Genomic DNA, 144179 nt, shown 5'->3' on the forward strand with positions numbered 1-144179 from the left:
AAAACAAAATACATACGTATTCAGACCCTTACTCAGTACTTCGTTGAAGCACCTTTGGTGCAATTACAGGCTTGAGTCTTCTTGGATATGAAAAAAATTGCCACACCTCTATTTGGAGAGTTTCTCCCATTCTTCTATGCAAATCTTCTCAAGCTCTTTCAGGTTGAGTGGGGGAGCGTTGCTGCACAGCTATTTTAAGGTCTCTCCAGAGATGTTCGAATCGGGTTCAAGTCCGGGCTCTGGCTGGGCCACTCAAGGACATTCAGAGACTTGTCCCGAAGCTTAGGGTCTTTGTCCTGTAGGAAGGTGAACCTTTGCCCCAAGTCTGAGGTCTTGAGCGCTCTGGAGTAGGTTTTCATCAAGAATCTCTTTGTACTTTGCTCTGTTCATCTTTGCCTCGATCCTGACTAATCTCCCAGACCCTGCCGCTGAGAAACAGCCCACAGCATGACGTGGGCTGACGTGACGCTGAAATTCAGGTCAAAGAGTTCAATCTTGGTTTCATCAGACCAGAGAATATTGTTTCTCATGGTCTCAGAGTCTTTAGGTGCCTTTTGGCAAACTCCAAGCGGGCTGTCATGTGCCTTTAACTGAGGAGTGGCTTCCGTCTGGCCACTCTACCATAAAGGCCTTATTGGTGGAGTGCTGCAGAGTGCTGGTTGTCCTTCTAGAGGGTTTTCCCCTCTTCTCCCCCGATTGCTCAGGGCGGCCAGCTATAGGAAGAGTCTTGGTGGTTCCAAACCTCTTCCATTTAAGAATGATGGAATCCACTGTGTTCATGGGGACCTTCAATGTTGCAGAAATGTTTTGGTACCTTTCCCCAGATCTGTGCCTCGACACAATCATGTCTCGGAGCTCTACTGACAATTCCTTCGAACTCATGGTTTGGTTTTTGCTCTGACATGTACTGTCAACTGTGGGACCTTATATAGACAGTTTTGTGCCTTTCCAAATCATATACTTTCAATTGAATTTACTACAGGTGGACTCCAATCAAGTTGTAGAAAAATCTAAAGGATGATCAATGGAAACAGGATCCACCTAAGCTCAATTTCGATTCTCATAATGTAAATAAGTATTTTTTATTTTTTTTATTTTTCATAACTTTGCAAAAATGTCTGAATACCTGTTCTTACTTTGTCATTATGGGGTATAGGGTGTAGATTGCTGAGGATAAAAATATATATATTTTAGAATAAGGCTGTAACGTAACAACATGTGGAAAAAGTCAAGGGGTCTGAATACTTTATGAATGCACTGTATGTAGGATTCAATGGAATTCTATAGGTTCTAATCTGGGTTGTTCATGCTCTGAATCATCCTCCAGATCTGCCTATGTGTGCACCATTGGCCTACATGTAAATAAAAAAGAAGAGGTAATATATGTTGTTGCTGGCAATTACTGATTCAAGGGTTATGTAGTAAATTACTTATCTAAAAATATAACTTGCTATATTATTGTTTCAAAAAGTGTATTACTATTACTAGTTGACTACCACAAGTTTGAAATGAGGCCAGCAGCTTAGCTCTGATATGCGGTAGCTACTGCAGTGATTCTCAGTACTCTGTCGCCCTTGTGGATGTTATCTAAAAGATTGTTCTCTTCTCTTCTATCCTAATATCTATTATCCTTTCCTATGACTCTTTCCTTTATTTTTCTGTGAGGCTTTCTTCCTTGCCCATCTCCTCTAAATGTTAAAAGTGGTATTTTTCTCATTGTCTCCATAACTCCAATCCCGATAACAGGATGATAACAGGCTCAGAGAGAGAGAGAGAGAGAGAGAGAGAGAGAGAGAGAGAGAGAGTCTGAGGCAGTGTAAAGACCCCAGAACCCCCTCACCCTTCCATTCCCTCCCACCCTGCCAGGCCTGACACTGCCTTGTTCCTCCTCTCCCCTCCCCCTGCCTGGCTGCCTTCCTGGTCATATTTTTAAGTCTTCTGTGTACGATAGTAAATCATTCAGAGTCAGTGGCGCTGCGTACAGGTCCTAGTGCGGGGAATTGCAGCCTCGCTCCCGCAGTCTGCACTCTGACAGCAGCTCTAGGGAGAACACACACATCCAGGGAAGCTGCAGAGCACACACACACACATTCAGTGAAGATACCATCCGACTGCCCCCTCTCTCTCTCTCTCTCTCTCTCTCTCTCTCTCTCTCTCTCTCTCTCTCACTCTCTCTCTCTCTCTCTCACTCTCTCTCCCCAACTCTTCACAGTCTTTCGATAGCTCAGCAACATCACTTCTACTGCTGCGGCTGCTGCTGCTGCTACAAGGTAAACAGAGATTTAGTCTTGTTCTTCTTTGAAGGGAAAATACAACTTCTTGAGGCTCAGCAGTCTTTGTCACCAGTCCCTTTGCCTCTGTACATCCGTAGAGGAAATATGCTGAATGCTGGATCGAGAAGGGTCCCGGGATGGCTGAAGCTGTTGTCCAGCCTATGTCTGCTTCTCTGCCTGGTGGGGGAGACTGGGGCCAAGAGGGTCCCCAAAATCCCCCGCTGTCCTACCACCTGCTCCTGCACCAAAGACAGTGCCTTCTGTGTGGATACCAAGACTATCCCCAAGAGCTTTCCCCCTGGGATCATCTCCCTGTGAGTACAACACTGATCACTCTGTGTGTGTCTGTTCATGTATACTCTTTCAGATTTTTGGTCTATTCCTTACATTTCATTCCAAAATGATAAAACCAGCTGTTGATAATGTACATGAAGACTGTGATGTCATGCATGGTTTTTACGGATGACATTACATCACGCAAACATAGGCAACACTTTTACAATATATTCTGCAGAGTCTACTCTGGTTACCAAAAGCTTATACTTCATGTCCACAACATTTTTAAACAGTTTCAGATTATATTATATTATACTATGTTTCTCAAGAGAGAAAGACAGTGTTTGTGCTCCTCAAGAACGTGTGTCTGAAAGATTTTAAAGAGACATTATGAGAAAGAAAATATGACCTTCACAAATGCTAATAAAAGATAACAAATGGGCACTGTGCCTCAGTCTCTCCTCATTCTTGGACAGAAGTCAGGGGGAGCTGGCAGAAATGAGACTACATTGATTGGAGTAGAGCAATGGGATGTGCCATAGCCCTCCTGGGAGAGACACTTACAATAGATTCACATCTCACAGCAAAAGACCTGCGTGTCCTCCAAGGAATAGTAACCTTACGAAGGTTAGATAGATAGTGCGCACTCAATTAATGGAAGCCAATAATGTAGTAGATAGCATACTCTATCTGCATACATTTTACTTATACAAAAATGTTGGGTTTACTTAGATTTTTGTCTCTATTGACTGAATGTATTATCTTTCTGTAATTGAGCATTATGTTCTTGCATTTAAAGAGTTTGGGGAATTGAAGTGCACAAGCACTGCAAGGTGGAGGTGGCCTCATTTTAAAGTGATGAAGACATGGACCTGTGAATAAGGAAACTGTGTCCTAGTTTTAAAAGATTTTGCCCTTCTTGAAATTCAAATAGTAAGACAGATTTATCCACAGGAGCTCTTGGTAAAACATCCCATGCTGCATGTTCAGTTCTGTCAATAGATTGACTGTGCCTGGGGACTGAGGAGAACATTCCCATGCAGGCCCCATCCCCTTATATTGATTAGGTGTGATGCAGTACCACCATCCATCAGGATCTAACAATTCTTATTTTTCCCTTTCAACTTTTAACCAAAAGTTATGCTAATAAACATACAAAATTCACAAACCTCTGTGGCTGACTGGCAACATACATCCACTTTAAGCATGGAGCAACAAGCCCTTTCGCACAACAGGGGTTGGATAAGGATTATGAAATTGACTCAATATTAATTGATGGAGTCTGAATGAGGATAAGTTGATTGTCTGTACTCCTCAGGACGATGGTGAATGCAGCCTTCACTACAATCCCAGAGGGAGCCTTCTCCCACCTGCACCTTCTGCAGTTTCTGTGAGTATTCATGCATATCCCATCATCCCATTCTCTCCCTTCCTGTCTGAGTTAAAGGAACTAGAGCAAACAGTCTCAACTTTACTTCTGTGATTTGGGTTCAAATTAAAAGGCTTAACATGTTCTCTCCAAGACACCATCTTCTATACAACAACAAAAAATCAGCTAGACCAAGCTCGCCTGTTGTTTTGGAGACCAAAATCAAGATAATACATGTAGTAAGATTGAGGGCTAAACATACACATACAGATAACCAGATAAAAAGCACAAGTCGTGAAGTAACATTTGTTAGACAATACAAGCACTATAAATCTCTTGAAATAAACTGTTATTGAAAACAGTGGTGACATGGCAGTAGTGAAAGTAAAGTGGCTCTGTATCAGTGTCATCGCCAATGACTGACTCCCTTCAGTTCTCTTCTGTTTAAACAATGGCTTATCTGTCTATGCAGATTCAATGGAGTGTGTGTGTTTGTGTGTTTGCGTGTGTGTGTTTTCACATTTTGTGGTTTTGAGCTCATATTAAAAGGCCCAATGCAGCTGTTTTAATCTCAATATCAAATCATTTCTGGGTAACAATTAAGTACCTTACTGTGATTGTTTTCAATTAAAATGGTAAATAAGGAGCTTGTTAGCAAAGCTTCTTAGCAAAGAGCAATTTTCTCAAGAAAGAATTTCGCTACAACTGTCTGGGAGTGGTCTGAGTGGGGAGGGGAAAACTGAAAACTAGCTTTTTGGCAGAGAGGTTTGGAACTTTCTTATTGGTCTTTTAACTAATGAATCACCTGGTGATGTCACCAGGCAGGACAAAACTCCATCCCACCAAAACAGGCTGAAATTTCAGGAGGTATTTTCAAATAGCTCTTACTGTAAAATGGCATTATCATTTAAAAAATGTCACAGTATTATTCCAACCACATAGCGTTTAAATATATATAAAACAAAGGAAAATAAGGTTTTTGACTGCACTGGGCCTTTAAAGCTGACCTATACTATATTGAACAGTTGATCTGTTCCTTGAAATTGAATAGCTCTTCCTATTTCCACTCCACAACCATTCAGGTGATTTATTTGTTACTGGAGGAGATGTTTTGTACACTACTTGCGTCCATGTGTAATCCTGTGTAAATAAATACACATTTACAGTAGCCAGTATTGATTAGCATGTTTTTTTTTTTACCTCTCCAGCAGTATTTTTCTGGAGATTTTGTTAAATTAAGCATTTGAAAAGGAAAGTGAAACAGATTTCCTTCCAGTGTGTTATGAACCTCTCTCTTTCTCTCCCTCTCTACAGTCTGCTGAACTCCAACACCTTCACTGTTGTGGCTGATGATGCCTTCGCAGGTCTGTCACACCTGCAGTACTTGTAAGTGTCATACTTTGTGCCCTTATTCAACCACAGATATACCCCCAACAACCATTCTATCTGAGAGGATGAGGTAGTGGTGTTACAATGAAAGATCCAGTTCTCAGCCAGACAAGGATCGCGTAAATAGCATTGGATATTGATCCTCCTCCTACCACAGAGCCTTTACTGCCTTTGTGGGGCCTGATGAAGCTGAGCATACCATTTTGTTAATTGATGGGAAGTTGGGCCCCAGGAAATATGAGGTTGCTGATACCATCACATTTGCTGCTTTCCACGGAAGCAATGCATTAGGCTCCATAAAATGATTGTGTGGCTCTGTCTGCAGCTCAGCCCCAGGGCTCTGCACCGCCCTGCCAGCTCTACCCAAGGTGGCTCCTCACTGTGAATGCTAATGAACTCATATCTTCATATTCAGTGCTGCTCAATATAGGAGACAGAATGCAGGCTGGCTGAGCTCACACTGTGTAGCCCTGGGATGCTTCACAGATCCAGAATGAATACAGAGAATACACTTGTAGTCAATTTTCACCTGAACTTTGATACAGGGCTCAGGTAATATTTATATTCATTACTGAACCCATGTAGAGGCACCCTACTAAGTATCTGATGATGGGGCTCTTTTGCCAACTGTCAATTCTCAATTTTAAGTATATCCAAAACATACACCTGCTATGTTAACTTTATTAGAAAAATGTGAGTGGGGGGATGATGGCTTGTTTGTTTTGAAGACTTTTCACCGCAGCCAGTAGGTGGCTGTTCCTAGATCCCCTCCCCCCTCTTCTTCAACACTTGGCTTATACTCAAGGTCAGTGCTGCTCTTACTGCAGACATTCCAGCCAACAGCCAGGCCCAGGTCCATTCCCATTATAGCTGCTTAAGATTCAAGAAGCAGGACATGATCCCCTTGGTAACAAGCTTTTTAATTAAATAAATAAATGAGGGACAGACAGAGACACAATTATGATAAAAGGTTCAGTAAGACCAATGTTATACTCTGAATATGGAGAAGAAGGCTGTGTACTATGCATGATTGAAATGGCAATGTATTCAAATTATCTTGATTGTATTATATTGACAAATGACCCCGAGTTCTACCAGAAAGCATGTTTTTATCATAAGAATACACATTCATTGAGATGCCACTATTAACACAAAGCTGTCTGTCTGAATCATTCATTCACTGGGTTTATCTTGATTGTCATGATTGCTTGCATTTTTTCAGAAGTCTACTATCTACAGTGAGTATACAAAACATTAAGAACACCTGCTCTTTCCATGACATAGACTGACCAGGTGAATCCAGGTATTGATGTCACTTGTTTAATCCACTTCAATAAGTGTATATGAAAGGGATGAGACAGGTTAAAGAAGGATTTTTATGCCTTGAGACAATTGAGACATGAATTGTGTGTGTGTGCCATTCAGAGGGAAAAACACAATATATAAATGCCTTTGAACCGGTAGAAGGTCCCAGGCACACCGGCTTTGTCAAGAACTGCAACGCAGCTGTTTTTTCAACGTTCAACAGTTTCCCGTGTGTATCAAAAATGGTCCACCACCCAAATGACATCCAACCAACTTGACAACTGTGGGAAGCATTGGCGTCAACATCGTCCCGCATCCCTGTGGAACGCATTCGACACCTTGTAGAGTCCATGACCAGACAAATCGAGGCTGTTCTGAGGGCAAAAGGGAGGAGTGTTCTTAATGTTTGGTATACTCCGTGTATGTGTGACACAGTATAATGAGTGATCCTCTCTCTCTGTATGCCCATCAGATTTATAGAGAACAATGACATCCAAGCCCTGTCAAAGCACACCTTCAGAGGGCTTAAATCCTTGACTCACCTGTGAGTATATCTTCTGCCTATTTCTCTGTAAATAGCAATGGAAGAATACTAGTTTTGAATTGCATGGACATGTTTTGACATGATTCATTTTCTGTTTTTTTGTAGTTCTCTGTCAAATAATAACCTGCAGCTCCTTCCACGAGAACTCTTCAAATATTTTGACATTCTGACAGACTTGTAAGTACATATATTTTTAAAAGGGAACATGGTATCCTTATCATCATTGGTTTCATTTTGTGATTTTATGTTTTTAAAACAAGTAACTATAACTTATTAGTATTAACATACTATTACCATGTTATTACCCACTTTATGAAGTGCTGTAATTTAAAGTGCTTACAGAGAATCCTTACTACAGATAGTTTTCTAAGAAGTGTGTCATAGGTGGACAATAATGATATTTTTTACCCAGAGACCTGCGGGGTAACTCTTTCCGCTGTGACTGTAAAATCAAGTGGCTTGTGGACTGGATGGAGAAGTCCAACACCTCTGTCCCTGCCATCTACTGTGCCAGCCCATTTGAGTTCCAAGGCCGCAGAATCCATGATCTAACCCCACGAGACTTCAACTGTATCAGCGCAGGTTTGTCCCCAATTATTAAAACAATTATTCATTTCACAGGACATCAGGGCACTTAATTTACAGGTTGATACATCTTCATCTCTCTCTTCCCCTGTAGACTTTGCAGTTTATGAAACTTTCCCCTTCCAGTCTGTGTCAGTGGAGTCCTATGAATTCAACGACGATCAGTTTGTGGCCTTCGCCCAGCCTGATACTGGGTTCTGTACACTGTTTGTATGGGATCATGTGGAAATGGTCTTCCGGATGTACCATAATATAACATGTACGTTTCTTCCAAGACGCCTTCTAAAAATAAGTATTCATGCCAGAAGACAATCAATGCATTCAACTATTATCATTTAATTATAGACCAAGATAATTTACATTGTATCTGGGCGCAAACTACTTCTTTAAGTACACAGAGGATACTGAAGTCAACTAAACTTGCTACTTTCTACTTCTGTGTTTCTCCTAGCTCGCTCCGCTGTCTACTGCAAGCCTGTGGTAATTAACAACACTCTTTACATGGTTGTGGCTCAACTTTTTGGAGGATCCCACATCTACAAGTGAGACTTATTCCAATTCCTATAAGCAATACAGTGTCATTGACTTGTTCATTTTCTTAGCCACAAATTGTGTTAAACGGATACTTCGAGATTTTGGCAATGAGGCCCTTTATCCAATTCCTCAGAGTCATATGAACTCGTGGATACCATTTTTATGTTTCTGTGTCCAGTATGAAGGAAGTTAGAGGTGGTTTCGTGAGCCAATGCTAACTAGCATTAGCTCAATGACTGGAAGTCTGTGGATATCTACTTAAGGTTAGATGTTTACAATGATGATTTAGGGATGGCTGACCTGATTGATACCTTTACAGGTGGGAAGAGGACCCACAGCGATTTGTGAAGATCCAGGACATTGACACCACACGTGTGAGGAAGCCCAACTTTGTTGAGACCTTCCAGCTGGATGATGAGTGGTACTTTGCAGTAGCAGACAGTTCCAAGGCAGGCTCTACGAGCATATACCGCTGGAACAGCAATGGTTTCTACTCCCACCAATCCCTTCATCCCTGGCATCGTGACACCCATGTGGAGTTCCTAGATGTGGAGGGGAAGCAGCGTCTCATTCTCTCCAGTGCCTCCCAGCCCCCAGTGGTTTACCAGTGGAACCGTAGCCTGCGCCAGTTTGCCTTTCATTCCCAAATCACTGAGACTGCTGACGTGCAGATGGTCAAGCATTTCTGGGTGCGCAAAGTTCTCTACCTCTGCCTTACACGCTTCATTGGCGACTCCAAGATTCTCCGCTGGGAGGGGCAGCGCTATGTTGAGATTCAGACCCTGCCCTCACGTGGCTCCATGGCTGTGTATCCATTCATCGTGGGCCCCCGCCAGTATCTCCTCTTAGGGAGTGATTTCTCCTTCTCTCGAGTTTACTTGTGGGACGACCTTACCCAGCGCTTCCAGCTCTTCCAGGAGCTCAACATGAGAGCACCCCGGGCCTTCAGCTTGGTGTCAGTGGACAACAAAGACATCCTGCTGGCAGCCAGCTTCAAAGGCAACACCCTGGCCTACCAGCACCTAATAGTAGATCTTAGTGCCAAATAGACCAATCCAGTCAGAATCTCTGAGACCATTCATGAGTCTGTTCTGTTCTTATGAGGCCCGATTCCAACTTAGGACTTTACACCTTTCCTACACACGTCTTTCCGACGCATTTCTTAGTATTTTGTATTCAGACTTACCTTATTTAGTCACATAACGTGCTCTGCAGGTGTGGCTACCTTGCACACTCTGAATACATTTCATTCAACCCCTGAAAACCCTCCCACTTGCTAGCCAACAGATTTTCTCATGGAATCTTCATTCAATATTTTTTTCAGTGCACTTATCTTAAGCCATCCCTTTAAATACGGTGCACCTTTTAGTTAGAATTTTGTCGACAGACTCGAGAGAACGGGTTCAAAATATTAGGGATCAATGAAAGAAAACACCAATTGGTAGATGGTAGATACAAAAATACTCTGATCTTGCAGATTATTTGGGTTTAGGAAAGTATTTATGAATCATAAAAAACAGGTTTAGAGAAACTTTACGCACGAAAGAAAGAAAATGTTGATTCTGAAAATTGCCACATTCAGTTCTTCAACACATGATAATGTTGGAAGATTAGTGTTCATAGAATTATAACAGGGAGTGTACAACAGTGTTCTATCGTCTCGTCTATTGCCTGCACTAACCATGGAACTGTGTGATGACACGGCCAAGTATTGCGCCATGCATGGGGTTCAAACTATTACAGCTTGGTCTGCGCTCCACTCCGTAATGATTGAATTATGTCTTTTTATATTATCAACTGTTACTAAGGAAACAAATGAAGGTAAACACAGCAATGTAAGTAAATGGAATGACAATGAAGGTTATACCAACTAAAGGGAACTAAAAGTAAATTGTTAGTTGAATATGTGTTGTTATTAGGCCTACAGTACTGACGGTCGATACTGATAGTGGCTAATATTTCACATGATAGAAATAGGAAACAGAGAAAGTCACGGTATTCAAGACATTCGAGAGTGCCCATCCCTGCAAGTTAAAAAAAGACTGTACAATTTAAATTCTGCATAATGGCACAGTACTTCATAACCTTTACTGTGGGAAAGTTGATATGTTCATATGCTTAAGTTTGCTGCCATATGACTGGTTTCACGTCTCCAGAGATTATAAGGTAAAATAGACCTAACACAAGTGTCATTTATATTTACAATTCCCTTATCAAAAACAGATTACTCATTTACCTAGCTGTTATCAATAGCTCTTATCAAGTTGTAAATTACAGTGCATGGTGAATGCTGTTATTTCTATCAGAAAAAAATTAAGTAGATGCTTTTTCCTCGTGGAATTGGAAGGTTCGCTCAACCTTATTCATGGTTTCCTCGTGCATAAAGGTGGTGGAATTATGAAGGAATTAAGTCAAGATCAGAATATGGCATATCTGTAGACACACCTCTGCCACGCCTTCATTTCTTAGATCTCCACCCCCAACCAATTGCAGGTGAATAGCATGCTATTCTCATGCTTAAGTTTGTCAGAATATGCATAGAGGGAAAAGTGCATAATAAGGGAATAATGTTCAATTTAAGCAAGGCTAACTCGGGTCGGAATCGGGCCCATGGAGAAAAGCAAATCATCTAAGCCATGTGACTAAATGCCTGTTAGGTTAGTTAACCACTTTTGAAGAGTGAGTACTAACAAACAGGAAATGCATGATATCTTCTGATGTCTCTGATTGAATCAATTAATGTGTAATGACAAAACATATCACCATGATTAATATGTGTCAAATCACTTTGCAACATCACTACTTACTCTATTTACCATGAATTCATGCTACATGGAAAATATACTGGAAGGTGCAGATATAGTACAAATAAAAACATATAACTAACATCAGATTATGTGAAAAGCATGTGCATCTACTGAACGGTTTTCTATTGACTGTTATAAAAGCATTTTATTCATGCAATAGAAGACGAGTAGGCGGCCAGTACGTTGTAATAAACTTTAGTGAACTATTAACATAGTATATTCTGTTAATAGTTCACTAAAGTTTATTGCAATTTACTGGCTGCCTACTCATCTTCTTTCTTGAATTACCTGCCATTAGGGGCCTGCCCTCATCTCATTCATGCAATAGGAAAATAGCTGTTCACATCAAATAGAGTTTGATATGGACATTCTATGAAATGCTAGTTAATATATTTTCAAAGCAATATAAACTGTAATCTGCATGCCATAATGGTATCTTTACAGTAAATTATATTTGATAAAATAATGCTTATTCTGTATAAGTTTTATAATGTTTCACAGGTAATAAGAGCTCATAAATAACATGTATCTCTCTATGTTGTTGATCATGATTGATACCAATATATTTTCATTAATCTGGAATGTAGCTAGGCTACACAGATTTCTCTAAATGAATGTTAACTGAATAGTACTGGAAGGTTATGTCAAGCTCCTGTCATATATGTGAAAATATGCATGAATATGTACACTTTGTATGTTGTGGCTGAACTACACGGGCAGTCAATTGCCCAAACATTTTTATTCCCAATTTGAATGCCTAACAATTGAGAATCAGTTCAAATCCAGGCTTGACTCCTCATGTCTGTATTTGCTAAATGTTCAACATTTTGCATAGAGAATGTGTCAACATCCAAATTCTGGCCAAATCTCTGTGCACTTTGATTCTACATAACTTGCTTGTCTTCAGACATTTTATGTTATTCTCCTCTGTGCATTTTATGTAGCTTTACACTGTACGTAATGTAATGTATCCATGCATATACTGTAATAGTGCACCCACATTAACTAAAAAACTTGCAATAAATACTCAATTTAAACATCCTCATTTACACAGTTGACATTTACACATTTTTCTGTGATTGGCCTTTACTGCATTTGTATGGAGAAAAGTTACACTCTCTACGTCAAATATAAAATAACTAGGTTCAACATTATTCTTTATATAGTCTACCATGTCTACACATTTTATGTGGGTTATTATTAGTATAGTGATTGTATGGTGCACTAAAGTGTAGCCTAAATCACCCTTACCACCATGGAAGTGGATATAGTGTGAGAGCAAAATCTTTGTCCTGAAAATTGTTGCCACTTGTACGTATCTGAAGTAATAAATGTCCTATTAAAAATGCTGCATCTAAGCTTTACTATTCTGAACTTTATTATTCTGGACTTTAGTTTTCCTTGATCAGCCAATGAAGTCCCACCCAGTTGACTACATTAAAATGGTGGAAGCTCTCAATGGCGCTACCCATGCTAATCCGGGATTTTGGCCACTAGAGGCCACTGTCATTTTCTATGGGTCCTTCCTACTAAACTATCTAGTCAAAATGGGTGACAGTCACAGTAAGCACATGCATACAACTAATGAAGCAACAGTACAACCATCATTAGTACTTTTTATAAAAAATAAATAATAATCCGTTTTCAAACATAATTTTTTTTCTAAGACAACCAGTGAAATTGTTATTCCTATTTGGTATCCTTGGGACGTCCCTATCCTAAACCCTAAATCTTAACCCCTACCCATACCCTAACCTTAACCTTTTAAAATGTTTAACTTCAATGGGGTATGTCCGAGTTTGGACATCCCAAGGATCCCGGATAGCAAGGACCACATTGAAATAAAACTCAGTTTTGTGAGTTGCCAGTGACCATCATTGGTTACCACCTTTCAAAGTTCGTTGCATTATGGGGTAAAAGTACATGTCGACTGCATGAACTTTACAACAATCGTGTGCTGGGGCGGAAGGGTAGCCTAGTGGTTAGAGCATTGGACTAGTAACCGAAAAGTTGCAAGTTCATATCTCTGACTAACAAGGTACAAATCTGTCGTTCTGCCCTAGGCTGTCATTGAAAATAAGAATAGTAAAAAATAGTTAAATAAAGGTAAAAAAAATGTTTTGATCAAAAGTCATGAAGTTTTGACTGCAAGTTTCTGCAGTTGCTCTTTACCAACTGCAGCCATCACCTGCATTATGGTAGGCTCTATTGCCAACCAATCATTAGGGTGTTTTTGTTTGACACACACGAATGTGTCCAAAGGTATGACTAAAACAGGAACCAACTATGATTCACGTATACAGTGGATATGTACAAAGGAATGTGATATTTGATGCTCTCTCTCACTGATTGAGAGTACACAAGTATGATTTCAGTTTGTGAGTCAGTGATATGGGAGTTGGAGCCATGTTTATTTATGTTGACTGTAAGTGGGAAGATGGCGGAAGTGGATGCTGAGTTCAAATCAAGCAGCGCGGCAAGCTAATTTGGTGAAGACGAATGCTCTGAATAGACAACAGTAGTATCGAAACTGGAACAAAAAGGGAATGGTCTAAAATTGGAATGGAGGATACGTGTGTGAATGATAATGAATCGCTTCTTGTTGGGATGCGTTTGTTGAGTAAGGATGCATATGTGGGAAACCCGTTTGACGTGTCGGAAATGGGGAAGTATGCGCTTGGAAAAGTGGAGTCTGTCAGAGTGACCAGGAGAATTCTTATTTTGATTAATTGTATTTCTTAAGAGCAGAGGAAGATTGCAGTGGGCCTCAAAAGAATCCGGACAACATAAGTTTTGTGTTTTGAACTTCGGAGTAGAGCACCTGTCAAAGGAGTAATCTTAGGGGTGATGACGGATGTTCAGGTTGGACACCTGAAGAGAATTCCTGGTGTGATTAGTGCCCGGCGTCTGACCTACTGAGTGAATGGGGAAAAAGGAGAAAGTCGGTCCTATTGTTTTTATGATAAAGAGCAAATACCTACACATGTGAAGCTTGGTTATGTAAGATACGCCATAAAAGCTTTCATCCCCAAACCACTGCAGTGTAAGGATTGTAAAGGATTTGACCATGTTTCAATTGTGTGCAGACGAACAGCGTATACTGAGGAACGGTGTGTAGAAGGACAACGAGGTATTGCAATTGTGGTGGGGATCATGATCCTGAGTTCATGGAGAAAACATGTGATGCTAGTGAAGATACTGTATAGTAGTGGATACACCACAGCCTGTAGTAAATGTTTTCTGCCAGACAAAAGATACCATGTAGGTTAAAAAGGTGGATTTTGTTGCATTCATTGCCACCGTTATAAACTGTAGCCATTTGTTTACCTGTTCAGGAGTCTTATGGCTTGGGGGTAAACACTGTTGAGAAGCCTTGTTGTCCTAGACTTGGCACTCCGGTACCGCTTGCCATGGCAGGCAGCTTAGCCCCAGTGATGAGCTGGGCCGTACGCACTACCCTCTGTAGTGCCTTGCAGTCAGAGGCCGAGCAATTGCCGTACCAGTTGTCTGTTCTCTTTTAGTTTTGATGTTGAGTCTTTGCCTGACAAAGGGATGTTAGGATATATAAATTATCCCATACAAGCATTTGAGCTGAATACATTACATTGTTACAGGTGTCAAGCTTCTGGGCATGTGGCAGCAGTATGTAGGAGGGAGGTTACTAGGTGTGAGAGGTGTGGAGAAAGGCATGAGACAAAGGAATGTGTAGCATTGGGGAAAGTAGTGGTATGTGTCAATTGCAGGGGTGCCCATGGGCCTGGGGTTCAGAAATGTCCGGTGCGAGAGAGGCAGGTTGAGGTTTCCAGGGTTAGAGTAGAGCAGAAGTTGTCATATGCTGAGGCAGTGAAGAAAGTAGAGGAAGATGGGTCAAGCGGGAGGGATCCTGAGAGAAGTGGTGTGAGTAGTAGATCTGTACCAGTACAGAGGGATAAACCAACAAGTGATATATGCTTCAGTAAGATTGCATTTTTAGCAATTTATGCAATGGTTATCAACTGTACTGCAAGGATGGAACATAAGTCACAGAAAATTGAGGTTGTGGTGGCAGCTGCAGAGGGGTATTTTGGTGTACGAGACTTGACGTCAGAAGAGTTACAGGGTGTGTTTTTTTATTTTTTTATTTTACCTTTATTTAACTAGGCGAGTCAGTTAAGAACAAATTCTTATTTTCAATGACGGCCTAGGAACAGTGGGTTAACTGCCTGTTCAGGGGCAGAACGACAGATTTGTACCTTGTACCTTGTCAGCTCAGGGATTTGAACCTTCCGGTTACTAGTCCAATGCTCAAACCACTAGGCTACCCTGTGGTGGTGTCTTGTCCTTTCAGGCTGTTGGCCTGAGGTAGGACTAGGTAGATTGAAATAGTGGAGTAGTGTGGTGGGTTTTTAGTGAGTGTAGGGTATTTGTAGATTTTATGTTTTATTTTCAAGAAAAGTATAAGGGAGTTATACTCCAGTCTAGTAGGTGGCGGTAATGTAACATTTATTGGATGCCAATCGCCGTTAAACCTCATTGACGAAGAAGAAGAAGCAGCAGCAGAGGAAGAAGAAGCAGCAGCTAACTTCAAAACAATACGTTGTGGAGCACACAGTCAGTAGGTATTGGTTAGATGGTTGCTTGCTGATCATCTGGGTGAAATGATATCATAGAATATTCTAGTGAAACAGCTCAGTTTGATATAGCCTTGGTCACTTAATGTTTGTTATTCTGCCTGCTAGCTTAGCTAACGTTAGCATTTCACTCTCATTATCTGTCTTTTGCTGTACAGAAATGGTTCCATCAAATCTTGGGGAAGAAATGTCTACTGAAGTAGCGTTACCACCTGAGTGGGAGGACGATGAACGGATGAATTTCCTGTTCTCTGACTTTAAAGAAAACCGAGATGTCAGCACAACAGATTGGGACAGTAAAATGGATTTCTGGACATCACTCATTCTTAAAATCTGCAGGAGTCGCGGAACCGTCTGTGTTAATTTGCAGGAGCTGAACAGGATTTTTCAGAGAAAAGGAATTATGCCTTTGGGTTTGGCTACTGTCATTCAGTGCATGGCCAGGTATAATATCAATTCAATTCAATCTGCTAATGTGTGAACAAAATTTTGCCTACCTAAAAGTGCCATAGTCCCACTTTCCTTACCTGACTGTACTTGTTTGTATTTCTGGCAGGTGTGGCAAGATACAAAGGGAGTCAGAGTTTGCCGCAAATGTAGACTGTGGGTGGGTGTCTTGGGGTGTTGGCCTGTTGCTGGTGAAGCCTTTAAAATGGACCTTTTCAACTCTTCTTGGTAGCAGTGGGGTTACTTTGAAGGAGTTGTTTGTTGTCATTGAACTGGTAAAGGTGTGTATTATAATTAGTTAATTTAAAACTTGTTAAGGGGCAACTAATATGTAACGCTAACCTCTTACTTATGGTCTGTATGTTTTCCTCCAGGAGAAGGCAGCAGAATTGCTTGGTGTATACCGGAGCTCCCCAGTGGCCAACCACTCTCTCCTGTCCTTCCAGGAGCTCCGTACACTGTCGTCCCATGTCTGTGTTGACGAGAGTACCTTGTGTATGGCTCTGCTACAGCTGCAGAGGGAGAAGCAGGTGACAGTATCACTGCATGGAGGTGAGAAGGTGAGGATAATAGAATCATATTATTACATGTACGGTAACTCATACCATTATCTAGCTTTCACACAGATTTCTTTGAGGATAATGTCACTGTCTCAGTGTAGTATTGAGCCAATGTATATATTTTTTGTCTGTACAGATTGTGAAGTTTTCTCAGCCAGGACAGAATCATGTGTCTCCTGTCAGTGATGTAGACCTAGGCATCTACCAGCTCCAGCGCAGTGAGAGACTGCTTGAAGAAAGGGTGGAGGCATTGGGACTCGAGGCAGAGAAGTGTGTCCCTCGTGCAGTGTGACCCATCATGTAATGTTGTCAAATATGTGATGTTACAAGATTGTGTGTGATTTGTGCTGTGTTATGTCTGTAGGTACAAAGAAGAAGCTAGGGTGTTGCTGCGGGAAGGGAAGAAATCTCAGGTCGATTTACAATCCTCAGATCCTGTGTTGACTTTTTGTCTTTCACCAACTCAAATGCTGTCGGGGAAACCTCAATGAATTTCTCTCCCCAGGCTCTAAGGTGTTTGAGAAGCCGAAAGAGAGTCGAGAAGAAAGCAGACCACTTATATGCCCAGCTGGAAAATGTGAAGGGAATCCTAGAGAAGATAGCAAACTCACAGACCGACAAACTAGTGAATATGCACTTGATACATTAACATTCAAAAATCTAACCAAAATAGAGCAAGCTTATGTGGGTAATTTCTGGGCAATGTCCCACATACAGGAACTAAGGTCTTGTGATCTCTTTATATAAATCTTTCTGCATGCCTCTAGGTGATACAGGCATATCAGGCTGGAGTGTCAGCCCTGCGACTCTCTTTGAAGGATGTGACAGTAGAAGGAGCTGAGAGCCTTGTGGATCAAATCCAAGAGGTCAGACTCTTCTTCACCGGGACTGCATTTAGATGCTATTATTGAACTGTTGCATGTCCACACCAGTCTAAATTTATTTTCTCACTGTTTGATATTACAGTTGTGTGATACTCAGGATGAAGTGAACCAAATTCTGGCTGGTGGAGCACTCAACTCAAGTATGTCCTATTCCATATTATACAGCTATTTTGTTGTAGTGTTGAAACAATTTCATAATCAAATGGCCAATGTCCAGAGAGTCTGGCAAATGATCAATGATCCTATTCGTTTAGCGGATGCAGACACAGACGGGCTGGAGGATGAGCTAAGATTTTTATTGGAGAACTCTAGTCTGGATGAGCCTTCTACGCTACCTGAAGTACCGTCACACCCTCTTTCACCTGTCAGGGAATCTGGTTCTCTTTGTGATGATCTGCTGAGCGCTTTGCCCACAGTCCCTCAAAATCACTTCAATATAACAGGTGATGAACTGGACAAAGCGCGTAGTTGCATAACGCTTGCAGATACAGGTAATTCTCTATCTTGTTCCTTTATCTTTCAAATGCTACCACAAAAGAGGCTACTGAAGTAACCTTTGTCTACTCATCACTCCCTATAGGTCTTCAACAAAAATATCGTACCTCTCCAGTGAAGAGGGCTGAGCCTGCACAGTGACAACAGTAATAAAATAAGTCAACTGCACTAACGATCCCTGACCCTCAAAATGTGTCTGGGCATGGTGATCAAAAATAATTGCATGATATGTCTTTTGTAACATAGGTCTGTGATCACTTTTTTTTAAAGGGGGTAGATCAGCTTTAATTTTGCAGATTGTAGCTTCCATCAACGTAATTGTGAGCATCCTTTCCAATCCGCCATATATTTTTTTTGTGTTTTTGTAAGCAAAAAATAAATAATTGTCCCTTTAAAATAACATCAAATTGATCAGAAATATAGTGTAGACATTAATGGTCTAAATGACTATTGAAGCTGGAAACGGCAGATTTCTTCTTTTTTTTAAATGGAATATCTAGAGCCCATTATCAGCAACCATCACTCCTGTGTTCCAATGGCATGTTGCGTTAGCTAATCCAAGTTTATCATTTTAATAAATAAAAAACCCTTTTGCAATTATGTTAGCACAGCTGAAAAATCTGCTGTTTCCAGCTACAATAGTCATTTACAACATTAACAATGTCTACACTGTATTTCTGATCAATTTAGTTATTTTAATGGACAAAAACATGTCCCTTTCTTTCAAAAACAAGGACATTTCTAAGTGACCCCAAACTGTGTGTGTATATGTAGATAGAGATATATCTTCAAAAAAATATTTTCATTTATTGCTTTCTAACCCTATCACCCATCCCCTAATTGGAATAAACTAGTGAACAACAATGCTTCTACTTCCAGCTTATACATACTATATACATTTTATGGACACAGTCTATTTTACAATAGTTATACAGTGGGGCAAAAAAGTATTTAGTCAGCCACCAATTGTGCAAGTTCTCCCACTTAAAAAGATGAGGCCTGTAATTTACATCATAGGTACACTTCAACTATGAAAGACAAAATGAGAGAAAAAAAATCCAGAAAATCATATTGTAGGATTTTTAATGAATTTATTTGCAAATTATGCTGGAAAATAAGTATTTGGTCAATAACACAAGTTAATATCAATACTTTGTTATATACCCTTTGTTGGCAATGACAGAGGTCAAATGTTTTCTTCACAAGGTTTTCACACACTGTTGCTGGTATTTTGGCCCATTCCTCCATGCAGATCTCCTCTAGAGTAGTGATGTTTTGGGGCTGCTGCTGGGCAACACCGACTTTCAACTCCCTCCAAAGATTTTCTATGGGGTTGAGATCTGGAGACTGGCTAGGCCACTCCAGGACCTTGAAATGCTTCTTACGAAGCCACTCCTTCGTTGCCCGGGCAGTGTGTTTGGGATCATTGTCATGCTGAAAGACCCAGCCACGTTTCATCTTCAATGCCATTGCTGATGGAAGGAGGTTTTCACTCAAAATCTCACGATACATGGCCCCATTCATTCTTTCCTTTACACGGATCAGTCATCCTGGTCCCTTTGCAGAAAAACAGCCCCAAAGCATGATGTTTCCACCCCCATGCTTCACAGTAGGTATGGTGTTCTTTGGATGCAACTCAGTATTCTTTGTCCTCCAACCACGACGAGTTGAGTTTTTACCGAAAAGTTATATTTTGGTTTCATCTGACCATATGACATTCTCCCAATCTTCTTCTGGATCATCCAAATGCTCTCTAGCAAACTTCAGACGGGCCTGGACATGTACTTTCTTAAGCAGGGGGACACGTCTGGCACTGCAGGATTTGAGTCCCTGGCGGCGTAGTGTTACTGATGGTAGAATTTGTTACTTTGGTCCCAGCTCTCTGCAGGTCATTCACTAGGTACCCCCGTGTGGTTCTGGGATTTTTGCTCACCGTTCTTGTGATCATTTTGACCCCACAGGGTGAGATCTTGCGTGGAGCCCCAGATCGAGGGAGATTATCAGTGGTCTTGTATGTCTTCCATTTCCTAATAATTGCTCCCACAGTTGATTTCTTCAAACCAAGCTGCTTACCTATTGCAGATTCCGTCTTCCCAGCCTGGTGCAGGTCTACAATTTTGTTTCTGGTGTCCTTTGACAGCTCTTTGGTCTTGGCCATTGTGGAGTTTGGAGTGTGACTGTTTGAGGTTGTGGACAGGTGTCTTTTATACTGATAACACGTTCAAACAGGTGCCATTAATACAGGTAACGAGTGGAGGACAGAGGAGCCTCTTAAAGAAGAAGTTACAGGTCTGTGAGAGCCAGAAATCTTGCTTGTTTGTAGGTGACCAAATACTTATTTTCCACCATAATTTGCAAATAAATTCATTAAAAATCCTACAATGTGATTTTCTGGATTTTTTTTTTTCATTTTGTCTGTCATAGTTGAAGTGTACCTATGATAAATTACAGGCCTCTCATCTTTAAGTGGGAGAACTTGCACAATTGGTGGCTGACTAAATACTTTTTTGCCCACTGTGTGTATGTGTGTATATATATATATATATATATATATATATATATTACACATTTTACTCATGGCCTTCCTCAACCTAACCCATCTATTTCTGATGTCCATCCGGTTTGATTTCTACTTGCCATGTCTTTCAAACTGTGCTCTTTCACAAAAGTTCTGAACCTATGTACATCTTACAGACAAAGTATGTTTTACATTAGTTATCTCCATTCAACCCCTCCCATCTATCTCTTAATTAACACCACCACATTGGATTTCTATTTGCCATGCATTTTTCAACTGAACTGTTTCACAAAAGTTCAGAACCTTTTAAACTCATTGTTTCTACAGATTGAAAATAAACATTTTTGCTAAAAGTATATTATTGATCGATTGACTGATATTTCAGATCACCCAGTAGTGCTATCTGAAAAGTTAGCCCTAGGTAAATATTGCAATTATTTAGCCATTCCTGGACATGTGGCCAAAAACAAGCTACATATGGACAGTAGCAAAACATGATCTAATGATTGTCCATTTGAAGCTAAATCTGCAGAGCTGGGAAGGTTGTATCCCCCATATAAATACATTATTTGTTGCAAGAATTTAGTATAATTTTAATTGAAAAAAGGAGTTTTGCGTATCAGTTCATAAACCATGTGCCATGGAATCGGTACGTCAAAAATGTTCCCAACTATTTAGCAATCTATATGGCACGCAGGGTTGGGGTAACGGATTACAAAGCCCGGTAAGTAATCCGTTACGTTACAAGCAAAATATATTGTACTCCGTTTTTCAAAAGTATATGTAATCTAAATTACGTCACAATGTGTTTGGTCAATTGCGGGAAAAAAGCAAGAATAGGCTTGTCTTCCAATAGTGCGACTGCTGTCGGCATCCAAATATTGTACCATTTGAATAAACGCTTGGAGATAAGGATGACCGCAGTGGTGTAGTCTGCGGTGATACGGAAATGACTTATTGCTATCTACAGTGCCTTGCGAAAGTATTCGGCCCCCTTGAACTTTGCGAACTTTTGCCACATTTTCAGGCTTCAAACAAAGATATAAAACTGTATTTTTTTGTGAAGAATCAACAACAAGTGGGACACAATCATGAAGTGGAACGACATTTATTGGATATTTCAAACTTTTTTAACAAATCAAAAACTGAAAAATTGGGCGTGCAAAATTATTCAGCCCCCTTAAATTAATACTTTGTAGCGCCACCTTTTGCTGCGATTACAGCTGTAAGTCGCTTGGGGTATGTCTCTATCAGTTTTGCACATCGAGAGACTGACATTTTTTCCCATTCCTCCTTGCAAAACAGCTCGAGCTCAGTGAGGTTGGATGGAGAGCATTTGTGAACAGCAGTTTTCAGTTCTTTCCACAGATTCTCGATTGGATTCAGGTCTGGACTTTGACTTGACCATTCTAACACCTGGATATGTTTATTTTTGAACCATTCCATTGTAGATTTTGCTTTATGTTTTGGATCATTGTCTTGTTGGAAGACAAATCTCCGTCCCAGTCTCAGGTCTTTTGCAGACTCCATCAGGTTTTCTTCCAGAATGGTCCTGTATTTGGCTCCATCCATCTTCCCATCAATTTTAACCATCTTCCCTGTCCCTGCTGAAGAAAAGCAGGCCCAAACCATGATGCTGCCACCACCATGTTTATTGACAGTGGGGATGGTGTGTTCAGCTGTGTTGCTTTTACGCCAAACATAACGTTTTGCATTGTTGCCAAAAAGTTCAATTTTGTTTTCATCTGACCAGAGCACCTTCTTCCACATGTTTGGTGTGTCTCCCAGGTGGCTTGTGGCAAACTTTAAACTACACTTTTTATGGATATCTTTAAGAAATGGCTTTCTTCTTGCCACTCTTCCATAAAGGCCAGATTAGTGCAATATACGACTGATTGTTGTCCTATGGACAGAGTCTCCCACCTCAGCTGTAGATCTCTGCAGTTCATCCAGAGTGATCATGGGCCTCTTGGCTGCATCTCTGATCAGTCTTCTCCTTGTATGAGCTGAAAGTTTAGAGGGACGGCCAGGTCTTGGTAGATTTGCAGTGGTCTGATACTCCTTCCATTTCAATATTATCGCTTGCACAGTGCTCCTTGGGATGTTTAAAGCTTGGGAAATCTTTTTGTATCCAAATATGGCTTTAAACTTCTTCACAACAGTATCTCGGACCTGCCTGATGTGTTCCTTGTTCTTCATGATGCGCTCTGCGCTTTTAACGGACCTCTGAGACTATCACAGTGCAGGTGCATTTATACGGAGACTTGATTACACACAGGTGGATTGTATTTATCATCATTAGTCATTTAGGTCAACATTGGATCATTCAGAGATCCTCACTGAACTTCTGGAGAGAGTTTGCTGCACTGAAAGTAAAGGGGCTGAATAATTTTGCACGCCCAATTTTTCAGTTTTTGATTTGTTAAAAAAGTTAGAAATATCCAATAAATGTCGTTCCACTTCATGATTGTGTCCCACCTGTTGTTGATTCTTCACAAAAAAATACAGTTTTATATCTTTATGTTTGAAGCCTGAAATGTGGCAAAAGGTCACAAAGTTCAAGGGGGCCCGAATACTTTCGCAAGGCACTGTACATAGCGCATTGATGTGAATCATATTGCTGCTCTCTCATGTAGCTATTTGAGCCTTACGGATTGTGGATGACTGTTCACAAAGCTATGTATTTGAACCCATAATGGTTCAATTCAAGAAATTTAAACTGCCTATCAATCATTGTTCTTGAAACCAGTGGCAGCCAGCCAAAAATGCTCTCTTGCAACAGCTTCATAGTCCGAATCCCAGCCTATGGAATAAAAGTGGGGCTTTTTATTGCTCAATCTAATTCATGTTGATAAAATAAATATATAGGCCTAATGGACACATGCTCAAACTCGCACACTTTTGATAGACTTAAAGGGCCAATCTGTACTTGCAACATCCATTATTGTACTTATACATTATATATATATATATATCCATTGATTATTGAAGTATATAAATTATAAATGTCTCATGAGCTTAATTCAACTGTCACACTCCATGAGAACCCAAAATATATGCTTGTTTTTCTCTGTAAATATTGTAAATGTAAACACACACTATAGCCTTTTAAAACATGGTTAAAACAATCATTTTGATATCATGGATTGCCAGTCCTTCCATCCATAGCTCTGTCTAGTAATCTGAGAGTGGTGACATTTCTCCAGCCCATCCCTCAGCTTTTTACCAAAACAGGCGGGGTGGCATTTTGTTATTGTTTCATCTGTGGATTTGCCCTTTAACAAGATATCAAAGTGTCACCAACAAAAAGGTAAACAATAGGCATATAGAAAATGCAGCATATGGCATTCATTTTTCACATGTAAATAGCACTTTTCATTAGTGCTCTAAGCATGCCATTCCATGAAAAATAAATGCTGCGCTCAACTCGAATCAATGGGCCCAATCAGTCCTCCATGACAACAATCATAAACAACAGAGTAGGGCAGGCTAATAAATCCTTAGTTTTGGGGTTATGCTCAGGTAAAACAATTTGGCTAATCTATATTTCCATATTTCAAAGTCCTATTCTTGAAGATCAAGGGGTTTAACATTTATTGGATGACTGGAATTCTGATAGTCTTTGGTTTTTAATGTAAATATATTATTATTATTTTATGTAGAAGTAAGCGATGGGTTAGAAGAAGCCTACATAACCAACCCAGAAAGTAACATTTAACATCTATATATGGCCAGCTATGTAAACTTTAGCATTGATTTATCATGCAATAAATGTATTTTAATTGGTAACATACATTTTTGTCTTCTTCTAATGCCTCTTAAGGGGAAAGTAATCTAAAAGTAAATAAATGTAATCGGATTACGTTACTGAGTTTGAGGTAATCCCAAAATCCCGTTACTGATTACAATTTTGGGCAGGTAATTTGTAACTAACGGATTACATTTAGAAAGTAACCTATCCAACCCTAATGTCACGGCTGTTATTTTTGTTGGTCCTTAAATGAAACTGGTGTACTTTTTATTTATCACAATTTTCTTTAACCAATTATGGTATTTTAATGCAGGGCCGACAGACAAGTTCCTTACTTTTTTCCCCCTTCCATTTTTGTGGTAATTCTGCAATTAGTTGTTGTAATTTTGGGTGGAGCTGAACATTTCTTATGTTTTTGTTAGTTGCATGTGTGACAACTCCACCAGTCCTATTGATGAAAATCTAAAAATAATAAATTTTTATCAATTGGTATATTTGAGTTTAACCACAATATTTGTTGTATTATTTTTTCTGTCTTTTCTGGTGGATTAAATTAAAATTGCAACCAACTTTCTATGGCTTGTTTTAAAAATAGCGATATTTGGGATATGATTTCTCTTTCAAATAACGGAAAGAGAGAGGTTGTAATCTGAATAAAAGGAAAAGGGTCATTCTTGAACATAGGGTGAGCCATTCTTACAAATTTTCTAGAGAACCAGTTTGGATTTAAGTATAACTTTTGTATGACTGAAGCCTTTAGTGAGAGGTCTAATGCCTTAATATGTAATCATTTCTGCCCTCCGAATTCATATTCATTATATAGATAGGCCTGTTTAATTTTGTCTGGCTCGCTGTTCCAAATAAAATGGTAACTTTTTTCTCATAATTTAAAAACTGTTCGCTAGGTGTAGGCAAGACCATAGACCAGCAAATGGGTAAACTGCAATGTGACTAAAGAATTAATCAGGGTGATTTTTCCACAAATAGACATGGTTCCATGGTTGCAAGATCTTGTATCTATTTTTGCTGACTTTCTATTCAAATTCATTGGAGTGAGATCATTTATTTCGGGATATGAATACGGAGTATATCCACTCCACCATCAGACCATTTTATTGGTAAACTACACAGTAATGTAAAAGTTTACTTTTTTTTGTGATCCAATACGTAAATAGTACATTTATCATAATTTGGTTGTTATCTAGATCCTCTATGAGGCTGTGGATTTAAAAGAAAACATGAATCATCAGCGTACAGTGACACCTTTGTTTTAAAACCCTGGATTAAATGCATTTTTACAGGGGCGTCAAACTTATTCCATGGAGGGCCTAGTGTCAGCTGGTTTTGTTTATTTCCTTTCAATTAAGACCTAGACAACCAGGTGAGGGGCGTTCCAAACTAATTAGTGACCTTAAGTTCAATCAATCAAGTACAAAGGAGGAGCGAAAACCCGCAGACTCTCGGCAAAATAAGTTTGACAAGTGCATTTATAGATGATAAAAAGCTACTTTCAGATCCACTAATGGTTTGGGTGTTTTGATAACAATATTAGTTTATATACCAAATATGTATTAAATGTATTGCAGTCATATCCACACTGTTCAGTTTTGTTTCTGTTTCCAATTAACTTGCAAATGTTTCTTCAATTGTGGCAATTTGGGAGTTGTACTATCACAGTTGCCTTGGACCCGTGAAAGCTATCATAATACTCAGGAACCAATTAGCCTCTTGAGACATTGAAATTATGTCTCAAAAAAATAATTTGCTCAAACCCCACATATGCATGGGGGAAAAGCACACGTTCTTGAAGAATGACATACTGACTGACTTGCTACTTACTTACTGCAAGCGGGCTACACCAGTGAGAAATTGACGTCACTCACATCTGCCTGACCTGCGTATTGGATAGGTAGCTATCTAGCCTAGCCACTGTGCTTTCAGCAATTCCTCTTACTAGCTAAGTTAGTATTAGTAATAATAGTCCTTAGCAAAGTAGATCATGTTTTATGTAACGAAGTCGTTTGAAACTCAATGGTTTTAGATGCACCGTAGGTGGGTACAATTGCGTACTGTAATGTTAACGTTACTTGCCAATGCTAATTTAGTGTTCTGTTTTCCGCTAGCTACAGATCAAACATTAGCCCAGTTACATCCTATGCAAAACACTAACGTTGATAGCTACGTGGCAAACGTGGTGCATGCGCTGGTGGCCAAATGTCACCATTTAGAATTGGTTGGTTTCAGTAATAATGACAGCATATCTTGTAGCTCAAGTGTAGATGTTCTTTTACCAAGACCATGTGCAGGTGGGACAATGTTGGTGAGGTTCCGAAGCCAACCCATCCGGTCTTCAGTGGCCCATTGGATTTGTATCCAGTGAACTAGTAAGACAGTTCACGTCATGGGAAGGTAGGCTCTGCCGACTGAGTAGAAGACCAATACATGTTTTGGCAAAATGTAGCAACTCACATCTTGCTCAACCTTTTAATTACTATGCGGTGGTCGTCAGTCATGTAATATCGCTATTATATAGATTAGTCCGTGTATTTAACCATACTGAGGTTTCTCTTCTTACAGGATCAGTTTATCATGCTTCCCAGCCTCCTGGCACTTCAGCCTGTCTCCCCTGGTTCTACCCAGTGTCCCACTACCTTCTTTCAGGCAGCTGCTCTTCTTTGGTCTGCTGGTGGGACTGCTAGGACTGATTTACCTGTTGCTGGTAACAGGAAAGATCCAGGACAGCTGGAACAGAAAGGACAACTATTTCCACAGGTGAGACACTTGTACCACATTAGAAGATATACATTTGTCCCCCAGTTGTTTGTAGAGGACACATGCAGTGTATGCCTTTTATTTATCTTGATACAAAGTACATTTTTGCCAGAATTTGGCCTAAAATGTTCAACTTTTCACCAAGACACTTGGCGAGGGTCACAGATGTGGAGGCCACAGACACTAGCAATCACAACCTAAACTATGGTCTGGTGGTGGACTGCGGCAGCAGTGGCTCCAGGGTGTTTGTGTACTGTTGGCCCAGGCACAATGGTAATCCCCATGACCTGCTTGACATCCGACAGATGAGAGATCAGCACAGGAAGCCAGTGGTCATGAAGATCAAACCAGGTGAGGCATACCAGGTTGCTGATGACTGGTGTGCTGCTGGGAATAGGCACATGCACACATTCTCACTGTTCTTTCATAATGTAGAAGACATTGGCTTCTAGTTGACATTGAGCTCCTAAGTGGAGCAGCCGTCTAAGGCAGTGCATCTTACTGCAAAAGGCGACACTTCAGTCCCTGTTTTGAATCCAGGCTGAATCACATTCGGACATGATTCGGAGTCCCATAGGGTGGTGCACAATTAGCCCAGCGTCATCTGGGTTTGGCCGGGTAGGCTGTCATTGTAAATAAGAATTTGTTCTTAACTGACTTGCCTAGTTAAATTCAATTAAAAAAACATGTTTTTTTTTAAATAAAATGAACTCATCTGTTCCATCCTAGAAAGACTGAGCCATGGTCATGACTTTCTGGTGTTCTTTAAAAAAAAAAAGGTATCTCGGCACTAGCAAAAACACCAGAGAAGGCCAGTGATTACATCCACCCCCTGCTGAGCTTTGCTGCCCGGAACATTCCTAAACACAAGCACCAGGAGACCCCTCTGTACATCTTGTGCACAGCTGGAATGAGGGTGCTGCCTGACAGGTACCGTTACCCACCACACCTGAGAGTGTTTCTCATCTTGAGATGGAAGTTGTCAAGTTTTTTTACGCCACTATGATGATGCTGAAATTGTCTTGTATACTTTTTTCAGTCAACAGGAGGCACTTCTTGAGGATCTACGGACTGACATCCCTGTCCGTTTCAACTTCCTCTTCTCTGATTCCCATGTGGAGGTCATTTCTGGCAAGCAGGAAGGTGAGCTAACCCGTTTTATAGAAGCTGGCAAGCTAAACACTGACCATTCTGATGGAGAATGTCATCATGCCCAGTGTTGAAAATTTGTAACATAACAGTAGAAATTCTGGAATATGTGACCGGGCTCTACAGTGTGACCATTTTACTCTCATATGCGGCTAAATATTTTGCTGTGTGACCTAGAATTGTAATTTAGGAGCACCAGTGAGTTTAGAAAAATGTAAGAATTCTAGCTTTATTAGCTCAAATATTTTTCATTGTGCCCCTACATTTTTGTGTGCACCTACATTTTTCAACTGAGGGGTACACATGCTCCTTGTAAATGTATCTTTATTTCTTTTTAAGTCAGCATAGAGCCCTGTATGAATTGTCCTTTCTTGTTTGGACAGGTGTGTATGCATGGATTGGAATCAACTTTGTCCTTGGAAAGTTTAATCATGTGGATAGTGGTAAGTATACTAACTAAAGAACTTTCCTTAAGAGACCGGCTTATATTCACATTGAAGACTTTCATTTCCTCTTTCCCTTGTTTTACTTACCTCTGACACTCCTCTGTCTCCCTTTCCCTTCTTCAATGGGACCTTCTGCTCTTCTATCCTTCCTATAGAGAGGGATGCAGTAGTAGAGGTGCAGGTACCAGGAGGTGACCAGCAGGAGGCGCTGGTGAGGACACGGACCACCGGTGTTCTGGACATGGGTGGCGTCTCCACACAGATAGCATACGAAGTGCCCAAAACTGTAAGCTTTGCTTCTCCACAACAGGTTATTATAAACAACAATTTAACTTTTTTGTGCAATATTTTTGGGGTTTTGTCACTCACCTATTTTCTCTTCAGCCCCACCACTCATTCCCTGGTTAAACCTGTAAACATCATGTTTGTCCTCTGGAGATGAAGTCCTCTCCATTCAGAGTGGACTATTGGAGGTCTGCTGAAAAAATAAGCCTGCTGCATGGCTTCATAACAGGATTTGGGCTTTAGAATTAGAATACTAGCCACAATGTGTTACTTCGAAACTTGAATGAAGATCAAAGATAATGCATGAGAGCCATCATGCAAAACATCCATGACCGGTTTATGTCTATGGTTTTTAATTTACTCTGACAATTTGCATGCTTACCTTCTCTTTTTCATTGTTTTTGCTCTCCACTGAACGTTATTCACCTGGAGCTTTTGCTATATGTGGAACTGTCTTGGTCCAAGTTTCTTTAAGTAAATGGTTTTTAAAGTGCATTCTGAAAGTGTTCAGACCCCTTCAATTTTCCCACATTTTATGTTAGTCTTATTCTAAAATTGATTAAATTATTTTTTCCCTCATCAATCTACACACAATACCCCATAATGACAAAGCAAAAACAGGTTTAGACATTTTAGCAAATGTATTAAATAAACTGAAATATCATATTTACCAAAGTAATTCAGACACTTTACTCAGTACTTTGTTGAAGCACCTTTGGCAGTGATTACAGCCTTGAGTCTTCTTGGGTATGACGCTACAAGCTTGGCACACCTGTATTTGGGGAGTTTCTCCAATTCTTCTCTGCAGATTCTCTCAAGCTCAGTCAGGTTGGATGGGGAACGTTGCTGCACAGCTATTTTCGGGTCTCTCCAGAGATGTTCGATCGGCTTCAAGTCCTGGCTCTGGCTGGGCCATTCAAGGACAGTCAGAGACTTGTCCTGAATCCACTCCTGCATTGTCTTGGCTGTGTGCTTAGGATTGTTGTCCTGTTAGAGGAGAACCTTCATCCCATTCTGAGGTCCTGAGTGATCTGGGACAGGTTTTTATCCAGGATCTCTTTGTACTTTACTCTGTTCATCTTTCACCTGATCCTGACTAATCTCCCAGTCCCTGCCGCTGAAAAATATCCCCAAGCATGATGCTGCCACCACCTTTCTTCACCGTAGGGGATCGTGCCAGGTTTCCTCCAGACATGACGCTTGGCATTCAGGCCAAAGAGTTCAATCTTGGTTTCATCAGACCAAAGAATCTTGTTTCTCATGGTCTGAGAGTCTTTTAGGTGCCTTTTGGCAAACTCCAAGCAGGCTGTCATGTGCCTTTAACTGAGGAGTGGCTTCCATCTGGCCACTCTACCATAAAGGCCTGATTGGTGGAGTGCTGCAGAGATGGTTGTCCTTCTGGAAGTTTCTCCCATCTCCACAGAGGAACTCTAGAACTCTGTCAGAGTAACCATCAGTTCTTGGTCATGTTTTTGCTTTGTCATTTATGGGGAATTGTGTGTAGATTGAGGGCAACATTTGACTTAATCCATTTTAGAATAAGGCTGTAACGTAACAAAATGTGGAAAAGTCAAGGGGTCTGAATACTTTTTCGATTGCACTGTATATATGTAGCATTAATCAATGTTTGATATTAGTGTAGACTTAGTCTTAGATAATAGAGAACCATTTCCTGTCTGATATTGAATGTTAATATTTTTTGTAGGAGGAAGTGGCCAAAAATTTGCTTGCAGAGTTCAACTTGGGTTGCGATGCCCACCGGACAGAGCATGTCTACCGGGTGTATGTGTCTACCTTCCTGGGATTTGGAGGAAATGCTGCTCGACAAAGATACGAGGAGAGCATTGTCATGAACACTCTCACTAAAAACAAGTAAGACCCTTCAACACTTGCTAATTATGATACTGATAAAGAGTGTACTAGTTTGACATTATTCAGTGCTGCTGTTGCTTGCCTTTATGGAGAGCTCATTTGAGTTGGTTTGTCCAGGCTCCTGGGTCAACATGTAGGTGAGACAGGAGAGTCCCCCCTCCTGGACCCATGCCTACCCTCAGACCTGCAGGATGAGGTGGGGCCAGCCACACAGAAACTCCACCTGCTTGGCACGGGGGATTTTGATCACTGTAGACAGCTGCTTCAGCCCTTCCTCAACCACACCAATGAGACTCACTGCTCCCTCAATGGCATCTACCAGCCTCCCATTGACTACCCCAACAGCCAGTTCTATGGGTTCTCTGAGTTCTACTACTGCACAGAGGATGTGTTGCGCATGGGCGGGGATTTTAACTCCTCAAAGTATGCCAGTGCTGCCAAGGTGTGCCCTTACCACAGCAAAGCAGCATCTCTTCAGTGTAAATGGCAGTCCTCTAACTGCATGTAAAATGCATGTATTTCACCAAAGATTAGGCTAATTGCAGTTAGTGTGGCTGTGTTTACCAATTACTTTGCGCTTCATCTACAGAGTTACTGCGCCACCCAGTGGAGAACTCTGAAAGAGCGATTTGACTCAGGCTTGTATGGCTCTCACGCTGATGTTCACAGACTCAAGTAAGTCCCACCACTGGCTCTGGCTATTTTAGGAAGACTTGAGTCCAGTAATGGTAAAGGGTTGTCAAGGAGATTTCATGTTAACATTTATGCATTGTGTGCAGGTACCAGTGTTTTAAATCAGCCTGGATGTATGAGGTATTTCACACAGGCTTCTCCTTCCCTATGGACTACAAAAACCTGAGGACTGCCCTTTTGGTCTATGATAAAGAGGTACAATGGACTCTTGGAGCCATCCTTTACAGAACCCGTTTTTTGCCTTTGAGGTAAGAGAACTCTTGCTCTGTCACACTTTATTATGCTTGTACGTTGTGATAGCCAATATATTTTAGCTAATTAGGTTATGGAGACGTTGAAAAATAGTTAATGTTCTTCACTCACACTTTTACCTTCCTCTCCAAGGGATATTCAGCAGGAGAGTCTGAAAGGAGTCCACTCCCACTGGCGTCACAGCTTCTCCTTTGTCAACAACCACTACTTGTTCTTGGCCTGCTTCCTGGTTGTCCTCCTATCCATCCTGCTCTACTTGCTGCGCCTCCGACGTATCCACAGCTGTACCACGCAACGCTGCACCCCCTCTACTGTTAAGTGGCTAGAGGAGGGTCTCAGATCCCACCCACTCCCTATCACCCTTTAGACTTCATATCTGTCACTCCAAAATCAGCCTTTTCTTCCCCAGCTGGAATCCATTTGCCTGCACCTTTACGTTAAGGTCTTCATTTCTTAGCTGGAAATGACAAAGACTAGAACTTAGTTGGATTTTGAATGAGTCCAATGAACAGAGACGTCAGATAGCATTGGGATGAACTGGTGTGGGAGATATTGCATGTTGAGTTTGCACCATCCATGAAATTCTTTGTTAATGTATTTTTTGTATGATATCAAAATATCAGCCTTTTTTTCTGTTTCTGGAAATGTGAACGAGGTACAAAAAGCGTAACTATCCTTGCCTGAAGTTTGTGAGGTCCCAACCGTACATGGTCCAGTTAGGCAGGCTTGTTCAAGCTTCCTGTAAGGTTCAAATGGCAGCTGCCTCACAACTTACCCTAATTAGTCATTCCTAAAATGGCATATTGTGAAAGAATGCCCCTAAACTGCTGTTTTTTCCAATGAAGGAGCACATCATTGAATGAATGTGACAAGACAATAGTAGGTTTATGAGGACGATGATGAAACAGTTACTGTTTTACAGTACATATTTATAGATTCACTGTTCTTGAGTAGAGTTTCACTTATCTGTCACATTATCCTGATGCAATTTAATTTCAGTGTCTCTGTTTGCATTTTGGGTGCATGATCAGTGAATGTTTATTGGTTGTGGGGAGGAATGTTGTGTGCACCTCTGTTCACCCTCAAAGTTTACTGCTCTGCTTGGCACCTGTCATACTTTGATTTACAGCTTATTCTTTACTTAGACTGCTGCGCCACAGAAGAAAACTAAGGTTATGCATCTCAGTGCAAGAGGCGTCACAATAGTACCTGGTTCGAATTCAGGCTGTATCAAATCCGGCTGTGATTGGGAGTCCCATAGGGCGGCACACAATTGGCCCAGCGATGTCCGGGTTGAGCGTTGGACTAGTAACCGGAAGGTTGCAAGTTCAAACCCCCGAGCTGACAAAATCTGTCGTTCTGCCCCTGAACAGGCAGTTAACCCACTGTTCCTAGACCAGCTAACCCACTGTTCCTAGACCAGTTAACCCACTGTTCCTAGACCAGTTAACCTACTGTTCCTAGACCAGTTAACCCACTGTTCCTAGACCAGTTAACCCACTGTTCCTAGACCAGTTAACCCACTGTTCCTAGGCCGTCATTGAAAATAAGAATTTGTTCTTAACTGGCTTGCCTGGTTAAATAAAGGTAAAATAACAAATAAATAAATAAAAGGCCATCATGGTAAATAATAGTTTGTTCTTAACTGACTTGCCTAATTAAATAAAAATATGCAGTTAACTACTTATAGCTCTTCAGAAACCACTGTTCTAAGTTTGTTTTTGATCTATTGTAGGAGGCTTTTGTTACACTAGGTCCTTTTTTCCCCTCACTTCCCCCCAACCCTATTGCCGAACAGGTAGTGTTTATCAAAGCTGCACAGGCGCAATATTTATTCATGTATTATCACTGGAGAGATGCTCCAGTCCACATCAGCTGAATTCACATCGAGGGCTCAGCTACAGTAGAGTAAAACTTTGCTGTCTCCTCAGTTCAATGAAGTGACAGGGTGAAGATAATTTAATTTGGGAATCACTTCATATACTGTCACTCACTGGGCTTTCTTTTTAGAAGCTGTTATTTCACTGCTGTAAAGGGGATAGTTTATCAAAGCACATAACACATTTCACCCCATGCTTCCTGAAGCATCTCCCACAAGTTGGATTGGCTTGATGAGCACTTCTTACGTGCCATACTGTCAAGCTGTTCCCACAACGGAAATTGGCTCCAAATAAGCGCCGTCCACAGGGTATGGCATCGTGTTGCAAAATGGAGTGATAGCCTTCCTTCTTCAAGATCCCTTTTACTCTGTACAAATCTCCCACTTTACCACCACAAAAGCACCCCCAGACCATCACATTGCCTCCACCATGATTGACAGATGGCGTCAAGCACTCCTCCAGCATCTATTTATTTTTTCTGCGTCTCACGAATGTTCTTCTTTGTGATCCGAACACCTCAAAACACTTTTTTTCCCCAATCTTCCTCTGTCCAGTGTCTGTGTTCTTTTGACCATCTTAATATTTTCTTTGCAACTCTGCTTAGAAGGCCAGCATCCCGGAGTTGCCTCTTCATTGTTGATGTTGAGATTGGTGTTTTGCGGGTACTATTTAATGAAGCTGCCAGTTGAGGACCTTGCTCAGTTGTACACCGGGGCCTCTCACTCCTCTTTCTATTCTGGTTACAGCCAGTTTGCGCTGTTCTGTGAAGAGAGTAGTAAACAGCGTTGTACGAAATCTTCTGTTTTTTGGCAATTTATCACATGGAATAGCCTTAATTTCTCAGAACAAGAATAGACTGACGAGTTTCAGAAGAAATGGCTTTGTTTCTGGCCATTTCGAGCCTGTAATCGAACCCACAAATGCCGATGCTCCAGATACTCAACTAGTCTAAAGGCCAGTTCTATTGCTTCTTTAATGAGAACAACAGTTTTCAGCTGTGCTAACATAATTGCAAAGGGGTTTTCAAATGATCAGTTAGCCTTTTAAAATTCTAAACTTGGATTAGCTAACACAGTTTGCCACTGGAATACAGGAGTGATGGTTGCTGATTATGGGCCTCTACGCCTAATGTAGATATTCCATAAAAAAATCTACATAGCCGCTTCCAGCTACAATTGTCAATGTTGTAAATGACTGTACAGTGTATTTCTGATCAATTTGATGTTTATTTTAATGGACAAAAAAAGCTTCAACTGGAATGCTTTTCCAACAGTCTTGAAGGAGTTCCCACATGCTGAGCACTTGTTGGCTGTTTTTCCTTCACTCTGCTGTCCAACTTATCCCAAACCATCTCAATTGGGTTGAGGTTGTGTAATTGTGGAGGCCAGGTCATCTGATGCAATACTCTATCACTCTCCGTCTTGGTCAAATAGCCTTTACACAGCCTGGAGGTGTCTTGGGTCACTGTCCTGTTGAAAAACAAATGATAGTCCCACTAAGCGCAAACCAGATGTGGTGTATCGCTGCAGAATGCTGTGGTAGCCATGTTGCTGAAGTGTGCATTGAATTCTAAATAAATCACTGACATTGTGACCAGCAAAGCACCATCACACCTCCTCCATGCTTCACGGTGGGAACCACACATGCAGAGATCATCCATTCACCTACTGTGCATCTCATAAAGACACAGCGGTTGGAACCAGATATCTCAAATTTGGACTCATCAGACCAAAGGACAGATTTCCACCGGTCTAATGTCACTTGCTCGTGTTTCTTGGCCAAAGCAAGACTCTTCTTCTTATTGGTGTCCTTCAGTAGTGATTTCTTGCATCAATTTGACCATGAAGGCCTGATTCTCGCAGTCTCCTCTGAGCAGTTGATATTGAGATGTCTGTTACTTGAACTCTGTGAAGCATTTATTTGGGCTGCAATTTCTGAGGCTGGTAACTAATGAATGTATCCTCTGCAGCAGAGGTAACTCTAGGTCTTCCTTTCCTATGGCAGTCCTCCTGAAAGCCAGTTACATCGTAGCACTTGATGGTTTTTGCAACTGAGAAGTGGTCTGTGGTTACCACCTGCAGAACCACTCCTTTATTGGGGGTGTCTTGCTAATTGCCTATAATTTCCACCTGTTGTCTATTCCATTTGCACAACAGCATGTGAAATTTATTGTCAATCAGTGTTGCTTCCTAAGTGGACAGTTTGATTTCACAGAAGTGTGATTGACTTGACTTGGAGTTACATTGTGTTTAAGTGTTCCCTTTATTTTTTTGAGCAGTGTATAATATGTATGGGTGTACAGAGATCAATGTACAGTTTGCGCGGGAAACTGTTATCAACAATCCATTTGTTGAATAATAAAAATATACAATCTAATGCAATCTGTTGATGATTCTCTTGTATTGTCATGTGGAGTATATTGTGTGCCCCCAGAGTCCCACTAGGTGACACAAGGATTTGAGTAAACAAATATACAGTCATAGTCAGGGTTTACAAGTCCCCAGTAGCATGGGAAGAGCAGGAGTGTAGCACAAGGATATCAGTCAAGACTACTAAACTGCAGACAGTTACTAATGACCCCCTCACCCAAGCACAAGTTGCCCATTAGAGGCCATGTTGTTGTAGCCGGCCTGTCTGAATCTCTGGGTGGCCTAATTTGAGACACTGCACTGTGGGGGTTTGTTTTCGCTCCTCTCCCCTGTGTTACATTTCAGGTCTGCCCCAGCTGGTGATGAATGAGTCTGAAGAGGAGTTACGTTAAACCAGGTTGGCCATTTAGGATGGGTAATGTAAACACTGGATTGAACAGATTATATGCAATACATTTGACAGATTTTTACCATTGAATTGTCCTTGTATCTCTTTGGTCACTTGACTTTTGTTATCGTCTTGTGATTTCAATCAAGTGTGCGATTGCAGGGCTGGAATAGATATCTGCTCACCCAGTAGATGGATCAGGGATGAGTGGATCAAGGTTGAGTTTTTTTGTTTGCCTGAAATTATACTTTAGTAATAATAGACTACTTGTTACTACTCAATTATCTATTAAAGCAATAAGGCACGAGGGGATGTGGTATATGGCCAGTATACCACGGCTAAGGGCTGTTCTTAATCACGACACAATGCAGAGTGCCTGAATACAGCCCTTAGCCGTGGTATATTGGACATATACCACAAACCCCCAAGGTGCCTTATTTCTATTATAAACTGGTTACCAACGTAATTAAAGCATTAAAAATAAGTGTTGTCATACCTGTGGTATACAGTCTAATATACCACGACTGTCAGCCAATCAGCATTCAGGACTCGAACCACCCAGATTATAATGTTGTTTAGACTAAAATGTCATCTTTACTTACGAGTTAGGTTATTTGTACATTTTGAAGTTAGTGAAGTGTTGATTCTTTGAAGGTAAGTGTTTTAATTGTTATTCAAAATGAAGTAGTGTCAATGTTGTATTCTCAAATTAACATTTCCTTTTTGTCTAGTTGTAAGATCTCCAATCTGTTTTATTTTATTGTCACTCTCTCTCAGTATATCAGCTATGTGAATCTATTTTGCAGCTTATATGGCAGTCATGGCCAATGCTGCCATAGGATAACAGTATGATTATGTTACTGGCCTTATGGGCATCTGTCATCTGAAGCAGAAAATAGCTAAACTCACATTGTTTACATGTTGAGCTATATGTTCTTAATTTAAAATGATAACAGTAGACAATGTATTTGAGGTAAACCATATACCAGATTGTGTAGGCCTGATCACCAACAACAATGAGACAGCCTATAGGGATGAGGTCAGAGACCTGACCGTGTGGTGCAAGGACAACAACCTCTCCATCAACATGATCAAGACAAAGGAGATGATTGTGGACTACAGGAAAAGGAGGACCGAGCACACCCCCCTCATCGACGGGGCTGTAGTGGAGCAGGTTGAGAGCTTCAAGTTCCTTGGCGTTCACATCACCAACAAACTAACATGGTCCAAGCACACCAAACAGTCGTGAAAAGGGCACAACAAAACATTTTGCCCCTCAGGAGACTGAAAAGATTTGGCATGGGTCCTCAGATCCTCAAATGGTTTTACAGCTGCACCATTGAGAGCATCCTGACAGGTTGCTCGGCCTCCGACCGAAAGGCATTACAGAGGGTAGTGCGTACGGTCCAGTATATCACCGGGGCCAAGCTTCCTGCCATCCAGGACCTCTATACCAGGCGGTGTCAGAGGAAGGCCCTAAAAATTGTCAGACTTCAACCACCCTAGTCATAGACTGTTCTCTCTGCTACCGCACGGCAAGTGGTATCGGAGCGCCAAGTCTAGGTCCAAGAGGCATCTAAACAGCTTCTAACCCCAAGCCATAAGACTCCCGAACAGCTAATCAAATAGCTACCCGGACTATTTGCATAGCCCCCCCACCCCCACATTGCTGCTACTCTCTGTTATTAACTATGCATAGTCACTTTAACTCTACCTACATGTACATACTGTAATTACCTCGACACCGGTGCCACCCGCACATTGACACTTTGACTCTGTACCGGTACCCCCTGTAAATAGCCCCGCTACTGTTATTTACTGCTGCTCTTGAATGATTTGTTATTCTTATCTCTCACTTTTTTTAAGGGATTTTCTTAACTGCATTGTTGGTTAACACGGAACCCAAACTGGCTGCGCGCGTGCACCATCGTGCGATATCGTGCATACATTTATTTTGTTCCCCTACACCAAACGTAATCACGACACGCAGGTCAAAATATCAAAACACACTCTGAACCAATGACATTAATTTGGGGACAGATCGAAAAGCATTAAACATGTATGGCTAGTTAGCTTGCTAGATAATTTGTCCTGTTTAGCTAGCTTGCTGTTGCTAGCTAATTTGTCCTGGGATGTAAACATTGAGTTGTCATTTTACCTGAAATGCACAAGGTCCTCTACTCCGACAATTAATCCACACGTAAAACGGTCAACCGAATCGTTTCTAATCATCTCTCCTCCTTCCAGGCTTTTTCATCTTTGAACTGATATGGTGATTTGGCATCTACACTTTCATAGTATTACCACGACAACAGTGAGTATAACCAATGAGGAGATGCCACGTGGGTACCTGCTTCTATAAACCAATGAGGAGATGGGAAAGGCAGGACTTGCAGTGCGATCTGCATCAGCAATAGGAACGACTTCTATTTTAGCCCTTGGCAACGCAGACGCTCGTTGGCGCGTGTGAGCAGTGTGGGTGCAATAATTGAATAACATGGATTTCTACATTTATTTTGCAATGCTCGCCCACGCGACTTGTCTGGTCAGCATGTAAGGGTTTGTAAGTAAGCATTTCACTGTAAGGTCTGCATCTGTTGTATTCGGTACATGTGACAAATACTATTTTATTTTATTTGTTCCCATAGATGGACAGCACACGGTAGCTCTATGAATCGCTGACCCTTGATAAGCTAGACACTGGGCTATCACTGATAACCTTTTAGGTCAATAATATGCTGTTTTATTAGCAATTTGTTGTATTTATAATTGTGAGAGAAATTGAACGAGCTAGTAGCTAGCTAGTTAGTTATACCTAGGTAGCTTACGAGGTTAGCTGACTTTTCTCAAAACTAACCTCGTAGTGGCTAGCTAGCTAGGTACTTCTTGCCCCCCATGCTAGCCTTTACAAACAAATATCACTTCAGAAACTTTAAAATTGAAATATTCTGTCAGCACAATAGAGTAACACTTTCAGTTCGCATTTGGTAGACTGCGACAGCAGGATAAATACACCATTATTATAGTCGTAATTGTACCCCAATGACAATTCAATTTTGTGTGATTAGGAAACATCTGATTTAGGAAACTTTATCTGAATTCAGTCAAATAACAGTACAAAACTACAAGAAAAAATTAACAGTATAGTACTACAAGAAACAGAGCCCTGCCTAACCTAAATACACTTGGTCCTTTTGTAAACTGGGTCTCTTTCCTCCATTGGAAAAGGCTATAAGACTGTCACACTTTTGCTACTCCATGCTGTCCTAATTTAGAGTCTCTACAGTATGGTCAGTAAAAAAAGTAAAAAAAATACTGAACTCCAAAATGTAAACATAATATTGGCAATATTGTGTATTTTTTCCACCAGTACATAGTATGTACATTTACATCAGAATAAAAAAAACTCACAGTACATTATTTATGACAGTTTTATAACCTTAACATCAAAACAAGAAAAAAAGCTATGTCACTGATCTTACCGTGTGTTTCACGGGATGAGCTCCCTGTTTGAAGCTTGCTATGCACCCCTCCTATAATGTCACACCAATGAAGTGATGTGATTTTAATCACGTGGTTTCTCTGCAAGGGCTTAGTTTTGATTTTCTCTTGTCAGACCAAGAAATAAACATCTCAGGATTATTTCTCCCCATTTATATGATGTCCCACTTTATCTGAATTCACCCTATATGTAAATCTCTAATACCTAGAATGTAAAACTCAAGGCAACAGTAAACATGTTGTCCCCCATGAATGCAGCACATTACATGTTGTCCCCCATGCATTATTCACTCAAGTTTAGTCAAAATCGGTCCAGTGGTCTCTGAGAAAGATACATATCCCCCCTCCAATTTTATTGTGGGGGACAATAACGTTTTAGCGTTCCACTGTGAAAATGTAAATAAGAAATAAATAAACGATCAGGTAAAAGGTAGGAGCTACCGAATGTAATTTTTGGTGAGTTTGGACATTAAAAACGAATGTGAACAAGAGACATTGTGGAAACGAACAAAGTGTTGAAGCATTCTTGTTTGAAGGAAGATCAGTACTGGCTCTGAAGCACTGTGTACACGCTGTGTCTGGATGGCAACGGGCCAGCATGCTCTGCTCAGAGAAGATGGGGGAGAAGCAGGGAGAAAAAATGCAAGGAAATCAAAAAATAGCAGTGGCAGTTGTACAGATAACTCATCCAAAGGACTTTGACTTCTCAGACACGTCAGAAAGCTAACACACTATGATGCCCCGTCACTTTATTAATTCAACCACCAGCAAGTTACATTTAGGGATTGCATTAACCCCGAATTTTTTTTTTTTACACAGGAAAAATATAAAATGCCTAAGAAATATCTTGTTGCGTTTTGTAAATGCAGATCTAAAATCCTTATTGTAATTTCTGCTCGGCATCAGACTTATTTTGTGCTTCAGTTGCACTTCTCCACTTGGATGAAAATTCTTGAACAGACGCATTCTATCAGCAAACAGCGCTCTGACTGATGTGTTAGTTACTTTTCGCCAGTACTTTTCTCTGTGTAGCCAGTCTACTTTTCTCTGGTAAAGTGCAAGATTAACTTTAATCTCTACGGGATGGGTGTCCCTAAACTGGGACGGTTGTTGCTCAATATGCAATAATGTGACTAGAAACCGTTGTATACAACAGCCAACTTTCCTGAACATGTCTTATATGGGCAGAAAGCTTAAATTCTTGTTAATCTAACCGCAGTGTCCAATTTACAGTAGCTATTACAGAAGACAATACTATGCTATTGTTTGAGGATGGTGCACAACAACAAAACACTTATCACAGCAACTGGTTTGATACATTCAACTCTGAAGATAAGTAATGCACTTAAATTCACTAATCTTGCGCTGATTTAAAGTGTAGCATAATTTTTTTATGATAAAATCCATATTTATATTCAAATGTAGGAACTGGGGCTCCCGAGTGGTGCAGCGGTCTAAGGCACTGCATGTCAGTCCCAGTCCCTAGTCATGTCATTACAGTCGCTAGTTCGATTCCAGGCTGTATCACATCCGGCCGCGATTGGGAGTCCCATAGGGTGGCGTACAATTTGCCCAGCGTCATCCAGGTTTGGCCGGGGTAGGCCGTCATTGTAAATAAGAATTTGTTCTCAACTGACTTGCCCAGTTAAATAAAACATTTAATAATAAAAAGGGGGTCTACAATTTGACCCCACTGCTGTCTCTGGCTCGACAACCACCCCGCCCGGCCATCTAGATGTGTGAAAGTTAGTGTAGGGAAGCTAATGATTCATCATGTATGACATTCCTGGGAGTGTGTAAACGTAAATGTTTTATTGCCATAGCATTTTTGTATGTTCTCTATAGCTATGTACTTCAAAATGAATACATTTACAAATTTAGCACATCCTGGCAGAGAATATAACATATTAGATTTGGTAAGAAATAATACAACAACAAAAAACTCAATATATGGCCTTTCTCTTGCATTTCCAAGATGATGGAACAAAATCAAATAGAAAACTCATGTTTTTTTGTTTGTATTATCTTTTACCGGATCTAATGTGTTATCTCTAAAGATCATCAAGAACATCAACCACCCGAGCCACTGCGTGTTCACACCGCTACCATCCAGAACGCGAGGTCAGTATAGGCAGTTAAATTTGGGTATGTCATTTTAGGCGAAAATTGAAAAAAAAGATTCCGATCCTTATTAAGCAAAACAAGGAAATGTAGCTGGCTACATTTATGTCTATGATAAACATTAGAAACATGATGGCCATGTATCATTTTTTGCACTAAATACTTTGCTTTTTCATTGTCAGGTCATTTACTTGTCGCTCATTTACTTGTCTAGCTGTCAGCCACATAGCGTTGTTGTCATTTGATGAAAATGAAGCTATTTTCTGACGAATGTGTTGCACTAATGTATTTTCTGTGAAAGCAAAATATAGTTGCACCTCCCTGACCACTCTATTGAAGCAAATAAACAATTGATTTTCAATATAAATCGCGGCCCCTGTCAATACACAGCTGGACTCACCTGCTTTCTCCTGTTGTGCTATTTACAAACAATCAGATGAATGGCTCAACTTCTCTGGGGAACTATGGTGAGCTTCATAATGTAAAATAACGTGACAGGTGAAAGGAAGAACGCAATCTGCTTTATCTCCTAACTTATTGCACAAGTTGACTGCAGCCACTGGCGCCCTGTGCTCTTCACAGATGAAAGCAGGTTCACACTGAGCACATGTGACAGACGTGACAGAGTCTGGAGAACGTTCTGCTGCCTGGAACATCATCCAGCATGACCGGTTTGGCGGTGGGTCAGTCATGGTGTGGGGTGGCATTTCTTTGTGGGGCCGCACAGCCCTCCATGTGCTCGCCAGAGGTAGCCTGACTGCCATTAGGTACCGAGATGAGATCCTCAGACCCCTTGTGAGACCATATGCTGGTGCGGTTGGCCCTGGGTTCCTCCTAAAGCAAGACAATGCTAGACCTCATGTGGCTGGAGTGTGTCAGCAGTTCCTGCAAGAGGAAGTCATTGATGCTATGGACTGGCCCGCCCGTTCTCCAGACCTGAATCCAATTGAGCACATCTGGGACATCATGCTCCATCGCTACGTTGCACCACAGACTGTCCAGGAGTTGGCGGATGCTTTAGTCCAGGTCTGGGAGGAGATCCCTCAGGAGACCATCCGCCACCTCATTAGGAGCATGCCCAGGAGTTGTAGGGAGGTCATACAGGCACGTGGAGGCCACACACACTACTGAGCCTCATTTTGACTTGTTTTAAGGACATTACATCAAAGTTGGATCAGCCTGTAGTGTGGTTTTCCACTTTAATTTTGAGTGTGACTCCAAATCCAGACCTCCAGGGGTTGATACATTTGATTTCCATTGATAATTTTTGTGTGATTTTGTTGTCAGTACATTCAACTATGTAAAGAAAAAAGTATTTAATAAGAATATTTCATTCATTCAGATCTAGGATGTGTTATTTTAGTGTTCCCTTTATTTTTTGGAGCAGTATGTATATATATATAAAACTTTATGAGCTGGATTGCCTGTGATTGCAATTTGTTTATTTTCATTTGTGCTCGTCAGCATATTTAGCTAGCAGCCTCTCTCTAATTCGCTATTGCTTGTGCTAATCAGTGTAATTAAGTATATACCGGATCTCTATGGCAAGACACCAGTAGTCAAAATCGGGCAAGTGGTGTCTGCGATATCACGTGGGTTAGCGAGACTCATATCCTTGAGCATGTGTGCCAAATTTCATCACTCCAAGTCAAACAGATCAAGAGATATAAACATGTGCCCACCATGTGGGCGACATGTATGCTCTTGCATATGTTGAGTCTTGACTGTGTTTGCAACATGTGTACCAAATTGTGTTCCAATATGAATATCCTTGACTGATTTATTTGCATTTATGTGCCAGACCACGTTCATGTGAATGCTTTTTGGACAATAGCGGCCATGTTGTTTTAGGTACTAGTCTGGAAAGTATTGTGTTGAGAGTTTTGTCCATAGATACCACATATCAAGAGTAGCGTTAAGAATTTTTCACAAAATTCCAAATATATCATGGCAGACCTTATGGGTCCCTTGGGCAAATGTGTTCCTTGTGAGGAGAGGGACCTATGTACAAAATGTCATGACTTTAGGTCAAACGGGGTGTGGGCGTGACCTTGAAAATTATAATTTTAAAATCTGTTGTTATGGCGCCACCATCTGGCTAACCAGTATAATTTTGTAAATCCCGTATCTCTATGGTAAGACACCAGTGCTGTCTGAGATATTGCATGTGACCACCGAACGAACGAATAAACGTACAAATTAACATAATGACGGAGACAGGTCCACAGTCTCCTCCCCGATTTCATCATAGGGGAAAAAAATACAATAAGAAATTAAATCTACTTTCCCCCCTGATCCTGATCCTAACCCTTACCCTCACCCTCACCCTAAATGGTGTGCAATCCTTTTGTAAATGCCTTTATAAATGGTTTATTATGTACAATTTAAATATAGTGTAACCCCATAGAGCCTTTTAAACCCCTGAAAACAGCAAGTTCTCAGCAGCCAAATATGTTAATTCCAGTAGGTGGCATTGTGTTACTGCCCAAATGCTCACACAATTTTTGTCTCATATATTACAAAAAAGTTAAACAGTTTTGGATGCCTATTACACAGTTAACATTCATAAATTACTGTATGTCATATATAATTCAGATGTATGTATAAAAACAAGTAGAAATTGTACAAATCAGTAATAGTCATATAATAGCCAAAGTGTTTGTGAATGAGATGGAATATAGTCCAGTCTTTGCTTTAAAAAAAATCCCTATCTGATCAATGTTGAAAGTAGGCATACTTTCAGAGACTGCTCTCCATCTGCTGAGTCAACACTTCAGCTTCTGCGCTTGCCTCTGAGTGGCACTGCAGTCTGTTAAACGTGATGAAGTTGCAAGGGGATGTTTGAGGAGCTTATGTTACAAACTGTAAGGTGGTGATGGTAGTAGTGTGAGGGGGAATACCCGTCTGATTCTTCTCTGTTTCTCTTCATTCACTGTTTTGAAAACAAGAGTATGCCTAATAAACCATAAACTAATGAGGTAATTCGTTATTTCCACAGCTTTACCACTTGGATTAGATTGGGAAACATTTGTAGTGACAGAATATTACATTTAAATTTACACATGAGACATACAGTTACAAGTATCTTGTATTTGGACAGGTGACTCTAGACTAGGGTGAACTGCTGATCATTTAAGTAACCTAATCTTAAATGTTTTCTGATTGATAATGAGTGGATTATTATTTATTTTTTTGAGACTGTGGCATTCTTTTCAAGTGCCTTCAGGAAGTATTCACATCTTTAGACGTTTTCCACATTTTGTTGTGTTACAGCCTGAATTTAACGTCAAAGTGGAATTATGTTTTTTGAAAAGAGTTTTACAAATTAATAAAAAATGAAAAGCTTCAGTCAATAATTATGGCAAACCTAAATAAATTCAGGACTAAAATGTGCTTAACAAATAGTGTTTAACATGACTGTTGAATGATTACTTAATCTCTGTACCCCACACATACAATAATCTGCAAAGTCCCTCAGTCAAGCAGGGAATTTCAAACACAGATTCAACCACAAAGACCAAGGTTTTCCAATGCCTCGCAAAGAAGGGCACCTACAGTATTATTGGTAGATGGGTAAAAATAAAGCAGACATTGAATATCCCTTTGAACATGGTGAAGTTATTTATTACACTTTGGATGTTGTATCAATACACCCAGTCACTACAAAGAAACAAGCGTCCTTCCTAACTCAGTTGCCGGAGTGAAAGGAAACCACTCAGGGATTTCACCATGAGGCCAATGGCGACTTTAAAACAGTTACAGCGTTTAATGGTTGCAATAAGAAAACTGAGGATGGATCAACAGCATTGTAGTTACTCCACAATACTAACTTAAATGACAGAGTGAAGAGAAGGAAGCCTGTACAGAAAAAAACTATTGCAAAACATGTTTACAATAAGGCACTAAAGTAAAACTGCAAAAAAATGTGGTAAAGAAATTCACTTCATGTTCTGAATACAAACTTTATGTTTGGGGCAAATTCAACACAACACATCATTGAGTACCACTCTTCATATTTTCAAGTATGCTGATGGCTGCATCATGTTATGGGTATGCTTGTCATCGGCAAGGACTAGGGAGTTTTTGGGGGAGATTAAAATAAACATAATAGCTAAGCACAGGCAAAATCCTAGAGGAAAACCTGGTTCAATCTGCTTTCCAACTGACACTGGGAGACAAATTCACCTTTCAGCAGTACAATAACCTAAAACACAAGGCTAAATATACACTGGAGTTGCTTTTTATTTGTGCATTTTTTGGAAGGCCTAGTTACAGTTTTGACTTAAATCGGTATAAAAATCAATGCCAAGACTTGAAAATGCCTGTCTAGCAATGATCAACAACCAACTTCACAGAGCTTGAAGAATTATTAAACTAATAATGTGCAAATATTTAACAATCCAGGTCTGCAAAGCTCTTAGAGACTTACCCAGAAAGACTCACAGCTGTAATCACTGACAAAGGTGATTCTAACACGTATTTACGTATTTACTCAGGGGTATGAATTATATATTTCTGTATTTAATTTTCAATACATTTGCAAATATTTAAAAAATCTTTTCACTTTTTCATTATGGGGTATTGTGTGTAGGGTATTGTGTGTAGATGTTTGAGGTTTATTTTTTATTTTTTTCCATTTTGAAATCAGGCTGTAACACAACAAAATAAGTCAAGAGCTATGAATGCTTTCTGAAGGCACTGTATATATGTACTGTATATACAGTGCCTTGCGAAAGTATTCGGCCCCCTTGAACTTTGCGACCTTTTGCCACATTTCAGGCTTCAAACATAAAGATATAAAACTGTATTTTTTTGTTAAGAATCAACAAGTGGGACACAATCATGAAGTGGAACGACATTCATTGGATATTTCAAACTTTTTTAACAAATCAAAAACTGAAAAATTGGGCGTGCAAAATTATTCAGCCCCTTTACTTTCAGTGCAGCAAACTCTCACCAGAAGTTCAGTGAGGATCTCTGAATGATCCAATGTTGACCTAAATGACTGATGATGATAAATACAATCCACCTGTGTGTAATCAAGTCTCCGTATAAATGCACCTGCACTGTTATAGTCTCAGAGGTCCGTTAAAAGCGCAGAGAGCATCATGAAGAACAAGGAACACACCAGGCAGGTCCGAGATACTGTTGTGAAGAAGTTTAAAGCCGGATTTGGATACAAAAAGATTTCCCAAGCTTTAAACATCCCAAGGAGCACTGTGCAAGCGATAATATTGAAATGGAAGGAGTATCAGACCACTGCAAATCTACCAAGACCTGGCCGTCCCTCTAAACTTTCAGCTCATACAAGGAGAAGACTGATCAGAGATGCAGCCAAGAGGCCCATGATCACTCTGGATGAACTGCAGAGATCTACAGCTGAGGTGGGAGACTCTGTCCATAGGACAACAATCAGTCGTATATTGCACAAATTTGGCCTTTATGGAAGAGTGGCAAGAAGAAAGCCATTTCTTAAAGATATCCATAAAAAGTGTTGTTTAAAGTTTGCCACAGGCCACCTGGGAGACACACCAAACATGTGGAAGAAGGTGCTCTGGTCAGATGAAACCAAAATTGAACTTTTTGGCAACAATGCAAAACGTTATGTTTGGCGTAAAAGCAACACAGCTGAACACACCATCCCCACTGTCAAACATGGTGGTGGCAGCATCATGGTTTGGGCCTGCTTTTCTTCAGCAGGGACAGGGAAGATGGTTAAAATTGATGGGAAGATGGATGGAGCCAAATACAGGACCATTCTGGAAGAAAACCTGATGGAGTCTGCAAAAGACCTGAGACTGGGACAGAGATTTGTCTTCCAACAAGACAATGATCCAAAACATAAAGCAAAATCTACAATGGAATGGTTCAAAAATAAACATATCCAGGTGTTAGAATGGCCAAGTCAAAGTCCAGACCTGAATCCAATCGAGAATCTGTGGAAAGAACTGAAAACTGCTGTTCACAAATGCTCTCCATCCAACCTCACTGAGCTCGAGCTGTTTTGCAAGGAGGAATGGGAAAAAATGTCAGTCTCTCGATGTGCAAAACTGATAGAGACATACCCCAAGCGACTTACAGCTGTAATCGCAGCAAAAGGTGGCGCTACAAAGTATTAACTTAAGGGGGCTGAATAATTTTGCACGCCCAATTTTTCAGTTTTTGATTTGTTAAAAAAGTTTGAAATATCCAATAAATGTCGTTCCACTTCATGATTGTGTCCCACTTGTTGTTGATTCTTCACAAAAAAATACAGTTTTATATCTTTATGTTTGAAGCCTGAAATGTGGCAAAAGGTCGCAAAGTTCAAGGGGGCCGAATACTTTCACAAGGCACTGTACACAGTACATTGTCTGATGGTCTGCAACAAGAGTCAGTGGATAGCAGAATGCCAGATTATGAATTGTTGAGAGATGTTACGTAAAAAATGTGAGTGGTTCTTGAACACACATCACAAATGGACTATTTCCAAAGTTACAGGTTGGGAGCAATAAACCTCCCATTGAAAGTTCCCAGACCAACTGCGACTGATAATTTCCTATTATGGTATTTTAGAGTATCTGAAACTAAAGGATTGATATGCTGCTCCTCCTTGTAAAAATGCTGTACATTGTACATTGTTAAGGACTTGTATTCACCTGAGGCTAATTCATATTACTACCACTCATATGGCCAGCAGTGGGGCTGAACGTCTCTCGGTCAGGGGAGTGAGATGGGGTTGATTATACTCAGGAACTTTTACATTGGCACCATTCAGAGCATGTATCATAGTCTGGTATGGCAACTGAGAAAGGACCAAAACATTTCCAAAAACTCCAGTCACCCCGATACATGGACTGTTCTCCATGCTCCCATCCGACAGGCAGCACCTGTGCATCAAGGCTCAGACAAACAGACTCCTAAAGAGCTTCTATAAGACTGTTAAATGGCTAACAACCACTGCTCTCCCGCAGACTATCCACGCTGACTCTATGCCTATCCATAGGTCTCTACCCACTCAGATACAACCTACGCTGCTAAAATGATTATTGGTTAGATGTATTACTCTATTACACTGCTGTTCATTGATTATTGATTGCCATTACCATTAATATTTATCTATTTATCCTGCTACTAGTCACTATTACTCCTGTTTACATGTATATAAACTCAGCAAAAAAAGAATCGTCCTCTCACTGTCAACTGCATTTATATTCAGCGAACTTAACATGTGTAAATATTTGTATGAACATCAGATTCAACAACTGAGAGATAAACTGAACAAGTTCCACAGACATGTGACTAACATAAATTGAATAATGTGTCCCTGAACAAAGGGGGGGTCAAAATCAAAAGTAAGTACTGCAGTGCATCTCCTCCTCATGGACTGCACCAGATTTGCCAGTTCCTGCTGTGAGATGTTACCCCACTCTTCCACCAAGGCACCTGCAAGTTCCCAGAAATTTCTGGGGGGAATGGCCATAGCCCTCACCCTCCGATCCAACAGGTCCCAGACGTGCACAGTGGGATTGAGATCCGGGCTCTTCGCTGGCCATGAAAGAACACTGACATTCCTGTCTTGCAGGAAATCACACACAAAATGAGCATTATGGCTGGTGGAATTGTCTTGCTGGAGGGTCATGTCAGGATGAGCCTGCAGGAAGGGTACCACATGAGGGAGGAGGATGTCTTCCCTGTAACACACAGCGTTGAGATTGCCTGCAATGACAACAAGCTTAGTCCGATGATGCTTTTACACACCGCCCCAGACCATGATGGGCCTGACGGACCCTCTACCTCCAAATCGATCCCGCTCCAGAGTACAGGCCTCGGTGTAACGCTCATTCCTTCAACGATAAACGCAAATCCGACCATCACCCCTGGTGAGACAAAAACGTGACTCGTCAATGAAGAGCACTTTTTGCCAGTCCTGTCTGATCCAGCGATGGTGGGTTTGTGCACATACGCAACGTTGTTGCCGGTGATGTCTGGTGAGGACCTGCCTTACAACAGGCCTACAAGCCCTCAGTCCAGCCTCTCTCAGCCTATTGTGGACAGTCTGAGCACTGATAGGGGGATTGTGCATTCCTGGTGTAACTCAGGCAGTTGTTGTTGCCATCCTGCACCTGTTCCGCAGGTGTAATGTTTGGATGTACCGATCCTGTGCAGATGTTGTTACACGTGGTCTGCCACTGCAAGGACGATCAGCTGTCTATCCTGTCTCGCTGTCTTAGGTGTCTCACAGTACAGACATCGCAATTTATTGCCCTGGCCACATCTGCAGTCCCCATGCCTCCTTGCAGCATGCCTAAGGCAGGTTCACGCAGATGAGCAGGGACCCTGGGCATCTTTCTTTTGGTGTTTTTCAGAGTCAGTAGAAAGGCCTCTTTAGTGTCCTACGTTTTCATAACTGTGACCTTAATTGCCTACTGTCTGCAAACTGTTAGTGTCTTAACAACTGTTTCACAGGTGCATGATCATTAATGGTTCATTGAACCATTTACAATGAAGATCTGTGAAGTTATTTGGATTTTTACAAATTATCCTGAAAAAGGGACATTTCCTTTTTTGCTGAGATTATTACCATAACTATTTATATATTCTGGTTACCAGTCACTTTTTAGCCCTGTTTACATGCACATCCTACTTCCAGTCACTTTTTAAGTATTTATTTTAACTAGGCAAGTCAGTTAAGAACAAATTCTTATTTACAATGACGGCCTAGGAACAGTGGGTTAACTGCCTTGTTCAGGGGCAGAACAACAGATTTTTACCTTGTCAGCTCGGGTACAGTGCCTTGCGAAAGTATTCGGCCCCCTTGAACTTTGCGACCTTTTGCCACATTTCAGGCTTCAAACATAAAGATATAAAACTGTATTTTTTTGTGAAGAATCAACAACAAGTGGGACACGATCATGAAGTGGAACGACATTTATTGGATATTTCAAACTTTTTTAACAAATCAAAAACTGAAAAATTGGGCGTGCAAAATTATTCAGCCCCCTTAAATTAATACTTTGTAGCGCCACCTTTTGCTGCGATTACAGCTGTAAGTCGCTTGGGGTATGTCTCTATCAGTTTTGCACATCGAGAGACTGAAATTTTTTCCCATTCCTCCTTGCAAAACAGCTCGAGCTCAGTGAGGTTGGATGGAGAGCATTTGTGAACAGCAGTTTTCAGTTCTTTCCACAGATTCTCGATTGGATTCAGGTCTGGACTTTGACTTGGCCATTCTAACACCTGAATATGTTTATTTTTGAACCATTCCATTGTAGATTTTGCTTTATGTTTTGGATCATTGTCTTGTTGGAAGACAAATCTCCGTCCCAGTCTCAGGTCTTTTGCAGACTCCATCAGGTTTTCTTCCAGAATGGTCCTGTATTTGGCTCCATCCATCTTCCCATCAATTTTAACCATCTTCCCTGTCCCTGCTGAAGAAAAGCAGGCCCAAACCATGATGCTGCCACCACCATGTTTGACAGTGGGGATGTTGTGTTCAGCTGTGTTGCTTTTACGCCAAACATAACGTTTTGCATTGTTGCCAAAAAGTTCAATTTTGGTTTCATCTGACCAGAGCACCTTCTTCCACATGTTTGGTGTGTCTCCCAGGTGGCTTGTGGCAAACTTTAAACAACACTTTTTATGGATATCTTTAAGAAATGGCTTTCTTCTTGCCACTCTTCCATAAAGGCCAGATTAGTGCAATATACGACTGATTGTTGTCCTATGGACAGAGTCTCCCACCTCAGCTGTAGATCTCTGCAGTTCATCCAGAGTGATCATGGGCCTCTTGGCTGCATCTCTGATCAGTCTTCTCCTTGTATGAGCTGAAAGTTTAGAGGGACGGCCAGGTCTTGGTAGATTTGCAGTGGTCTGATACTCCTTCCATTTCAATATTATCGCTTGCACAGTGCTCCTTGGGATGTTTAAATCTTGGGAAATCTTTTTGTATCCAAATCCGGCTTTAAACTTCTTCACAACAGTATCTCAGACTTGCCTGGTGTGTTCCTTGTTCTTCATGATGCTCTCTGCGCTTTTAACGGACCTCTGAGACTATCACAGTGCAGGTGCATTTATACGGAGACTTGATTACACACAGGTGGATTGTATTTATCATCATTAGTCATTTAGGTCAACATTGGATCATTCAGAGATCCTCACTGAACTTCTGGAGAGAGTTTGCTGCACTGAAAGTAAAGGGGCTGAATAATTTTGCACGCCCAATTTTTCAGTTTTTGATTTGTTAGAAAAGTTTGAAATATCCAATAAATGTCGTTCCACTTCATGATTGTGTCCCACTTGTTGTTGATTCTTCACAAAAAAATACAGTTTTATATCTTTATGTTTGAAGCCTGAAATGTGGCAAAAGGTCGCAAAGTTCAAGGGGGCCGAATACTTTCGCAAGGCAATGTATTTGATCTAGCAACCTTTCGGTTACTGGCCCAATGCTCTAACCACTAGGCTACCTACCGCCCCCATATAAACACACCTCAACCACTCCAGTACCCCTGCACATTGAATAAGGTACTGGCACTGACCTGTATAAACTTGCATTATTGTGTTCTTTAACTCTCTTTGTAGTTCTTGTGTTGTTTCTATTCATACTTTAATTTTTTATTATATTTTCTATTACTATCTACACTATTATCACTGGATTGTTGGGAAAGAGCTCTCAAGGAAACCATTTTACTGTTCTCTTTTACACCTATTGTGTGCTGTGCCCGCGGCGAATAAACGTTGAAACTTGAAAAAATCTGCTCACTTGAATAACTAAAAATAATTTGTATATCATTTTAAATGTTGAAAAAAATACTTTCACTATAGTAAGCGTGACTGATTGTTGCTTGCTACTTAATCTACATGTATTCTTCATGGCCTTCATGTCTGCCATAACTGTGCATTTACTTATAGTTAAGTAAAGCTGTAGGATTTTAATTTGCAGGAGAACTTTCATGCAATGCAGGACATTTAAAACTTGTAGTGAATTTGATCCTGGACATCTTGACGGGCCGCCCCCAAGTGGTGAGGGTAGGCAACAACGCATCCTCCACGGTGATCCTCAACACAGGGGCCCATCAGGGGTGCATGCTTATTCCCCTCCTGTGCTCCCTGTTCACCAATGACTGCGTGGTCATGCACGACTCCAACACCATCATTAAGTTTGCCGAAGACACAACAGTGGTAGTCCTGATCACCTACAACAATGAGACAGCCTATAGGGAGGAGGTCAGAGACCTGGCAGTGTGGTGCCAGGACAACAACCTCTCCCTCAACTTGAGCAAGACAAAAGAGCTGATCATGGGCTATAAGAAAAGGAGGGCCGAACACTCCCCCATTCACATCAACGGGGTTGTAGTGGAGCGGGTTGAGAGCTTCAAGTTACTTGGTGTCGACATCACTAAGGACCTATCATTGTCCAAACACACTAACAGTCGTTAAGAGGGCATGACAACGCCTATTCCCCCTAAGGAGGCTGAAAAGATTTGGTATGAGACCTCAGGTCCTTAAAAAGTTATACAGCTGCACCATTGAGAGCATCCTGACCGGTTGAATCACCGCCTGGTATGGCAACTGCCCGGCATCCGACAGCAAGGAGCTACAGAGGGTAGTGCGCACGGCCCAATACATAACTGGGGCCGAGCTTCCTGCAATCCAGGACCTCTACACCAGGCACCTAAAATTCTCAAAGACTCCAGCCACCCAAATCATAGACCATTCTCTCTGCTACCACACGGCAAACAGCACTAGAGCAACAGGTCTGGGACCAAAAGGCTCCATAGTGGTTTCTATACCCAAGCCATAAGACTGCTGAGCAGTTAATAAAATGGATACCCAGACTTTTTGCATTGACCCTCATGTTTCTTATTTTTTTAACTGACTCTTGCACAGGCTTGATGTACAGTGCCAGTCAAAAGTTTGGACACACCTACTCATTAAAGGGTTTTTCTTTATTTTTACTATTTTCTACATTGTAGAATAATAGTGAAGATATCCAAACTATGAAATAACACATATGGAATCATGTAGCAACCAAAAAAGTGTTAAACATATCAACATTTATTTTATATTTGAGATTCTTCAAATTAGTCAACCTTTGCCTTGATGACAGCTTTACACACTCTTTTTATTCGCTCAACCAGCTTCATGACGTAGTCACCTGGAATGCATTTCAATTAACAGGTGTGCCTTGTTAAATGTTAATTTGTGGATTTTGTTCCCCTTCTTCATGCGTTTGAGCCAATCAGTTGTGTTGTGACAAGGTAGGGTGGTATACAGAAGATAGCCCTATTTGGTAAAAGACCAAGTCCATATTATGGCAAGAACAGCTCAAATAAGCAACGAGAAACGACAGTCCATCATTATTTTAAGACATGAAGGTCAGTCAATACAGAACAATTCAAGAACTTTGAACGTTTCTTCAAGTGCAGTCGCAAAAACCATCAAGCACTATGATGAAACTGGCTCTCATGAGGACCGCCACAAGAAAGGAAGACCCAGAGTTACCTCTGCTGCAGAGCATAAGTTAATTAGAGTTAACTGCACCTCAGATTGCAGCCCAAATAAATGCTTCACAGAGTTCAAGTACCAGACACACCTTGACATCAACTGTTCAGAGGAGACTGTGAATCAGGCCTTCATAGTTTAATTGCTCCAATGAAACCATTACTAAAGGACACCAATAAGAAGAAGAGACTTGCTTAGGCCAAGAAACACGAGCAATTGACATTAGACCAGTGGAAATCTGTCCAAATTGGAGATATTTAATTCCAACCGCTGTGTCTGTGAGACACAGAGTAGGTAAACAGATGATCTCCGTATGTGAGGATCGCACCGTAAAGCACAGAGGAGGAAGTGTGATGTGTTTTGCTGGTGACACTGTGATTTATTTCGAATTCAAGGCACACTTTACCAGCATGGCTACCACAGCATTCTGCAGTGATATGCCACTCCATCTGGTTTGCGCATAGTGGGACAATCATTTGTTTTCAACAGGACAGTGACCCAAAACACACCCCCTGGCTGTGTAAGGGCTATTTGACCAAGACGGAGAATGATGGAGTGCTGCATCAGATTATCTGGCCTCCACAATCACCCGACCTCAACCCAATTGAGATGGTTTGGGAGGAGTTGGACTGTAGAGTGAAGGAAAAGCAGCCAACAAGTGCTCAGCATATGTGGGAACTCCTTCAAGACTGTTGGAAAAGTATTCCTCTTGAAGCTGGTTCAGAGAATGCCAAAAGTGTGCAAAGCTGTCATCAAGGCAAAGGGTGGCTATTTGAAGAATCTAAAATCTCAAATATATTTTGATTTGTTTAACACTTTTTGGGTTACTATGTGATTCCATATGTGTTATTTCATAGTTTTGATTTCTACACTATTATTCTACAATGTAGAAAATAGTAAAAAATAAAGTCTCAAACCACAAACTTACAACCCCCCCAACACACAAACATGCATATTGACACCACACACACACCCATTCCCATTCTTCACATATGCAGCTGCTACTTTCTGTTTATTATCTATGCATAGCATAGTCACTTTACCCCTACCTACATGTACATATTACCTCAATTACCTTGGCTAAGCTACCACTGCACATTGACTCGGTACTGGTAACCCTTGTATATTATAGCCCAATTATTGTTATTTTAATGTGATACTATTTCTCCATTAGTTTAGCAAATTGTTCTTACTAACTTTTTAAAAACTCTGCATTGTTAGTTAAGGGCTCGTAAGTAAGCATTTAACATAAAAGTCTACACTTGTTGTATTTGCCATGTTACAAATGCACATGTATTTTATTTTATTTTAATTTGAGGTTTAAAAAGGCTTCATTTTCCCTTTCGGAAAATGTGTCAACCCCCACCAAAATGTCCATAAATTATAATCCACATTATAGTTCATATTTTCTGTTGCTGCAACATGCAGGATTATTTTCCTTCTGTAGCAAACTGGCTCAAAATAAATTCCTATATCTGTGACTTCCAAGCAACAAGTCTCAAGTTTCAATCATACAGGCTTGTTGGTCTGGGAAAACCACATAGAAAACCACATTTGGGGTAGACACACTTCTACTAAAAAGGGTGAGGTTGAACATTGTCTGTTTCAGATTGCTCTACTACCATGCACTGAACAGATGGTGTGTGATAAGGGGACCACAACCCTGCTAATCTACACACCCACCCCTAGGCACCCACCCTCGGTGAGGAATACACCCTACTTTACTATTTGATGGGATTACAGCACTATGGCCCAGCCCAGTCAAAATATAAATTTACTACCAAACACTGGTATTGAATAGCACCACAAACCACCAAAACAAATTCTTTTTAAAAATCGAACAAACCAGAACGGGATAAATCTGTTTACTTTCTTAATTCAGTTTACCTTATGCAATATGGCATACCGTATGCAGTGCCATATGCATTTAACATCATAAGTAGGACTACCATTGACAAATAAAGCTCATAGAAAAAAAGGCTTGGAAAAAGGCTACATCACTATCATCATGACATACATAGTAGGAGTTTTAATGTGCATCAGCCTAGCCTGTTTCCACTCCTTGTAGGCTTCTCCATGCTAGCAGCACTCAGCTCATGTTGATGATATTTTGAGTGATTCCTCATGCCACATGCTGTATTATATTGGCAATTTAGGTTGTTTTAACAAGGGTAAACATGTATTACTTTTGAAATAGACAGGAATCAATTACCTTTGTGACCCCTTTGTCCATATTATGATTAATGAGGGAGTTATTAAAGCTGCCCAGAGTTGAACCGGTCAATGGCCCATCACTTCATTGGGTGAAAGGAGGGAGGAGCACCTTTCTCAAAATGAACAGTAATCGGCAGGGCTCGGTCATGTTGTCAACAAAGCAGCAGCAGGATGCATCTTCCAGAAACATACAACTTTTCCATAAAACAATTGTAATAAGTTTCACTAGGAAGGCAGATAAAGCGTTTTTTTCTAAAGCAATCACATTTGCATGGGAAAACCCAGAATCCTACTAATCCCACGTGTTCAACTACGTCATTTTTGTTTTGAGCAGACTTCTCTGTTTGACAGAGCGGGGTTCCTGACTCACGTCTGGGAGGTAGCCCGGTTCCAAATCGAATGCGAACAAATTTCCGCCGGTGCAACACGAGCGCCCGGACGAGATTAATCGAACCCCCTCATTGAAAAGCACTGTCAATTCTGTAAACAGGCTAGCACTAGTGGGCTACTTTTCATTGGACAATTCCGGCTGTTGGTTCCGCCTCATTTTCGATTTTCTGGATGTTCATTGCTCAAACTAGACAGCTATCGTGTATTCTTCTGACGTCATCTAGGCGCTGGAACTCGTTGATAATGTTGTGGTTGTCCATGCCGCCGATTCAGTGCTTGTTCGTAAAGATCTCCTTTTGATCAGTCTCCCCCGCATGGAGTTGCGCGCTGACCCGGTGGTGGCAACCTTGGACATGTCGGAGATTAAGGGTAAAGATGGGGAGCCTTCGGAAGGCGACGGTGACTACGAGAGTTTGCCAGCGCATGCCTCATTGACAATCCACATGACAGCAGGAGCCGTGGCTGGAATCCTGGAGCACACCGTGATGTACCCCGTGGACTCTGTCAAGGTAGGCTTGCTAGCCCATCAACCAAGTGATGGGCTCAGTAACACTTTTCATTCGTATCATTATGCATTTCTGCTTTCCAACTCATCAGCACGCAGGGGAGGAAATAACCTTACCAGTTTAAATGTGTGAACGCTAGGTAGTTGGCTAGCTAGCTAGACGCTAGCGCTAATTAGCCAGCTACTAGCCAGCCAACTTACGCGTTATGAGACATGCCTTAGCAAGACACTCGCATATGTGAAATTCTGCCTGTCTTCCTGAAAGTACTCATCCTCTTAATGAAACATCATGCAATTGAACGTTTCCAGTATTTAACCGCACACTTAGCTACAGCTGCTAACCAGCTAAGTTAGCTAGCTTGGACATTTTAAAATCCAACAACCTTCAAGTTCAGAGTGAAGCATGGACATGTAGACATAGCTATCTGACATTACACACTCAGTGCCCATTTGTTCTATACAATTTTTTTATCTTGCCCACATCTGAACTTATTAAACCTGTTGTCAGACAATTGAGGCAAACAGGTGAAGGTCACATGGCTGTGTGCCAGTTTAGAGCTGTCAAAGGTGCTCAAATTTAGCTAGTGTTTATTGTAAAATATACTAAACCAAATAATTTATTTCTGGACCAGTCAAAGTTTATAGGCTTCTAGGTAACCTATAGTATAAGAGGACATACAAGTATTGAGTAATTGGCTTTGAACTCTGTACCCCGCTATGCCCCCTCATTGCATACCAGTAGTTATTTCCCAGATCATTTCATGAAGTTCATTCATACATTTTTATTTAAGTACATTGCATGTACATTTGAAACATGTTTGACTTGACAAATCAATAGAGAACACTGACTACACTGACTACCTTGTGGCAAAAAAAGGCATAGGCTACATGGTCCAACATTTTTAATCAGTCAGACCATCAGAATGAGATGATCGGATATGGAGCCAAATTAGCCTGTGTCTCTTCAACAGGGTTACACAAGCCATTGTCGCCACTTCCTCCTCTGTAACTGCAAGAATCTGTAGTTGGACCTTTCATGCTGCCCATCTTACAACGTAAGGTTTTAGAGCCAGACTTTACACATCTAGTCAACACAGCCAAACCTAGCCACAGTGTTTCATTAACTCCGCTGCTGGGTTGTTCCACAAATTAGGTGCCTTTGAGCACTAACTTGGTGAGAAAAAGTTATATTTCACCTAATTTTAACATTCTGTCATAAAGAGCACATGTTCAATTAAAAAATGTTTTCCCTCGATACAAAAACATAAAAGACTTAAGTGCAAAATAAAGTGACAGGGTTGACCGTGATAGGGTAGAAAATCCTCTTGTGACGGGGGAATGGAAGCTTGTGTGAAACAGGGAGGGGCAATTCAATGCAAGCTTCACAAAACATTTTACACGGTTAAAACATTTGTAGCCTGTCTATGGGTAATAGGGTTGATGTGTTATGCTCGACCTGCTCAGTGTTCCACCACAAAACACCAGAAAATGTAGTAAAAGAGTAGAAGCAGCTCACCTGCTTTTACACTATTATTTGGCTATTCAATGTTTCTTTTAGAATTTCATTTTTCAAAAGGAATAGTTTCACCATGTTAAAATGTGTTCAGTTCACATAACAGGATTGACCTTCAAATAGAGTACAGGTTGTTTTTTTTTTACCTTAAAAGTAATATTCAGAAATCACTGTCAAAACAACAATATTAAAGAGGGCTTTACAATAATGTTGAAGTGTGTTAATCTTCCTAGAAGTCAGAGGATGCACGGAGGGACATGTCAAAATGCTGCATTTTGGCACTTTAGCAAGTCTTATTCCCCTTAAAATTTAAATATTGGTGCACAATTTATACTTAACGTATGAAATGGATGCAAAGGGCACTCATTTTGTGGACGACCCTGCTATGAACTTATTTTTTTTATGGAGGAATGGTTTAAGAGTTAAGTAGATATACTATAGGCCTACTTCTAGTAACTATACGTCCCTCTGTGCTACTACTAGAAGTGTTATCTTCATGTCCCAATGGGCGTAAGCATTTGGAATCAGTCAGAAAAAGGGTGTGTGCACCGTCTTTCTCTTATACAGCTGATTAGCAAACTGCCATACAGCCTCTGCAAGCCATGGGATTAACTCCTAAAATGCATTTACACTCATGCACACACATTTAATCATTACTTTTCGTTTAAAAGAAACACAGAACACATTGACGTCCACAGCCACCAGTAGGTTCTGGTATCACAGTAGGGTGACTTTAACCCCTACAGTGTGTGAGGTTTCTCAGGCTTCTGAAGTTAGCTTGCTACTGATGAGCCCCTCCCCGCTGAAGAGTTAAAGCAGTGGTGGCACACAGAAACAGAGATTCCCTGCCCCATGTCTACACTACAACCTCCATTCATTGTCATGGAAGAGTGGGGGGAAAAACAGTACTTCTTATGCTGGCCATAGAACCTTAATGAATGTTGCTGTTGCCAGCCCTGCTTTTCTCTCCAGCCCAAAACAAGCAGGATGAGCTGGTGCGATTTTTCCACTCCAGTACCCAATGGGTCCCCTTCCTCCTCGCCAGTTGGAAGGGTGCCATTAATGTTAAAACAGAAAGAGTTTTTGAACCAAAATCTTCTGTAAGAAATACAGTTACTGAAACTATTTGAGTTGATCAGGTGGCTGTATTGGAGATGGGAGTTGGGGTATACTTGTGTTATAATGGCTTCACAGAGTTAGCCTAGCCCTAGATCCTGGTAGCATATATTTACTAAGAGTTTTATTACTGTCTCATCACCAAAACTTCTTATTTTGAGAAATGTACTGCTTCCTCTCATGAAGTAGTTCTTAAAGGTCCAATGCAGCTGTTTTAAATCTCAATATCAAATCATTTCTAGTAAAAAAAAAAAGTACCTTACTGCGATTTGTTTTCAATTAAAACCACATCGCTTCTTGGCGAAGAGAAATTCTTGCTTGAGAAATTGATCTAGGACTGAGTGAGGTGCCTCATTGGACGAGACTAATGGGAGGGATATGTAACCTGAAGTAGCCGTTATTGGCAGAGAGGTTTGGAACCCACTTTGTTATTGGTCTATTAACTTATATTGTCAGGCAGACCAAAACACCATCCCACCAAAGCAGGCTGACATTTCCAGCAGCCTTTTCAAACCGCTCTTACACTAAAAGGCGTTGTCATTTTCACAATTTCAGTATTATTCCAACCTCAGTGTGGAAATGTATATAAAACACAGGAAAATCACATCTTTGACTGTTCTGTGCCTTTAAGCCCATCAGGAATGCATTTCCTGGTAGTAAACTGAGATCAGTGGCAGTAGAATGCAAACAAATGACTCATTGTGTGCCATGCAGCAGATTTATTTCTCCTAATTATTACGTTGTTGGAGATTTTACATTACTTAATTGTCGGACAAGGTGAGGAAATAAACCAAATGAAGTAAGGTCTACAGGTTTGTCTAATATTCAATCAATAGGTTTGTTTCCTGGTTCTTTGGCACGGCATGGCACAGCCAGAAAGAGTAGCCATTTGAATGGCCAGAGGCATTGTACCGTCACTGTGATAAACGCCAACTGGGATAAAGCTAGCTCTGTTTTGTCAAGTTGCCTAATGATTACAGACAGAGGCAGGCAAAGTCGCTCTCTCGCTCTCTCTGTAAGGCTGAGGCCAGAAGTACTTAATGAGCATAGAGTATCAAAAAATAGTAAGATGTTTGACAGCAGTCTCATTCTGTACTCTTTCTTCACCTCTTTGCTCAATTTCTTTTTAGAAACATTTTGCTTCAGTGGTGCTTAAGAGGGACTCTTATCACTTAAAGTAGGATCTGACAGGGGGTGGCTAGAACCTGGGCAGAGGTCCAACATGTATCAGTATTACAGCTTTGAGCCACCTTCCGTCTGCAGGTGTATCTCATTCTCCACACATATCAACTGCTTGTGTATTGGTTTTTTCTTCTCCCCTTTAGAGCTCAACTACTGTAGCACTCCTGCAGGAATGTGATTATATTATTAAAGTAAATAGTATTAAATATAAATGTATAGACCTTCAAAATGGTATATTTGTCTGTAATACAGTACATCATGCACCCTAACTGATATCATGCAGAGATAATCCTGTGAAGCTGTCCTGTGTGTTGGTTTCTCTAGAGCAAAGCTGCTAAGTAGATGGAATTACTTGGATGTGGAGGCTGAGATAATAACATAATGGGGAGGTAAGCTACAGACATGCAGTAGGCTTGCTGCTGGTAACTAAGGGCTGAATCATAACTCACTCAAGGATTAGGCCTACATTGTTAAATTGTGAGCCAGGTTTTCCCGAGTAGAGCCTTTTTTGTTTACAAAAGTACTCTCACTAGGCTAACTCATTTGTCCCCTTGTGACAATATCTCTCTGTTCTCCCAGGCGTCGATCAGATGTGGAAAAAAAGTTAACACAAAAACCTGAACAGTTGAGGACCAAAGCTGCTTGGAGTTGGAGTAGGATCAAAGTCCTAGTACGGAATTGTTTGAGCAAATCTGCACGTACGTGTGTTTGATAAATGAAGGAAGGTCGTTGTTTCCAATTCAATTGTCTAATCTTGTCTCTGGCTAGTTGGTGTGCCTTGTTATGGTGGGTATACATTATTCCATACATTTTGCCTAAGTAATAACAGTACTATATATATATATATATATATATATGTCTCTCTCTCAAACATTAGAAACACCTTCCTAATATTGAGTTGCACCCCCTTTTGCATGACTCTACAAGGTGTCGAAAGCGTTCCACAGGGACGCTGGCCCATGTTGACTCCAATGCTTCCCACAGTTGTCAAGTTGGCTGGATGTCCTTTGGGTGATGGACCATTCTTGATTCACACGGGAAACTGTTGAGCGTGGAAAAACCCAGCAGCATTGCAGTTCTTGACACAAACTGGTGTGCTTGACACCTACTACCATACTCTGTTCAAAGGCACTTAAATATTTTGTCTTGCCCATTCGCCCTCTGAATGGCAAACATGCACAATCCATGTTTCAAGGCTTAAAAATCATTCTTCAACTAGTCTCCTCCCCTTCATCTACACAGATTGAAGTGGACTTAACAAGTGACATCAATAAGGGATCATAGCTTTCATCTGGATTCACCTGGTCAGTATTTCATTGCACGAGCAGGTGTTAATGTTTTGTATAGACTACAGATAAGACATTGGATTCACCCTTTCAAAGATGCGTTGAGAGAAATGAGTAATGTCACCTATAAGTAAAAGATGACTACAGAAGCAGTCTTGAAGGCACATACAGAAATCATTGTCTCCTTGAGGTAGAGCTCAACAATGTCTGTGATAAGTGTAGAGTTTTTGTTCAGTTTGACAAACTTAAACTCAAAGTTTTATGAATCCCTCAAGCCTCCAGATGAATCTGAAGGAAATGTAATTGACATTTTATTGTTGGGGGGGGGGGGGGGGGGGTGGAAGGAAACAAGGCAATATGCTAAGAAAGATAAAAATGGCATGTCTTTTGGGCTGCACTACATTTTGGGCTAAATAAAAACGTTGTTTGTGCTGTCCAAATAACTTGGCGTGTCAGGGTATAACAAAGAACTGACACAGCCCCCCACCCTAGGCCTGGGACAGAAACACATCACTCAGAAAGGACATGAGTTCTGCCAAGAACAGATATCAAAAACATGGTGAGACATCACATCACAGGAGAAACAATTACCTCAGAAACAGACAGCCCAGGTGAGTGTGTAGGTTTGACTACAGTCTGTAGTTTAGCAGGTTGTACAGACTACTTCATGAGAAGCTAGGGTCTCTCACTTAAAATATCCCTCTTCTTTCTCTAGACCAGGATGCAAAGTTTGCAGCCAGACCCTAAGGCTCAGTACAGCAGCGTGTATGAGGCCCTAAGAAGGATCGTCCGGACGGAGGGTCTCCTCAGACCCCTGAGGGGCCTCAACATCACAATGCTGGGGGCCGGCCCTGCCCACGCCCTCTACTTTGCCTGCTACGAACATGTCAAGCGCACACTCAGCGAGGTCATTCAGAATGGAGGAAACAGCCACATAGCCAATGGTGCAGTACAGTTCTGTTTCCCTTGGAATTCTAACTCACATTACATACTGACCACTGGAAGGTCAGGGAACATGGCACAGGAAGAAGTTAATTGTTTTGGTAGTTGTGCTGGCAGTTTTGATAAACTAACATTATAAACAATTGGCTTGGTGAGAACTGATGTATTATTACGTGAGGTATTGTATGTTGATGGATGGTAACATGCCTGACTTTGACTGTCTTTGTTCCATCTAGGACTGGCAGGCTGTGTGGCCACTGTGCTGCATGACGCAGTCATGAACCCAGCTGAAGGTAAGGCTTTGAAAGGGGGCTTTGGGTTTTTTGTGACTTTTTCAATTAGAAATCAAGATGGTAACAAACCGTTCTAGCTGGAGGGGGGAGGGTTATACAGTATATCAACCCCCTTCTCTTTGTTCCCCTGTCTGTGTGGTGGTGCTGTCCTTCATGGTGTCTTAGTGGTGAAACAGCGGATGCAGATGTACAACTCTCCCTACCGGAACCTGTTGGACTGCGTTGGGACTATACAGCGCACTGAGGGGCTCGCAGCCTTCTACCGCAGCTACAGCACACAGCTGGCCATGAACATTCCCTTCCAGGCTGTCCACTTCATGACATATGAGCTGATGCAGGAGCGGCTCAACCCCCACAGACAGTACCACCCCGGCAGCCACGTGTTGTCTGGTGCTGCGGCGGGGGCCGTATCTGCAGCCATAACCACCCCGCTGGACGTGTGTAAGACCCTGCTCAACACACAGGAGAACGTAGCGCTCAGCTCCATACACATCAGTGGTCACCTCACAGGCATGGCCAACGCCTTCAGGACAGTGTATCGCCTCGGTGGCATGGCTGCCTTCTTCAAAGGGATCCAGGCCCGGGTCATATACCAGATGCCCTCCACTGCCATCGCCTGGTCAGTCTATGAGTTCTTTAAGTATGTCCTGACCAAGCAGCAGATGGAGCGTGAGGCTGGGCCAGCTGGCCCAGTCTGAGGAAGGGCTGTGAACACCGCAATGTGACCACATCTGTACTAGAGGCTCCTGGTTCTCATGTGGGATCAATGCAAAAAGCCTCATGGTGACATCGTGTTCATAATTTATATCTGTGTGTGCTTTTGTATAATAACTCAAAGGGAAGTCACTGCAATGGAGGAAGTTTGAAAGACTTGCTGTGGTGGACCGTGGCACTCCTTACCCTTCACTTTCCTACCCAGCAAGCCCTTCCATTGTGCACTGTCATTCATTAGAGGAGTGGAGGCTGTTACAGGAACTGCACAGAGATGTATACAGAGAAAAGGTCATCTTCATATGGCAACAGGCCCTTTTCCCAAATCACCCGTTCACTAAGCACACAACACTACCAACTTCATGTATCACTATCTGGTGACAGTATTTTCATGATTATGTTGGGTTACATTCATACAGTATGTTTGTAGATCTGATATGGGAACTTTTTATTTATTTGATTTGCTTACCATGGCTTGCATTTTATGGATTTGGAAGATACACATAGTTGTTTGCTTGTTTTATTTCCTTGTGTATTTATAAAGGACTGTTTTATTGAACACATTCCTGAGTTTCGCTGCACAGTAGACACAATTGCGCTTTCAAAGTGCCTCTTTAGCATTGAAGGCAGCCACAACTTTAAAGTGTTTTGTGTTGTCCATGTCCTTAATAGAAATGGATTGGATCAGTCACCATTAACATAATCATTGTTTGCCATTGAAATGTAGATTAAATCGTATGATCTTTATATGTTACCTTTTCATCAATCATAGCAAGAAACCACTTGTTAAAACCAAATGTACTGAAATAGGACCATGTTACTTTTCCTTGGCCAGAAGGTTGGCATCATACAATGTGCCTATAATCTGAGCTAGCCTAAACCTTTCAAGATGAGGGCCTGTTTTCTATTCTGTGTTGGAAATGCGTTTGAGAGTTAAATTTCCTTTTGGCTGAACCACTAAATGTTGTGCTGGGTTTTTTAACTTTAGATAGGTCTTCATTCTAACCTCTGCGCCAGTCAAAGTCTGTAGTAGTTTAGTAGTTCAGTTTCAGTAGTTTATTTTGACCACCCAGTGAAGTGAGTATTGCCTCCCTTTCCTGAGAGGTTACTGGAATCCCTCTCAATAATAAAGGTGTATAGGCCATAACGGCCCAAATATTAGCCTTGTTTGAGCACAGTAGTATACTCTGGACTCTCACCAATGTGAGTGTTCGAGTGTATTATATAACAATCTATGTTGCAGAGAAGAGGCAGTGTTTTATATATTTTAGTGAGTGATCGTTTCCCAGGAGGCCTTTCATGATGCTGGTCCTCAGGTGAACCAAACCTCAGCATCAAGCCTGTAAGAGGCTGGTGGCATGGACCGCCTCATCTCTGCATCACACATCTGTGATGTTCATATTTAGCTTTGGAGTAAAATATCATGCTTGTAATAATGTACTTAGTTTATATCTCTAAAATGATTTTATGTGAGATCAGCAAATTTGACAGATTCTCAAACTACTACAAAACAAATAAAACATTCAATGTTAGACAGCAGAATTTGGAATGAGTACCACTGCAGCCCAGGGCAGTTAATCGGGCGAATCCTTTAAGCATTGGGTACAGTCTGTGACAATGGGCCCATTACTAATGGGTTACCAGATCAGCTGGTTGGCACGCTCTATTTATTAGACTTTTTTTTTGGCCCATTTTAGTCACTTCCTGTGCTCTCCCTGCTCTCTTCCCAGCCTCTTGGCTCCGAGTTTTCCGCTCAGAAGGCAGACATTCCTCCACATATTGCTGTAATCCACAGAGCTGCAAGATTTGTTTGTTTGCTTTTAATTAAATGTTGTTGGGTTTGTTCACCAGTGAAGTACAGCTGGTTCTATGAGATCTCCAAAGGTCCCAGTCCCTCAAATATAGGTTTATTCCTTGTTAAAGATCCCAAAGATATGTATTGTATGATTTCCTATTTGCAAACCTGTAGTGGTGAACATACCTGTAAAATGAAGCACTCATTCTTGTCCTCGTACTTATTGGCAGTCCTCTCATTCCAAGCATCATCTGCAACCAAAAAAAGCTTTAGCTTCTTATTCTTTGGACCTCTTTAGTTGAGCTAGTCATATAGCTGTCCTTGTGATGTTTCAAAAGTCACTTTGTGCCTCAACATTTTCACAAGAGGTAGAGATGAGAATTTCTTCAAATGTTTCTGTGAAGGCTGAAGGGTTAAAGGGGACATTTAGTCTGAACTGAGACGAGCAGTGGTCAAACCTGTTGCAGTATTCATAACGGAGATAATTTGGCCCACTGCATGACCATTTCTCTATTTAAATTTGAAGTCCTTTTGAGCCCTGTGGGTGTTTTTTATAGAGTTACACATATGTTTTTGCTAAATATCACAGCTATTGTTTATGTAAATGAATATGCAACACAGTAACACATTTAGGTTGATTTAAAGTCAATCTTATTGACAACAATACTGGACAGCTGAAGGTTAATTCATTTGATGTTTCTGGCATATTGTTCATTACTATTTCTGAAAAGGGGGAACTCCAGACAAATGTAATGTATTTTACTTACTATACAAATGCCAACATGCCATTTCTGTTCTATGCATTTCATTCAATTTTAATGAATCTTGTGTTTTAAGAAATGCTGGTCATACAGTTGATGGAATTAGTTCCATTAAGAATCACTCGCCAGACATTACAAACAATACTGCTCCTATGCATTAATGTTGAGTAGAACTGACCTTTTTTAAGAAACTTGGAGATCGAAATGGATAGTTACATGGACTGGATGATAATCAAATGTTTAAAATGGTCATTAGACTAATCTGGTTCAGGTATTTAGTCTTGCTTTAGCTTCTGAATCATTTTTGATAAAGTATCCACAGAACACAGGTCTTGTTTTGCTCAGACATTACATTAGCCCTAGAGATCTAAGGAAAAATAAGTCTTAAACCCATGTTTATTGTCTAGCTTGTATAACTTGACTGTGAGATCATTTCAATATAATGTACTTTAATTATTATGTATGCCCCAGATTGTGTTAATGGAGATTTGGTGAATTTATGTCTTATCTAGGGATGTTCATCATGTTACATCTTTGCTGCTTTTTTGCGCACAAAACACCGGGGGAAACTGGGAAGATTTATGACTAGAGTGCCATCTACAGCACAAGAATGTTAAATGACTGTGGTAATGCTGCTACAGTGTATATAACACTGGAGCTGAAATAAAAATGCAGGTGATAAATGATATGTGTACTGGATTCTATTACTATTGTTAAACAATGTGATTTAATGGAGTGTCACTGAGGGCTCTCAATCTTAAAGTATGTGGAAAGACCAGTCTGTACCTTGAACTTTATGACTTTAGAACCAATAGAGGGCACTATAGTTCATAATGGATAGTCACCTCAAAGCACACTGCTCACATGTGTTGTTTGGAGTTGTAGCCAGGTGTCTATTTCTGAAAATGATGTGCGGTTATGGTGAGAGTTAGGGAATTTTTACAATGTTTAATTGTTGCATTTGATAAGGTATAATATTGACCTATATACCTTAATAATTTTGAAATCACCTCATTTCGTCTCTTACCTATGCTTTGACCTTTTTTAAAGCTATTGTGACTTGAATAACATCTCAAATAACTTTATTTGTTTAGGCTATGAAAGCGATGCGACATTACAGCACTTCCGGGGTCAGTCCCCTAATCTTTTGAATGGGCTTGTTGATTATGTGGTTATTATATGTGGTCATTTAAGATGTATATAAAATTGTGTTTGTGGATAAATGCCAGATGCCTCTTATGAAGGTTTTGTGCTGAAGACCAATGCGCTACATTTTTGCTCGTTGAAGACCTTTCAAAAATCCTATGACAGTTTGACAAGGCTACTTCCTGGAAAATGCAGTATCACTTTTATAGTGTATTGTGTTGTATCATTGTATAACAGCATACATTTATAACATTAACTACAATGCTATGAATGTAATCACTAACCACTCACACAATATGAGGACAGGGCATAAAATCCATGACAACCATCTGACGAGTCGGATGCAAGAGTATATCTGCTGATGGGAGAAAAAAAGGAGCTGTGCTGGTGCCATGGTACGTACATCAGGGATCCAGTTTCACCGCTGTCCAGGGAATCTTCCCTTGTGCAACGATCAGGGCTGATTTAAACCACTTTCAGCTCCAGCAAATTTGTTAGCCAGTCACGGCATATTAGAGCACTGACAATGCCCATCTTTGTAGTGGAGTTTGGTTTTTCCCTGTCTTTAAAGGAAGTAATCTCTTTGTTTTCCAAAGTATGAGTGGGTACCATGAAGAGCAGCATGATGGTGTCACGACCACACTGTGCTGAATCTTAAGGGCCAATCAGATTCACAGGGAGATAAACCGTTAAAGCACAAAGCTAAACAGAGGAAAAGTGCAGGATTTAAAATAAAAATAAACATTTTCATTCTGTCTATTTGTTTCTGTTCAGACATTAGGGGTGCATTTCCATGAACTCTCACTTCACTTTTGTCTTTATAGATATACAGTGGGGAGAACATGTATTTGATAACCTGCAAAATCGGCAGTGTTTCTTACTTACAAAGCATGTAGAGGTCTGTCATTTTTATCATAGGTACACTTCAACTATGAGAGACCGAATCCAAAACAAAAATCCAGAAAATCACATATGATTTTTAAGTAATTAATTTGCATTTTATTGCATGACATAAGTATTTGATCACCTACCAACCAATAAGAATTCTGGCTCTCATAGACCTATTAGTTTTTCTTTAAGAAGCCCTTCTGTTCTCCACTCATTATCTGTATTAACTGCACCTGTTTGAACACGTTACCTGTATAAAAGACATCTGTCCACACACTCAATCAAACAGACTCCAAACTCTCCACAATGGCCAAGACCAGAGAGCTGTGTAAGGACAATTGTAGACCTGCACAAGGCTGGGATGGGCTACAGGACAATAGGCAAGCAGCTTGGTGAGAAGGCAACAACTGTTGGCGCAATTATTAGAAAATGGAAGAAGTTCAAGATGATGGTCAATCACCCTCCGTCTGGGGCTCCATGCAAGATCTCACCTCGTGGGGCATCAATTATCATGAGGAAGGTGAGGGATCAGCCCAGAACTACATGGCAGGACCTGGTCAATGACCTGAAGAGAGCTGGGACCACAGTCTTAAAGAAAACCATTAGTAACACACTACGCCGTCATGGATTAAAATCCTGCAGCGCACGCAAGGTCGCCCTGCTCAAGCCAGGTCATGTCCAGGCCCGTCTGAAGTTTGCCAGTGACCGTATGGATGATCCAGAGGAGGAATGGGAGAAGGTCATGTGGTCTGATGAGACAAAAATAGAGCTTTTTGGTCTAAACTCCACTCACTGTGTTTGCAGGAAGAAGGATGAGTACAACCCCAAGAACACCATCCCAACCGTGAAGCATGGAGGTGGAAACATAATTCTTTGGGGATGCTTTTCTGCAAAGGGGACAGGACGACTGCACCGTATTGAGGGGAGGATGGATGGGGCCATGTATCGCGAGATCTTGGCCAACAACCTCCTTCCCTCAGTAAGAGCATTGAAGATGGGTCGTGGCTGGGTCTTCCAGCATGACAATGACCCGAAACACACAGCCAGGGCAACTAAGGAGTGGCTCCGTAAGAAGCATCTCAAGGTCCTGGAGTGGCCTATCCAGTCTCCAGATCTGAACCCAATAGAGAATCTTTGGAGGGAGCTGAAAGTCCGTATTGCCCAGCGAAAGCCCCAAAACCTGAAGGATCTGGAGAAGGTCTGTATGGAGGAGTTTGCCAAAATCCCTGCTGCAGTGAGTGCAAACCTGGTCAAGAACTACAGGAAACGTATGATCTCTGTAATTGCAATTACAAAGGTTTCTGTACCAAATATTAAGTTCTGCTTTTCTGATGTATCAAATACTTATGTCATGCAATAAAATGCAAATTAATTACTTAAAAATCATACAATGTGATTTTCTGGATTTTTTGTCTCTCACAGTTGAAGTGTACCTATGATAAACATTACAGACCTCTACATGCTTTGTAAGTAGGAAACACTGCCAATTTTGCAGGTTATCAAATACTTGTTCTCCCCACTGTACTTCAAAGCAACATTTATTTCCTCATTATTGATATCACAGGCATGAGTATTAAAAATATGTGGTGTCCCTCTGTTCACATGCAGATCCTCTTTCTACAGTATGGCAACTATGTACTCATGGCATGCTTTGATGGCTCCATGTTACGATGGGGGCTTATGAGCCTCTGTGTGGGAAGGTGAATTGGGACCTCCCCCTTTTCAACTCCTCATCTTTGATTTTGGAAAAGACTGTTTGTACCGGTGGCGGAGAGACACTCCCTCTGTCTGAGCATAAGGAAATACGATGTGGAGGAAGAGAGACAGGGAGGAGGTTCTTTTACTCTACTGTGTTTGTAAATCAATGTACCATGTCCCTCACAGCTCCTGGAAGTGCAGGCTACACAATAGCACATGGGGTTATTATAGTTCTAACCTTCAGCTATGGCCGTCAACAAGCTCCTTTATCTTGATGGGCATGTTCTTTTACACCATGTTGCCAGAGACACACCGAGAGATACTGTCAGATTTCTAATTCGTCAAAACAGATGCTATCTCCTCTTCACTACCTGTGTCCTCCAAGGGCCTTGTTCACAAAATATAGCTTGCTAGAGATGAATGAGGATGTAGTCATCATTTTTACAGTTATTCTTTCATTTAGAACATCTGTTTAGATTTGACTTCACACTCGCATAATAATGAGAAACCATAAGCCAGCAGCACCTGTACAGTGCAACTTATTGTTAGACTATGCATAGTGAAACTACACTGAACAAAAATATAAACATTTCTAAGATTTTACTGAGTGACAGTTCATATAAGGAAATTAGTCAATTGAAATAAATTCATTAGGCCCTAATCTAAGGATTTCACATGCGTAACTGGGAATACGAATATGCATCTGTTGGTCACAGATACAGTTGAAGTCGGAAGTTTATGTACACCTTAGCCAAATACATTTAAACTCAGTTTTTCACAATTCTTGACATTTAATACTAGTAAAAAATCCCTGTTTTAGGTCAATTAGGATCTCCACTTTATTTTAAGAATGTAAAATGTCAGAATAATAGTAGAAAGTGATTTATTTCAACTTTAATTTCTTTCATCACATTCCCAGTGGGTCAGAAGTTTACATACAGTTAACTAGTATTTGGTAGCATTGCCTTTAAATGGTTTAACTTGGGTCAACCATTTTGGGTAGCCTTCCACAAGCTTCCCACAATAAGTTTGGTGAATATTAGCCTATTCCTCCTGACAGAGCTGGTGTAGTCAGAGTCAGGTTTGTAGACCTTGCTCGCACACGCTTTTTCAGTTCTGCCCACAAATTGTCTATGGAATTGAGGTCAGGGCTTTGTGATGGCCACTCCAATAACTTGACTTTGTTGTCCTTAAGCCATTTTGCCACACCTTTGGAGGTATGCTTTGGATCATTGTCCATTTGGAAGACCCATTTCCGACCAAGCTTTAACTTCCTGACTGATGTCTTGAGATGTTGCTTCAATATATCCTCATAATTTTCCTGCCTCATGATGCCATCTATTTTGTGAAGTGCACCAGTCCCTCCTACAGCAAAGCACCCCCACAACATGATGCTGCCCCCCCCCCCCTCCCCCTTGGCCATTCGAATAATTTTGCACGCCCAATTTTTCAGTTTTTGATTTGTTAAAAAAGTTTGACATATCCAATAAATGTCGTTCCACTTCATGATTGTGTCCCACTTGTTGTTGATTCTTCACAAAAAAATACAGTTTTATATCTTTATGTTTGAAGCCTGAAATGTGGCAAAAGGTCGCAAAGTTCAAGGGGGCCGAATACTTTCGCAAGGCACTGTATAAGTGAAATAATCTATCTGAAAATAATTGTTGAAAAAAAATACCCTGATCAGGTTGACTAGATGATGCAGAAGATGTTCCCTGAGACAGTTTCTGACTTCGGTTGTGCAAAACCCACAGTTTCATCAGCTGTCCAGGTCGCTGGTCTCAGACGATCCCACAGGTGAAGAAGCCGGATGTTGAGGTCCTGGGCTTGCGTGATTACACGTGGTCTGTGGTTGTGAGGCTGGCTGGACGTTCTGCCAAATTCTCTAAAACAACGTTGGAGGTGGCTTATGGTAGAGAAATTAACATTAAATTATCTGGCAACAGCTCTGGTGGACAATCATCATGCCAATTGCACGCTCCCTCAAAACTTCAGACATCTGTGGCATTGTGTGACAAAACTGCACATTTTAGAGTGGCCTTTTATTGTCCCCAACACAATGACATGCTGTTAAATCAGCTTCTTGATATGCCACACCTGTCAGGTGAATGGATTATCTTGGCAAATGAGAAATGCTCACTAACAGGGATGTAAACAAATTTGTGCATAACACGGAATAAGCGTATGGAAAATGTTTGGTTTCTTTTATTTCAACTCATGAAACATGTTACCAACACCTTACATGTTGCGTTTATATTTTTATTCAATGTAACTATGTAAGTATTACACTTTTTATAACTGTACAGTTACACATTATTTGTAAACAGGTTACTATTTGTTATTATTCATTTTATAGGGATATGATCCCTATATTTGATATTGGAGTTACCAGTTAAATACCACTGTATGCAACATGTTGGGCACGTTGCCTGAGGAGGATCCCTAAGCTCAGTGAGTTAGTTATCGGTCTCAAACAGGTTATTGGCATGGCCTCGTCAAACCTCCAGATAAAGGCTTTGGTTATCTGAACTGGATCAGACCTCTGTCGACACTGGAGTTGTGCAACTGTAAACATACCCTTCCTCATACAGCCCCAGACCATGTCATCTTATCAGCAATGTTTGGATGATGTTGTCCTCATTTCGTTTTCTGTTTATCTGGCTACTCTTATAGCTAAAACTTCACTTTGTTGCTGTGATCCTCATAAATTATTTGTTTTAGTGGGGGATTATTTTTAAAATAATTATTTCAATCTACAAGATATAACAGTGCATTCGGAAAGTATTCAGACCCCTTGACTTTTTCCACATATTCAAAAATGGACTAAATAAATAAAAGTCCTCATCAATCTAGACACAATAATGACAAAGCGAAAATAGGTTTTTAGAAATATTTGCTAAATATTTACATAAGTATTCAGTCCCTTTGCTATGAGACTCAAAAAAACTGTTTCCATTGATAATCTTTGAGATGTTTCTCCTACTTGATTGGAGTCCACCTGTGGTAAATTCAATTGATTAGACATGATTTGGAAAGGCATACACCTGTCTATATAAGGTCCCACAGTTGACAGTGCATGTCAGAGCAAAAACCAAGCCATGAGGTCAAAGGAATTGTCTAGAGACAGGATTCTGTCGATGCACTGATCTAGGTAAGCATACCCAAAAAAAGTATTCAGCGTTGAAGGTCCTCAAGAACACAGTGTCCTCCATTATTCTTAAATGGAAGAATTTTGGAACAACCAAGACTCTTCCTAGAGCTGGCCACCCGGCCAAACTGAGCAATCGGGAGAGAAGGGCCTTGGTCAGGGAGGTGACCAAGAACCCAATGATCACTGACAGAGCTCCAGAGTTCCTCTGTGGAGATTGGAGAACCTTCCAGAATTACAACCATCTCTGCAGCACTCCACCAATCAGGCCTTTATGCTAGAGTGGCATAAACTCCTCAGTAAAAGGCAAATGACAGCCCGCTTGGAGTTTGCCAAAAGGCACCTAAAGGACTCTCAGACCATGAGAAACAAGATTCTCTGGTCTGATGAAACAAAGATTGAACTCTTTGACCTGAATACCAAGCGTCTGGAAGAAACCTGGCACCATCCCTACGGTGACGCATGGTGGTGGCAGCATCATGCTGTGGGGATGTTTTTCAGCAGCAGGGACTGGGAGACTAATCAGGATCAAGGAAAAGATTAACAGAGCAAAGTGCAGAGAGATCCTTGATGAAAACCTGCTCCAGAGCGCTTAGGACCTCAGACTGGGGCGAAGTTTCACCTTCCAACAGGACAACGACCCGAAGCACACAGCCAAGACAACGCAGGAGTGGCTTTGGGACAAGTCTCTGAATTTCCTTGAGTGACCAAGCCAGAGCCCAGACTTGAACCTGATCGAACATCTCTGGAGAGACCTGAAAATAGCTGTGCAGCAACGCTCCCCATCCAACCTGACAGAACTTGAGAAGATCTGATCACTTTTTTTCACACTTTTACAGTTAGTTTCATCAGCTGTTGTACATATGATACGAATCACACAGGAAAACAGAATTTTGACTACACTGGGACGATAAAAATGCATTGCACCCACTACCCTCTTTGTATCTGAGATCAAATCAAGACAGGCTCTGCTCGAGCAAGGGGGACCAGTGATTATCAGGGGAGGGGATCAGAGTGGGTCTGTGCTGCAGGTGAATGCTGCTTGGTCTGACTCAGAGTCATGGCCCATTGTTCCTGCCCTCACTCTGTGTCATGGATGAGAACTCATCTGTCCAGGAGAGCACCAGGAGAGGGGCTTCTGGAGAACAAAACCACAAACTCAAAACACGTCTGAGTCATGTACAATGAGTCACAAGAACAGGCCAATGACAATCAAGGTACATTGAGCTAAATTGAGATGGAGTAGTAGACAGCCCCTCCAGACACTGAGACCTCAGGCTTGGGAAAGCAGTGTCTCTGTCTCTGCTGATAAAAGCGAGCCCCTTGCCCTTTGGCAACATGCCTACAGGAGGCTATGTGATTGAGTGGGGTGAGGAGGCACCAAATACAAGCCATGGATTTCAGAGTTTGCTGGAAACAGTCAACTGGAGAGAGTACATTCCATGGCTGCCACAGAGGTGAGTGGGTGGCATTCCATTTTTCACCATGATATCTTACTCTAGGCTACCCTTACGCCACCCTGCCTATCTCAATGAAAACATTGTCAGTACAGAGATTGCTATTATTAACTGGCTTGACATTACTGAGAAATACAGTGTGGGTGGCTCTGTTTTACACATAACCACATGCTAGTGGCAAGGACAATAGTGCTATCTTCTGTATCAATTTGACGTCAGGACAGGACAACAATAATGTCTGAGAGAGACAGATCTAGACAAGACATTTCCTAGATAGATGTTGTTGTTTTTTTATGCTGAAGGTATGGCTACCTACAGTACCTGTATCTCCTGTTCTTGTTCCATCATCAAATATGTTATAAGTGTTTATTACTGATTTATAAAATATAAACAAAAACTAACTATAGTAGCCTACTTATAAAGCATTTGCGAAACCTTCATAAACCATGACAAAAATGCACCTTAAAATGTTACCAAAGTATCACCACAATTACGTGTAAGATTGCCTGGCTGCCATGCGAGAGTCACATGCTGAACTCAACAACCATTTACTTGTGGGCATTCTACCAATAGTGTTAGTCCCATATTTGATCCTGAAGGATACACTAACTTTGATTTCCCCCATAGCTCCATGTGTCCATCCCTTGCCTGTCTCACATCCCTTGCCTGTCTCAAGTGTGATTGTGGAGGAAAACATTTCACATTTCACGTAGTCACCACAATGAGGAACTGCCTTCAGTATAGGTCAATTAACTAAGGTCTATTTCCGAGCCCCCGAGGATGTCTAATTTGCATAATACAAACATCCCCATAAAAATCTATCAGTTTAATTTAGAGATTTTTCTTTTTTCATGGGATGTGTCTCAATCAACCGCATCCTCTTATGTAACACTTCCACATTTGTGGTGAAAGGTGACAGAGCTAGAGTGGAATTTGTCAGAAGGTGAGACATCCGGAAAATTGGTCTTCTTACAAAATCGTCTGTAGTGTCCGAACTATTATGATCCCTCTATGGAAAGATGAGACTCTCACGAACACATGCATGTCTGTCGTTTTGCTCTAGGAAGCCCACTCCTCTGAAGGTCCCCCAGTACCAGTTGACAAAATGAATGGAAGTGTATATATAGACAATGTTTAGTGCCAAATAAAAAGGGTTAAATGCATGTAAAAAAATATATATATATAGTAATGTTTCCTGATCTTTCTTATATTGCTCAGATATAGGACAGACACTTCATAACAAACTTCCCTTAGATTTTTTTGGGGGGGGACTATCAGTTGTTCCATGTAGTGAATCTGTTATTCAATGCATTTGTATGGGCTAATAGCAGTTAGGAAAATATTTTTTCATCAAATACATGTTTTGTATATTTTTTTGATACTTCAAGGGGTCTTAATTAAAAATCAATCAGCTAAATGATCCTTGGTATGACCTTCTAAAAACAATCCCATATAGCTATGTACAGGTTCGGAAACTGGGTTACGCGCAATGCCGTCGGGGGTACGCCAAATAAAAATGTGATTCACATTAAAAAATATATAAAAACTTGACCGCTTGCATGATGACGAGTTTCTCCTACAACTGACCTATCTGGGTGATGTCTTTTCATGCCTGAATGATCTGAATCTAGGAAAACATTGAGGGCGGGAAAACATTGAGGCTATGATTGAGGCTATGATTAGGAAGTTGGAGCTCTTCTCTCTCTGCATTAACAAGGACAACACACAGGTCTTTCCATCATTGTATGATTTATTTGTGTGGAAATGAACTCAAGCTTACGGACAATGTCAAATGTAGTATATCGAAGCACCTGAGTGAGTTGGGTGCGCAATTACGCAGGTACGTTCCCGAAATGGATGACACAAACAACTGGATTTGTTATCCCTTTCATGCCCTGACTCCAGTCCACTTACCGATATCGGAACAAGACAGCCTCATCGAAATTGCAACAAGCGGTTTTGTGAAAATGTAATTTAATCAGAAGCCACTGCCAGATTTCAGGATTGGGCTGCGCTCCAAGTATCCTGCCTTGGCAAATCACGCTGTTAAGACACTGATGCCCTTTGCAACTAGGTGTCTATGTGAGAGTGGATTCTCGGCCCTCTCTAGCATGAAAAGTAAATACAGGCACAGACTGCTTGTGGAAAATTATTTAAGACTGAGACTCTCTCCAATACAGCCCAACATTTCAGAGTTATGTGTATCCTTTCAAGCATACCTTCTCATTAACCTGTGGTGAGTTATAAACAATTTTTGATGAACAAATACGGTTTTATATGTAAGATGGTTAAATAAAGAGCAAAATTATTGATTATCATTATATTATTATTTGTGCCCTAGTCCTATAAGAGCTCTTTGTCACCTCCCAGGACCCGGGTTGTGACAAAAACTCACGCTCATTCTTATGTTTGATAAATATATCGTATAGTGTGTGTGTGGCAGGCTTACAATGATGGCAAAAAACAACATTTGAGAGTGTGCTGACCCTGGTGCTAGAGGGGGTAAGCAGCTGGAGGTTGAATGTTTGAAGGGGTACGGGACTTTAAAAAGTTTGGGAACCACTGGCTTAGTAGAACCCCTCCCCGGCTCAGACAGGGTTTAGACTCTAGGTTTTTTTTTAAAGACAAGTTGATGTCGAATCAAATCTCAGTTTAAATTGATGGATAGGGGCTATTTATCTGTTAAAGAAGACAAGCATTGTTGTTTAGAGAAGGCCCTCATCACTCAGGTTTTCCAGCCAAACCCTTATCTGCTCATGCAATTTGCTAATATTATCAGAGTTTAACTACAGGTACAACCATTGTTTGCCTCGAGCAACAGTTTCTGTAGACCCTATTTCAAGCATTCATTCCTGCATGTAAGTATATACATTCAGTTTAAAGCGACACTTATGGCTCGCACAGGGAGAGGTGTTTGTCAACAAATGGCAAAATAACTGTTGAGTCATACCTTATTTCCACAACCAGCCATGGCCCAGTACATAGTGTTCTTTATCTTAATCATCTCAGAGCTCAGAATAGTGCCATGTATGCTTGCTTAGCTATAACTCAGCAAAATGGAAAGAGTAAACTTGAGTAAACACTTTCATTTTTAATAACCATAACTAGGCTACTCCCTAAATGAAATAGTGAGCTGCATGGGTACTGACAAATTTAGCACACTTCTATTACTACAGCTGGCAAAACTTTTCATAGACCTTGACACTGCAATATCATTTGAGTTACTTAGTCTCAACTTCAAATCAGTCACTATTTATTTTCTTGCAACATACATTTTCAGGAAAAAAACAAATAAATAACTATTTTTGCTGTGATAACATACTTATAGAGGTATAGGCTACAAATAAAAAAGAATGACAGCTGACAGTTTATGACATAGGTAGGTTACAGTGTATAGCCATAGAAAAGTAGATAAAATACATATGTTACATAATTAGCTTAACATGCTCCCTCATAAGGAATAGTGACCATATTGACATTAATATTATCCAGTAGATTTAATGTTCACCACAGAGTTGGTCTCCATGTGCGATTAAAGTCATACACATATGGTCGGAATTGATATGTTTTGTACAACGTGGTGAGAAGTGATGCTCTGACTAAATCGTCCTCTGTATTTAGTCCTTCTGACTTTTGAAATAAATCCTTACAGTACTCCGTAGCTTGCTGCTTGCGTTTGGTTTTGTATCTTCTGTTCTGAAACCAGATTTTAATTTGCGTCTCCGTCAGTCTCAACGTGTTAGCAAGATTGGCTCTTTCAGGAGCGGACAGGTACTTCTGGTGGTTAAATTTAGACTCCAGTTCTAGCACTTGCAGATGCGAAAAGGCAGCGCGCGAGCGTTTCTGTTTTCCCGCTGATGTAAAACTTTTCATAGCATCTGGGGTGCTGGAACTAGAGCTGGCAATGGAATCTGTAAAAGAAAGTAATGATTAGCCCGTTTGTGGTCAAAATTTGGCAATTGACAGGTGAGCTGACTACTCCACAGGTTCATATATCGAATATTACCTTTTATACATTTGTATAATTCCAGGGAATCTGGCACACCCCCGTCAAAATATAAATGTGCCTATAGGCCTACACTTTCTTTAAGTTGCCTAAATAAGATCCAATGTGCTCACCTTTCCGCGCTCCAAATGCGGTGTGCTTTGCGCAAAGTTCCGCGGACTGTGATACCTGATCGTGCTGTTGGTTATTCCATTGAGCGCATCCCTCCTTGGACTTGTGTGAAGAAGAGCACCTTACGTTTAGCCGTGTCTTTTCTTTAATGGACAAGATGTCCTCGATGAAAAATGAAGTTAGTGGCTTGACAGTCTCCGACATTTCTGCAGTTAGTAATCCAATTTATTTGCCAACGAATGTAGACTAAGGCTTGAAAGAAGCGCGCAAGCCAAGTACGGAATGTTGTCCCGGACACTGGGCTGACTCATCTTACTGGCGCCTCAATTTATACTAATACTGTAGTGGTCATGACAGCAGCAGCGACTGGCGAGGCGGGTCATCTCGTCGAATCAAATGCATCTCTGCCACATGGCAAATTATTAGAATAGCATGAATTAGTTTAATTAAATTGCACAATTTTCTCTACGCCTCAATGTCAAATATGTAGAACTGCAGAAAACTTCATAAATGTAAAGTACCAGTCAAAAGTTTGGACACACCTTCTCATTCAAGAGTTTCTTTATTTGTACTATTTTCTCCATTGTAGAATAGTAGTGAAGACATCAACACTATGAAATAACACAGATGGAATAATGTAGTAACCAAAAAAGTGTTAAACAAGTCAAAATATATGTTATATTTGAGATTCTTCAAAGTAGCCACCCTTTGCCTTAATGACAGCTTTGCACACTCTTGGCATTTTCTCAACCAGCTTCACCTGGAAAGGTTTTCCAACAGTTTTGAAGGAGTTCCCACTTATGCTGAGCACTTGTTGGCTGCTTTTCCTTCACTCTGCAGTCCAACTCATCCCAAACCATCTCAATTGGGTTGAGGTCGGGTGATTGTGGAGGCCAGGTCATCTGATGCAGCACTCCATCACTCTCCTTTTTGGTCAAATAGACCTTACACAGCCTGGAGGTGTATTGGTTCATTTTCCTGTTAGAATAAAATTATAGTCCCACTAAGCGCAAACCAGATGGGATGGCGTATCACTGCAGAATGCTGTGGTAGCCATGCTGGTTAACTGTGCTTTGAATTCTAAATAAATCACAGACAGTGTCACCAGCAAAGCAAATGTCAATTGCTCGTGTTTTTTGGCCCAAGCAAGTCTCTTCTTATTATTTGTGTCCTTTAGTGATTTCTTTGCAGCAATATGACCATGAAGGCCTGATTCACACAGTCTCCTCTGAACAGTTGATGTTGAGATGTGTCTGTTACTTGAACTCTGTGAAGCATTTATTTGGGCTGCACTTTCTGAGGCTGGAAACTCTAATGAACATATCCTCTGCAGCAGAGGTAACTATTCCTTTCCTGTGGTGGTGCTCGTGAGAGCTAATTTCATCATAGAGCTTGAGGGTTTTTGCGACTGCACTTGAAGAAACTTTAAAAGTTTTGCATTGACTGACCTTCATGTCTTAAAAGTAACGATGGACTGTCATGTCTCTTTGCTTATTTGAGCTGTTTTTGCAATAATATGGACTTGGTCTTTTACCAAATAGGGCTTTCTTCTGTATACCAACCCTACCTTGTCAGAACACAACTGATTGGCTCAAACACATTAAGAAGGAAAGAAATTCAACAAATTAACTTTTAACAAGGCACACCTGTTAATTGAAATGCATTCCTGGTGACTATCTCATGAAGCTGGTTGAGAGAATGCCAATAGTGTGCAAAGCTGTCATCAAGGCAAGGGGTGGCTACTTTGAAGAATCTCAAATCTAAAATATATTTGGATTTGTTTAACACTTTTTTGGTTACCACATGATTCAATATGTGTTATGTCATAGTTTTGATGTCTTCACTATTATTCTACAATGTAGAAAATAGTAAAAATGAACAAAAACCCTTGAATGAGTATGTCCAAACTTTTGACTGAAACTGCATCTCTTCCCCATTGCAAAATGAGTAGAATTGCTTTTAAGGTCTTATAAAATTGCTAAATGTTTTCTCTGCCCCATGACAAAATGTGTAGAACTGCAGAAAATTTGCTTTAAAATGGCAACATTTTCTCTATGCCCCATTGCAAAATGTGTATAATTACAGGAAATTCACTTTAAAAAGTACATTTTTCTCTCCTCAGACCAGAGGGGGGCCACTAAAAGATTCAACCTGCTTGAGCCGGCCCTGTGTTGATGTAATTAGATTTTATTTTAGTCATTTAGCAGACAATCTTATCCGGAACAGTTAGGGTTAAGTGCCTTGCTCAAAGGCACAGACAGATTTTTCACCTAGTCAGCTCGGGGATTCGACTTTTCGCTTACTGGCCCAGCACTCTTAACTGCTAGGCTACCTGCCACCCATATGACCTAGATGACTAATGATAGGGACAGACCTGCTGTGGTCAATTACATTGTTTTATTATTGTAAGATCTCTTTATGTCATGCCAGTTCATATATGTGACATGTGTGACTAAAATTAACCATTCTATAAATAATATTGCATGGATGAAATTATTTATATTTATTTGTTAGTACAATAAATTCAATGTACAACTGTATTTACCAGTGTCTCCCTGATCTTTAGAAATCTTTAGAAATGGCAGGATTAATAAATAAAATATTACTGTTCAATAGTGGAAATACTATTGTGATGTGATCAGATAGGACTTGGAAGATCTGGGGATGTGGCCCTTTGTCTTGTGCTCGTTATTTCAGCTGTAAGATGTATTATTGAGAGATTTATTACTAAATGTTTGTAACAGGATAGTTATATTCATTACTGCCATGGCCTGGGTTAAAGGCCCCTGTTACCTCAGGTCTAGGGGAGTAAGTGACCCTTGTGTCTTCGCCTGCAGTGGGCTGCTAGTGCCAGGGAGGGGTCAGGGTGGGTGGCCAGCCGTCTTGGAGTGGGTAATGTGTTCAGCAGATTTAGGCCGGCTCCTTAACCAACAAATACATTGTTCAACGGCTGTTTGTTTGTTGTGCTCTACCATTTTCTGCCTGACCTCTGCCTGGGAAAGGGGGGTGTTGCAGTGGCACTAGTCCTCTGAGAATTGAGACTGTTTGTAATAACAATAATCTAGGGATGACAAACAGATCCGTTTTCCTCCACATGCCCTCTGCCCTCGCCTATTACCTCCATCAGCTTCCCTTGACATCTCTCTTCCCTACCACACCACGGAAAGCTACTCATTCTACGTTCAATTTTACTTTCCCTTTTTTTTTATTACACTGCAGGTCAAATGCAAATAACATGTTTGTTTTAGAGATGTACTTCAATTTATTGTCAATTCATTATACCCCCAGTTTTGTTTATTCCCCGTATTTTATATGACAGATTGGATCTCAGAGGTCAGGTTGATTTGAGTTACCTTTCTAAGTAGATCATGTAGCCTAGTACTTTAAGTAGAAAAACTTTACCAGTGCATGGATATTTTAGGGTCCAACTTAATTTCAAACATGAGTTGCTTTCATGTAAACATTGTATTAAGATGTTTTGTTTGATAAGGTTCACCTTGAATTATTTCTCTATCTGCCTCTCTCCCCCAGATCCCTCTGTGAGTAAGTTTCACTGTAGGATGTATCTTCTCACAGTGTCTTTATCCCGTGTGTACGTCTTTGAGTCTCTTTCCTGTTTAATGTTTTCCCCCGATGCCTATCTTAATTGTAAATGCACAAACCCTGTTTATCCAGTATCCTGGCTATGTCATCCTCTACCCTGACTATTAAACAAGCTGAGTAATTAAGATTGCATTTCTCATATCATGTGGACACTGGTCTCTGTCTCTCCTATAGACCATCATTGTGTGCCTAAAGTTCATAGGATGGTGCAGATATGTTGTAGCTTTCACTTGGCTGGCCCCACCAGATGTTGGCTTTTTAGAATCTGACCCTTTAGCCTAGGAAGGCATTAGTCTTCCACCCTACATAATAATGTGTTACAGTCTGTTGTTTTGTTTCCACCCAGTCAGGAAGTCTTGGTTTGGACTATCAGGCTTCTGTTTTTATTCAGTACCTTAGTGCTATGTTCCTGACTGAGTTGAGGAATAGTTGAATATGAAACCAAATGGATGTGGATATTTTGCACATTTTTCCTTATTATCAAATATTTTTATAATTAACCCAAGATGGACCAAAGCCTGTTGTTTCCAATGGGAGCAAATTAATACTAGTGGGCCGAACAAGCAAGGAGGTGAGCAGAGCCAAGCATGAGCTAGTGAGATCCTATTAGCGTGTTCTAGCATTTATTATCATATTTCCGTTAGGGCACTGAAGTGTGTGTGTGTGCGTGCAATAACTCAATTCTCCCTTGAATTCTTCTAAACAATGCAATTTTTGACAACTTTGGAAAAGGGTCAAGTCTACAAAATGCAGTCCACTCTGTTTGTTACAGATTCTAGTTTTGGAAACAGAAAACTTTATGTAGAGCAAATGTTTCATTGATGAGAAAATGAGAAGAATGTTAGCCAAAAACATTTCTCCATTTTCTCCCACTGCTGGCAACTGGGCTTCTTCTCATCACCATATTTGGTAGTGAGTGGAAACTACAACCGGATGCTTCACATTTATACATCCGGTGAAATACTGTGTCAGGCTTATTGTTCTCTCTTTGTTATTAGAAGGCCTACAGTATCAATTGTATTTTGTGTAATTCATACTGTTTGTAATGAATACATTACACATTTAATGTACAAATCACTTTTCTCTACTTTTTGCCTCAATACAGCACCGTCAAAAGTTGTCCAGATGTTCCATCTCTCATTATGCAACCCTTATTGAAATGAGTCTGGCTAACACCTACTGTTTCATGAAGTGGAGATGCCCTCTATTGGTGCAAATGCAGCACAGCAAAGGATCCAACACTTACAGTGCCTTGCGAAAGTATTCGGCCCCCTTGAACTTTGCGACCTTTTGCCACATTTCAGGCTTCAAACATAAATATATAAAACTGTATTTTTTTGTGAAGAATCAACAACAAGTGGGACACAATCATGAAGTGGAACGACATTTATTGGATATTTCAAACTTTTTTAACAAATCAAAAACTGAAAAATTGGGCGTGCAAAATTATTCAGCCCCTTTACTTTCAGTGCAGCAAACTCTCTCCAGAAGTTCAGTGAGGATCTCTGAATGATCCAATGTTGACCTAAATGACTAATGATGATAAATACAATCCACCTGTGTGTAATCAAGTCTCCGTATAAATGCACCTGCACTGTGATAGTCTCAGAGGTCCGTTAAAAGCGCTGAGAGCATCATGAAGAACAAGGAACACACCAGGCAGGTCCGAGATACTGTTGTGAAGAAGTTTAAAGCCAGATTTGGATACAAAAAGATTTCCCAAGCTTTAAACATCCCAAGGAGCACTGTGCAAGCGATAATATTGAAATGGAAGGAGTATCAGACCACTGCAAATCTACCAAGACCTGGCCGTCCCTCTAAACTTTCAGCTCATACAAGGAGAAGACTGATCAGAGATGCAGCCAAGAGGCCCATGATCACTTTGGATGAACTGCAGAGATCTACAGCTGAGGTGGGAGACTCTGTCCATAGGACAACAATCAGTCTCGTATATTGCACAAATCTGGCCTTTATGGAAGAGTGGCAAGAAGAAAGCCATTTCTTAAAGATATCCATAAAAAGTGTTGTTTAAAGTTTGCCACAAGCCACCTGGGAGACACACCAAACATGTGGAAGAAGGTGCTCTGGTCAGATGAAACCAAAATTGAACTTTTTGGCAACAATGCAAAACGTTATGTTTGGCGTAAAAGCAACACAGCTGAACACACCATCCCCACTGTCAAACATGGTGGTGGCAGCATCATGGTTTGTGCCTGCTTTTCTTCAGCAGGGACAGGGAAGATGGTTAAAATTGATGGGAAGATGGATGGAGCCAAATACAGGACCATTCTGGAAGAAAATCTGATGGAGTCTGCAAAAGACCTGAGACTGGGACGGAGATTTGTCTTCCAACAAGACAATGATCCAAAACATAAAGCAAAATCTACAATGGAATGGTTCAAAAATAAACATATCCAGGTGTTAGAATGGCCAAGTCAAAGTCCAGACCTGAATCCAATCGAGAATCTGTGGAAAGAACTGAAAACTGCTGTTCACAAATGCTCTCCATCCAACCTCACTGAGCTCGAGCTGTTTTGCAAGGAGGAATGGGAAAAAATGTCAGTCTCTCGATGTGCAAAACTGATAGAGACATACCCCAAGCGACTTACAGCTGTAATCGCAGCAAAAGGTGGCGCTACAAAGTATTAACTTAAGGGGGCTGAATAATTTTGCACGCCCAATTTTTCAGTTTTTTATTTGTTAAAAAAGTTTGAAATATCCAATAAATGTCGTTCCACTTCATGATTGTGTCCCACTTGTTGTTGATTCTTCACAAAAAAATACAGTTTTATATCTTTATGTTTGAAGCCTGAAATGTGGCAAAAGGTCGTAAAGTTCAAGGGGGCCGAATACTTTTGCAAGGCACTGTATCTCTCACTTGGCACATAGCCTATGGTCTAAAGGAGTGTGTAAAAAAAGGCTATGTATAGTACAACATAAATGTTGCAGGAGGCAGGCAGGGTCAGGTGCAGAAGTTGTGATTTTAGTTACAGATGACAATAGGGATCCAGATGTTCAATTTACAAAGTAAACAAATGTCATATTTACATTAGGCTCCATTGTAAGCCTATAAGAATAGTCCAAAGCAGACATAATCGTCGCCAGAACCCTTTCATAAAAGAAACGTCAACTTCATTTAATTACCAATTTACAGACCACTCATTCACAATATTAGCATCCTGGCGGGAAGACCACGTATGAAGATTGGAACGTGCCAGCTACAGGACCAGGCATTTAACAGAATAGGCTGGAAATAAAATAAAATTAACTTCTTACTCGTGAGTCTTGAGAATGTTCATGTGCACTATAAACATTGTGTCTACTCAGATGGGACGAAATGGTAGGTAAATGAAATGCACCAATAGCAGGGGGGGGGGGGGGGGGGGGGGGGGTGTTAACAGCCTGACGCTCGGTCCGAACATTAATAGACATGGCTTGTGGTACAGGTATTGAGCGCATAAGGACCTTTGATCTTTCATATCAGCGAGAAATAATAATAATAAAGAAAAGGTTAAATTGATACCATTTTTAGGGTTAGGGTTCCCACACAGCCATATTTCCAATATACAATGTTAGGCTATAGGACGAAAAGAAAAGCAAACAAAACAATAGGCTCGAGATTCACAAAAAGTGTGATATAGCCTTCTGCTATTTCCAAAATTCCAGCTGATTTAACTTACTGAAGGAGGTATTTGTGGTTCACCTGACATAATTCAAACAGTACAAAATCTTGCAACTCTCGCTTCCTCAACTTTACATGTAGACCCTGACCTGCCCTGTGTTGAAGAAGCACTAGGCAAGCATGTCTCTCCACTCGTGCCCTCTCCAAACTCCCAACAATTGAGAGCATTGAAAATGCATGAGGTTTTCACAAGTTAAACTAGATTTTTTAAATCTATATTGCATATTATCTAACAACAATTAGTTACACCATTCCCTTACCGTTTCTTGCAACATTTTATAAATTTGTTACATTTTGGTATGATATAGCTTTCGAAAACTCTAGACGGCATTCTGCCTTCTCCCTAAAGTTTTCAGCCATTAGCTTCATCCACGACTGGCTCATGTGATCTACACTCCTAAACTGCATTTGAACATTTAGAAATGCCAATAATCATCACTTGCGAAACAGTTCTCGAAGCCTATGGCCTGTATCTTTCATAATCGAGAAGGAATCCTTAAAAAAAAACTTACTGTAGCAGTTTCCAGTTTCAGGGATTTTTGTAGTTCGTTCCAGTCAAGTAATTGAGAAAATATTATTTCAGATGTTGTTTATTTAGTAGATAGAGAATTAATACACCTGCTCTCCTGCCTGTCTGTCAGTGATATTTTGTGTGTCAACGGCTAATTTGTGTTGGATTAGAGTCTGACATAGCTGACAGTTATGATTTTAGGAGGAAAGCCGTTTATCCCTGTTGGCTTTGAACATTGTCTTCAGCCAGTCAGGCTCTTGGTTCTGCCTGTTTATATTGTGTGTGTCTGTAGAGATACAGTATGGTGGTCTCGCCAGCAGAGGGGGCTCCAAGGCCATATTATGTTTTTAAAACGTTCAACTCCCCAGGCAAAAAGGTAATCAGTCACTGCATGTACGTACGTATATACTGTAGACGGGAGTGAACATGGGGATCGATATGGATTATGCCTGATTGGTTGTCATCTTGAAATTAGTTGCAGTGTTATGGCAGAAGGCTCCATTTCAAAATATATTAGGTTGATTTGCACACTAAACCAAAGGAGGCTGGTGGGAGGAGCTATAGGAGGAGGGCTCATTGTAATGGCTGGAACGGAATTAATGGAATGACGTCAAACATCCTGTTTCCATATACTTGATGTGTTTAATACTGTACCATTTATTCCATTCCAGACATTACGATGAGCCTGTCCTCCTATAGCTCCTCCCACCAGCCTCCTCTGCACTGAACATTCTTACCTGAATTATCTTTCACATGCAATTTTATTGGTATCTTTTACTGTTTTCTTATTATAGCTAGATGGACAGGAAATCTGAAATGTGCTATGCCTACTGTTTGGTAAATGTTTGAGAAATGTAGAAAAACAGCCACAATATAGGGATATAGGTGGAAGTAAATGAGGACGGAAATGTAATATCTTTCCAGATTTTTTTTATCCCTGACTAAATAGACTTTGGCTATTTACTGACTTACTTACTGACTTACTTAGGCCATAGTAAGTAAGTAAGTCAAAAGCCTTTGGTGGGCTGCCTGTATCACATCCTCATGGTGTGAATGTAGTCCTCCTCATGAATGAACAGTGGTGTCTGTATCAAGCCATTTCCAATGTCCACATTCCATAGCGTTGCATTGTTCTGTGTATATCTTTCATACTTTTATCCCAATAACAGATAACATTGAGATGGCATGCCTCTGTTTCAATTACATCTCTGGTCACGAACGCTGTTGAGATAGTTTTACAACTGTTATTCTATTCAACATAATTTTAATCCTACGACACAGATTTCAGTCATTGGTGGAATAGATGGAAGAGTATTGATTAAATAGAGAGAACTCCAAGTTATTTTCTAACTGTTTTCACAACAGCATCAAACAACTTATCAATACAAACAGCACACGAATGTGTTGTTTAAAGTTGTTGAGAATGTTGTCTTTCCAGTATTTCAGTAAGCTGCAGCACATCCTAGCCAGGGGACAAAAGAGTGTTTATGGATGGTAGACAGTTGAGTGATGTGTCTTGAGTAAGAACATGTCCATCTGCAGATGTTTAGATCTAGGCCATGAGGGGGAAGTGCTTATGTCCTGGTTTGATTTGGACAAACTGTTCTAAACATCGCTTGACAAACTTTTCTAAACATCGCTTGCAATCACAGATGAAGATCATTTAAAGCAGGGATCATCAATTAGATTCAGTTGCGGGATAATTTTTTCTTGAGAGGATGGTTTGTAGACTGCAAATTGACTCCAAGAAGCCCAAACAGATATAATATTTGACTAAAACATAATCATTTGAAACTTTGCTTTCATTTGAATACGATCATACAGTATGTTTCTCTACTATGTGTAGGAATACTTGGGAAACGGTTTCCAAAGTTAAAATCACTTGAAGCTGATTTCCTAGTGTTTTTACAGTCTTTTATCTCCAACTATACAGTTCTTCTTATTTAACACACACACACACACACACACACACACACACACACACACATATATATATATATACAATATATATTCCTGCAATTATACACATTTTGCAATGGGGCATAGAGAAAATGTTGCAGTTTTAAAGCAATTTTTCTGCAGTTCTACACATTTTGTCATGGCGCAGAGCAAACATTTAGCAATTTTATAACACCTTTAATGCAATTCTACTCATTTTGCAATGGGGCAGAGATGCAATTTCAGTCAAAAGTTTGGACATACTCATTCAAGGGTTTTTGTTCATTTTTACTATTTTCTACATTGTAGAATAATAATAATATGAATGAGTACTATGAAATAACACATATGGAATCATGTGGTAAACAAAAAAGTGTTAAACAAATCAAAATATATTTTAGATTTGAGATTCTTCGAAGTAGCCACCCTTAGCCTTGATGACAGCTTTGCACACTCTTGGTATTCTCTCAACCAGCTTCATGAGGTAGTCACCAGGAATGCATTTCAATTAAAAGTTAATTTGTGGAATTTATTTCTTTCATAATGTGTTTGAGCCAATCAGTTGTGTTGTGATAAGGTAGGGTGGTAAAGAGAAGAAAGCTCTATTTGGTAAAAGACCAAGTCCATATTATTACAAGAACAGCTCAAATAAGCAAAGAGTAACAACAATCCATCATTGCTTTAAGACATGAAGGTCAGTCAATCCGGAAAATTTCAAGAACTTTGAAAGTGCAGTCGCAAAAACCATCAAGAGCAATGATTAAACTGGCTCTCATGAAGACCGCCACAGGAAAAAAAGACCCAGAGTTACCTCTGCTGCAGAGGATACGTTAATTAGAGTTAACTGCACCTCAGATTGCAGCCCAAATAAATGCTTCACAGAGTTCAAGTAACAGACACACCTCAACATCAACTGTTTAGAGGAGACTGTGTGAATCAGGCCTTCATGTTCAAATTTCTGCAAAGAAACCACTACTAAAGGACACCAATAAGAAGAAGAGACTTGCTTAAACCAAGAAATATGAGCAATGGACATTCGACCGGTAGAAATCTGTCCTTTGGTCTGATGAGTCCAAATTTGAGATTTTTGGTTCCAACCGCTGTGTCTGCATTCTGCAGTGATACGCCATCCCATCTGGTTTGTGCTTAGTGGGACTATAATTAGTTTTTCAACAGGACAATGACCCAACACAACTCCAGGCTGTGTGAGGGCTATTTGACCAAAAAGGAGAGTGATGGAGTGCTGCATCAGATGACCTGGCCTCCACAATCCCCCAACCTCAACCCAATTGAGATGGTTTGGGATGAGTTGGTCCGCAGAGTGAAGGAAAAGCAGCCAACAAGTGCTCAGCATATGTGGGAACTCCTTCAAGACAGTTGGAAAAGCATTCCAGGTGACTACCTCATGAAGCTGGTTGAGAGAATGCCAAGAGTGTGCAAAGCTGTCATCAAGGCAAGGGTGGCAACTTTGAAGAATCTAAAATCTTAAATATTTTTTTATTTGCTTAACACTTTTTTAGGTTACTACAACATTCCATCTGTGTTATTTCCTAGTTTTGATGTCTTCACTTTTATTCTACAATGTAAAAAATGTACAAATAAAGAAAACCCTTGAAGGAGTAGGTTTGTCCAAACTTATGACTGGTATTGTATACAATAATTATATTTTTTTTGCTCTGCCTGCGGACTGCCAGTTGGGGATCTAGATTATAAGGGATAGTTCACCCAAATTACAGTTCCTGCTAATATTTTAGCGTTTTGAATTTCATTCAAGGCATGAGACCGATATTAGCATTTTTCACGCATCATGTCCAGATAATCCGAAAGTATGTCAAATGTATTGTGAAGCTCAAAAAAATCTCTTATAGATGTTTGGAACGTGATGCGCGAAAAATGCTAATATCGGTCCCATGACTTGAATGGGATTTGTACCGCAAATGCTAAAACGTTAGCATGTAGAAACGGTGCAAGGGAAATTAAACCAAACCATGGATTGCTGTCTTACCTTGTCCATAGATTTCTATTCTGGCTGAAAACCATGTTAACGCATTGAGCAGCTTAAAAAATATGTCTTTAAACTCAAATTCTTATTGGTGTGTGGATGCATTATGTATTAATAGGTCATGTATTAAAAATGGTTGACCAATTCTTGCCGATTTTACTTTTATTTTTTTGTACTACTAAATTGTCAACATTCTAGATTGTAAGTACATCCTCCGGTCACTACACACATTCTATGTTGTGTCTTTCTTATACACATATACATTATGTCCTATGTGGTATTTACATTCTTGAACTGACTGATCATGTGTACTTTGAGATTACCTCAGGTTGATGACTCATACATTTCACTGTCTGATATCTTTGATGTAAAGACTGGGTGGCAGAGCTGAATCTGTAAATCCCAGTGACTACACCACTGTATGATGTTTTCCCTGGCTGAACCGTTTTTCTCTGTGACAGCATGGCTCACATTTGGATCAGTGTGTAATGCCCTCACCTTATGTCCATTCAGTTAGAACAAGTTATTTTCATGGAGTTTGAATAATTTAGATTACAGCATACTGGTAACTAGTCTTCAATTTCAAAACAAGCACCTCAATATAAATGACATTACTTCAGTGCAAATTGGGTATCTGATTTGTAATCAACATTGTGAAAAAAAATCCATTCATTTCAATCCTCAAAAGGGTGGACTTCTCTGTGATGACTACAGATCAGAGATGGTTACAGCATCTACCATTTATAGTCTGCTCTATTCTGTCCGTGATCTAAGCCCTAAGCCAGCTGATGAGCCCTGGTCTTTGAAAAGGGTATGTAATGCATCCCCATTCTCTGAGTCTCATCTCGCCCTTAACAAAGTGCCAACCTTATTCCATCTCCTCCTCAAACTGAGCTTCCGACACACACATCTTATCTGATCTTCTCAAGAGGTCTTGGTCTCCACTCTGTCTGCTGCTAAATTCTGCTCTGAGACACTCTCTCCCTTATCTCAGCTCTGATGTGCCTCAGCTCACCACTATATCTGCCCCACGGGGCTAAGGCAGGCAGCCACACAGGGAATCCACATTCACAGGTTGGCTACCAAATAAAATAACAATTGTAATTTTTTTTAACTAGGCAAGTGAATTAAGAACAAATTCTTATTTACAATGACGGCCTACCCCGGCCAAACCCTGCCCTAATCCGGATGACGCTGGGCCAATTGTGGGGATCAAACCCGGGACTGTAGTGACGCCACTGCGATGCAGTGCCTTAGAGCTGTGCCACTCAGGATCCCTGAATTATTCAATTGATGACACATAAATCGACCAACAAATAATTTTTACATTTTATAAAAATAGAATTATAGAGCTGTAATTGGATTTTAGGTAAGCAGAATATGAATACATAAGAAACAATGCAGTGGGCTATATATCGTTTTATCATGAAATCTGTTATTTTCAAGTCTTGACGTGAATGTGCAAATTTGGTGCACTTTAGGCTACATTCACTGATAGTTATCTAAACTGTGCAATCCAGTTAGCACAAGTGGTGTTAGTATCTCCCTCCTATCGAAGGCTGACAGGTTAGATTGGAAGCTGTTTCCCTATTTGATTGAAAGTTAAGAGGAAAAGAGCCACTGTGTCTACGAGTTTGTTTACCTTTACCCAAGGTCCATGACAGGACAGGCTCCTCTGCCTTATCGCGCGTGGCATTGTTCAGCGGCTTTGTCGACGGAACAATAATGACCATTTGGGTTGATAGCATTAAGATTGTGGAACCATTTAAATCGTTGGGCTTATGCCAGGTCATATGTCAATATAGAGATATCTTTAGCAACAATTTATATGGTCTAACAATATAAAACGAATATTTGAAAAACATGAAAATGCTATTTTACACTGCTATCAGTGAGGAAAAGTGAGCTTTGTTTTTTTTCCGTTTTCAGGGTAATATAACTTAATTCGTTAAGTGGAAAAAATACAGCAGTAGCGTGTTGATTGTAATTGGCGTTAATTGGATGAGCAATTAGTCCTACCTCATTACAAATAGGCTATTTTAAGAAGCCCAATATCAATTTGTGACGAGTATAGATTTAGGCTATTAATTGTCAACGTCAACTCAAGTCATACTCAAATTCGTAAGTTAAATTCAGGCTCAACGATGAAAACCCTTTAATGGTTTCATAAAATGATCAACAAACTATATGCTTCTAATAGAGATGAAGCAACGTTATAGCCTATTTGTTTTGGACCATTTATCCCCTGCACAGAGCGACCCCAAACATGTATTATCAATTTGGCCGTATAGTAATAATAATAAAACTATAATTGTATTATAAGACAAATAATACAATTATAATGCAATTTATAATACAACGTATAATACAATTAATATTCCCATTAGGCCTTGACTGTTGATGTTGTTTTTAAAAATCATTTTAATCGTTTGTGTTATTTGTTGTAGATGTAGTTGTAGGTCTAATACAAGTCTAAATATAATATGATTGGGTTGCAGAGAGAGGATGGCGTGATCTCACAGCACAATAAAATATTAAATCAAGGTTTATTGTCATGTACAAAAATACCATGTCTTGAACAAAGTCCGTTAGAGCAATATTATCAACTTAGTTAAATAGCTAAACAAAACGAAATAGTTAAACAAGAAATTATAGTAGACCAATACACATAGTTATAATAAAACACATATAGTCTAATATAAACGTGTTAAACAGTATATGCTTACACTTGGATTTGCCTATTGGCCTATTCGTTGATGTTTTCAACAAGTAACCTTGCAGCTGCATAGCCAAACCTAAACAATAACCTAAAGGAAAAAAACTTTATGAGAGTTGGGTGGTTGTTTTGGAATAGTTTCTCACCACGCTCTTATCCCCGGTAAAGTTGCCTGAAAGTGTCCTTGTTGGAATGGCCCCTCTACATTTTCCATGAGGTTCATGTCAACTATATGGTTGTTGGACATTTGCGTGGCACTTGGCATGGATGGCATACTCGGATAACTGCAACCATGTGAGTTATTACCATATCCATATATGGTGTTGTAAGAGCCAATTGTCACGTTGTATGGCGCTAAATGAGGTCCTCCCATGCACGGTTTGCCATCTCGAACCAACACCGGCACTGCCACCCTTCGTGGTAGAGGCGGGTATCCAGCCAATTCCAGAGACTTGTCTTGTCTTTGCCGCTTGCACTTGTACCTCCTGTTTTGAAACCAGATTTTGACTTGAGTAGAAGTCAGCTTTAGAATATTGGCGAGGTGGTCCCTCTCTGGTGCAGAAAGGTACCTCTGCTGTTTGAAGCGCCGTTCCAGCTCAAAAACCTGCGTTTGGGAAAATAGCACGCGTGGTTTTCTGCGCAATCTTTGCTTTGGCTTGCCTGAATAGGTATTGTCATTTTTCCCATCACAACCCATCGAATCGTCAAGAAGCATACCTGCAATAATTAGAAATAACAATGTTAGACACATTCCTACATTGGAAAACTGCCTAGTTAAAAACTTCTCACTGAGCACAGACGTCAGTTCACCTTCAAGTTCTGATTTACATTTGGTGGAGTGGTCAGCTAACGTGAAATTAACAAACACATTCACCATGTCATTGGATTTAGGTTAAAAGTTGGGCCAAAAAATAGGAAATTACCTTACATTGATGACTTCTTGAAAATCCAATCAGTTTTCCACGTTGATTCAACGTCATCCCATTGTTTTTGGGGGGTTGAAATTACGTGGAAACAACGTTGATTCACCCAGTTTTTGCACAGTGGGTTAGGCCTACTTCAATTGAAATTGCTGCGTCACATGGATTAACTGCATTACGCATTATGCATATCAGCAATGTCACAATATAAAGCTCACACGGAGATTAATTTAAATGTGGTGAGAAGGTCCATTCATTACCCTTTACTAGCCTTTATTATCTCCTATAGGTAGGCCTCGTCATTGCCATTTATTTATATTTGTAAAACATTGTCAAAATAGGAGGTTTAGCTAGTTTATATTGAAAAAATGTAATTTTATGCATGCCTATTAAAATGGCAATCAGCAGTAGAAACAATAGCAAAGCATCGTACCCTCACCTGTTTGGTTAACCAGCTGCGGGATGAGGCTGTAGAAATGTAACCATTCTCAAATTCATAGACAGATGTAAGGACTGACAATCCATGAAATAAACATTACAGCTTTAACAATGTTTTGAGGCTATATAGTGTTTGCTTACATTTACTTTGTTTAGAGACATTGGAGTAAAACAAGCTTATATTTTTGGTTCTGATAGGGTACGACAGTTAAACCAAACTCATGAGGCACCAATATGTTATATTCTTCAATAATCAATGGGTACATATCATTAATTTATAAGTACAGAAATTAATGTAGCAACTGCTCATTGCCCCTTTAAAAACATTTTAATAATATTGTTCATGAAAATAGATTTTGGTGGGGCATGAGGTTGAGAGACAGGCTGTCATGCAGCATCAAGAGGCAGGATTGGGGCCAATTCCATAAAGCTTCATTCAGGGTGTACTTCAGTTTGTTTCAAAATTATTCATGATTATATATATATAAAAAAAAAAACATTTTAATGCAGTTCTTGTATTGACAGAGCCCAATCGAATATTTTTTTTCGGGAATGATCTGTCATTGGATGTCAGCGCTGCGTGTTTTAACGACATCGTTTTAATTTACCTGGGTCCCCATTTGTCTCCTCCTCAGCCGCTGAACTACAACTGCCCCTCAGGATGTCAATGTCCTCCGAACTCAGGGTGCATTTCATCTGTGTTGCTCCCGAGAAGCACGACTTATCCTGGCTGTCAAGTAAGTCGAGGCTCCGAAGTGCACTGTGCATGCGCTGCAGAGACATCTGTGCGTCTTGATCTGGATAGAAGAAACCTTGGTGGGGGTGATGTTGCTGCTCCATCTTTAGAATATCCTTCACCGAGAATGGCGTTGAAGTCACTGGACTGGGAAGCATCACTAGTTTATACAGAGGATTATTTTTAAGACAGACAAATGTGTAACTGCACAGTTTCAGCGTGGTCAAGTGAAATCAATCATACAACAGATATTAGCGATGCTCTCCAAATGTTCTTCAATAGGGATGTAATAATTCCTTAGATCTAGGTGAGTTGATAAGCACTGTCTGAAAGTCAACCTGGTCTCACTATCGTGTGTAGTATCATCAGGGCATACCTTTCAGCACTCCAAGAAACCGTCTCCAAACTGCCAATAGCCAAGTGTGTGATGCGCCTGTCTCATGCACTTTAACCACTCCTTTATCTCATCTTACACGGTGACACGAGACATTTCACTTTAACTGGGTAAGGATGGACAGAATGGGGGTGGGGTGCCAGGATGGGAAGTTATTACACCTACATTTTCTCCTAGCTATTGAAGATGATGATGACGAAGAAGAAGAATGTTTGGCTGTTGGACACTCTTAGATAAAAAGGTTCCGGATAGAATCAAAAAAGGGTTATATTGCTTTCTTCATATATGGCACCCCTACAGGTTCTATATATAACTATTTTGTTGGGTTCTTTGATCAGAACCCTAGGGATTATTCTTCACTGAACCAACATTGGTTCCATATCGGGTTCTATATGCAATGTCGGCTCTATGTAGAACCTGTAAGGCTTCCGCATGCTTCGGATCGGCTGGTGTCTAGCTGAACTCGGCTAGGCGAACCGAACGAGTCTGGTCGCATACTCCCTTATAAGACCTTCGCTAGAAAATTTAGAAAAAGTGGAAATAGTAGACTACTGTTTGTCCCATCTTGAGACACCATAGCCAGTATGCACTTCCTCAAAATAGTCCGAATTAATCTAAGATAACTCAAGAAATATGTCATTGATTTTGACGCTTTTGCCAATGAGATGCGTCATTTTACATCAAACTAAGATGTTTGGTGCAGTATTTTTGAAGTGAAAAAACAGGAATTGTCTATTGTTGAATGACAACAAACTCTTAATTGAAGAATCTCTACTGTTGACCAATAACCGACGAAGGGTGTAGACTTAAGCACCAGAACTTCTGCTTGCCTTGAGAACACCTTTATTGTGCAAAAACCCTTGTGCAAAAACCCTTGCACAAAATGTCGTCATAATATATGCATTAACTGACCCGAACTGTTTCGGATGGGAAGCATGCTGAATGAAGCCTTTATGGGTGCCATATGTGAAGCAAGACAAGCATACAATAATTGTTTTCTAAGAGTGTATGATATAGACATCATAACTGAGATTATTGCAGAGGAGTTTAGGCTGATTGCGTTTTAAGACGATTTTAGGATTTGTGATGTGCAGATGTGCTTCTAATAGCAGCCGCAGCAAACTAAATTCAACTCGCGGCTGCGATAACTATCCATAACCAGATGGACTGCATGATGCCAAACCAGTGGCTCTCTATTCATGAGCTTCTGTTGAGACAGGGTAGGTTACTCAATTGTTGTTCAGGTCTTCATGGTTGAGTGATCTTGCCCGGCAAGGTGGATGTCGCTCAGGTTTACACTGATGCTGACTTCCAACGACCTATTAGTATGCTTAGGCCACAACAAACAGTAACATTACACCTAATGTTGTGGAAGTGGAGAGGCCGCGGCGCCAGCCTGCAATGCTTGGCTAATGCTGAGACGCGCCGGAAGAGAAAAGAGAGACCAGGGTTTAACATTAATGAGCTCTTCTACTGCCCCAATGTAATAGACAGGTTAGGGTCTCAATTCAATTTCCATCTCATCTAATGCAGGGAAAGGGAAAAGTACATAATAAAGACATTCCCATATTTTAGCCGAATTCGTGAATGGGATATGAATTAGTTGACCACAACGTCCAGAAGCTTTGCAATACCTCCTAAAATGTTCCTAAATTAAGAAGAGCTTGCACATATGAGATATTATGATTTTAAACCAAACTTTCCGTTTAAGTCTAACAAGAGGAATTAAAATAGGGTACCAGCAGTAGTATAGATGCATAGCCAACAGCTGCACATGTTTCTTTCATTTATTTATCAGTCATGACAATCGAAATCGTCAGTCATAAAATCGAAATGCTTACAGTATATTCAGAATAAATAATTACTTATAACTTGTGCATACTTTCCTCCAATCCATACCCAATCTATTTCTCGACAATTTATCAAACGTAATAAATTGTTCCATGTAGGCCTTCCTGACCTTTATCAAAACAAGTTGGAAATGACTAGTACAAATGATCGAAAATACTACTTCATATGGTATGGATAGGGATTCTTAGGGATTCTCCTTCACTGAACCAACCAACATTGGTTCCATATCGGGTTATATATGCAACACTCATGATTCCTGCTGGGGCGACAGGTAGTGGTTAGAGCGCTGGGCCAGTAACCTGAAAGGTTGCTAGATCGAATCCCCGAGCTGACAAGGTAAAAATCTGTCGTTGTACCCACTGTTCCTAGGCCGTCATTGTAAATCTAAATTTGTTCTTAACTGACTTGCCTAGTTAAGGTTGAACAAATAAGAACACGATTTTATTAATACAATATAGAATTCGACCCAAGTCAAAGAATATTAGATGGTCGTGAAATATATGTGACCAATGCTTTTTTGTTGTCAATATTTTTAGACGATTTGTAGTGGTATCAGAAAATATTAATTTAACTGTTTTAAATCAGATTTATTGACCAGCTGCACCAGTTTATCAAAACTCTCAATTCCTGTTTACTTGCAGGATTGTCTCCTCGTTTCACGCGTCAGTGTCTTTTCTAAGAGGAATATAAACCTGTCAATGCATGTTTGAAATAAATGTCTGCGTGATCGAAGCACCGTGTGTTTTAAGGGAACTTTAAAAATTGACCTGTCATTCACTCAGATTTTAGGATCATTTTTCTGTTACAAGAATACAATATGAAAAAGTGTAACCAACTTTATTATGAGGCACAGGGCTGGGGAATAATTGTGATGACACATTTTCGGGGGTGGATCATTTTAAATTAATGATATATACCCATTGATTCTGGTGGAATTTAACTTATAAATGCTGCATGAGCTTAGTTCTACTATCATACCCCATCAGAAGCCAAAATATAAGACTGTTTTACTCCATTGTTTATAAACAATGTAATTGTAACCAAACACATGTTAAAAGTATTATTTTAATGTGATGGTCTGTCAGTCCTTGCATCCATAGCTCAGTCTAGAGTGGTACATTTCTCCAACCCTATCCCTCCCTCATCTGCTTACCAAACACAGTGGTGGGGTGTTCGCTTTGTTATTGTTTGAACTGTAGACTGTCCTTTTAAATTGAAAATAGCTGAATTCAAAATGAGGCATTCATAAATCAAATAACAAAATCCCATTTTCTATTTAACCAATACAATTAGGTAAAAAGGTTTGTCTGACAAAAGTTGTTTATTTGGAAGATGATGGCACATTTCACATAATACACTGTAACTAGTAACAAGCAAGCAAAAACTTCAAAGCTCCTGTACTGCAATTCATGTAGCAACTCTATAGGCATACATTTCAGCTGGGAATTGTTTGGAATGTTTCGAAGGCAGACGGTGTCCAGTTTGATGACTAAATGACTTAATGACACCCCACCTGTGTTCTGTGAACGCTTGGAGCTGATTAGCCTACAGAAGGCAGTGCTCTCTGAGTCTCTGCAGCTCCTCTTCTCTTACAGCACAGCCTCCCCTCTTAATCCCATCAATTGTCCCATCACTGTAACATAAGAAGCCAGTTAAGTAACGTTTACCACAAAATACCCTAATTAATCATACTCCAAAATAGGGAGATGATAGCAGCTGAAAGGAGAGCTCGACTCATCCTCCATTGACTTAAGCAGAATCCCCTCTCTCATGACCAATTTGTCACCAAAGATCTTCATCAAAATGTTACGTGAGATTCCCAAGAATTACTATTGGCACAGCTTACAGTAGGGCTTCTGACGTTTACTATGACAGGCTGTGACTCTCAGACTAATAGTTTAGGGCTGGTTAGTCTGGGTGTGTTGGATGGACCTCTGCTCTGTGAGATGGTGCAAAGGTCTACTTTTGGTGTGGAGGTGGAAATGATTAATTTGCCAGTAGCAGACCAAGCTATACTCTTCTTGCTCCTCACAGGTGTTATGTTACGTACAACGCTTGTGTTTTCCCCTTATTGTCTCAGGTTGAGTCTTGTACTGGAGGCAGGAATTAGCGATTTCCACTGGATGGGCCAGCTGCAAAGTCAAAATTGTCTATATTGTAAAAACAATTGGTGTTAATGTTATGGTTAGGCATTAGGTTTAGCAGTGTGGTTAAGGTTATCTTTAAAATCAGATTGTATGACTCTGTGGTTGTGTGAGCTAGTGACCACTCTGCAGAGCTGCCTCCAGAACAAGAATCATGACAAAAACGCTTCTTTATAAAGAAGTTAAAGAAGTTAGAGGGTTTGGATTAGATTCATTTGTTGGAATATGTATACATGGTATATCTTTAGTTTCGGTGTCTCACAGACCTCTTTGAGACTTCCCTGGAGAGGAATATCATTGTAGCATTGGGAGATGGGGGAGGGGACAGAGGATACAGAGATCTGCTTCTCGTCAAGGAAACAGCCACTCTTCTCCATTGCTGCTAGGCAGAGGTCTCAACAGGCGCCAGCCCCAAACCTCCTTTAGTGCTGTCACTCACCGTGGATCCCTTTCCCTTGTAGGGTTCCTCCTGCACTCAGTGCACTGTATATATACCACACGCTCTGCACCTGAGATGCGTCTGTCACTGGCCCCCTACACTGGCAGCCAGCCCTTATGGAGATTTATATCTGTATCTGGTCTGCAAACCTAGGCTGCATTCACACAGGCAGTTCAATTCTGATATTCTTTTCACTAATTGGTATTTTGACCAATCAGATCATCTCTGAAAAATATCTGATGTGGTTAGTCAAAATACCAATGAGCGGAAAAAATATCAGAATTGGGCTGCATGTGTAAACGCAGCCATAGAAGCTTAAATGGGTGCAATTTATGTGGCCATGCTTCTCTGTGCTCCAACATCAGATCTTCTCAATGTGTCTCAATAGTACTTCTTTTGATATTGATGTGTTAAGAATGTTGTGTTCATTTGATTAACCTCCATACTAAATTTATGAAACATATCTTTATGGTACATCAATTACGAGGTAGTTATTGAGAATGTACATGGTGAAATGGTAATTACACGTTAATAACCCAATAGTAGCGCCACAAGACACCATTTGGTACCAGATAGTTACCAGTTGTGTAGATTTATTTGAAGTATAACAGAAAGTATCTGTTATCAAACCATTTCCTTTTAGACACTAATGGAAACAGTTGGATACATTATTAATTGTGCAACCACTAGATGTCTCTGCAAGACTGGCCTAATATGAACTATGTCTCCAAATTCTCTTGAGAGTACAGCAGTCCTATACCTACAGGATAATAAAGGAAACATTTGAGTAAATGAGGGATACAAAGTGAGGGATACAGGTGTGGTTCCTGAGTTAATTAAGCAATTAACATCCCATCATGCTTAGGGTCATGCAATGTATATAAAAAATGTCAGTTTCCTATTATTTAGAAGAAGAGAAGAAGAGATCTCAGTGACTTTGAAAGTGACGACTCAAAGGAGCATAGTGGGTTTAAAATTGTGATCTCAACCCAATTGAACACTTATGGGAGATTATTGAGTGGCGCCTGAGACAGCGTTTTCCACCACCAGCAACAAAACACCATATGATGGAATTTCTCGTGGAAGAATGGTGTCTCATCTCTCCAATAGGGTTACAGACACCAATATAATCTATGCAGGGGAGCATTGAATCTGTTCTGGAAGCTGGTGGTGGCCCATCGGCCTATTAAGACACTTTATGTTGATGCTTCCTTTATTTTGGCAGTTACCTGCATATCAAATATCTTTTGATTTAGCTTGACTGATGTGCAGAGTGGGCACAATTTGCAATTTGGGACTTCAACATGATTCGATGGTTAATTGTGTACGGGCAAGCTAAATCAAGCACACCTTAAAACTTCTTAGGGCTAGGGCGCGCAATTCAAATAAATAATCATAAATATTATGGATTTTAAACATTTATGTACTAATAAGTGTCTTATATCGTCTGAAAGCTTAAATTATTGTTAATCTAACTGCACTGCCCGATTTACAGTAGCTATTACAGCGAAAACATGCCATGCGATTGTTTGAGGACGGCGCCCCACATCTAAATATTTTTCCCCCGGCACAGGTTTCATACATTCACATATAACGATTAAATATTCACTTACTTTTTGAAAATCTTCCTCTGATTTGTAATCGAAAGGGTCCCAGCTATAACATGTAGTGTCGTTTTGTTAGATACAATCCTTCTTTATATCCCAAAAAGTCAGTTTAGTTGTCGCCATCAATTTGAGTAATCCACTCATTCAACTTGCAGAAAAAGGAATCCGAAAATCTACCCCTAAACTTTATGTCAACAAGTCATAATACGTTTCTATTTACTACTCAGATACCCTAAAATGTAATCAAACTATAATATTTATTTCAGAAAGAAGTATGTTCAATAGGAAACCAATTTTAGCATGTGCGTAATGTCTTCATGGTGCCCGCAAAAACTAATTTCCAAGACTGTGTCGCTCTACTAAAACTGATATTTCTTATTAGTTTTTGAAGTTACAATCCTGAAACCTTGAACAACAACTGCTGACACCCTGTGGAAGCCATAGGAATTGCATCCAGAAAGATAATTTTCAACATGACCTTTCTCTTTCTAAGAGGATGGTCTCTCAAAAAAAAAAAAAAAAATATGGGTTGGTTTTTCTTTGGATATTATCCTACCTTATCTATTGTGTTATATTCTCCTACATTATTTTAACATTTCTACAAACTTCAAAGTGTTTTCTTTCCAATGGTACCAATTATATGGGGCGGCAGGGTAGCCTAGTGGTTAGAGCGTTGGACTAGTAACCGGAAGGTTGCGAGTTCAAACCCCCGAGCTGACAAAGTACAAATCTGTCGTTCTGCCCCTGAACAGGCAGTTAACCCACTGTTCCCAGGCCGTCATTGAAAATAAGAATTTGTTCTTAACTGACTTGCCTGGTTAAATAAAGGTAAAAAAAAAAAAATATGCATATCCTGGCTTCAGGGCCTGACCTATAGACAGTATACTTTGGGCATGTCATTCAGACAGGAAGTGGAGAAAAAAGGGGCCTAGCCCTAAGAAGTTTTTAAGTATTTGATATCAGAAAATAATTAAAGTAAGCACGAAAGTGATTTTCCATAACTGCATGTACAAGAGGAGGCTGGTGAAAGGAGCTATGGGGCTCAATGTAATGGCTGGAATGGAATTAATGGAACAGAGTCAAACATGTGGTTTCCATATGTTTGATGTGCTTGATACCTTTCCATTTATTCCATTCAAGCCATTACAATGAGCCCGTCCTTCTATAGCTCCTCCTACTACCCTCCTCTAGCATGTAGTGCCCTGGTACAAGGTCTCAAGCAAGGCTTGGAAAACATCCCCATCTGGTGGTAGTGGTGAGACATCTGGCAGGTTCTACAGTTTTGTGTGGATGTAGACCTAAAAGACCTGGTCTTTCCCAACTTAAATCAACTGGATATTGTAGTTACTAAGCCAGCTGATTTTGATAATGGTTATGTCTGAATAAAACCTTGGGAATGCTGATAGTAATGTAGATGGATCCATGGTAACAGACAGTGTTAGTTCACTCCATTGTTGTTAACCAAGGTAGGTTGTGCTTCACTGAAACCCAGAATATTCAAGAGCCTGCTGGTGTGGTACAGAGAGGGTACAAAAATAGGCTATTGTTAATATATTATATTGAAACCTTGAGTTCATTTTCAAACTTAAAGGTATATGGGTGAAATCGTTTGATAGATTAGGATGTGCTATATGTATTGTAATAAGAATTACTATATAGTGCAGATTATGAAGACAGTGAAATTACACTTCAATGTTTGAAGGGAAACTGATTGGAATTCATCGATGTGTTCGATTACATCGACATCCTCATTCCTCTGAGAGAGAGGCCAAGGGCACAATTCATTCAAACCCTTTATAAATACAGTGTTTTGCAAAAGTCTTCACCACCCGTGGCATTTTTCCTATCTTGTTGCATGACGTGGTTGAATGAATTAGGACCCAAGTTTGTTGTATGGCATATATGATTACTTAACTATAGCACACTGTTCTCCATCTGCTTTTTCTTCATCTATCTTTAGTTAAATTCCATCTCATTCTCGTCCCTGGGTATTTCCCCCAGTCAAATGAAGGGATTGTGGAGAGATTGCCTGTTGGATATAATCCTCCACTGCTCTTCTCAGTCACACTCCATTTCACTGCACATCTGATTTGTCACGCTGCCGATGAATATGTCAAGTTTTATGGGAAGAGAAAGACATAATGAATATCTAATGCAGAGGGAGAAGCAGGATCTGCTTACCGCATTGATAATGGTGCAATGATCTTATCACATTGTTGACAGACGGTGTACAGATATTTTGGAGGCATGCTGGCCAGCCTAATGATGTTAATGAAGAATAATTACATGTAGTTCTTCCAAGATAGATTATAGTTCATCTGCCACATTTCAGAACATCAAATCTGTGAGAATAAATTGGAAGGGTTGCAAGAGGGTTGAGCTAGATGATCTGGGACCTTCATCCATCATCTGTTTAAAGGCATGGTACAATAGGCCTCTAAGAAGACTTGCTTTTCTGTTTATGGCTTTGTCAAGCAAGTGCAGAATGCCCACTCATCTCACATGTTGAGTAAGGTGTGCAGAGCACCTCTAGACAAAATACATGTGCTTTATGTCCACTTTGTATTTTTCTCTAGTGAAGAGAATGCCCCCCTGTGGTCAGATGCAACCACACCAGTAAATCTCTGCTTTGATTGTCTCCTCACAAACGCATGACGTGTTATCATAAATGACAAATAGTGAAGTACATTTTTGTTGCACTTGGATTCCTTTAAGGATATTTAAACGCCCAATGCAGTCAAAAACTAGATTGTCTTGAGTTTTATATCATATTGTAGAATAGCTGATGTAACTAACACTGTACATTTAGGAAAAAATGTCCTGATAGTTGCTTGTTGAAAATGCAATCTACACAGTACCTTCTAAGCAGCAGGTTTGCATGGGTGGTAGTTTTAGCTTTCAATGGTGACATCACCATGTGGTACATTGGTTAATAGACCAATAACAAAGAGAGTTCCAAATCTCTCTGCCAATAATAGCTCAAACACACCGGTACGATTGTCAAACTTTTGCCTGCCAACAGTACTTAGCACCTCTGAACAGTGACGGCAGTCCATCTCTTTTGTGTTCACACGGCAAAGACCTTGAAGTCAACAGCCACTCAGCCTTGTTAAAATACTCCAAACCAGAAGTTTGCAGTTAGAGTGCAGTATATCTGCAGATCAACTGCAGTACACTGCAGTTATTATGCAATTACTGCATTCAAAATACCACAGTTGACGGCATTTACTACACTTTTACTGCAGTTTCAAAAGTGCAATCTTTTTTTTGTAAGGGCAGTTGCGTTGTTTGGCAGTGCATGTATGTCTGTGTTGCTTTATGGTATAGTCAATGCTATCTAGCTGCACTCATTTTTTACATTTAAAACCTCTTAAGGATCATTTAGTGTTGTGTGTATCGTGCTGCACTTGCCACCCCATTTGTGTCATATGAAGTGTGCGTGACTGCTTTGCTCAGTTAGCAAGCTAACAAAATAACCATTCTTCATGCACAAAACTCTGTAGTTAGACGTGAAAGATGTAGACTTGCTCTAGAAAAAAACACGTATTGCTTTAGTTAGAACAATTCTGATAAAAAGGGTGTGGATTAGACTGTAAAAAGTGCCACTATTTTTCCTTTTTCTTGTCACTCCTGTCGGCTCCCCGATGTGGAGATTAATGCTCTCTGATTGGCTCAAAGGCAAGTTGTTGGCCACTGAGGAGCATTGCGATTAGTAGAAACGTCAGGTTCATTGGTACCAAGTCGGTACGCAGCAGGTGAGTCTTTTGCTCTAGCAATAGAAGGAACGGCCTCCTACTCTGAAAAGTACCTATCAGCAGTCAGATTCTCATAGCAAAATTCTTGCATGAGAAATATTTTTTTCCTAAAAGCAATTTTTTGTCCATTTTAATGGAAATCTATTACTGTAAGGTACTTAATTGTTGCCCAGAATTGTTTTCATATTGATATTCAAAAACTGGAAGTCTTCCGACTAGCTTGGAAAGGCAGTACCGTGCAGTATCGAAGAGCCCTCACTGCTGCTCGATCATCCTATTTTTCAGAATTAATTGAGGAAAATAAGAACAATCCGAAATTTATTTGTAGCAAAGCTAACTAAAAAGCAGCATTCCCCAAGTGAGGATGGCTTTCGCTACAGCAGTAATAAATTCATGAACCTCTTTGAGGAAAAGATCATGATCATTAGAAAGCAAATTACGGACTCCTGTTTAAATCTTCGTATTCCTTCAAAGCTCAGTTGTCCTGAGTCTGCACAACTCTGCCAGGACCTAGGATCAAGAGAGACACTCAAGCGTTTTAGTACTATATCTCTTGACACAATGATGAAAATAATCCTGGCCTTTAAACCTTCAAGCTGCATACTGAACCCTATTCCAACTAAACTACTGAAAGAGCTGCTTCCTGTGCTTGGCCCTCCTATGTTGAACATAATAAACGGCTCTCTATCCACCGGATGTGTACCAAACTCACTAAAAGTGGCAGTAATAAAGCCTCTCTTGAAAAAGCCAAACCTTGACCCAGAAAATATAAAAAACTATCGGCCTATATCGAATCTTCCATTCCTCTCAAAAATTGTAGAAAAGGCTGTTGCGCTACAACTCACTGCCTTCCTGAAGACAAACAATGTATACGAAATGCTAGAGTCTGGTTTTAGACCCCATCATAGCACTGAGACTGCACTTGTGAAGGTGGTAAATTACCTTTTAATGGCATCAGACCGAGGCTCTGCATCTGTCCTCGTGCTCCTAGACCTTAGTGCTGCTTTTGATACCATCGATCACCACATTCTTTTGGAGAGATTGGAAACTCGAATTGGTCTACACGGACATGTTCTGGCCTGATTTAGATCTTATCTGTCGGAAAGATATCAGTTTGTCTCTGTGAATGGTTTATCCTCTGACAAATCAACTGTACATTTCGGTGTTCCTCAAGGTTCCGTTTTAGGACCACTATTGTTTTCACTATATATTTTACCTGTTGGGGATGTCATTCGAAAACATAATGTTAACTTTCACTGCTATGCGGATGACACACAGCTGTACATTTCAATAAAACATGGGGAAGCCCCAAAATTGCCCTCGCTAGAAGCCTGTGTTTCAGACATAAAGAAGTGGATGGCTGCAAACTTTCTACTTTTAAACTCGGACAAAACAGAGATGCTTGTTCTAGGTCCCAAGAAACAAAGAGATCTTCTGTTGAATCTGACAATTCATTTTGATGGTTGTACTCAAGTCGTCTCAAATAAATCTGTGAAGGACCTCTGCGTTACTCTGTACCCTGATCTCTCTTTTGACGAACATATCAAGACTGTTTCAAGGACAGATTTACATAACATTGCAATAATCAGAAACTTTCTGTCCAAAAATGATACAGAAAAATGAATCCATGCTTTTGTTACTTCTAGGTTAGACTACTGCAATGCTCTACTTTCCGGCTACCCGGATAAAGCACTAAATTAACTTCAGTTAGTGCTAAATACGGCTGCTAGAATCCTGACTAGAACCAAACATTTTGATCATATTACTCCAGTACTAGCCTCTCTACACTGGCTTCCTGTTAAGGCAAGAGCTGATTTCAAGGTTTTACTGCTAACCTACAAAGCATTACATGGGCTTGCTCCTACCTATCTTTCTGATTTGGTCCTGCTGTACATACCTACTCGTACGCTACGGATACAAGACGCAGGCCTCCTAATTGTCCCTAGAATTTCTAAGCAAACAGCTGGAGGCAGGGCTTTCTCCTATAGAGCTCCATTTTTATGGAATGGTCTGCCTACCCATGTGAGAGACGCAGACTCGGTCTCAACCTTTAAGTCTTTACTGAAGACTCATCTCTTCAGTGGGTCATATGATTGAGTGTAGTCTGGCCCAGGAGTGTGAAGGTGAACGGAAAGGCACTGGAGCAACGAACTGCCCTTGCTGTCTCTGCCTGGCCGGTTCCCCTCTCTCCACTGGGATTCACCTCTAGTGGTGTGGGGGCTGTGCTTTGGCAGAGTGGGTGGGGTCATATCCTTCCTGTTTGGCCCTGTCAGGGGGTATCATCAGATGGGGCCACAGTGTCTCAGCCTCCAGTATTTATGCTGCAGTAGTTTATGTGTCGGGGGGCTAGGGTCAGTTTGTTATATCTGGAGTACTGTCTTATCCGGTGTCCTGTGTGAATTTAAGTATGTTCTCTCTAATTCTCTCTTTCTCTCTTTCTCTCAGAGGACCTGAGCCCTAGGACCATGCCTCAGGACTACCTGGCATGATGACTCCTTGCTGTCCCCAGTCCACCTGGCCGTGCTGCTGCTCCAGTTTCAACTGTTCTGTCTGCGGCTATGGAATCCTGACCTGTTCTCCGGACGTGCTACCTGTCCCAGACCTGCTGTTTTCAACTCTCTAGAGACAGCAGGAGTGGTAGAGGTACTCTTAATGATCGGCTATGAAAAGCCAACTGACATTTACTCCTGAGGTGCTGACTTGCTGCACCCTCGACAACCACTGTGATTATTATTATTTGACCATGCTGGTCATTTATGAACATTTGAACATTATTGCCATGTTCTGTTATTATCTCCACCCGGCACAGCCAGAAGAGGACTGGCCACCCCTCATAGCCTGGTTCCTCTCTAGGTTTCTTCCTAGGTTTCAGCCTTTCTAGGGAGTTTTTCCTAGGTTTTAGGCCGGGTTTCTGTACAGCACTTTGAGATATCAGCTGATGTACGAAGGGCTATATAAATACATTTGATTTGATTTGATATTAAAATGGCTGAATTGGGTCTTTAAACATCTATACTTGTACTAAAAGAGGCTAGTGCTCTGCACTGTGCAAGAGAATTGGCTGATGACTTCCATGTGAGTGCCTCTTTAAAAGCAGAACATGTTGGAATCACTCTATGCAGAGAAGCTGCATCACCTATTCCTTGGGACTGGAGTGCTGCTGATGAGAAAGCCCTACAGGACTCTTCCAAATTGGCATGAAATGATATCTGCCTCTGACTGAGATAGCGGTCATGCAGCCACTTGCGTACCGCTCTCTCTTTTCCTGGGGCACTCCAATGATACAGGCACTTTGCAGTTTCAGCTCTTTTGTGCTCAAGTTTAAGAAAGTTCATTTTCATAAGGACATGCTCTATTTGTCCTTGTTTTCTACTTCATGGGTCCTAGCAGATTTGTCACAGCCAGAAAGCACTGAGGAGATATGGCTGGCTTGTGTAATATTCTATGGTATTGGTAGCAAGCTTCCCTATTCTGAATCAGACTGGAGATCAATATTGGCCATTGTGATATGCACGTCTACTCTCAAGTGATGGAACTGCTTGTAATATCATCAGACAAATAACAACTCATTACAGTGCAATTATTTATAGATATTCACTGCTAATAATTGCACTTCTTTTTCAGATTTGAAGTTTAGATGTACAGTATGTGTTAACAGAACAAACTTTACATGTTAGTAAAATGAACGCAGTCAACACCTTTGATACCATATGCCAGATATGATAATAGTTTATTTCTAATCAGCAAAGACACACAGATGATACATTTGTATCTTTCATAAGTTTCAGCACAGAGAAAAAACCCCATACATATCTACAGTATGGGTATATATGTAGATGGGTATGTATTCAAGTGCAAGTGATTTACAAGGATCAATCATGCTTAATTAACATACGGTAGCTACTGTATTAGGAACTTCAGCAAGCAATCTCCTCAAATGTCTTACTGATTCATTTCATCTACGAATTTGAAAGTAAAGTAACTGTCACTACGATTAAGCTGTAATTCTTATTAATCACCCCAGTAGTTTTAATTCTGGCAAAAGTATACATGTACTGTATTTATATTGATTTCAAGTCTTGAGAAGAACGAGTACCATGAAGTTCCAGAGTTCAGGGAGCCCAGTCCCCGACCTGCCCTAAACGTATAGTGTATCAAAAGAAACTGCTGCTGATGATTTCACTATGGATAGATTTAGCTATGGATCTAGCTAATAATGCAGTTGGCCTACCACCCAAAATTCACCCTAATCTTGATTTGCAACAAATAGCGTAGCCCTTTCCTGCAGTCAAATGACCAAATGGGTGGAATTAGTGGCCTCATGGGTGGAATTATTCATATTTTTCATAATTCATAAACAAGCATTTTTTTAACGCATAAAATCCAGTGTTTCTTTGCAAAAGGTTTTGTTATATTTCAGTGTTCTGTGATGTATACAAAGTGTAATATTGGGATGCAAACTCAAAATGGAATACATTTCAACTCTACATCTTACACGGTACAGGTGTCTTCATTTATCAAGCCCATAACCATGTGTGTGAGGTGTATACGTTTGTTTCAAAGGGTGCGTTCGTAAATCCACTCTATCTACGCCGATTTCCGGGCACTCTCGTCTGAGTGTGCAAAAGCACAGAATAACTGAGCAATTTATGACCGGTGTCAGTAAATGTTGGCAAAACACGTAATTAACTTGTTGCCAGCAGCACAATTAGTCAACAACGCTCTACATAACATGAAAACTAGCTCTGCTGGGGCGAGTAAAATGGTCAGAGTGAGGTGTTCTGTCATTTGTGTCTGGAAGTAGCTAGCAAGCAAGCAAACTTCAGCCAGTTAGCTTGGGTGCTTAAGTGCAGTTGTGAGGTCAGGAAGCTTGGATCAACCCTACTCCTCGGCCAGAGCGTGCCGTGTGTGCTCTGAAAAAGCTATGCATTTACAAACGCCCAGAGCACATTGGTACTTCAGAGTGAATTTATGAACACACCTAAAATAGATTTGTTTAAGACTACCAAGAAACAGTGTGTGACCCTGATTTAGCCCACTGCAGTAAAAGGCTAATGAACAAAACATGTCTTGAAATAACAAAATATGACTTGTAAGTCTGTTAATTTAATTTAATTCTCAGACTTTCATACACCACCTTTAAACGAAACACACATTCTAAAATACGTTAATGAACCATCTAGGTTTGGGCACATCCTCATCAGAACAGACATTCAATATAAGATACATTCTCTGAAGTTACCCAGAACTTGGATGTATAAGCATAGTCTCAAGGGAGAGGAAATAAACAGAACACCATTGGCATATATTCACTGCAAGCAACATTCAAAGAAATGTACAAATTCCAGAAGAAGTGCCAAACTGAATGTAAATGGTAAAATGCAAGTATACAGATTGATGCCAGGTTCTGTGAATGGGTTTTTACCAAAGATATCCAAGTAAATGTTTTAGGGGAAATTATAATCCATCATACAAGGGAGCAAGCTATTCTTTAGCAGCAACTGTTCTGGATTTGTCCAGCTATTACAGACACAGAGATATTAACAGTACAGAAAGGACGTAGCCCCAACCCATCACAAGTGTTGAACGATTCAGTGGCCCTTTAGTGGTCATAAGAGATGCAAAGTGCACATGTAACATAAGTAATACAGTCTTAACATTTCTGAGGGATTTTTTTCCTTACTTTTTTTATTTTGAATATACACAATATTGCTACTAAAAGCAAGATATTATATCCCAAGAAAAATACTAAACAAAAAAACAATACAACAGAGACCACAGCAACAAACTCGGCAACAGAAAGGGGGAGTCCAGGGGCACGTTGTCTGCTACTTCACTATAAGTATGGGAGCAAATAAGCTGCTGCCACATATATTCAGCATCAGCTGGCTTTGTTTGTGACAAAGGGCATGTTTGTGTGTTACTGTGAATCCTCCATATGAGAGATTATTGCATAGGTTTGTGAGTTCTTAACATTTCAAATCATTTTGTATTGTAAAACCATCACATCTCTTTAACGTTCTTTCCCCCTGAAGTACGTCTCTCTCAGCCAGGCATGTGCACTGTGAGAATACACTGCTCAAAATCTTATGAATTAATCTCCCCCTGTTGGAGCACTAATGGAGTTATGTCACTAGGGTAACCTTTCTGAGAGATACATTATTTTGCATGATGTTAAGAATAGATTCAGCAAATGCTTGCAGTTCCGTCTTCAAGTTTAGCTGTTTGTTAAATGTACAATGAATGGCTTGACCACAATTTCTCTCTACCTTTATAACATTATTAACTGGGTTTGGAAAATAAACACAAAGTCCCCTTGCAACAGTACATAAGTGACAATGTTGTTCCCCTATGTCCAGCACAGAGTCATACCATGGGTCTTATTCAGTCAACAGAGCGGAAAGTGTGGAGAGTGGCAGATACTATAGTATTTGATCATGAGCCCCCATTGAAATAGGAGCCATGACCAAACTGCACTTTAAAATTGTATATCTGTAACTAAAACTACAGCAACATCATAAAATAACAAGTTAAATATAGTAGGAAAATAAATATCAATGTTATACCAACAAGGCTTTTAAATAGTCATTATCAACACTGGAAGTCAGTGTGTATGATCCAACCCCTCCGTGTCATATTCACCAGGGAGAATATTGTTCATCAGTCCAAGGGGGTGACCTCTATCAATCTCAGGGGGTCACCTGCTCATAAGTTACACTGCTGGTCCGTACTTATTGTGAACTGAGTGTTTCAGGACAGAACATATGTAGTTGTATCTAAACAATGCTATATTCTCTGGTATTTGGCGTTAGCTAAACACCTTCCACCACATTTAAGTCTGGTTTGAATAACATTTTGGGTGGTTTCAAGTTATTTGGTCGGACGAAAGTAGCTTCCTGCGCAAAGTTGATTAGGATTGCTCTCATCTGAGGGACACGCCTCTCTCACAGAGCTAGCTGTGGCCATCTGAGACTAATAATTAATAAATAAATAAATCCTGTTTGTGTCAGTGACTATGTGACACTGATTTATATAGCACACTCATTTGACTAATCTCATAATATAGAAATATCTCACATAAACTGTATGAAACGTCTATTAATAATTATCTATTGATGAAGATATTGTTGACTTATCAATTGATATTCTACTAATGGATGCACATTTGAATATTGCAACCAAAATTATTTGGGAACACTTGTGCTCTATAGATATGAACCATACCTGCAGGTTTATGCTTGAAATCCTAGACAGAAAACTTAGAGGGACATCATCCTCACTAGGCTCTCAGATGATACTTGGCTCTCAGATGATACTATATCAAGTATGGGAAGTGAACAGGAATGAACAGGGCCAAGTTGTGGTGCTAATATAACAACATGTTCAATGAAAAAACAGTGTGAGTGATAAGAGTTAGGAAATAGTTTAGGGGAGGGGATCCTCTCAAAGCTAAGGTACCTCACACAACAACTCAAACTTTGATGTTAAACATACTTGAAACACATTGGCTATTCTCTTAGAGGTGCATGTTATTTTCCAGCCTGGAGAGGAATGATTCTTAAATACCCAAGTGAAGAGACCACTGTTAGCTTGTTTATGTTTTTGAGGGGTGTGTGTAGTTTCCGGATCTGAGTGGGAGTTAGGAGCTGTCACCAGTGGCACGCCTCTTGCCTAAATGGCTGGCAGAGTCTCTGTTGCGTAGACCAGGCTGGATCTTATACATGTGTGGACCCATGGACCACTGCAAGCTCCCACGGCCCTCCACTCCAGTTGGAATGGCAGCAGCAATAGCAGCAGCAGCCGAGGGGCAGGGCTTGTTCTGCAGCAGCTGGAAGAGAATAGTCATCTCTGGGCCGAGCCTGGACACCATACTGGCCCTCACCAGGTCCACAGTCTCCTCATCACAGTCCATCAGGCTCTGGAGGAGCTTACCGTAAAACCTACAAGAGGATGCAGCATGCATTTTTGTTGCTGTACAATTTCAAAGTATGTTTTGGGAGCCCATTAAAATGTATTTGCTTCAATAGAGTGAGTGTATCAAATGGATAGCTTTTGTTGTACTAAGATAAAGTTAAACAGAAATGGAAGCCCTTTGACCCACGTTTTCTAGGAACTCACCTGTTGGGGAAGTGGCTTGGGAGCTGTGCCACCTCTCCAATGGCATCTGGGTTGATGCGGGCGATAGTGCAGATATCTAGCTTGCTGTAGCACTCCTCCTGAACCTCTGAGATCATTCTTTGGAAGGTGGAGCAGCGGCGGATGGTGGGGAACACCTTTGAGGTGATGCCGTTGGCAATGCACTTGAGGCTCTCTTTAACAAAGGCTTTGCCCTGCACAAAACCACATATCATAGTCATACCACAGAACATGACTCAACTTCAGTTAACAGGTTCAATCTACTGCAACATATTGTGTCAGATTTGAAGAGAGGAAGAATGATCATACCTGAGTGTCAAATTTAGCTGCACTGTAGAGAAAGGACTTGCAGATGTCGTGCATGCCATCTGTGTCACACGTGGAATTCTCCAGGCAGGCAAAAGCTCCACAGCCTACTTGGAGGGCACTGTTCAGACAGCGTGCCACATCAGCTGTAGACAGAGGGAAGGGATCATTAGCAGGGGGCAGGCTACCATGTACCTCTCAACAAGAATTGAAAGATAAGTCTGTATTGGTTGTGAACCAAACAAGGAAGTGATCTGATGAGAATTTACATGCATAGTTGATTCTATGCCGATATCATCAATATTCAGACAAATTACAACTTGACTGGTCACTGGACACGTCAAACCCTTTAAGACTGGGAGACAATTTAGGATAATTACATTTCCTCTTCCTGGGAAAGAATTGTATGGATATTCCAGCATTTTGTTTCTTGGAACAGACTGTTGACCAACTGCACCACAAATACCCAAAGGTCTCTTATGGAGTCATGGCATGTCACACCCACACACACTGGTGCGATTGTTGCTTATTCAGGATCAGGTTCTGCTGACTTTCACTTTTGGCACCAGACCCCTTGTTTCCATTACCCTCATATGTGACAAGGCAATCATATTATGCTCAATTGGAAGGTGTGCCAAACCACCTCTGACACTCATCACCATGAACTGTGCACACTTAACAGTACAGTCAAGTACCCTGCCCACCATGGGTCACTGCCCCATTCCTCAGAAATAGATCTAATGTGCATGTCACATTAATATAGCCTCAGACTTAATATTAAAGAGCAAGCTGATATACACAGCTGTGTAAACTACTCAGACAAGGCAAAGATCTAAAGTATCCAGAAAACCCCCAAATGTCTTCCAATGAGTGCCTCTAATGTCCATTTAGTAAGACTGGGACAAGTTCATGGTAAGCATACAGCAATTGTGACAATGAGCTGATGTACTGTATCACAAATGGATGCACTCTCATTCATTGAACCTTTTGGGTCCAGCCGAGCCCACACTAATACACTAATTAACTAGCAAATCAGCAATGAATCGCTATGGTTGTCAAGCAGATAAGTGATCTCTAAGTGGTACCACACTCTAATCACTAATCAAACTGTCCCTCCACCGTGTTTCTCTCAGGTCGTTAGATAATGTCCACATTCTGTGGATGCACGCATAGAAATATACAAATGGTATTTCTAAAGATGCACACCCCCTCTGTATCTCTTATTGGTAGGACCAAGGAGGCCAATGCTGCAGATACTTAGTCTGATGTAACCTCTGCATTGGTTAAATAACAAATAAGGGCTTAATGATCACACCTAGATAACACCTCATATATTCCCTTATCTCCTCATTTAGGCCTTTCACTGCTCTGCTCATCTTATGGGACTTTTAATACAACTGCCTTTCTGAGAATGTAGGCTATAGAAAAACATATCATATACACATTTTTGGAAAGAGTGCATGAGCACTTATTCCATCAACTAATTTACCGGTAAACAGAATACATGGTGGTAGACAGCCCCCTGCAATGTAGACCTAGACCAGTATTTTTTTTTATTTTTATTGCTATACAATATCATCACTTTTAAGGGGCTTTTATTTTCACTTTATTAATTGCATGGGGATACTATGGGCAGTTTCAGTTGGCAAGCCATTGAAAAGGTACTTAAAGGGAGCATACTGAATGAGCAACCTGGACTTCACATAGTAAATGGAAATCCAGGAGACTCCATTTTGTATGATACAGTATGTTACGAATTACAATTCATATGATATGTTACGAATTGTAACTTGTGCAGTATGTTACAAATTTGAAAAACATAGAATATTTTATGAATTTCAATTTGTTGTGGCTAACCTTAGCTATGTGGCTAGGTGGCTAATGCTAACATTTGCTAAGTGGCTAACATTAGCTAGGCTAGGGGTTAGGGTTAGTGGTTTTGTTAATTCGGATCCCCATTAGCTTTAGTAGAAGCAGCAGCTACTCTTCCTGCAACCCACAAAAAAACATGACAAGTAACAAAACACTGATACAAGGACAGTCACACAAATGTAAAATGCAATGATGCAACAATACAACTAAAAACGAATACAAATAATACAACTAAAAATCTGACTGTTAGAGTGTGTCTGCTTGTGTGTGTCCCTTCACAGTCCCCGCCATTCCATGAGTTATTTAATCTGTTTTTAAATGTTGCTGTTTGCTTTACTATTGGAGATGGAAGAGAGATCCATGCGATCATGGTTCTGTATAAAACTATGCGTTGCCGTGAATTCGTTTTGAACTTAGGGACTGTGAATAGACCCCTGGTGGCATGTCTTGTGGGGTATGTATGGGTGTCTAGTTAAATAAAGATTAAATAAATAAAATAAATGTATGGGTGTCTGAGCTGAATGTTATTTGATTATGCAGACAATCTAGAATTTTCATCACAGTAATATTTATCATAAAACTAGACAAGATGCAGTACATTTCTTGTCAACCATCAATCAGGAAAGACTGACATGCATGTTGTTGATGTTAGTTCTGCATGTGCAGTTAAGGGCAAGGTGTGCTGCTCTGTTAGGAGCAGTTAGGTTAAAGGCTTAAGGTTAGGGTTAGCTAACATAATAAGTAGTTGCAAAGTAGTAAGTAGTTGTTAATTAGCTAAAGTTGTCCGTGATGAGATTCGAACACACAACCTTTGGGTTGTTGGAAGTTTGCATTATATGCCAACCGATCCACCCTGACAAGCGACCCTACTTTTGTTTTTGCCTTAAGTAACCTTCCTTGTTATATCATAAATAAGGGTCCTGGATTTACATTTACTATGTTATATCTATTCTATGAGACCAGACTGGAATGAGTGGGTGGGGACGAGCATCATGCCCAGTGGTGACACGTCATTCAGGGCAGGTTTGAGCCCCACCTGTTTAGCTAAATCAATTTAAAAAAATTGCCTGTTTTGCCTGCTATTTTGGCATTAATACATGTCATGTATCAGTTTGCAAACAATGTAAAAAAAACAAAAACATAATTGACTTAATAAAGCCACGTACAAACATGGTCTTTTTTTTGCTTTCTTGAGTAAGGCACCTCCAAAATGCAGGTGTTTCAGCCTAGCTCAGTGCTTTCTGTGTCGGTGGGGCAGCTTGCGGACAATACATATGTAGGGGTTGGTAATGTTCTCTAGTTGCTCCGTGATTGGCTCAGTGTTCTGTCACTCATGGGGACACTATGTCACCGCAGAATCTACGGGTAGAGCTAAAACAAATGTAGGCCCCTTGTGTGCTGCCCTAGACTAACATTAGAAATGCCCATCCAAGAAGGCTCAATGTCATTGGCCACAGATAAAATGACATCAAACCACGTTATATTTTCCTTAGCTTTGATTGGCTGACTGATCATGTCAACATCATACTTTCAAAATCTTAGCTAGCAAGCTAGACAAGCAGTCATGTTTCAAGTCAGCAATCTACTGGCAAATCCTTTTCAATTGTTGTCATATGAAGAGAAATTATAGATAAAACATATCGGTGCTCATTGGCCACAAACATTACACAAGTTGGAAAATCGTGAATTCAACAATTAGTGTTAATGCGCCACTGCAGCCCCGGGTTCGATTACAGGCTGTTTGCCCCACCAAGATTTACATGCTAAAATCGCGACTGATCATGCCACACATTGCACACTGTGCTTCTTTGAGTCTGGATAGAACACCTGGTCAATGGCCAACATTCCTTCCTCGAAGAAATGAACGTCTCCACATAGAGAAGATATAGGCCTCTAGTGGCCAAACGGACGTTTTAGCATGGGCAGCGCCATTGAGCGCTTCCATTTTAATGTAGTCAAGGATGGCTACAGGCTGCAATTTTTTATTTTTTATTTTAGGAACTCAGTCAGTGTCTCAACTTACCGTTGAGAGTTAGAATAGTAAAATATACAGTTCAAAATTTGGTTGTGCATCAGTTCTTCTCTTGTTTAGTCAGTCACTGACAGTCAGTCAGCTAGCTATGTCAGCTAACATTTTTATTGGTAAATTAGTCTAGCCAGTTATTTGAATTTGTAGTAAAATTGACCGAATACCGACTGCACACGAAGGGCAAGTGCCCAGGGGTCCTGACCTTCAGGTGGCTCACATTGATTTTGTTAGTCACGCTCACTCAAAATGTGTAGAATTGCAGGAAATTATCTTTAAAACTGCCAACATTTCTATCCACCCCATGGCTAAACGAGTAGAATTTCTGGAAATTAGATTTTTTTTAAATGCTAAAGTGTTTAGGGCCCCCAAAAGGCTAGAGACGGCCCTGAATGTAGTCAACTGGGTGTGACTTCCAACTTCATTGGCTGATCCCTCCAAATCTCGCTTAGGGCCCCCAAAAGTAGAGAGCCAGCCCTTAGTGTAGTCAACTGGGTGGGACTTCCAACTTTATTGGTTGATCCTTCCATTAGGAGGTGGACAACTTCAAAATGGAGATTGTCTCAATGGCACTGCCCATGCTGTCACGGATGCTACAATGGCACAGATACAAAATGAGTACTCTATCTATCTCTATGTGTTTCCACCCTCTTTGCTTTCACTTTGATAGGCCTATCCCCTTCAAGTTTGTTCTGGCATTAGGTGCTTCATTCATCCAGTCAAGACCGTAGCCAGTAGCCACAGGTGGGTGCAGTAGTCCGTATTTATTTATCCTACAGCAATAGTATCTTCACTTTACACTGGTGACTGCTTTGAAGAACACCAATACATTTCAAATGTGATGGGTCCATAGTTGTTTCCAAACACTTGTAAATAATTTATTTTGTGGTAAAAAAAAATATATATCTTTAATGGTGCGTAAAGCAACATTGCAGGTAGACTAATGTATGACATGTGCAACACTGAAACGACATTACTTGTCGAGTATGTGACACAATCTATAAACAAAACAAGTGTTTATAATACAGTAAAGGCAGTGACCAAATAACCATTGATGCATTGATCCACACGATACAAGTGGGCTCACCTGCATCAATGGATTTCCATATCTGTCCTAAAAGAAATATGAATCTCTCTCATGTTCTCTTCTCCGGTCACTCATCGGGTTTAACCAACCTACACGACCATTAATTCAAAGACATTTGTTCATAGACCATTTATTCAACAGCTGATGGTGGTATACAGCTTTCAAGCACAGGTGTCAGTCACTGCGAAACTCGCACTCATCTGTTGCCGGTAAAACACCGGTAACGGTGAGTAACCTATCCTTGTTCGAGCTTTTCATTATTCTGTCGATCAAGGCGTTCGTTCACTTGGAAACAGAGCTGCATATCATGAAATGGCAAACATTTCCCCCCCATACTGTGCAGTGCATACAAGGTAATATAGGATAACAAATATATATATGTGCATGAGAACACCGCATCCGCTCAAAAATATGCAATATTGTAAAAGAGGCTGTTAGTTACTTACAAGGGGTATTTGCTGAAAAGCGGGCTCTTCTGGGTGAATACGACTCGTTCTGATCCAGTTCATATGCAGATGCAATCAGCACCATTAGAAGAAAAAGTCCGGTCCTCAAAGGCATTATTCAATAATCACTGATGATCTAACAAAATACAAATAGTGTTTCTTGCTTGTCTGATATATAGTTCATACAGCTCTGAAGATGTACAGTGCCGTGTTTTCAACAATGCAATTCTATTAGGTTACTAAGTAGGCTACCATCTACACAATGCGGCTTCCATGGACCGTACACTGATTTCTTTTGACGAGCATGACAGATAGAGCGCTGGTCTGCATGGGTTTATATCGGACTGCGCACATTACGAGTCTCCTGGTTAGCCCAATCAAAACACAGCATCTACGACCACGCTTTCTCTCTCCACGACCACGCTTTCTCTCTCCACGACCATGCTTTCTCTCTCCAGTCGCCTAATTGAGTGATCATTTTACTGTAGCCTACATTGAAATTCAACTCATGTTGTCTTGGGCAGCCTATTACGCGACAATGATAGCCTACATACATCATTATTTGAGTTGATAAAACAATGAAGCTTTAATGCCTCTTGTCATCTCAAGTCAAACTGAGTTCATTAGCCTATTTATTCAGTCAAAATTGACATTCATTTGTTTTAATAGTCAATGTCTTTCCGTGTATCTGTTCTCTTCAACCAACCGTTGACTGGCATATTCACTTGATTGATTGTTAATTAAGTTTCTGTGCGCCATATGCAAACTTCAGTAAGAGTGAAATATATTTAATGTTACCTGATGTTACCTGAACCCATGCAAACGAATATCATATAGTCCTTTTCTGCAATTTCCATTTGCTAAAATGGACAGGACAGATTGGTGGCAACATTGACACTGGGTAAGTTCTCGATAACCAATGGCATGGTCCAGTCCAATTTTTGTCAACACGAATGTATCAATTGCATCTTGAAACTATGCTCAATTACTTTATTATGTTTATTTATTGCCTGCCGGAATGAATAGATGACATAATGTGCATACGTTATACTGCTTAGGCTAATAGATGTGATTTAATAATCTGCGATTTTAGTCAAATGGATTGCGCGCTTTGTCGTACATAAATGTCTTAGAAAAAATATCAACTGAAGTTATTCAAATGATTAGACTTTTATCGCATTGGCATTTTGCTGAACCATGCTCAATAAATGATACCATTGTTGGTTTAACGGATAGAATGTATTTAACATTGAGATAAACTACCTCATTATTGACATAAAGTATGTTATGTATGGATAACCATCATTGTTGACGTATTCCCTGCTTCGCGGCATGCCGGTGAGAGACTTAGCCAGGCACGGATCCAAACGAGTTGGAGCTACATGTGCCAAAGGGATGCCAATAAAGTGTCATCCATGTCTGAGCATAGCAACATCCTTGATCTATTCAAACATAATCATTGGAAGGCAAACAAAGCCTAATAGAAACGTTTGGTTAACTGAATTCATGTACTTCAGTGTCAAATTGGTGATATTCCACATTACAGTGGCATTATGCCAAGGTGTAATGCTGGTATCTCCATGTCAGTACATCCATCCATCTACCCATTTGTAGATTTATGTATAGCCTATGCTACTCTACTAGAGTGACTTTGGTGTAAAGCCAATGTAATACCTGAGCTTGATCCTCACTTTCTGGTCTTGGAAGCCACTATGTGAAGGCTTTGGTTTCAGTCCAGCACTAACACACCTGATTCAATTTATTGTATTTTTGGACCAAACCTGCCCATTCTATTTCAACAAGAGAAATACATTTTATCTCTTATCAAGACATCTTCATATCTAGGCCATAATAGCATTCGATCTGGGAGACAAGGAATAGAACATCATCTTGTTTAGAATCAAAGCATTTGATCAGTTGAGTTGTCTTTCATGTGGCACCACATACAGAAATACACAACTCACATCTAACATCACAAATACACAACTCTCACACATATCTAAATTAGTAGGCCTATAATATCTCCACAATCTTATATTGGCGGAGTGCTTTTACATTAGTGAGCCCTCATTCACATTTTCATAGGCTACCTTGTGGAATATTATAATTACTTTTTTTTATTAATATATATATTTTACGGTTATGGTATTGGTATTTTCTTCATAGGCAGTCCCAGGAAACTTCCAAACGTAATAGAGGCCCAATATAGAATTCTCTCACTCCTGGAAGTCTGGTCCTCAGACACCATTTAGTAATTTACCTTGTTTCACTTTTTTCATGACAGGAAAAGTAAACTGGAACATACGAATGTGCCCTTGAGTGCTTAATATAAGAAATGTAGTGCCATTTTGGCTAAAGAAAGAATCCATATGTCTGCTCAGCATTTTACATTAAATTACTTGTTTTCTTTTCTGGTGTTTCAAAGAATAAATGTTCAAAGACTTTTATAAAAGCATCTCTCTCTCTCTTTGTTAGAATTGCTTTGGCAATGGTGATGCTTTAACCCTGATTGGTTTTACCCCAGAACACCGTTCAGAGCCAGGCACTTTGCCAAGTCTCCTCTTGGCAGCTTGTCTTTGCAGGGTAGTTCAAACATGGCAACATAGTCTCTGTTAGATATCTTTCACAGAAAATCCAAGGCTGTCCACTGTCGTACAGAGGCGTACTGCCCTGTGCTGCAGTGCAATGGTCAAATGAGTTCATCAAAATGTAACATCCCAAATTAATTAAACATAGATCCTTAAATCTCAGGATTTATTGAGTGCCTATTCCTGGGACTCTCTAGAAGTTGGTAAAATCCCTCTTTATGAGTACTCAAGTAAAGAATCTTCCTTTGGGAACATAGCCACAACACAAACCTATTTCAGGAGACAATATCTGTGTCGTCTGGATAAGTGATAGTGAATCCCCTTGTCATGCTGAATTAGGTAATTCCCCTAATTTCCAGAACACAGCAGAGAGAATAGACTGGCATCATGCTAGTATTGAGAGCAGAGTTCAAAGACAGGACAAATCTGCCACAGAGAGTGAATACTCAATCACCTGGCATAGCACAACATGGCAGCTTTGCATTCATTTACATTGAGGTAGTATTAACAGATTTTCAGATTACAAGGCACTTTGCATCCGGTCCTGTCTGTAGTCCATCACAGATACAGTGCCTTCAGAAAGAATTCATACCCCTTGACTTATTCCACATTTTGTTGTGTTACAGCCTGAATTCAAAATTGATTAAATATATATTTTTCTCCTCACCCATCTAACACACAATACACCATAATGACACAGTAAAAACATGTTTTTAGACATTTTTACACATTTATTGAAAATGAAATACAGAAATGTCTAATTTACATAAGTATTCACACCCCTGAGTCAATACATTGTAGAAGCACTTCTGGCAGTGCTGTGGGTCTTTCTGGTTAAGTCTCTAAGAGCTCTCCACACCTGGATTGTGGAACATTTGCCCATTATTCTTGAAAACATTCTTCAAGCTCTGTTAAATTGGTTATTGCTAGACAACCATTTTCTGGTCTGGCTGTAGATTTTAAAGTATATTTAACCTTTTACTGCAGTGGGATAAATCAGGGTCACACAGTGTTTCTTGGTAGTCTTAAACAAATCTACTTTGAAACAAAAGTATATAGCTCATACACATGGTTATGGGCTTATAAAAAAGAAGACACCTGTACCATGTCAGATATAGAGTTGAAAATGTATTACATTTGGAGTTTGAATCGACGTATTACACTTTATATACATCACAGAAGACTGAAATACAACAAAACTGTTTGACATAGAAACACCGGGTGCAGGTAAAAAATAAATAAATGTTTATTAGTTATGAAATTATAAAAAATATGAATAATATTCCACCCATGAAGACACTAGGTTATTTGACTGCAAGAAAGTGCTACGTCAAAACTGTAACTCGGCCACTTGGGAACATTCACTGTCTTCTTGGTAAGCAACTCCAGTGTAGATTTGGCCTGTTGAAAGGTGAATTAATCTTTCAGTGTCGGCACTGTTAAAGTTAAGTGCTTTGTAACACCAAAACTAGTGGCAACTGAGCTGCCACCAACTTGAAGGAGATGAAACCTTAACTTTGCTGAAGTATTCAAACACAACATCCTGAGATGTTTTGAAACATTACATGGTGTGTTGTAACAGCACTTAATTAAGTGTTGTGCAACACCTTGCCAGGGACTGGGAACACTGACAGAAAAGGTTGAAAACACTATGTTGGTGTTTCGAGTTCTGTTTAGTGCAGAAGTAGATACCGTTTCTATTGGTGTTGTGTCCTCTCTCTAAAGCTTCTAAACACCATTATGATGTTTTGAATCGTGTCTAGTGCAGAATTAGATCCCTTTTTCTGAAGTTTGGATGTTTAACATTGTTTTATGTATTTGATCATTTGCCATTTTATACTGTTTTGGCAGGCATTGTCAAGCACAGTGTTCAGACCACCAGTAGTAATTAGAGGTTGAACTGTAAGAATTGAGGATTCTGTGCCTGCCTCTTCCATTGACAATCATGAATGTGGGAATGGTTCCTGTCCTCATAGAACGTCAGTTTGCCTCACGGTTTTGATATCCATTCATTATGATCCATTATACCTCATGGCACAACAAGCTAATACAAATATAGACATATACTTTTCTTTCTTCAAACATGCATACAACATTGTGTGAAAGAATCATAAAGCCCCCCCCCCCCCCCCCCAAAAAAAAATGAATACCCACAATCGTCTAAAACAGAGTTGCGTGGCAAGGGAGGAAATGCAAGGTGATTAAAACCAAAGACTTCAAATCAGTTCAATCACTACATTTTCTCTCACTCTGGTTATCCTCATGAAAGATACTTAGTTTTGAGCAATGTATTAAGTTGGATGTATTCTTATATTATTTTGGTAAAATGAAATGAACAAATAATTGAATGACTTACTGTGTGGCTGTGGGGTTGAGTGGGTAAAATTCCAATGCTTCTAATCTGTCTAAATTAAGCATTGAAAAAATGAAGGTGGAATTCCATTAAAAAAAACTCTCCATAGGCCCTTATCATTAATCAATATTTAGGCTATAAACCATTTGCATTTATAAACCATTGATTGTATTAAAAACACTGTTTTTGTGTTTTGATGCTGCCTTTTACATGCACTGAACAAACATCAATATTCAGGTACTTAATTACTGTTTTAAAACACATTACATTGGGTTTACATCCAAGCACCAGATGTCAGGTTCATTACTTTTCATGGTTTCATTACAAAGTCATTGTGTTTTGAGATTTTCTATCTTTACAGTGTGGTGGAAAGCAGACAGCAAGCAGACAGCAAGCAGACAGCAAGCAGACAAATAGCAGGAAAAAAGCAGACAAAAAGCAGACAAAAAGCAGACAGAAAGCAGACAAAACACATGCTTAGCTCCATTCCGTTTATTTTGAATCCTGAGAAACTCCCCAGTCTTTAACAATTACAAGCATACCTATAACATGATGCAGCCACCACTATGCTTGAAAATATTTAGAGTGCTACACCGTGATTAGTTGTATTGTATTTTCTTCAAACATAACAATTTGTTTTCAGGGCAAAAAGTTAATTTGCTTTGCCACATTCTTTGCAGTATTACTTTAGTGCCTTGTTGCAAACATGATGCATCATCCAAAGTGTAGTTAATAACTTCACCACGCTCAAAGGGATATTCAATGTCATTTTTTTATTTTAGGATGTAGCACATCAAAATATGGAAAAAGTCAAGGGGTGTCAATACTTTCTGAAGGCACTGTAGCTGTTCTGTCACTTCCCCATAGTTATTGCAATATTGCAAACATTTTCATACCACCACAGTAATACATGCCTTCCCTGATTAGGATACGTCACGAAACATTTTGCTCATAAACTAAGCACATACATATTTGCATACTCGCATACATGAGTCCATCAAACTTAATTAATCTCATACATGAGTAATACCATAATCAAATCCACTGCATGACTTTATGCCAGTGCCTGTACAAAAATGTCAGTCATTGTCATAGAAGTTCCAATTATATGCCAGTCATAGTCCTGTAACTACAGTCCGGTCCAGCATGATTTGGTGTTGGAGTATCTGCAGTGTAAACTGTCAGCGTTACAATACCACCTGAGGTTAACTGCAATTATGCTTGTGTCCACAAGAGGGAATTTGAGGAGGCAATATAACCGACAGGTGTGAGACATCTACAGTGACTTTGTCATCTTACTATGTGCCCACTGTACTGCATAAACGTCTTACCTGTCATGTGGAATGCCAATTTAATGTTTATTGAATGGAATACTGTACATTGAACTTGGCTACTGGCTTTGTGGCTTCCTGAAAAAGCTCTGGGACTGAGTAGAAGTGTGGCACCTCTGTGGGCTGTAGCTCCATGCAGGGAGAGAGGGAGGGAAGATTGCATCTGGCAGCACTGAGCAGGGACTGGGGCTCACCATCAGATATCGTTCACCACTGTCATTACCATCCCAATGATTGAGGGCTCTCAAATGCAGATGTGAGGCAATGAAAATACAACTATCATATACAGTGCATTCTGAAAGTATTCAGACCCCTTGAAAGTATTCAGCCCCCTTTTCCACATTTTGTTACAGCCTTATTCTAAAATGGATTCAATAAAACATTTTCCTCATCAATCTACACACAATACACCATCATGACGAAGCAAAAACATGTTTTTAGAAATCGTTGCAAATTTATAAAAACAAAACAAAAACAGAAATAACGTATTTACATAAGTATTCAGAACCTTTGCTATGAGACTCAAAATTGAGCTAAGGTGCATCCTGTTTCCCATTGATCATCCTTGAGATGTTTCCACAACTTGATTGGAGTCCACCTGCGGTAAATTCAATTGATTGGACAAGATTTGGAAAGACACCCAACTGTCTATATAAGGATCAACAGTTGAAAGTGCATGTCAGAGCAAAAACCAAGCCATGAGGTCAAAGGAATTGTCCGCAGAGCTCCGAGACAAGATTGTGTCGATGCACAGATCTGGGGAAGGGTACCAAAAAATGTCTGCAGCATTGAAACTCCCCAAGAACACAGCGGCCTCCACCAATCTTAAATGGAAGAAGTTTGGAACCACCAAGACTCTTCCTAGATCTGGCCGCCCGTTCAAACTAAGCAATCGGGGTAGAAGGGCCTTAGTCAGGGAGGTGACCAAGAACCCAATGGTAACTCTGACAGAGCTCCAGAGTTCCTCTGTGGAGTTGGGGAAACCTTCCAGAAGGACAACCATCTCTGCAGCACTCCACCAATCTGGCCTTTATGGTAGCGTGGCCAGAAGGAAGCCACTCGTCAGTAAAATGCACAACAGCCCGCTTGGAGTGTACCCAAAGGCACCTAAAGGACTCTCAGACCATGAGAAACAAGATTCTCTGAAGTGTCACGTCTGGAGGAAACCTGGCACCATCCCCACAGTGAAGTATGGTGGTGGCAGCATCATACTGAGGGGATGTTTTTCAGCAGCAGAGACTGGGAGACAAGTCAGGATCGAGGGAAAGGTGAACAGAGCAAAGTACAGGGAGATCCTTGATGAAAACCTGTTCACCTTCCAACAGAACAATGGCCCTAAGCACACAACCAAGACAACACAGGAGTGGCTTCAGGACAAGTCTCTGAATATCCTTGAGTGACCCAGCCAGAACCCGGACTTGAACCCAATCAAACATCTCTAGAGAGACCTGAAAATAGCTATTTAGCGACGCTCCTCATCCAACCTGACTGAGCTTGAGAGGATCTGCAGACAAGAATGGGAGAAACTCCCCATATGCAGGTGTGCCAAGCTTGTAGCTTCATACCCAAGAAGACTTAACCTTAAGGCTGTAGTCGATGCCAAATGTGCTTCAACAAAGTACTGAGTAAAGGGTCTGAATTCTTATGTAAATGTGATATTTGAGGGGGGGGGGGGGGTTGTTTTGTCATTATGGGGTATTGTGTGTAGAATAAGGCTGTAACGTAACAACATGTGGAAAAATTCAGAAGGTCTGAATACTTTCCAAATGCACTGTAGCTTGGGCTAGGTTATCACTTTTAGCCATGGACATGTTCAGCTATGAAAAACATCCTCAACCAAACAGGAATAACCAACCAGAGTGTAGAGGGATATTCTAAAAACTATCTTTCCTTATTGTAGCTCACAACTATTGTTACGGCCATTTAAAAAAAAATATATAATTTTGCCATTGTACTGTAAATATACCTTGTCAACCAGTACCTTGTCAACCACTCCTCTGAATGTGTTAATGTGCAAAGGAATTACTGAAGTGGGTGGCTTGTAAATGTTCATCCTATGTTCTTCTTTTGAACAGTAAACCACACATAATGTGAAAATGGTGGATTGCTTTGAGAGAGATTAGAATCCCAATTCCTTTGTTTCATCCAATGCATGCCAAGTAATTTAATACAACAGTTCCTAAGGCAGCTTTGCAAAGCAGATGCCAGTGTGAGCAGAGAATACACTGGCAATTTAGTTCAACCAATCTTTAGGGAATAACGGATCTCTCTAGCATAATCTGCCTGCAGCAGATATACACAGTATCTGACATTATATCCACACATTGCATTTAAAAAACACTGCCATCAATTCCTGGGAATCTGAGTAATCAAGATGAACTGAGTGATCAAGTTAAACCTTTCAAAATTACTTTCGTAAATATTTCCAACATGTTTCCAAATATCAAGACCACAGTCAGTCCTATTGCAGATATAGCCTATCTAAGTAGCCACAATTGTCGTGTATATTTTCATTATGCCGAGGGTAGACTTGATACTGGTGTTGAGTAGGTAAGAGCCACTCCATTGGTAAATTATTATATATTCCGTAATGAGGACACAACCAAAGTAATCTCCATGCATTTGGCTTATTCCACTGAAGTGCCCCATGTCCAATCTGTGAAAGAGTACAATCCAGTTACTTTGAACACTTTGTTAAAAGCAGTTGTGTTGCTAATTGTTATAGGTTTGGCCTGGGAAAATGGTGGGATGTAGTCCTCGATCATTTTAAAGGAAATTAAGAGATACAAGCATAGGTGTACAGGTATGTATAATGAATACATGTATTTCTTGTTAGTCATAAATTGACATTCAACATTGTTACATTAGTGCCATGCAAAAGGGACTTGTGAGACATTTGGAATCTTTCAGTGAATTATACTGTCATGTAAATGCTGCCTCAGCAACATCCTGATGAACAGTGTTTATCTCCAACAGTGTGTCAAAAACATAAAAATATCATAAACACACAGGGGATGTACATTCCAACAAAAGAAACATGGCAAGTTTATACAGCTGATAGAAACCATAAAAACATATATATGGTCTAGAGAACATTACGTGATTCCCTATATGGATGCGGTAAGAGATCAATGGAGGGCAGATAGAACAAGGACCCTGTCGTTGAGGCCATTCAAAAAAGCTGATTTAACAAAGTGGATATTCGTCAAATCCATCATAATATATATATTCTAACAGGCCCACATTGTGGTTACTAAAATCAGATTTCAATATATTTGGCAGTTTTTGCTGCATAATATTTAGAAGTTGTCTTTTTTGGGTTTCGGAAGAAAAAAACTGTTAGCATAGCTAGCCATATATAAATCAGTCATGGTAGTTTAAGTCATTTTTAAGTGTAATGCAGTTGATTGGTGACGATGACATAAACATGTATTGGGGTTGACATCTGAACAAGCATTTTATTCTCTATTTTGGTTAGGCCAGGGTGTGACTAGGGTGGGCATTCTATGTTCTTTTTTCTATGTTTTTGTATTTCTTTGTTTTTGGCCGGGTATGGTTCTCAATCAGGGACAGCTGTCTGTCGTTGTCTCTGATTGAGAACCATACTTAGGTAGCCTTTTCCCACCTGTGTTTTATGGGTAATTATTTTTCCGTGTGTGTTTGTGTGCACCTCGGTTGCGTCACGGTCTTTGCTGTTTACCTGTTTGTTTTTTGGTTGTTTCGGTTTCACTTTCGTTAAAAGATATGGAAGTACATGCACGCTGCGCCTTGGTCGATTTATGACAGGGAGTTTGAGGATAGCGAGCATGACAGAATTACCCACCACCAAAGGACCAAGCAGAGTGTTATAGACTCCTGGACATGGGAGGAAATATTGGACGGCAAGGAACCCTGGGCACAGCCGGGAGTGTATCGCCATCCGAAAGACGAGCTGGAGGCAGCTAGAGCGGAGCGGCGACACTACGAGGAATTGGCTCAAGGTAACGTGCACGAGAGGCAGCACCAGACATTTTTTTTGGGGGAGCACACAGGGAGATTGGCGGAGTCAGGTAGGAGACCTGAGCCAACTCCCCATGCTTACCGTGGGGAAGCGCACGGTGTCCCCAGTGCGCACGCATAGCGCAGTGCGCTACATCGCAGCTCCTCGAATTGGCCGGGCTAGAGTGGGCATCGAGCCAGGAGGGATGATGCCGGCTCAGCGCATCTGGTCTCCACTCCTGGTTTGCCAGCACAGCCCAGTGCGGCCTGTTCCAACTCTCCGCACTTTCCGGGCTACAGGGGGTATCCAGCCAGGACAGGTTGTGCAGGCTCGTTGCTCGAGACCTCCAGTGCGCCTCCACGGCCCAGTGCATCCGGTGCCTCGGCCAAGGAGGAGGCCACCTGTAGGTCTCCCCAGCCTGGTAGGTCCTCTGCCTGCTCCCAGAACCAAGTCTCCCTCCAGTCCGGATCTGCCAGAGCCGCCCGTGTTCTGCCTTCCACCCAGGACAATGGATCGGATCCCAGCCGGCGACCCAAAACAACAACATCGTAAAAGGGGCAAACAAAGCGATCTTCTGGTCAGGCTCCGGAGACAGGCACATCGCGCACCACTCCATAGCATACTACTTGCCAATGTCCAGTCTCTTGACAACAAGGTTGATGAAATCCGAGCAAGGGTAGCATTCCAGAGAGACATCAGAGACTGTAACGTTCTTTGCTTCACGGAAACATGGCTCACTCGAGAGACTCTATCGGAGTCGGTGCAGCCAGCTGGTTTCTTCACGCATCGCGTTGACAGGAACAAGCATCTTTCTGGTAAGAAGAGGGGCGGGGGGGTAAGCCTTATGATTAATGAGACGTGGTGTGATCATAACAACATACAGGAACTCAAGTCCTTCTGTTCACCTGACTTAGAATTCCTCACAATCAAATGTCGACCGCATTATCTACCAAGGGAATTCTCTTCGATTATAATCACAGCCGTATATATTCCCCCCAAGCAGACACATCGATGGCCCTGAACTAACTTTATTTGACTCTATGTAAACTGGAAACCACATATCATGAGGCTGCAGTCATTGTAGCTGGGGATTTTAACAAGGCTAATCTGAAAACAAGAATCCCTAAATTCTATCAGTATATCGATTGCGCAACCAGGGCTGGTAAAACCCTGGATCATTGTTATTCTAACTTCCGCGACGCATATAAGGCCCACCCCCGCCCTCCTTTCGGAAAAGCTGACCACGACTCCATTTTGCTTCCAGCCTACAGACAGAAACTAAAACAAGAAGCTCCCGCGCTCAGGTCTGTTAAACGCTGGTCCGACCAATCCGATTCCACGCTCAAGACTGCTTCGATCACGTGGATTGGGATATGTTCCGCATTGCGTCCAACAACAACATTGACGAATAAGCTGATCCGGTGAGCAAGTTCATTAGAAAGTGCATTGACGATGTTATACCCACGGCAACGATTAAAACATTCCCAAACCAGAAACCGTGGATTGATGGCAGCATTCACGCGAAACTGAAAGCGCGAACCACTGCTTTTAACCAGGGCAAGGTGACTGGAAACATAACCGAATACAAACAGTGTAGCTATTCCCTCCGCAAGGCAATCAAAAAAGCTAAGCGTCAGTATAGAGACAAAGTAGAGTCGCAATTCAACGGCTCAGACACAAGAGGTATGTGGCAGGGTCTACAGTCAATCACGGATTACAAAAAGAAAATCAGCCCCGTCGCGGACCAGGATGTCTTGCTCCCAGACAGACTAAATAACTTTTTTGCTCGCTTTGAGGACAATACAGTGCCACTGACACTGCCCGCTAACAAAACCTGCGGACTCTCCTTCACTGCAGCCGACGTGAGTAAAACATTTAAATGTGTTAACCCTCGCAAGGCTGCAGACCCAGACGGCATACCCAGCCGCATCCTCAGAGCATGCGCAGACCAGCTGGCTGGTGTGTTTACGGACATATTCAATCAATCCTTATCCCAGTATGCTGTTCCCACATGCTTCAAGAGGGCCACCATTGTTCCTGTTCCCAAGAAAGCTAAGGTAACTGAGCTAAATGACTACTGCCCCTAAGCACTCACTTCCGTCATCATGAAGTGCTTTGAGAGACTCGTGAAGCACCATATCACCTCCACCCTACCTGACACCCTAGACCCACTCCAATTTGCTTACCGCCCCAATAGGTCCACAGACGACGTAATCGCAACCACACTGCACACTGCCCTAACCCATCTGGACAAGAGGAATACCTATGTGAGAATGTTGTTCATCGACTACAGCTCAGCATGTAACACCATAGTACCCTCCAAACTCGACCCTGGGTATCGACCCCGCCCTGTGCAACTGGGTACTGGACTTCCAGACGGCGCCCCCAGGTGGTGAGGGTAGGTAACAACATCTCCACCCCGCTGATCCTCAACACTGGGGCGCCACAAGGGTGCATTCTGAGCCCTCTCCTGTACTCCCTGTTCACCCACGACTGCGTTGCCATGCAAGCCTCCAACTCAATCATCAAGTTTGCGGACGACATTACAGTGGTAGGCTTGATTACCAACAACGACGAGATGGCCTACAGGGAGGTGGTGAGGGCCCTCGGAGTGTGGTGTCAGGAAAATAACCTCACACTCAACGTCAACAAAACAAAATAGATGATTGTGGACTTCAGGAAACAGCAGAGGGAGCACCCCCCTATCCACATCGACGGGACAGTAGTGGAGAGGGTAGTAAGTTTTAAGTTCCTCGGCGTATACATCACGGACAAACTGAATTGGTCCACCCACACAGACGGTGTTGTGAAGAAGGCGCAGCAGCGCCTCTTCAACCTCAGGAGGCTGAAGAAATTTGGCTTGTCACCAAAAGCACTCACAAACTTCTACAGATGCACAATCAAGAGCATACTGTCGGGCTGTATCACCGCCTGGTACGGCAACTGCTCCGCCCACAACCGTAAGGCTCTCCAGAGGGTAGTGAGGTCTGCACAATGCATCACCGGGGGCAAACTACCTGCCCTCCAGGACACCTACACCACCCGATGTCACAGGAAGGCCATAAAGATCATCAAGGACAACAACCACCCGAGCCACTGCCTGTTCACCCCGCTATACTCCAGAAGGAGAGGTCAGTACAGGTGCATCAAAGCAGGGACCGAGAGACTGAAAAACAGCTTCTATCTCAAGGCCATCAGACTGTTAAACAGCCACCACTAACACTGAGCGGCTGCTGTCAACATACTGACGCAACTCCAGCCACTTTAATAATGGAAATTGATGTCAAAAATGTATCACTAGCCACTTTAAACAATGCCACTGAATATAATGTTTACATACCCTACATTACCCATCTCATATGTATATGTAAATACTGTACTCTATATCATCTACTGCATCTTTATGTAATACATGTATCACTAGCCACTTTAAACTATAACACTTTGTTTACATACCCTACATTACTCATCTCATATGTATATACTGTACTCTATACCATCTACTGCGTCTTGCCTCTGCCGGTCTGTACCATCACTCATTCATATATCTTTATGTACATATTCTTTATCCCTTTACACTTGTGTGTATAAGGTAGTAGTTGTGGAATTGTTAGGTTAGATTACTCGTTGGTTATTACTGTATTGTCGGAACTAGAAGCACAAGCATTTCGCTACACTTGCATTAACATCTGCTAACCATGTGTATGTGACAAATAAAATTTGATTTGATTTGAGGTAGCCTGTTCCCACCTGTGTTTGTGGGTAGTTGTTTTCTGTTTTTGTATTCTGTACCAGACAGAACTGTTTCGGTTTCGTTCATTCTTTTTGGTTGTTTTTCCATTCAGTGTTCAATTCATAATAAAAGATGAACATGTACCACGCTGCACCTTGGTCCTCACCTTCTTCAACCCACGACAGCCGTTACATACACTCAATTTTTTAGGTAGAGTGGTCAGGCAGGCAGGCTCAGAGACAAGGCAGGCAAGGGTCAAAACCAGGAAGGCGAGAAAAAGAGAGACTAGGGAAAAGCAGGAGCTGAGACAAAACGTTGGTAGTCTTGAACAAACAAGACAAACTGGCACAGACAGAGAGAAAACACAGGTATAAATACACAGGGGATAATGGGTAAGATGGGCGACATCTGGAGGGGGTTGGAGACAATCACAAAGGCAGGTGAAACACATCAGGGTGTGACAGTACCCCCCGTCCGTCCGTCAGTCCTACTTGGGTGCGTACCTGGTTGACCGGGGTGCCGGCAGTGGAAGTCGGCTATGAGGGCTGGGTCCAGGATGTCTCTAGCGGGGACCCAGCACGTCTCCTCCGGGCCGTAACCCTCCCAATCCACCAGGTACGGGAAACGTGAAAACGTGGTTGAACACTCAGGAGTTGTCTCACCGTGTTTGCCAGACGACCAACGATGATACGGGGAAGAGGGGTGGGCCTGGAAACAGAAGACAGAGGGTTGTGAGACATGGGCTTAACCCTAGTGTCACATCTGCTCCTGCCATGCCCTCTAGTGCTCATCCGGTGTCTCCTTGACCTGTCGCCACTCCCCCAGTGCTCTCTCCCTCTCACTCTCACTATATGTGTGTGTGTGTGGGATTGTGTGTGCGGACACAGGTGTGCTGGAGTCAGAGCAGATCCCCACCAGCTGCAACCTGTTCCATAATCAAGATCTCTACAAATACTCAGTCCTGCCACTTCCACACTGCTAGATCATAATCTCTGCCCAGTCAGTCCATGTTTCTAGCCTTTTGTTCCTGTTGTGCCTGTTTTCCCTTGCCTGACGCTGTTTTCCTCTCCGCTACAGTTCTACCCGCTCTGACTCTGATCCTTGTCTCCAGTCCGACTTCTCGTCAGTCCTGCTACTCTGTCCTGGATTCCCCACTCTATGCTCCCTTGGATTCCCTTCTCGACCTGCTTACCCTGTCCCCACACCTCTCGCTCCAGCCTCAGCCTCCGCATCCGCATCTGGTTTCCAGCAACCCGCCCAAGCTTCCCCTGGCCTGCTCTCAATCTTACCCCCATGTTTCAATAAATACCTTGGTTACCTCATCCCAGTCTCCTTGTCTGAGTTTGCTCTTGGGTTTACCTGTTCCGCTTCGCATGACACCTAGATACATGGAAAGGGAGGTGAATACGGAGGGTACGGGGTAACAAAAGATGAACAGCAGTGGGGCTAATAACTCTACAGATGGAGAACGGGACAATGAACCGGGGGGAAACTTTACGGGACTCCACCTGGAGAGGCAGGTCCTGGGTGGAGAGCTATACCCTCTGCCCGAGTCAATAGAGTGGAGCAGGGGTCCGGTGGCGATCCGCTTGTCGCCTATACATGTAAGTGGTCTTCAACAGAGCATTCCGGGCTCTTTTCCAGGTACGGCGACAGCGGCGTATTAACATCTGGGCAGAGGGATTGCTGACCTCCTCCTCCTCCTCCTCTGGAATGCCTTCCAGAACTGGGACGAGATCCGTGGACCTCGGTCAGAGACCATGTCTACCGGGAGTCCGTGGATCCGGAAGACGTGCTGCACCATAAGCTGGGCAGTCTCCTTGGCCGAGGGGAGAGGAATGGAGTGGGTGGCTTTGGAAAATTGGTCGACCACAATCAGGATGGCAGTGTTGTCCTGAGACCGCGGAAGACCTGTGATGAAATCGAGGTATATATGGGACCAGGGACGATGAGGGACAGGCAATGGTTGGAGAAGACCAGTCGGAGCTTGCAGAGGAGTCGTGTTCTGGGCGCAGGCTGTGCAGGCGGCGACAAAAGGTGGAAGAAGAAGGCGCAGGGATGCAGCTTATAGTCCCGGGCAGAACGTCCGACATCCGAAGCGTCGGCCTCCACCACAAATTGATTGAAAGGGTTCGAATGAACCAGGATCGGAGCCGTGATGAAGCAGTGTTTAAGGTTCTGGAACGCCCGGTCAGTGGCCGTGGACCACGTGAACGGAACCTTGGTAGAGGTGAGGGCAGACGGGGGAGGCCAGGGTGCTGTAACCTCGGATAAAGCGACAATAAAAGTTTGCGAACCTCAGGAAATATTGCAGCTGCACCCTGGACGTAGGCTGAGGCCAATCCACCACCGCTTTCACCTTCTCAGGGTCCATCTGGACACTCCCAGCAGAGTTGATGTAGTCCAAAAAGGGAATGGTGGAGCGATGGAACTCACACTTTTCTGCCTTGACAAACAACTGGTTCTCCAGAAGGCGCTGGAGACCTGTCGGACATGGAGCACGTGTTCCTGGAGGGAGTGGGAGAAGACGAGGATGTCGTCAAAGTAGACAAAGACAAAGCGGTTCAGCATGTCGTGGAGAGCATCGTTCACCAGAGCATGAAACACGGCAGGGGCGTTGGTGAGGTAAAAGGGCATGACCAGATATTCGTGGTGGCCGCTGGCCGTGTTGAAGGTAGTCTTCCACTCATCCCCCTCTCGTATCCGCAGCAGGTGGTTGGCGTTTCGTGGATCCAGCTTGGAGAAGACCGTGGCCCTCTGGAGCGGCTCGAAGGACGGATAAATCCTGTAGCTAGTCCCCAATGTAGTTCTCCGTAGCCTTGGTCTCTGGTCTGAACAGCGAGTACAGACGTCCCCGTGACGGTGTGGTGCCAGGGAGAAGGTAAATCCGGCAGTCATAGGGGCGGTGCGGCGGAAGGGAAGTGGTCCGGGCCTTGCTGAACACCTCCCGGAGATCCTGGTACTCCGCAGGAGTATTGACTCGGCCCCAGAGTCAATGAGGACCTGAACAGTATTTCTGTTCATAGTTTAGGCAGCATAGATCTTATACCTAAATAGATTATTTCAGACAGATGTCCAAAAACAAGCTTGTGTAATAAATACATAGAAAGAACTAAGAATAACTCCAAGAAATTACTCTGTAATGAACTGAACTAGACTATGTCTTCATCGTAATTTGGCCAGTTCTGAGGCTCTCAATGTCTTTGAGTACCCTGAGGAAAGTCCTGCTCTCTTACTGTGCCTCTCACATTCTGTAAGGCCTTTATGCCCCGTGGCAGCTCACAAGACAATGTATGTTTTTGATACAGTACCCGTCAAAGGTTTGGTCACACCTATGTAACAGTTTAGCTTCCGTCCCTATCCTTGCCCCTACCTGGGCTTGAACCAGGGACCCTCTGCACACATCAACAACTGCCTCGTTACCCATCGCGCCACAAAAACTGAGGCTCTTGCAGAGCAAGGGGAACAACTACTCAAGGTCTCAGAGCGAGTGATGTCACCGGATTGAAACGCTATTAGCGCACACTTAGCTAACTAGCTAGCCATTTCACACCGGTTACACCTACTCATTTAAAGGTTTTTATTTTTTATTTTATTATTATCTACATTGTAGAATAATATTGAAGACATCAAAACTATGAAATAACACATATGGAATCATGTAGTAACTAAAAAAGTGTTAAACAAATCCAAATATATTTTATATTTGAGAATCAAATAGTAGCCACCCCAAAGTAGCCACCCCTTGCCTTGATGACAGCTTTGCATAAATACTGGAGGCTAACAACAATGTAGTTGATTTTTTGTTAAAGAACCCCTTTCATTGTCACATTAGATTCAAGCTTCTTCGAAAAAGCTGCATATCGATCATGTAATAGACGAACGTCTTCATATTCACTGCGCAACACAACGAGAAGGTAATTTAGAAGAAACAGGGTTTGGCTTTCACTTAGAGGCACGATGAGAGGGAAAGTTCAGCTAACAAGGGCAACTACAAAGAGCTTGCAGAGGTAATTGCACATTAAGATGCTTTACTTGCTAAGCATATGGAAGTTTCTACTGTCTTCTCTGGGATGTCAAAATCATTTCAGAATGATTTGATCACTTCCATTTCATCATCCATTAAAAGTTAAATTGAAAAGAGAGGTTGATGCAGTGGATCTTTTCGATCACACACTCAAGTGGGCTTTCAACTTTCCTCCGGTATTTATTTAGTAAAGGTGATAACACATATTCCAGACAGACACAAGCAAAAACTCATTACATAAATGCTGCACCAGCCTTCACCAGAGCATGAGAGATCTGACATGCTATATGGAATGAAAATTAGATACTTTTTCAGTTTGATCAACTGTAGGTTGCTAATAATAGCAAGTGCATATAGCCTATTTTTGTTATTTATTTAACATGGCTAGTCAGTTAAGAACACATTCTTATTTACAATGACAGCCTAGGAACAGTGGGTTAACTGCCTTGTTCAGTGGTAGAATGACCAATGTTTACCTTGTCAGCTCAGGGATTCAACCTAGCAACCTTTTGGTTACTGGCCCAACGTTCTAACCACTAGGGTACATGTCACCTATGAGCCTGACCATCTGGTCAGGGTAATGAAATTGGTAGTGTTAGGTATTTATAGTATTTGTTTGTCAGGAGAAAATGTGCATGTGATCAAATTTGGTTTATATTCAAACTTGGGCTGGCTAGGCAGCCTATACCTTTTCATTCCAAAATTATTAACGGGTATTAATAAATCAAGATAATAGTGATGACATAGAATGTGAGTTACTTTTTTATTAGGCCTGCGGTTGCATAGGCCTGCATGATGAAAACATGCATAAAGCAAGCTCAGCAGCGTCAGTTCTATTGTCTATCAGTTGTTGTCTGGGTAGAGGAAACCTCTGTTAGTCTAGTCTAAATTTAATTCATATGAACAAGTATGAGGTTGCTGTAGTTTGACAGGGTTTTCATCCTTCCCAGGGTCAGGAGTTTTTTTCCAGGAGTTTTTAAAAACCATGTGACCTGATTAGAAAAAATGACCCTACCTCTCTGTGACCTATTTGACTTTGTGGATTCTAAGATGTCTGAGTTTAACTTCATGGAGAAACTTGTTGCCCAAACCTTTGATGGCGCTCCTGTAATGGAAAATATCTGCTATTTGTATTTACATCTAAGTCCCCTCCTGTTCCCTGATTAAGAGGTGATGACCACTCCACTCCACTACCATTGTCAGCTCTGTCCTGACATGAACTGAAGCCACGTCTCATGTGCCTGCTCATCCACTGGCACATTGAATGCTTCCTCTCCAAGCAGTAAACCTGTCAATTGTCTCTCATTACTGTATGTAAAGTCAATCAAATACACAAACAAAACCACATTATTACAGATCAGTGATTTTACTCCTTGCTTAGACTAAATAATTCTTAGCTCTTTTGTCTAACCCTGTAGTGTATTGTGTTATAGTTTTTTGTCTTCCCAGTCAAATCCTGTCCTTCCCTCAGTGGAAGAGTTGACCTCTTCAACACCATCCATACATAATGAGCATGTCCTGCAGTGAGGCCTATGAACACCTCAACCCCTGTCCTGCATTGAAGTCAAGCCTCTGAACACATCAACTCATGCCTCATGCCCTCATTCAATCACTGCTGTGATCACTTCACAACACTGTGTAAGTAGCCCCCTCATTCCCATTCGCCATAATATTGCACTATGAATGTCTTTATTAAATGCTTTAGGTTAAAGTCATTTGTCTTTAATTATTTTTTAAACACGCTTTGTCATTTCCGTGTGGTCCGCACCTATACCATGAGTCTCCCATCCTCATACATTTTTCAAGTCACCTCATTTGATTTTGCCATCCCAGAGAAGACAGTATCAACTTCCATATGCTTAGCAAGTAAAGCATTGTAATGTGCAATTATCACTGTAAGCTCCTTGTAGTTGCCCTTATTAGCTGAACTTTCCCTCTCATCGTGCCTCTAAGTAAAAGCCAACTCTTGCTGATAAGCTGTTTGTGACTGTAACGTCTGCTTCCAACTCACACTCTCAAACACGTAGATCCCCTGAACGCAGCTCAATTTCCAGTCCACTTTCCAGCTCACACTCTCAAACACATAGATCCCCTGAACGCAGCTCACTCTCCAGATCCAAAACACCTGAATTCTGATCACACCTGTATGTCATTATCACACACTATGTAGTTCAGTTCTTTGCACCCCATTATTTTGAGATATAGTTTGTTTTCTGACACAAATGCTATTCGGAGCTCTGTTTTTCACATAATTTAATCCTCCCGTGTATGATAGTTTTTGCCTGCCTCAGTAACAACGCCTTTTTCCAAGAAGCTTGAATCTGATATGGGCAATGACAGGGGTTCTTCAACAGAAAATCCACTACATTGTTGTTAGCAGCTCTAGCTGCCGCATTCAAGGAGCGGGACTCTAACCCGGAAGCTTATAAGAAATCCTGCTATGCCCTCCGACATACCATCAAACAGGCAAAGCGTCAATACAGGACTACGATCAAATCGTACTACACCGGCTCTGACGCTTGTCGGATGTGGCAGGGCTTGCAAACCATTACAGACTACAAAGGGAAGCACAGCTGAGAGCTGTCCAATGACAAGAGCCTACCAGACGAACTTCTATGCTCGCTTCGAGGCAAATAACACTGAAACATGCATGAGAGCAACAGCTGTTCCGGAAGACTGTGCGATCACGCTCTCCGCAGCCGATGTGGGTAAAACCTTTAAACAGGTCAACATTCACGAGGCTGCAGGGCTAGACGGATTACCAGTACGTGTACTGCGAGCATGCGCTGACCATCTGGCAAGTGTCTTTACTGACATTTTCAACCTCTCCCTGTCTGAGTCTGTAATACCAACATGTTTTAAGCAGACCACCATAGTGTCTGTGCTCAAGATGACTACCGACGCATAGCACTCACGTCTGTAACCATGAACTGCTTCGAAAGGCTGGTCATGGCTCACATCAACACCATTATCCCAGAAACCCTAGACCCACTCCAATTTGCATACCGCCCCAACAGATCCACAGATGATGCAATCTCTATTGCACTCCCCACTGCCCTTTCCCACCTGGACAAAAGGAACACCTATGTGAGAATGCTATTCATTGACTACAGCTCAGCGTTCAACACCATAGTGCCCTCAAAGCTCATCAATACTCTAAGGAACCTGGGACTAAACACCTCCCTCTGCAACTGGATCCTTGACTTCCTGACGGGTCGCCCCCAGGTGGTAAGGGTAGGTAACAACACATCCGTCATGGTGATCCTCAACACAGGGGCCCCTTAGGGGTGTGTGCTCAGTCCCCTCCTGTACTCCCTGTTCATTCATGACTACACGGCCAGGTATGACTCCAACACCATCCTTAAGTTTGCCGTTGACACAACAGTGGTAGGCCTGATCATCAACAACGACGAGACCACCTATAGGGAGGAGGTCAGAGAACTGGCCATGTGGTGCCAGGACAACAACCTCTCCCTCAACATGATCAAGACAAAAGAGATGATTGTGGACTACAGGAAAAGGAGAACCCAACAGGCCCCCATTAACATCGACAGGGCTGTAGTGGAGGGTCAAGAGCTTCACGTTCCGTAAGGCGCTACAGAGAGTAGTGCGTACGGCCAAGTACATCATTGGGGCCAAGCTTCCTGCCATCCAGGAACTATATACTAGGCGGTGTCAGAGGAAAGCCCAAAAAATTGTCAAAGACTCCTTTCACTCAAGTCATAGACTGTTTTCTCTGCTTCCGCACTGCAAGTGGTACCAGAGCGCCAAGTCTAGGACCAAAAGGCTCCTTAACAGCTTCTACCCCCAAGCCACAAGTCTGTTGAAAAATGTAGCAAATGGCCACCAGACTTTTTACATTGACACCCCCCCCAATTTGTTTTTTTACACTGATGCTACTGACTGTTTACTATCTATGCATAGTCACTTCACCCTTACCTACATGTACAAATTACCTAGACTAACCTGTACCCCGCACATTGACTCAGTACCGATACTCCCTGTATATAGCCCCATTATTGTTATTGATATTTTATTGCATTACTTTTTATAATTTTTTACTTCAGTAAATTTGGTAAATATTTTCTTAACTATTTCTTGAGCTTCACTGTTGGCTAAGGGCTTGTAAGTAAACATTTCACGGTAAGGTCTACACCTGTTGTATTCGGCGCATATGACAAATAAAGTTTGTTTTGATTTTGAATGTCCACCAGAGCTGAGAATTGAATGTTAATTTCTCCACCACAAGCCCCCTCCAATGACTTTGGCAGTACGTCTAAGCAGCCTCACAACTGCAGACCGTGTATGGTGTTGTGTGGGCGAGCGGTTTGCTGATGTCAAAGTTGTGAACAGAGTAACCAATGGTGGTGGTGGGGTTATGGTATAGACAAAAGTATGTGGACACCTCTTCAAATTTGTAGATTAGGCTATTTCAGCCACACCTGTTACTGACAGGTGTATAATATAGTATTCTTAATGTTTTGTAGAGAGTGTATAAATATACACTACCGGTCCAAAGTTTTAGAACACCTACTCATTCAAGAGTTTTTCGTTATTTTTACTGTTTTCTACATTGTAGAATAATAGTGATGACATCAAAACACATATGGAATCATGTAGTAACCAAAAAAGTGTTAAACAAGTGTTAAGTGTTAAACAAATCAAAATATATTTTATATTTTATATGTGCGATTCTTCAAATAGCCACAATAACACATGCTGAGCACTTGTTGGCTGATTTCCATCACTCTATGGCCCGACTCACCCCAAACCATCTCATTTGGGGTTGAGGTCCTTCAAGACAGTTGGAAAAGCATTCCAGGTGAAGCTGGTTGAGAGAATTCCAAGAGTGTGCAATGCTGTCATCAAGGCAAAGGGTGGCTACTTTGAAGAATCTCAAATATAACACACTTTTTGGGTTACTACATGATTCCATATCTGTTATTTCATAGTTTTGATGTCTTCACTATTATTCTACAATGTAGAAAATAGTCAAAAATTAAGCAAAACCCTTGATTGAAACACTGTTTCTTATTCAATGAACCATAAACAATTAATGAACTAACACCAGTGGAACGGTCGTTAAGACACTAACAGCTTACAGACGGTAGGCAATTAAGGTCACAGTTATGAAAACTTAGGACACTAAAGAGGCCTTTCTACTGACTCCGAAAAACACCAAAAGAAAGATGACCAAGGTCCCTGCTTATCTGCATGAACGTGCCTTAGGCATGCTCCAAGTAGGCATGAAGACTGCAGATGTAGACAGGGCAATAATTTGCAATGTCCGTACTGTGAGACACCTAAGGCAGTAGGCGCTACAGCGCTACAGGAATATATATATATATATATATATATATATATATATATATATATATATATATATATATATATATATATATACTCACCTACCCAGTCAGCCTATTATGTGTATTGACATTCATATTGCACTGTACAGCTTTACCTACGTAAGTGTTGGGGATCAATGAAATGGGGTAACGGTCTACTCAATACCCAATATATTTTATCCCAACGCAATCCTCAGAGTTATCAGACTCCAAAACATCCACGCAGTATTGTTTTTCCTCAGGAATAATGTTCAATAGACATAGGTTGACAATAAATGTGGCTCAATTCCCAGTTGTTTCAATAAGAGCTACGATGCTAATATTCTCTGGGTGTCACGGAGTTGACTGATACCCCATGTCATTGATCCGCAATCCATAGGTAAAGCTGTACAGTGAAATAAGTATGCCCCCAATGCAACTCTAAAGTATAATACATCCAGTGTGATTTCAACACATTTTTGTCAAATAAACAAATTGTTGTCTTTTGTTGA

General features: G+C 40.9%; 7 protein-coding genes and 1 long non-coding RNA gene across 37 annotated transcripts; 5 read left to right on the plus strand and 3 right to left on the minus strand.

Moving 5' to 3' along the window:
- The first annotated feature begins 1925 nt into the window (after nt 1-1925).
- On the plus strand, nt 1926-12440 carry lgi3 (leucine-rich repeat LGI family, member 3). Its single transcript, XM_021621450.3, has 10 exons — nt 1926-2270; nt 2372-2587; nt 3868-3939; nt 5233-5304; nt 7085-7156; nt 7262-7333; nt 7569-7738; nt 7836-8000; nt 8193-8283; nt 8595-12440. Exons 2-10 carry the CDS (start codon nt 2379-2381, stop codon nt 9322-9324), a joined length of 1653 nt encoding a protein of 550 aa, XP_021477125.3. The 5' UTR covers nt 1926-2270; nt 2372-2378; the 3' UTR covers nt 9325-12440.
- Nucleotides 12441-15361: 2921 nt separating this feature from the next.
- chmp7 (charged multivesicular body protein 7) lies at nt 15362-20952 on the plus strand. 2 transcript variants are annotated; one of them, XM_021621453.3, is made up of 11 exons: nt 15362-15676; nt 15851-16136; nt 16249-16420; nt 16514-16699; nt 16836-16969; nt 17064-17112; nt 17205-17324; nt 17467-17565; nt 17666-17723; nt 17838-18074; nt 18164-20952. In XM_021621453.3, the coding sequence occupies exons 2-11, from the start codon at nt 15853-15855 to the stop codon at nt 18217-18219; spliced, it is 1395 nt and encodes a 464-aa protein (XP_021477128.3). In that variant the 5' UTR covers nt 15362-15676; nt 15851-15852; the 3' UTR covers nt 18220-20952. The 2 variants fall into 2 exon arrangements, with proteins under 2 accessions (XP_021477128.3, XP_021477129.3); XM_021621454.3 differs by having other exon boundaries at nt 15570-15680.
- Nucleotides 20953-26210: 5258 nt separating this feature from the next.
- On the plus strand, nt 26211-36077 carry entpd4 (ectonucleoside triphosphate diphosphohydrolase 4). 14 transcript variants are annotated; one of them, XM_090190583.1, is made up of 13 exons: nt 26211-26399; nt 26643-26756; nt 26925-27119; nt 27425-27470; nt 27899-28049; nt 28159-28262; nt 28652-28711; nt 28870-29000; nt 30705-30871; nt 30989-31313; nt 31461-31546; nt 31651-31812; nt 31949-36077. In XM_090190583.1, exons 3-13 carry the CDS (start codon nt 26937-26939, stop codon nt 32181-32183), a joined length of 1650 nt encoding a protein of 549 aa, XP_090046709.1. In that variant the 5' UTR covers nt 26211-26399; nt 26643-26756; nt 26925-26936; the 3' UTR covers nt 32184-36077. The 14 variants fall into 14 exon arrangements, 12 of the variants coding, with proteins under 12 accessions (XP_090046709.1, XP_021477130.3, XP_021477132.3 ...); XR_016484585.1 differs by having other exon boundaries at nt 26216-26399; nt 27265-27470; nt 28870-29024; nt 30989-31350; XR_016484586.1 differs by having other exon boundaries at nt 26216-26399; nt 27265-27470; nt 30989-31350.
- A 20774-nt stretch (nt 36078-56851) lies between these two features.
- On the plus strand, nt 56852-67952 carry slc25a37 (solute carrier family 25 member 37). 16 transcript variants are annotated; one of them, XM_021621462.3, is made up of 8 exons: nt 56919-57671; nt 61803-61867; nt 62058-62176; nt 62721-62782; nt 63257-63375; nt 63480-63708; nt 63943-63999; nt 64165-67952. In XM_021621462.3, exons 6-8 carry the CDS (start codon nt 63486-63488, stop codon nt 64695-64697), a joined length of 813 nt encoding a protein of 270 aa, XP_021477137.1. In that variant the 5' UTR covers nt 56919-57671; nt 61803-61867; nt 62058-62176; nt 62721-62782; nt 63257-63375; nt 63480-63485; the 3' UTR covers nt 64698-67952. The 16 variants fall into 16 exon arrangements, with proteins under 16 accessions (XP_021477136.3, XP_090046713.1, XP_090046717.1 ...); XM_090190592.1 differs by lacking the exons at nt 61803-61867; nt 62058-62176 and adding an exon at nt 58639-58722 and having other exon boundaries at nt 57392-57671; XM_021621463.3 differs by lacking the exon at nt 63257-63375 and having other exon boundaries at nt 57423-57671.
- A 7339-nt stretch (nt 67953-75291) lies between these two features.
- LOC149979642 (uncharacterized) lies at nt 75292-114398 on the plus strand. The gene is made up of 2 exons (XR_016484588.1): nt 75292-75603; nt 108902-114398. It is a non-coding gene; the product is annotated as an uncharacterized LOC149979642 (long non-coding RNA).
- nkx3-1 (NK3 homeobox 1) lies at nt 77336-80055 on the minus strand. The gene is made up of 2 exons (XM_021621468.3): nt 79723-80055; nt 77336-79514 (listed from the first exon to the last, which is right to left on the minus strand). The coding sequence occupies exons 1-2, from the start codon at nt 79922-79924 to the stop codon at nt 79108-79110; spliced, it is 609 nt and encodes a 202-aa protein (XP_021477143.1). The 5' UTR covers nt 79925-80055; the 3' UTR covers nt 77336-79107.
- On the minus strand, nt 93986-96669 carry nkx2.7 (NK2 transcription factor related 7). Its single transcript, XM_021621469.3, has 2 exons — nt 96139-96669; nt 93986-94889 (listed from the first exon to the last, which is right to left on the minus strand). The coding sequence occupies exons 1-2, from the start codon at nt 96422-96424 to the stop codon at nt 94315-94317; spliced, it is 861 nt and encodes a 286-aa protein (XP_021477144.1). The 5' UTR covers nt 96425-96669; the 3' UTR covers nt 93986-94314.
- On the minus strand, nt 110161-120775 carry stc1 (stanniocalcin 1). The gene is made up of 4 exons (XM_021621470.3): nt 120330-120775; nt 114902-115044; nt 114575-114786; nt 110161-114396 (listed from the first exon to the last, which is right to left on the minus strand). The coding sequence occupies exons 1-4, from the start codon at nt 120442-120444 to the stop codon at nt 114096-114098; spliced, it is 771 nt and encodes a 256-aa protein (XP_021477145.1). The 5' UTR covers nt 120445-120775; the 3' UTR covers nt 110161-114095.
- Nucleotides 120776-144179: the final 23404 nt, after the last annotated feature.

The sequence above is a fragment of the Oncorhynchus mykiss genome, chromosome 11, assembly GCF_057628025.1.
Source record: "Oncorhynchus mykiss isolate SJ-2025 chromosome 11, ASM5762802v1, whole genome shotgun sequence".
NCBI lineage: Eukaryota > Metazoa > Chordata > Actinopteri > Salmoniformes > Salmonidae > Oncorhynchus > Oncorhynchus mykiss.

Bases quoted from the DNA above. Each gene is read 5' to 3' on its own strand.
- chmp7 (XM_021621453.3), top strand. From the start codon at position 15,853: ATGGTTCCATCAAATCTTGGGGAAGAAATGTCTACTGAAGTAGCGTTA. The intron at 17,566-17,665 runs GTCAGACTCTTC...TTGATATTACAG, and splicing joins TTGTGGATCAAATCCAAGAG to TTGTGTGATACTCAGGATGA. The intron at 17,724-17,837 runs GTATGTCCTATT...CTATTCGTTTAG, and splicing joins TGGTGGAGCACTCAACTCAA to CGGATGCAGACACAGACGGG.
- nkx2.7 (XM_021621469.3), bottom strand. From the start codon at position 96,424: ATGCTTCCCAGTCCAGTGACTTCAACGCCATTCTCGGTGAAGGATATT. The intron at 94,890-96,138 runs GTAAATTAAAAC...TAATTATTGCAG, and splicing joins GGAGACAAATGGGGACCCAG to GTATGCTTCTTGACGATTCG.
- nkx3-1 (XM_021621468.3), bottom strand. From the start codon at position 79,924: ATGTCGGAGACTGTCAAGCCACTAACTTCATTTTTCATCGAGGACATC. The intron at 79,515-79,722 runs GTGAGCACATTG...TTTCTTTTACAG, and splicing joins CGCATTTGGAGCGCGGAAAG to ATTCCATTGCCAGCTCTAGT.
- entpd4 (XM_021621455.3), top strand. The intron at 29,025-30,704 runs GTTATTATAAAC...TATTTTTTGTAG, and splicing joins GCTTTGCTTCTCCACAACAG to GAGGAAGTGGCCAAAAATTT. The intron at 31,547-31,650 runs GTAAGTCCCACC...CATTGTGTGCAG, and splicing joins GCTGATGTTCACAGACTCAA to GTACCAGTGTTTTAAATCAG.
- stc1 (XM_021621470.3), bottom strand. From the start codon at position 120,444: ATGCCTTTGAGGACCGGACTTTTTCTTCTAATGGTGCTGATTGCATCT. The intron at 114,787-114,901 runs GTATGATCATTC...GGTTTTGTGCAG, and splicing joins CAGCTAAATTTGACACTCAG to GGCAAAGCCTTTGTTAAAGA. The intron at 114,397-114,574 runs GTGAGTTCCTAG...ATCCTCTTGTAG, and splicing joins CCAAGCCACTTCCCCAACAG to GTTTTACGGTAAGCTCCTCC.
- slc25a37 (XM_021621461.3), top strand. From the start codon at position 57,477: ATGGAGTTGCGCGCTGACCCGGTGGTGGCAACCTTGGACATGTCGGAG. The intron at 57,672-63,479 runs GTAGGCTTGCTA...TTCTTTCTCTAG, and splicing joins ACCCCGTGGACTCTGTCAAG to ACCAGGATGCAAAGTTTGCA. The intron at 63,709-63,942 runs GTGCAGTACAGT...TGTTCCATCTAG, and splicing joins AAACAGCCACATAGCCAATG to GACTGGCAGGCTGTGTGGCC.
- lgi3 (XM_021621450.3), top strand. From the start codon at position 2,379: ATGCTGAATGCTGGATCGAGAAGGGTCCCGGGATGGCTGAAGCTGTTG. The intron at 2,588-3,867 runs GTGAGTACAACA...TGTACTCCTCAG, and splicing joins CCCCCTGGGATCATCTCCCT to GACGATGGTGAATGCAGCCT. The intron at 3,940-5,232 runs GTGAGTATTCAT...CCCTCTCTACAG, and splicing joins CTGCACCTTCTGCAGTTTCT to TCTGCTGAACTCCAACACCT.